The sequence below is a fragment of the Chrysemys picta genome, chromosome 10 (genome assembly GCF_011386835.1).
Source record: "Chrysemys picta bellii isolate R12L10 chromosome 10, ASM1138683v2, whole genome shotgun sequence".
NCBI lineage: Eukaryota > Metazoa > Chordata > Testudines > Emydidae > Chrysemys > Chrysemys picta.
Genome location: NC_088800.1, coordinates 12,156,872 through 12,301,050, shown reverse-complemented (window position 1 = coordinate 12,301,050; position 144,179 = coordinate 12,156,872). Strand labels below are relative to the sequence as shown.

The 144,179-nt window shown below is 46.7% G+C and overlaps 2 protein-coding genes and 1 long non-coding RNA gene across 5 annotated transcripts; 1 reads left to right on the top strand and 2 right to left on the bottom strand.

The window, feature by feature from the left end:
* Positions 1–20,947: 20,947 nt before the first annotated feature.
* Positions 20,948–64,827, top strand: ST8SIA2 (ST8 alpha-N-acetyl-neuraminide alpha-2,8-sialyltransferase 2). Its single transcript, XM_065559268.1, has 6 exons — positions 20,948–21,299; positions 36,412–36,474; positions 38,888–39,013; positions 39,598–39,855; positions 46,498–46,791; positions 62,226–64,827. Exons 1-6 carry the CDS (start codon positions 21,199–21,201, stop codon positions 62,509–62,511), a joined length of 1,128 nt encoding a protein of 375 aa, XP_065415340.1. The 5' UTR covers positions 20,948–21,198; the 3' UTR covers positions 62,512–64,827.
* A 7,315-nt stretch (positions 64,828–72,142) lies between these two features.
* FAM174B (family with sequence similarity 174 member B) lies at positions 72,143–129,096 on the bottom strand. Of its 3 annotated transcripts, XR_010590944.1 has the most exons (4): positions 128,686–129,096; positions 115,807–115,938; positions 114,059–114,214; positions 101,551–106,324 (listed from the first exon to the last, which is right to left on the bottom strand). XR_010590944.1 is itself a non-coding variant. In XM_065559263.1 (3 exons), the coding sequence occupies exons 1-3, from the start codon at positions 128,970–128,972 to the stop codon at positions 106,321–106,323; spliced, it is 423 nt and encodes a 140-aa protein (XP_065415335.1). In that variant the 5' UTR covers positions 128,973–129,088; the 3' UTR covers positions 101,551–106,320. The 3 variants fall into 3 exon arrangements, 2 of the variants coding, with proteins under 2 accessions (XP_065415334.1, XP_065415335.1); XM_065559263.1 differs by lacking the exon at positions 114,059–114,214 and having other exon boundaries at positions 128,686–129,088; XM_065559262.1 differs by lacking the exons at positions 115,807–115,938; positions 128,686–129,096 and having other exon boundaries at positions 72,143–106,324; positions 114,059–114,207.
* LOC122174321 (uncharacterized) lies at positions 115,960–128,667 on the bottom strand. The gene is made up of 2 exons (XR_006175977.2): positions 123,937–128,667; positions 115,960–123,891 (listed from the first exon to the last, which is right to left on the bottom strand). It is a non-coding gene; the product is annotated as an uncharacterized LOC122174321 (long non-coding RNA).
* Positions 129,097–144,179: the final 15,083 nt, after the last annotated feature.

Here is a 144,179-nt window from a genome sequence, read left to right as displayed (position 1 = left end):
GTCTTTGGAGATTTTAAAACTATTAGGTGCCCTCTGACTCCAGTGGGGATCTCTGTAAAAACGTGGAGGGATCTCACACCCTTTGAACAGATGTTTCTTGGCTTTTAAGACATTTTTTTCCATGGGAAAGACTGTGGGTGTTTTGACACAAGTGCAGCCGGCTGATGGGTGGAAACATGCAAGGAGGCCCTCTTCCCCCTTTGAACAGCGTGTGCAAGCATACAATCACACCTACGTAAGCTGTGAAGCACAGGGCCTGCTGTCTGTGTGTGCACAAGGGCTCCTGGCTTCCAACTCCACATGGCCGCATGGAGCAGCCCCCCCTACTCACCAGGCCAGTCGAGAAGGAATTGAGCAAGGCCATCGTATGTTAGTAACACTGTTACCTCCCCAGCTACTAGGGTGACCAGATGTCCCGATTTTATAGGGACAGTCCCGATTTTTGGGTCTTTTTCTTATATTGGCTCCTATTACCCCCCACCCCCTGTCCTGATTTTTCACACTTGCTGTCTGGTCACCCTACCAGCTACTCACCCTGGAAAGGTATTTCTCTCTGTCGCATGCCTGCTACAGTGTAGAGTCACCCTGCCTCCCACAACAAGCGTGTTGATTGTCTGGCACAGGAAGATTAGCCAAGTTCCTACTGTGATGTCTAGTGTGAACGTGGGAGCCAGCTGAGCTCCTGCACGCAGTACATTAGCTCTCTTAATACTCCCCGCTTTTGGGGTCTCAGTGCCCCTGATTGAAATTCAAAAATCCCAGCGATTTCTTTCCCCTTTCATTAATTTCCTAATGTTCCAGTTCTGCTGAGATAAGATCGGGCCAAGGGCTGTGCTCACACCACTTTATTTGTCACTCTAATCAATAGCAAACTTGTTCTGGTGCAAAGGAGGAAAGGACAGCGAGGGGTCTAATTTCCAAAGCCATGGAGGTGGGAGAAGATTAGAAGATCTCTCTGTCCTGATTATCCTGCTGTAGAGAGGGGCAGCTGAGCCTAGTCTAGAGAGCAATAGATCAGGCAGACACACTGTGGGGGATGGGGGTAGGTCCTTAATATTACAAGGTTCAACATCTCCAAACCTCCAGCACTTGTGTAAAAACTGATGGGGGAAAGCGGGCGGCGGGGGTGGGATGACTTGATCCAGATTAAAATAAAGCAGGGTTTTTAAGCTTCTGTAAAAGTGTGCATGTATGGTTGCATCCCATTTCATTCCCAGTATGCACAAAACAAAGGATATTTTTATTACAAGCCTTGGAGCAGTGAGTGTGAATCCAACCCCTGTGAGTAGTGAACAAAAGTTATTGTCACCTGATAGCTGTTTGAGGGCATGTGTGAGATGAGTTTGGTGACTCTCGGTGCAGATCCTAGTGATCAGATGTTAAATTATCACCAACATTTCAGGCAAAAAGGACAATGAAAAATGCAGGATGGCAAACCACCCCTCCCCTCCTGTCTTGCTAGGTTAGACACTCCAGTCAGCTTCAGCACAGACAGAGGTTGGGCCACACCCATCTGCAGTTCACTGAAACTGAGATGCACTCAGCTCAGGGGCTTCTTAGTTAACAGAGACATTCCCAGCACCCATTGTTCAGTCTTTCTGGGCAAATTGCAACTTGTGTAGTTTTAGCTTCTTTTGATCTTCATTCTTACTTATTTTGCTTCCTTTTCTGTCCCTACTTCCCTTTCCCGAAATAAGCAAACAGAAAATAACAAACCAGTAACCACTTCGTCTGTTCTCCAGCCACCACACTTAAAACTCACTTAAAATCACTACCAGTATCTCAAAGCAATCAGCTGTGCACAGATCCTGCTCGACTATGCCACTGTGATGGGTTGGATCACAGAAACCCCCTTGGGAGCTGCCACCCAATGTACCAAGACTACCCCTGCTTCTGTTTTCCCTGCCAGCTCAGGACTCCAGCACCCTGTCTTGCTGAGCCAGACACTCCCATCTGGCTCCAGACACAGACGCAGGGTCTGAATCACTTGTCCCAAAGCTGCAAGTTTACCTGAAAACAGCTCACAGTAGTGTGCTTGTCTTTGGCACTCAGATGCCCAACTCCCAATGGGGTCTAAACCCAGATAAATTCGTTTTACCCTGCATAAAGCTTATGCAGGGCAAACTCATAAATTGTTCGCCCTCTATAACACTGATAGAGAGATATGCACAGTTATTTGCTCCCTCAGGTATTAATACATACTCTGAGTAAATTACTAAATAAAAAGTGATTTTATTAAATACAGACAGTAGGATTTAAGTGGTTCAAAGTAGTAACAGACAGAACAAAGTAAGTCACCAAGCAAAATAAAATAAAATGCGCAAATCTATGTCTAATCAAACTAAATACAGATAATCTCACCCTCAGAGATGTTTCAGTAAGTTTTTCTCAGACTGGACACCTTCCAGGCCTGGGCACAATTCTTTCCCCTGGTACAGCTCTTGTTGCAGCTCAGGTGATAGCTAGGGGATTCTTCATGATGGCTCCGCTCCCCCTCTCTGTTCTCTTTCACTCCTTTATATATCTTTTGCATAAGGCAGGAACCCTTTGTCCCTCTGGGTTTCCACACCCCCCCACACACACTGGAAAAGAACCAGTTCAGGTGACATGATCACATGTCACTGCAAGACTTCATTGCCCACTTGCCAGCACACACATATACAGGAAGACTAACAGGTAACCACAGGTTTCAGAGTAGCAGCTGTGTTAGTCTGTATCCGCAAAAAGAACAGGAGTACTTGTGGCACCTTAGAGACTAACAAATTTATTAGAGCATAAGCTTTCGTGGACTACAGCCCACTTCTTAAACACAGTCATCTGCAGACAATGGTCCTGGTTAATGGGAGTCATCAAGATTCCAAACCATCATTAATGGCCCACACTTTACATAATTACAATAGGCCCTCAGAGTTATATTTCATATTTCCAGTTTTAGATACAAGAGTGGTACATTTATACAAATGGGATGATCACACTCAGTAGATTATAAGCTTTGTAATGATACCTTACAAGAGACCTTTTGCATGAAGCATATTCCAGTTACATTATATTCACTTATATTTTTATAAAACCATATTGACTGCGCAACGTCACATTCAGATCTAGAGTTTTGGGTAGATCCATGTAACAGGGTATCATGTGCTAGAAATCCTTCATGGATATGCAAAGCTATTTTGCTGACTCACCTGGAAACCTGGTGGGTCCTATGTGCTGCAACCCAAGCATATAAAAGAAGTAAAATGTCCATCTCTGAGGCAGAAACACAGAAGATTGCAAGGAACCATGTTTGAAACAGTGAGGTTGATCTGTTGTAATTTAAGATAGCACTAAAGAGAAGTCTGAGGCAGGGGGTAAGTTTGTACCTGACTCAGTGTGTGTATAATGTGTCAGAAACAGAGTTGGGGTGTCTCCTGTTTACATACCACTATAAAGAGATGGGCCAGTTGTGAAATCTGGAACTTGATTATACATGTATGCATATCCCTGCCTGCTAAAAGTCTGGGAGTGTTTGAATCTTGGGTTTTGGCTGCTCATCTCCAGTGTGAAACTCTGCAGAAATCCCTGCATGCTGCCATTTTTAAAATGAATCGCCTGCCCTCTTCTCTAGCCCCTGATTTTTGAGGAAGTTTGGCTCCAGATGTAGATTCCAACTTTACAGTCCAGTCAGGGGTCGGCAACCTTTCAGAAGTGGTGTGCCAAGTCTTCATTTATTTGCAGTAATTTAAGCTTTCGCGTGCCAGTAATACATTTTACAGTTACAGGGGACAGCGGATGGAACCCCAGACTGGCAGCAGGCTGAGCGGACCGGCGGCTGGGACCCCAGGCCGGCAGTAGCATGCCACAGTAAATCAACTCACGTGCCGCCTTTGGCATGCGTGCCATATGTTGCTGACCCCTGGTCCAGATCCATCTCTAGTGTCTGCCTTTGGCCTTCACTACAGGCTAGAGCAGGGGTAGGCAACCTATGGCACATGTGCCAAAGGCGGCACTCGAGCTGATTTTCAGTGGCACTCACACTGCCCGGGTCCTGACCACCGGTCCGGGGTGCTCTGCATTTTAATTTAATTTTAAATGATGCTTCTTAAACATTTTAAAAACCTTATTTACTTTACATACAACAATAGTTTTGTTATATATTATAGACTTATAGAAAGAGATCTTCTAAAAACGTTAAAATGTATTACTGGCAGGTGAAACCTTAAATTAGAGTGAATAAATGAAGACTCGGCACACCACTTCTGAAAGGTTGCCGACCCCTGGGCTAGAGGGTCTTCTCCACTCAGCAGCCATGTGAGGGGTAAGAGCACGTACTGTTCTGGGCATTGTTCCAATAAGACACAGAAACTAGAAATGGTCCCATGCCTGCAACATTCAGCTCCAGGCCTGGAAAGGGTGGAAATGCTGGGTGTCAAGTATTGGTTCCGCCCATTATAAACAGAGGCCATTTGAAAATCCATGCTCGGGTTCAGAAACTGGCTATCCCAAAAGTTTGGATTTGGCTGAAGGTGGTCAGAAGACCCTACAGTCAAAGGAAACTGAACACATGGGATAAACCCACTTGATCCTAATGGATGATCTCTGATCAAAGCACAACAGAAAAGTCCTAACACCCTGGGCCAGGTTTCTGTCCAACTCCAGATCTGGAGATCTGTTGATCCCAACGAACAACACTGGCTATCGTTTCACAGCTAGTCCCAGCAGTGCAGATCCTGCCCCAGCCTCCCACTTTCTAAATTCAGTATCATTGGAGGGTAACGCTTTTATTCCCATATTCCATGCTGCTTTACCAGACAGGCTCTCAAAGCTAATTAAGCTTAGCATTATCATTGTTTTTATCACATTAAGATCCCACTTGGCTCGCGGCAGCACAGACCACAAAGTCAACACTGCATCTTTAAACAGAAACAACAGATTTTAGTTCAATTAAAAATTCATTAAAATGTAAATTAGTTTGGAATTTTTTTTTCTTCCGATGCCTACTCAGTGTGCTACTTTAATTGCACAGAGCGTTAAGAAGAGTGGACTCTAGGCACAGAGAGAAATTGATCTCCATGTACTCACCTGGCTAAATGATCTTTGGAAAAGAGAAGACTGAGAGGGGACATGATAGCAATTTTCAGGTATCTAAAAGGGTGTCATAAGGAGGAGGGAGAAAACTTGTTTATCTGAGCCCCTAAGGATAGAACAAGAGGCAATGGGCGTTTAGGTTGGACATTAGGAAAAAGTTCCTAACTGTCAGGGTGGTTAAACACTAGAATAAATTGCCTAGGGAGGTTGTGGAATCTCCATCTCTGGAGATATTTAAGAGTAGGTTAGATAAATGTCTATCAGGGATGGTCTAGGCAGTATTTGGACCTGCCATGAGGGCAGGGGACTGGACTTGATGACCTTTCGAGGTCCCTTCCAGTCCTAGAATCTATGAATAACCCTTTTCCTTCACCCACTGCAGTTTCTGTTGTCACACAGTAGGTCTTCAGTTCACGCCAACACATTCAATCACCTTAATGATCTGAACTATGTTATTCTAAAGCTATGGTGAATGACTGATTGACATCATGCAACTTTGATTCCTTTCCTCTCTTCTTCCTTTGAAATTCTCATAATGCTCCCAGGAAAACTTTTTCCAGTAAGGCCCATCTTGAAAGCCAGCTGGTTCATAGCAGATTTGATTAGGTGTGCCAGAGTAAATTTACTGGCCATATCCCTTATAGAATCTGCTGCAGCCCTGGAGGTGTAAGTCCATACACACTAGACCATGCTTTGCTTCAAATGTGCTATAAAAATATGTGTGCACATTATTTTTTATATCTGTGTTTTATTTTAGTTTTCTTAACATGGCAAACTCAATCACTATAGCAAGTTCATTAGGTGTCCTTAATTGCTAAGAGCACACTCAGAACGTATGGTAAACGCAACGTAATTGAGAACTAATTAACTTGTTATAGTTATCTCGTTATATGCCAATTAAACTTTTAAACATTCTTTCCAGTAGATAAAGGAACAATAAAATTCCATCGGGCCAAATTCAGAGCTGGGGTAAATGGGGCAACTCCAGTGACTTCAACTTGTTTTAAATTTCTCTCTCTCCTCTTTGTCCATAAAAAAGATCCACACAAACAAGGGAGGAGGTTGGGGGGATGACTGACTCTTCCACAGAAGCAGTGGAAATGTTTATGCTCAAACTGTTGTCAAAAGCAAACAAAATCAAGAATAATATTTTCTTTAACCTCTTACAGTCCAGTTATCTTAGGTGTTACTTGTAATAACAGGTAAAAAATATTCAAATCAGAGAGTGACTGTTATGTTCACAGTGTCTCTTTAACGTTTGTGAAACATTTTGAAGGTGAAAAAATCAATTAAGTGTTAATTATTAAAATAAAAGGCAAACTCTCTGGGACTCTTGGAACTCACAGTAAAATCGCTGCATAGATTTATTTATCACTGTGAAAAGAGACATGGGTATGAACATACCACACGGGGGCAGGGGAAACTAATGAGATCTTCCCATCCTGGGAGATATTTCCCACTTTTTTTTTTCAAACTGAAAATGTATGAGGGAAAGGATTCATTCTGGAGCCAGAATATTATAATAATGAGAGCTGGGGAAGAGATCGTTAGGTGCTCATATACCATAGTGCTTCATGGACTGGATTAGATTAGATGAAATAATCTCTTGAAAGCAAAGAGGGTGGCACCTTTGCGATACTAGCCAGCCACGAAGAGCCAAATCCGGCCTTGGCAAGTACTTTGGGAGTTGAGTCTATTTATATCTAAGATGAATCTGGTCCAAAAAGTTTAAATTAGAGATGGGTCTGGGTAGGTCAAATTGTTTAAGACCATCATGCCTACCCACACATCCCCTAACTTTCCTCCAAATCCCAAACTGAACCTGTCTTTTCTCTCCTTGCTATTTCCAGGAAGCTCCATGGTACAACGAGAAAGGCTGTTCTCAAGCGATTTTCCCACCCAACTTTTCCGTAGCCAAGACGACAAAACCCATCCAGAGACCTTTCAGGTATTTGCTGAATCTAAACATTTTGAAGGTCTCCTATAACTTCTGTGGTTTAAATCAGCACAATTCCCGGAGTGGAAAAAGTGTGATGTATGTTATGGAGGTTACTGGCAGCACACCAGAAGACTGGACTGCTCTCTCCTGTGCAGTTCCCCAAGATGTGCTAAAACAGCAATGCTTGCACAGTCAAGTATTGTGTGTTTTTATTACATTTTTACAATGTTTTCATTACGTGCTTTTATTCTGTTGTTCTAAGCTGCTATAATGAAAGCTGGAGCGATAAAAGTTGATTGATCACTATATTTCCATGTATAAATGGAGATTTTTTTTCCCACTAGGAATGCGTGAACCTCATAAGGTTCATGAGTTTGACTGAATGCAAAGTCCAGGCATCAAATCCAGCTCTGGTGTAGACTCGCGGAGATCAAGACATTTACATTGATTTTTCTGAGTACTTGTCAAGTTATTGGGACATCAAGTTTGCAAAACTGGGCTGGAGATCTGGTGAGAAGGTCTACGTGAGATCTAGTGGTTTGTTTCATCCAAGCTTTTTTGTTAGTTTGGTATTATGTGGGTTCCCATGTCCTGAAATTCTAAAAACTAAAGGAGTTTTTATTTTAAAAATGCCATAGTTGACTTCAATGGGAGTTTTGGGTGCACAGGGAAAGCAGGGTCAGGCCCTTAGATAAGGATGTACGGTTTATAGTTGAAGTCAAAGTAATTGTAATGTGTGGATTCCCTAGTTCTTCTTCAAGTGCTGATTTTTATGTGTGTAACACTGTGGAGTATGCATGAGCTCCTTGCATCTGAGACCATAGGATTCTTGCTAGCAACGTCCATTGGTCTGGCCTGTGTTCTTCTCCTCCTCATGCTCCAAACCAAGGGCATAAAGGGATGATGTCAACAGACCACCTCTCCCATTCGTTCTCTACTGCCACATGGTCTGAATCAGAACCCTCCAGCATCCCAAGCTGTTCTTCTGTCTTCAAACCTGCAAATATTGTAGAGTTATTGTTAGTTAGATTTAGCTCTAGTTTTCCTAGAATTAATTTCTAGTTAGAATGTGGGGACTTCCCTTCCCCTTGGGGAACCCCCTTCCTTCCCAATACAGGACAGAGATTATGCCCCCACGCCTTTCCAGTCAGCAACAACCATGAACAGTGCCTTTATTGCTTGGGAGAAGCCTATTTTTCATGGAGTGTACCATTTGCTGCTCCTTTCCCAGCCTCACCCAGCAATCACATGAGTTCAGGCTTAGGAAACATCTCATGGATTGTGCAACGAGGCCCCAGTCTAATCCCAGGCAGGCCAGACCTGTGCTTTGGACAGAAGTGTTGAGAAGTGCGCCTCCTAGCACCACGACAAATTCCTCTTTCTTCCCTCATCAGGGACCACTCTCACGATGGGATACTCATCCAAGAGGTGGATTCCCTTTTCTGATGGGGAGCCGTAGATCTGGTGCCATATCAACATCAAGGAAAGGGTTTTCACTCCAAATACTTCCTGATCACTGTAGAGGAGTGGACTCACCCCTGCGGCGCCTCCTGCTGGTGACTCCAGGAATTAGCTCTTCCAGCGTCCTGGAGCGCCCTCTGCAGACCAGTGGTCCGCCTGTCCTCTTCTGGCCCCCGTGTCCCTCCCAGGACCCCAGTGCCCTTATCTGGGGGGGCTGCCCTCTGGCAGAACCCCTTTCCACTGGGTTTCCCCTCCCCGGGGAACCCTCACCCACTATCCCTACCTCGCCTCAGGATAAGGCCACTGCCAGTCACCAACTAGCCCCCGCTCTCTGGGGCAGACTGCAGTATAGGCCACTCATCATTGGCAAGGTTGGGTTTGGACCTGCTGCCTTGGCCTAGCCCTGGGCTGCCCTCTGCAACCCCCAGTACCTCTTGGCCTTCTGCTAGGCCACAGCCTGGGGCTTTCCAGGCTGGAGCTCCCTAGCTCCTCTGCCTTTCCCCAGCCCTGCTCCACTCAGGTACCCTGTCTCTAGATCCCTGCAGCCAGGCCCTTCTCTCTCTGAACGGAGAGAGAGACTCTTGAGCTCCTGGCTCCCAGCCTCTTATATAGGGCCAGCTGAGGCCTGATTGGGGCGTGGCCCAGCTGTGGCTGCTTCCCCAATCAGCCCAGCTTTTAGAGCTGCAGCCCTCTGCCAGGGCTGTTTTAAGCCCTTCCCGGCAGGAGCGGGGTAACCACCCCGCTACAATCACCAAGAAAAAAGGGAAGATGGAGACCCATCCTGAATCTTCGGCAACTCAATGTTTTTATCTGCAAATTGAGGATTTGGATGGTCACCCTGGCATAAAAAATCCCATCAATAATCCCATCCCTAGACAGAGACAGTTGTTCATAACGCTCAACACGAAGGATGCCTATTTTCACATAGACATTCATCCCTCCCACAGGAGGTTCCTCAGGTTTGTCATAGGTCCCAACAACTGCCAATACAGGGCACTTCCCTTCAGAGTAGTAACTGTACCCAGTCCGTTTGCAAAAGTATTCTCAGTAGTAGCACACATGTTTGTCACAATGGCTTGACCGTCTTTCCATACCTAGATGATTGGCTTTTGATGGGCAGGTCCTGGCTGGAAGTTCTGACCTCATTCTTCTGGCATCACTTGGGATCTGTGTGAATACAGAAAAGTCTGTCCTGACTCCAACACAAATTATACAATCCAGAGGAGTGACTCTGGATTCTATCCGAGCAAGAGCTTGTCTTCCCATAGGCAGATTTCAATCAATGAACAATCTAATCAATCAAGTAAGAAACCAAAGACATCAGTTCATTCCTGCCTTATCCTTTTAGGCCACATGGCGTCATGTGCCTATGCAACACCTTTCGCAAGGCTTCTCTCCACTATCTGCTGGTTTGGCTTCGAACAGTTTATGTGCCGAGCAAAGACAGCATAGACCAGGGGTCAGCAATGTTCGGCACGTGGCTCACCAGGGTAAGCACCCTGGTGGGCTGGGCCAGTTTTATTTGCCTGCTGACATGGCAGGTTCGGCCAATCGTGGCCCCCACTGGCCGCGGTTCACCGTCCCAGGCCAATGGGGGCAGCGACAAGTGGCGTGGGCGAGTGATGTGCTGGCCGCGGCTTCTCACTGCCCCATTGGCCCGGGACGGCGAACCGCGGCCAGTGGGGGCCGCAATCGGCCGAACCTGCCGCGTCAGCAGGTAAATAAAACTGGCCCGGCCCGCCAGGGTGCTTACCCTGTCGAGCCGCGTGCCGAATGTTGCCGACCCCTGGCATAGACAAATTAGTAATGATCTCCTCCAATGTGAAGGATCCTCTAACTTGGTGGGCAAACAAGGAAAGTTTGTGTGGGAGTTCACTTCCTTCTTCCACACCTGAGACCCTTTATCACAGACACATCACTGTGAGGTTGGGGCACCCCCCCAGATGAGCACAGACACATAGACTCCTTGGGAGGCCAGAATGCAAATAAACCTGCCAGGGCTGAGTGCTGTCTGGGAAGCCTGAACGATGCTACACCAGTGCAAGCCCCAAGTACAGATGTGCAATTGCAGCCCTGGTGTAATATAGGGCTGGTATTGGTGTGGCTTAGTCTAGTTTGAAACTAGGGTGAGCAATTCAGGTATAATGTGTTTACACTGGTGGCTAGCTACACCAGTACAATATCTCCAGTATAAAACATGCTCTCCTTTAGGATCTATGGGAGTTCAGCACCTCACAGGATTGGTCCCTTAGCTCCTTGATGAATATATCTGTGCAGTTAGTACAATCTGCTTCTCCAACCAGCTTCAGTACAAATCTCCAGGCTAAAGAAGTCTTATCTGCCACTGATGCCATTAAACATTGATTCGTGCCTTTCTTGTACGGTGTCTTAGACTACATCTACACTACAGCCAGGATCGACGCTCTGAGGTCGATCCACCACCGGTCGATTTAGTGGGTCATACTCTGTAATTCTTCCTTCACTGGACCCCCAGACCATGCTCCAGAGACTGCAATTCATTGTGAAATGCCTCTGCCAGGGTTCTTGCGCCTAATAGAGCCTTTTACCCTGATAGTTTAGCGATGTCTATAAAGTCGATGAGCATCGGTGTTCAAAATTCCATATGGAGGCCCACGAGTGGGTAGGACAGAACACAAAAAGGGCATGAGATGATGTGTGCACCAGGAGGGGAGATGCCAGGGCTTTTTAAGAAGTACATGACAAGGATCTGGATTTCTTAGCGGGCTCACAGCTGTGATTTATTCATAGGAAGAAGGAAGGGAAATCTTTCCGCTTCCCCATTCTAAAACTCTCTGTTCCCTGACTTTAGTCATTCACAAACCTCCCAAGAAGGGGATGTATATCTCCACCCCCCATAGAGTATTCTGCGGCTTGTGTTATTGTTTGCTAAATATATTGTGGCACACTGTTTACTTCACTCTGCAGCCTCAAGAGCTTCTCTGCTCTAGGAATTTCATAAATAAATCACTAGGTCAGGAAGTCTCCTTTCTCCCTCTCACACCCTCCCCTCTGTATTTGTACAGATCACTTAAACCTGCCATGAATGTTACTTCTAATTGCTCCCTTCTGATGGTATCGCTGTGTACTAGGCTTAATCCAGCGGAAGATCGATCATTCATACTCCGCAACACAAAGGACCCTCATGATCTAATACCATAGTACAATCAGATTTAGATATTCCCTGAATTTAAGTTTGTTTCCCTGGTAATGTAGACATCTAAACCTCCAGACCAAGTGTTCAAAGGAGTGGGTTTTCAGGGGCTCAGTACCACGGCGGGCCCAGATATTCAAAATTATCTCAGATCCCATTTAGGCACCTGAATGACAGTAGGATTTTCAAAAGTACCCAGCCCCAACTGCTCCCTTTGTGACTTAGGGTACGTCCAGACTGCCCGCCGTATCGGCAGGTAGCGATCGATTTATCGGGGATCGATATGTCATGTCTCATTAAGACACGATATATTGATCCCCGAACGCGCTCCCTGTTGACTCCGGAACTCCACCGGAGCGAGCGGCGGTAGCGGAGTCGACGGGGGAGCTGCGGCCATTGATCCCGCGCCATGAGGATGGGAGGTAAGTTGGAATAAGATATGTCAACTTCAGCTACGGTATTCCCGTAGCTGAAGTTGCGTATCTTACATCGACACACACCCCGCCCAGTGTAGACCAGGCCTTACGTGCATCCAACATACTAAACTCTTTTGAAAATCTGGCCATAAGTGATTGTTCTCAGGTCTCCCCATTAGTCTTTCTCAAGACTAAACATGTCCAGTTTTTTTAAATCTTTCCTTATAGATCAGGTTTTCTGACCTGGCTTTCAACACAGCCGTAAAGAGTGACTGAGTTTCTGCCAAGTTCAGGACAAGATGAACTACTGTAATCTTTCTAGTATAGAAAGACCAGAACCAGAACTTCAAATCCCAAAATGCCCCTGAAACTCAGACATAAACATCATGATTAGGGTTTAGTACAATATCAAGCCAAAGAGGAATATCACCTCCTAACAGCTCTGAACTGGGATGAGGACGAAATCCAGGTCTGAATTTTGTATCTGAAGCCCTTCTATGTTAACTAGTCACTTTAAAGCTATCAGTGTAGAGGAGAAATAATAACCAGTTGGGGTTTATTTTGTGCAAAGTGCTGTTAAATTTGAATCACTGCAGATTGTCTATAGAAAATATAAGTATTATACACACACACATCACACAATCCAGTCCGATTAATTGAAAATATGGTCTTGTTTAGCCCGATTTCATTATAGTGCAAGGTGCCAATATGTTATTGCTCTTATGAATGAGTTTTACTTCTAAATCAGCAGGTTGATCCACTGAATGTGTACAACTCCGGGCCTACGTGAGCGACAGTCGCACCTCCAGTTGTAACACAGGCTTTGTCTACACTACCAAGTTTTGTCAACAAAACTTAATGTTGACACCCGAAAGTCGACAAAACAAAAATCACCAAAGGGTGTTCACACTGGCTCCCTCTGTCGACAGATCATGTCCACATTGTGGGCATGTCGACAGTGTGAGCAATGCATTGTGGGTATGTATCCCACAGTGCAGTGTTGTGGGAAGGCAGAGCTGATCCCTGTGCATTTTGGGAGGATTCCCTCCAAGTTCTCCCACAGCCTTCTCAGTGCCAGGAGCAGCATCGTGAGTAGCTCTGGGAGCTCTCCGTGCTGAGGAACGTCAAAGCAGCCCAGCAGTCTCTCCTCCCACCCTCCCTATGACAGCAATCTGCTTGCCACTGTGTTCTTAGTGCAGGGCAGAACAAGAGCATTCCAGTGATTTTCTCTTTGTTCCTCAAACGGAGCAGCACCTTCAGCTGTCAGATACTTGCTGCAGCTTTGAAAGAGCAGAGCGATCAGGGCAGGCATTGTGGGATACTGGCAGAAGCCAATTCTGTCGACAAAACAAACAGCAGTGTCTACACTGGCTCTTTGTCGACAATAAAGGAAGGGGAAAAGAAAAAAAGTCTCTCGTGGGGTGGAGGTTTTTTGTGGCCGAAACCTGGCATTTTTCCTGAGAAAGGCGCATTGCGGTGTGTACGCTCGCACTGTTTTGTTGCCAAAAGGCAGTTTGGGGCCACAAAACTTGGTAGTGTAGACAAAGCCATAGACAAGAATAAGGCTGAAGTGTGTAGGCTCAGGGTAAGCAGGGAATAGAACAGGTAACTCTTGTGCTTTTTCTACAGCAACATGATCTATGAAAGGCTCCTTTGTTTGTTTGTTTGTTTGGCTCTATGTAAGGAAAATTTGCAAATGCAAATTTCTCTTTGACTGCTTCCATGAGCCTGTGGAGCTGACACTGGCTTTGAACTTAGTGGATTTGCTCTCTTTGGTTGTGGAGGTTTACAAGGGTCGATGAAAACGCAGCAAGAACCAACATTCTTTAAAGTTAAAGCCTCCTCCCGCTTGTTTCCTTCTCTTTCTCACTGCCTTGGGCACCTCTGTGACCCTGTGCTCATCAAGCATGATCAAAACATTCCCAAGTTCATGGCCCCCCTGAGAGAATGTTCCCCGCCCACTACACACACACTGCCACCTGGTGGTTTGATAATCCATCAAAGCATGACAGCAACAAAGAGGACCAATGCAAATCTGGGGATTTCAGCCAAATGCCATTAACGCTGCATTTAAAAACTTGACATCTGACAGTACTCAAATATGTTCCACCTTCCCAAATTGGAGGTGCCCTGTTAGAGATGCATAAACTGCCAGGCTATAATGGATTGGGTACAGTGCCAGCTGTGCAGATGCATTTGGAAATATCACTACATTAGCATCAGTCTCAGATAACAGGAGGTACAATTGTCACACGTTTTCTACCTTTTTCAGGTTTTTGTGTGTCTAATTGAGGAGGAGGAGAACGGACCTTATCTCTTGTGACTAGTGGTGGCACAACTGAAACAATTGTTTTTGTTACCAGGTGGAAAGCTTTTCACATGCAAATTATCAATATCATTGCAACATAGTGTTTTTATTCATCGAAAACAGTTTAGCTGGGCTAAAAGAAAAAAAATAATAAAAAGAAAGATTAATCTTGTTTTATATCAAACATTACACTCTGACAACAGTGAGTTGTACATGATGAAATGTTGGGATGGATCACCCCATTTTGCAATTTCCTATAGGAGAGAAAAAACAAAGGAGAATAATGGACAATTATCTGTTTTGGACATTCATGCCAAACAACAGTCAAGTGGCTGTTTATGCAGGCTTTTTATTTTCTCTTTTTCCCCATCAGAGAAATTAGTACATTTTTATAGTTGTGTATTTTATTGTCTCTTCATTGTTTACAATTCCCTCTCAGAGGCTGGGAAAATCAGGTCACGTTCCCTACTGATTCCATCCTTTGCTATTGATTTTTACTTCCAGAAAATCCTAATAGAGCTTGAAATTAATACAATTTAATTTTGCGCTCTCCATTTATTTTGTGCCAATGAGGATCTTCGCTGCTGTTGCACAGCTCTAGGTGTAGAGAATATGGCAGAGGTCGACTCCTGAGGACAATAAACACTGGGAAGAGGAGTGCGTTGATATTTTACACTCTCCATCCCAAAACAGTGAGGATCATTTGCTCCAGCCCAGTGAACCAGGTATAAATATTCCTCTCTTGGATGGTTCATCCAAAAATGGAATTTAGAGGGCCAGATTCTAATCTGGAATAAATCAACCCAGTTCCCTTGATTTTAACCTGCATCAGATTACCCCAACTGAGAATCGGACTCGATATGTCTTGCCTCTTAAGTGAAGAACACATTTCTAGACCCATGAGCCAAGTCATCCAATGATCTCAAAGCACTTTGGGAGCAGCGAAGTATCTCTGTGAGGTGGGTAAGTATTGTTTTGCATATAGTTAAACTGAGGCACAGTTTGAGTGACTTTGTCCAAAGTCAAACAGATCTGGGAAAAGAACCTAGGTCTCCTGGTTCCCGGTGCCTTGCTCTGCTCACTGGAAGGCTGCTTAGGCATGATTAGGTGTGGATCCGTTCACCAACCAAAGATGCAATGGATTCTTTCTGCAAGAGTGGGGTTTATGCAGAAGTGGGCTCTGCTATGGATGACAAGAGCCTTCGGGAGAAGACTGGGGACACTGAACCTTGCCAAATCTGCACTGCTGCTTCCTGCTAATGAACTTAGAAAGTACGCTTACTAAGTTTGCAGATGATACCAAACTGGGAGGGATTGCAACTGCTTTGGAGGACAGGGTCAAAACTCAAAATGATCTGGACAAATTGGAGAAATGGGCTGAGGTAAACAGGATGAAGTTTAATAAAGACAAATGCAAAGTGCTCCACTTAGGAAGGAACAATCCGTTTCACACATACAGAATGGGAAGAGACGGTCTAGGAAGGAGTACGGCAGAAAGGTATCTAGGGGTTATAGTGGACCACAAGCTAAATATGAGTCAACAGTGTGATGCTGTTGCAAAAAAAGCAAACATAATTCTGGGATGCATTAACAGGTGTGTTTTGAGCAAGACACGAGAAGTCATTCTTCTGCTGTACTCTGCGCTGGTTAGGCCTCAGCTGGAGTATTGTGTCCAGTTCTGGGCACCGCATTTCAAGAAAGATGTGGAGAAATTGGAAAGGGTCCAGAGAAGAGCAACAAGAATGATTAAGGGTCTAGAGAACATGACCTATGAAGGAAGGCTGAAAGAATTGGGTTTGGAAAAGAGAAGACTGAGAGGGGACATGACAGCAGTTTTCAGGTATCTAAAAGGGTGTCATAAGGAGGTGGGAGAAAACTTAGCCTCTAAGGATAGAACAAGAAGCAATGGGATTAAACTGCAGCAAGGGAGGTTTAGGTTGGACATTAGGAAAAAGTTCCTAACTGTCAGGGTGGTTAAACATTGGAATAAACTGCCTAGGGAGGTTGTGGAATCTCCATCTCTGGAGATATTTAAGAGTAGGTTAGATAAATGTCTATCAGGGATGGTCTAGACAGTATTTGGTCCTGCCCTGAGGGCAGGGGACTGGACTCGATGACCTCTCGAGGTCCCTTCCAGTCCTAGAGGCTATGAATCTATAAACTTGTTGGGGAGGAACAGACACTTCCTGCCCTGTGGGAGATGTTTCACTTTTTCAGAAGGCCTGAGGCTTTCACTGGAGGAAGCACCTGGAGGCAGGTTATAGTGTTGATAATGAGGCTATGAAAGGTTGTGGCCCTGGTTAATTTGTCATGCCTGTTTATCACGTCACCATGCTGTTTAGCTGTATAAAATGGACTGTAAACTTTGTTCATTTGGGGCTGACAGCTATGATAAAGGTTATGTGCATTTTACAGCTTTGCAAATTTGAAGGAGAAAGGTCTCACTGCACAAGGACTTATCATTCATCATATCGCAGAAGACACTATTAGATCATTTTGTCTGTCCCTCCCCTGCCAGTTCAGGACGCCACTGCTTGGTGACTCCTGCTCAGGTTAAAGACTTGGTTTTACCTATGTAGAACTTCTGCTCTCTCTGCACATCTGTGTCTTTCACATCTGCATTCTAAATCCACCATCTCTCCTCAAGTTGTCGGTTAACATCCCTAGAGAGTTAACTGTTATTTCTTGAATCTTTGGAGCTCTTGTATGGGAATTTGGTTAATACAAACTGATATTTATAAAAGGTCAAAAGGAAATGTAAAAGTGTCTTTTCTTCCTTTTCCTTTCCTTCAAAGCAGCGAATGCAACATTGTATAAAGAAGTTGCTTTTGCCACTATGCAAAGATTATAATTTTTTTCAGTATACCCAATTTTATTTAGTGCAGAATTCTAGGAGTGGAGAATTATTCTCCAAATTACCAGAGGCAAGATGATATAATAGTCTTTTATTCTATTTCAGAACATATTACTCTTCCTTTACGAACTGTTTTCCATAGTTTGCTCTAATCTTCCTGCAACCTGTCTTGTAGAGGAGATATAAAATTGAGGCCCTGACGGTTTATGGATTCCAATCCTGCCACATTTGTGCACCTGCTTAATTTTAAGTGGGCGAATAGTCCCAGTGGCTTCAATATACAGTGTGACTAAGAGCTGCAGAATCAGGCCCATTGTTTGTGATGCACTTTGGGATAAATACAATATCTTCAACAGAGGGTGTGTTAAACCCAAATCTTGCAACATCCTTTGTGGGAGAGTCTCCAGAAGGACTGTGTGCAGGCTGAAATATACTGTACTATGCTCTGTTTCTGTTATACTGATTTTGTGCCTATATTCAAGGCTGCTGTACTAGACATTTAGACCTAACTAATGCAGTAAGTTCCCCAGATTTATGTCACAGCTGCATGGAGTTATGTGACATTATGTGACTATGTTAATCAGTTACAAAACAAGTCAGTAAATTGCCTGGCTCCTTAACCCATGGAATCCAGGGAGCCAGACCCCATCCTTCATCCAGGATATTAGCTCCCTCTCCAATACTGGATCCAATTCAAGGTTCTGGTCCTCATAGCCAACGCCTGACCACCTATAGAATGGTCTTTCCCTCTGCAGCGCTCCAAGAACACGCCATCAATAGGCACCAGGCAGTCAATGGCACCAAGAGCAAGATTCTGCAGAGTTCTCTGCAAAAGTACCTAACTATGGAGCTCCCTGGTATAGGACGTCAAACTCAACTCACAATGTGCCTCCTTCAGGGCCTGATTTTGTTTCCACTGCAGTCAATAGCAGGGTTCCCATTGACTGACTTAGTGGCAGCTGATGAAGACCCAGAGCAGGCATCTATTTACACAAGTCTCTCCTTAGCAGAAGAGATGATGCTCCAGCCAACAAGCCCCATTCCCTAATAAAGTCCTCACCCAGACAGACAAACAGCCTATGGCGTATGACTCCTGCCACAAGCAGAGCATAGAATCCTGCCCTCCTACTCAGACCACTCTGAGGCTGTTCTGGTATTCAGCCAATGGGGCTGGCACACTCTAAACAGAAGGATCAGACAGAAGGGACTGAAGCACCATCTGGGGTGGAGCAGGCGGGGACCCTGAGGAGCAGAGCTTCTGTACCACTAGAGCTTCGCATAGCCGGGGAAAGTGCCTAACGTGTGGTGTTCCTAAGACTCACAGGAGGAGAGCTCCACTCCTGTTCCTCTTAGGAATCCCAGATGCCAGCCATCATACTATCCAGCCTCCCTCTCAAAGCCCCTTTTCACCGCACGCGCTACAGCCCATTTGTGAGGCTAGCCACGCAGCCCATTTCCTGTGGAGCCTCAAGATGGGGTGGGCGGAGACGCTGAGGAAATGGAAATTGAAAGGAAAACGAGACCTTTTTTTCTGGATTGCTGCAGAGGGGAAATTATGGAGCTATTTCCACTACCACAAAGTCTTATTAAACCCAAAGGTCTCGCTAGGCTCCATTATGAATACTGTTTACAGAGTCTAAATCTACTGGATATGCTCTTCTAGTATATACAGAGGCACAGTGTAATTGTACTGGACTGGCCCATGCTGTATTTTAACCTATAAATGCACAGTACCTGATGGTTTGTTCCCCCTATTTACAATTATATTCAATTTCAAAAGCCCAGCTCCCACAGGAGGCTATGAAAGGGCATCAGGTACAAAAAGATCCCCACCCCCACCCCCCGCTGCCTCTTTAATATTGGCATCTAGTACTAGGGGAACACCCCATATTCCCCTGGCTACACACAAAAAATTGTGCCACTTTAACTATACTGGTGTAGTTATATTGGTACAGCCCTCCACATACACTCAGTGTGGGCGCAGTTATAGTGGTAGCCATGTTTGATCAGTGTACCTTAGTTCCATATAACTGCATCCACATCAGGATTTGTACCAGAATATCTCTATTAATAAAAAGATCACACCCCTACTCGACATAGCTATACCAGTACAAAATTGAGTGTAGAACAGAAAATGGCAGTTCTCCAAGTGGCCCCATTTAATAACCCTGTCTTGCTTAATAGTCATCCTATTCAGGCTAAAGATGCTGTTTAAATATGTAAGCAATTAGTCTCTCTCTCTCTCTCCCCCTTATCTACCCCACCCAATCTGTGCCGCTTGTATCTGCTGCATTATAATCCACTGCATACCTCTCCAGTTTGGTGGCAAGTGTAACACCAGATAGTTCACTGTTCTGTCCAGCAACCTTTAGATCAATTGCAACAAGCCTGGGTTTTAGACACAGCAAGCCAGCTTGGCCTTAGCTAACCCCATTGCATTATTGGCCCTTTATCTCCATGGCAGGATCCATCCTGGAAACATAGCCTCATAGATGACAGGGCTGGAAGGCAAGGACCTCTTAGGTCATTCTCTGGTTCAACCCCTCCTCCTTTTCCTCTCCTCCCACCCCCTCACACCCACACCCACACCCATCACAACCCTGCCTGTGAAAGAAATTGCAGCTCTAACCCCAGCAGCCATTTCTCTCCAGCATAGAAACTAAGATTCTGGCTGTAGCTTGCAGCAGGTTACTGGGGCTGGTTGTGTGACAGACACCTCTAGGTCTCTGGGAAGTAAAACTATTGTGTTCCTTTGCTGGTAAACACAATGGGCCAAATTAATCCCTGATGTAACTCTAGTGAGCTTGAGTCACACCAGGACAACAATGTATTATTACAAAAGCAGCATCACACTTTTCAAATACTTATTTTCCCCCATGTTATATATTAATACTAATAAGGAATGTTAATAATGAATCATATATGTTATGTTTAGATAGTGCTCTTTATCCCAAAGGACTCCACTTAATGTATACATTATACAAGAAGGGGAAAGGTACAATCACTACTGTATTAAATGTGATTATAATAATCATCATTATTAATAGTATATTTTGTCCGAAACCTGCCACCAGTTGGCACTCCCTCCAATACACGCATAAGCAATTGTCCTGCAAAAATTCCTCCAACGCCTATATTTATGTGTGCAGATTGTGTACAAAGGAAGGCTGGTGCACACATCATTTTGTAGGTGCAAAATACTTCCAGGGGCATTTTTGCCAGTACACATCTAGAGGGCTTGGCTATAAAATTTGGATCCCTGTGCAATGGGGTGCTGGTCCATGATAGGTGATAGGGTAATACAAATAATAAGTAATCTAGTGCCTTTCATCTGAGGGTCTCCTACCACTTAGCAGACAGTAATGAATGAAGGCAGATCACACCCCCTGGGCAGGGGTAAGTTTTAATCATACTAAGTCCATCTTCTGTACATAGTAGATCTCACATGGGTCCATAAGGAGTGGCCAGAGGTTCTGCCTATGCCAGGGTATAGCACCTCCAATGCCATGAGAGGTGTGTGGATCTGCCCCACACTTATGAAGCATTTGCCCCTGCCCACACCTCTACCTGCCCTTGTCTGTGTCAGGGGAGTGCAGGCAAGAGCTCAGTGCTGTCCCCAGGTGCTGGTCTGTGTGTCAGACAAACTTTGAGGGGGGGGGGGGGAGGGACGGAGGGAGGGAGGAAGGGGATACATTTCCCAGTCTCTGTCTCCTTCCCTCCCTCCCTCCCTCTCTCAGCGTCAGGGAGGGTGGGAAAAGCGCTCTCCTGCTCCTTTGCAAAGAGGGGACCGGGCTCTGCCAGCAGCCCCTGCCCACCCCCGGGCTGCAGGGAAGGGCGAAGAAGGAGCGAACCCGGCGAGTCGGGCAGGGGGTGGGGGCGTTTCTCGGGCGAGCCCCCGAGCTGCTGGCACTCCCGGGGGGTTCCGCCCAGGACCCCAGAGCGGCTCCCCAGCCAGCCGCCCCCCGCCCCCGGCCAGGAGCCATGCAGCTGCCGTGCCGGAGCTGGGCGCTGGCGCTGCTCACCCTGCTCGTGGGCTTCCTCATCTTCGTGGACATCTCGGAGCTCGAGGAGGAGGAGAGCGGGTAAGCAGCCCCGCGCCCTGCCCCGCCGCCTGCCGCCGGGGAGCCGGCTCCGGGACGGGCGCTCGGGAGGCACCGGTGGGCGCTGGGCTGTCTGCAGGGGGGTCGACTGCCCGGAGGAAAGGGGGTGCTCCGTGCTGGAGGGGACAGGGTGCCGGGGAGGGTGCTGGGGGAGGAGAGAGGTTGGTGCTGGGGGAGGAGAGAGGTGCCGGGGTGAGTGCCGGGGGGAGGAGAGAGGTGGGTGCTGGGGGAGGAGAGGGATACCGGGGTGGGTGCTGGGGGAGGAGAGAGGTGCCGGGTGGGTGCTGGGGGAGGAGAGGGGTGGGTGCTGAGGGAGGAGAGGGATACCGGGGTGGGTGCTGGGGGAGGAGAGAGGTGCCGGGTGGGTGCTGGGGGAGGAGAGGGGTGGGTGCTGGGGGAAGAGAGGAGTGCCGGGGTAGGTGCTGGGGGAGAAGAAAGGTGGCTGCTGAGGGAGGAGAGGAGTGCCGGGTGGGTGCTGGGGGAGGAGAGAGGTGGGAGCTGGGGGAGGAGAGGGGTGCCGGGTGGGTGCTGGGGGAGGAGAGAGGTGGGTGCTGGGGGGAAGAGGAGTGCCGGGTGGGTGCTGGGGGAGGAGAGGGGTGGGTGCTGGGGGAAGAGAGGAGTGCCGGGGTAGGTGCTGGGGGAGAAGAAAGGTGGCTGCTGAGGGAGGAGAGGAGTGCCGGGTGGGTGCTGGGGGAGGAGAGAGGTGGGAGCTGGGGGAGGAGAGGGGTGCCGGGTGGGTGCTGGGGGAGGAGAGAGGTGGGTGCTGGGGGGAAGAGGAGTGCCGGGTGGGTGCTGGGGGAAGAGAGAGGTGGGTGCTGGGGGAGGAGAGGGGTGCCGGGGTGGGTGCTGGGGGAGGAGAGAGGTGGGTGCTGGGGGAGGAGAGGGGTGCCGGGGTGGGTGCTGGGGGAGGAGATGACGGAGGAGAAAGGAAGGAGGGGCGGGGGGTTCAGGAGAGTTTCTTTGTCTGGTTCTCCGGGTCTCTTGCCTTTGCCGAGGTGGGAAGGGGGCGTGTTTCGCTCTCTGCTCTCGGGGACTGAGCAAGTGGGGAACGAGGGTCTCTGAGAAGCGAACAGGGGGCGCGGGGAGCAGATACCGGCCCGACTAGCGATGGGGGAAGCCGGCACCGGTACCGGCGGGATGGGGAGCGGGTAGGATCCGATGTGATGGGAGAAACAGGTGCCGGTCCGGGTGGGAATGGGGGGAGCCGGTACCGGTCCGGATGGGAATCGGGGGAACAGGTACCGGTCCGGGTGGGGATGGGGGAGCCAGTACCGGTCCGGATGGGGACGGGGGAACAGATACCGGTCCGGATGGGATGGGAGCGGAGAGAGCCCAGTGTGAAATGTGCAGGGGTTTCCACGCGGTGGGGCTGGGGTTCTATGATTAACTCCCTGTGAGCCCCCCATCTCTCCCTCCTCCCCTGGACCCGTCTGTGTCTTGCTCCGAAGGCTCCTCCCTCCTCCACTCCAGCCCCGGGCTAGCAACTAGCTGCGGTGAGCAGGTGGGTCTCTTGTAGCCGCTGGCCTGGAGACCCTGCCAGGTGGCCGCTGGGCGTGACTCCACCCCATAATAACCTACGCCCAGGGGCCGCTTGGCATTAAAAGGCCAAGCATTCTATAGGGGCACGGAGTGGGGATGGAGGGGGCACTTTTATAAACAGCGCCGGATTTCTGTTAACCTGCAGAACTCACTGCTGCAGGCAGCATGGAGGCAAAAGATCTGAGATTTCTATGCATCAGAGTCCCGCTAACGCCATCCAGGCTGAAACGACAAGGGTCCCCTCACTCCTCTTAGGAGCAGGGAAAGATTTCCCCTCCTCCTTCCCAGCACAAAGTGCCTAGCACACAGCTGGCACCATAAAATAAAGTCATTAATCCTCTTCATGGTTTTATTATTACATTATACTGGGTGCATTTCCTGGTGCTGAGGGCAGGAGGAGTTACAGAGGGCAATAACTTTCCTTTGCGTCACCAAGAGACAGGGATACTGACCTAGGTGGACCATTGCTTCTCTTCCCTGCCCTGTTCCCATCAGTCAGACAGCTCTAATCCCCCGTCCTCTTTTTCCTCTCCCCTTGTCTTTCTCCACTGCTCCTCTTCCCTCTCTCCCAGCTTCGACCCCTTTGGGGTCTGTCTCTTTCATGCTTGCCGGCACCACTGCAGAAAACCATCTTACGGAGTTACTGATCAGTCATAGTTTTCATTAGGGATTCCCTATGCCCCCCTAAGCCCCGCCCTCCCCCCCCCCCCCCAGACCTCATTGTTATGTACATTTGGATGAAAACTGGACACTTGTTACTGACGGATCCGTATCCCCAGTCTGTGGCATCTGAGTTTGTTGCTGTGGAGAGGAGGACGGGCCCTCAAAGGAGGGATTGCATATGAATCCAGGTGCAGAAGCGGCAGCAGGGTCCAGAATAACGACCAGCCTGTTGGAACACAACTGTTTATAAGACGAGATCAGGGGCGTTGCAATGGACAGTGGAATCTTACACCTCTACGTTCAAATCCCAGACAGGTTGGCAGTGACTGAAAGTTATCAGGTGCTGGCCTCTCTGAAATGTGTTTGCTGGTCTCCATCCAGAGCTAAACACATCATCTAAACGGACACGCTGCCTGCCCCCTTGGTGGCCACTGCAAGGAGGCCAAGGACTGAACGGTCCTCGGAGGTTCATCTGCACAGTTGTCCTTAGACTGTAAACTCTACAGGGCAGGAACCGGCTCTTTGTTACATGTTTGTACAGGGCCTTGTGGTAAGAGGTCCTGATCCCTGATTGGAGCCCCGAGATGCTACCACAATACAGGACAATGTAGGGAAGTTGCTACTGTCTTTTCTGCACCTGTTCTGGGGATATAATCTTGGCTTTCGGACTCAGGGCTGTGTGATTCCAGCATCTTTTGGAGACACGATGGGTATGTCTACATTTCAATTGAACACCCCCGGCTGGCCCATGTCACCTGGCTCAGGCTCGCAGGGCTTGGGCTATGGGGCTATTTAATTACGGTGTAGACCATGGGTTCTCAACTGGGAGTCGCAACCTCTCAGGGCGGGGGGTCACGAGGTTATTACATGGGGGCCGTAAGCTGTCAGCCTCCACCCCCAAACCTCGCTTCGCCTCCAGCATTTACAATAGTGTTAAATATTAAAAAATGTGTTTTTAATTTAGAAGCGGGGTCGTGCTCCGGGGCTTGCTGTGTGAAAGGGGTCACCAATACAAAAGTTTGAGACCCCCTGGTGTAAACATTTGGGCTTTGGAGGAGGCTCCCTTAAGGAGGGAGGGTCCCAGAGCCCAAGCTCCAGCCTGAGCTTGAAAGTCTACAAAGCAATTAAACGGCCCCATAGCCCGAGCCCCACAAGCCCGGGTCAGCTGACATGGGCCAGCCCCAGGTGTTTCACTGCATATGAAGAGGAGAGATTAGCTGCAAATGTGCAAAATAGAAGGGGGACAGCGTAGAGAAACAGAATGTTTCCAAGTTTTCCAACAGTTCTTAGTGCATCTTTGAGAGCAAAGTTGTTCTAAATTAGAGATGGTAGGAAGCTGGATTTGCATCCAGATCTGCACTTCAACCCTCCAAGTTCAGGAATGCTTGGATCCCAGGTTGTGTTTCAGCCCTGCTCCTCTGATCTCAATCCACTCCTTTCTCTTTGTTCAGCTTTCTTGGCCTATTGAAATGAAAGCACTGTCTGACATGGGTCCTCTGGAAGGACCAAGTAACCAAATGGGGGCTGTCTCTATTCCCCTCATGTCTTTCCTTGGCTTAGACATGCCCCTTGATTATTTTAAGGAGAAGAACAGCTTGCCCACTTTTACACATACACTATGCATCCTGTCCAGAAGAATATGGCTCACATGGGAAGGGGTTGGGTGGGAGGGGAGCAACCTGCTTGTCTCACCCTCAAACACTGGGAAGTCTCAAGCATCCCAGTAAAAGAACAAATGGATAAAATGCTCATTAAATTCAAAGTGAAAAGTGTGAGTATAATTGGCCAGCTGACAAAAAAAATCAGGCTGTTTCCAAGGACAATAAGTCCTCAGCATCAGTCTACAGAGTGAGAGCTAAGGAGCAGGGGTGGCTGGAGCTACTGAAGTGTGACAGATGTTTCAGGGAAAGCCAGTCACTAGGTTTGTTTGTTTCTCAAGCAATCCTTGCTGTTCCACATATTATTAGCCCCCCCACCTTGCTGCAGATGGGGACAAACTGAGACAAAGAATTAAAAGGAGGGCGTCAGTGCCAGGCTTAGAATTCAAGAACTACTCGCTGCCAGCGCTGTGCTCGGCCCATCAGCCCATCCCTCTCTTTCTCTTCCTCATGGCCTGTGCACTGTTTTTGTAGCAGTATCACTATGTCCATTAGGGGTAGGATTTGTACCAACAAGTTATATTGGTTCAACCCTCTACCGTGGACACCAGATCATTTATTTAGTGAGATAATAGTTTCCCTCCTTGTATGTGAATAAGCTATGCCTTTATAGTGGTATACCTGTGTCCACATTAGATGGGTTGTACCACTTTGGCTATACGGGCATAGTAAAAGAAATGCAACTTTTGTGGGTAGGCAAGTCCATTCACCTCTCTCTGGTATGTTGCCCTTATGAAGCATTGGCATTTCCAATTGACATTGGTACTTAGTTTTCAAAGACTTGCCTGATTCCAGGCAACTGGAACTTTAATCTTGCAGAGATTTCCTTCCTGTAGGTCCCTCTGTGCTGTGCCCTTTGCTTCCCCTGAAATACTCAGGGCAAAGTTCCCTTGTAAGGCTTCCCTCTAGAACACACCTTGGGGAAGCTGTGACATGAGCGTGGCTGTTTTCTTATTCACCTTAGCCAGTGTGGCGTAATGGGAAATAATTGCCCTGCCCCTCTGCCTCTCACTGCAGGGAGAGACAAAGGCTGGTGGAATAATTATTGTCAGTAACTGAGAGTAAAAACGTCGTTCCCTTTGTGAAGTTTAAAGGGACAGTGTCCCCTAGCAAGTTCTGCAGGGATCCATGCCCTTGCTGACACCAGGTGACTTCATCAATAAGCCATCCTGGTGCACACTTGACACTGAGTCATGCTTAATATGTATTAACGCTTTCTCTGCTGGACCAGACTGCATGCCTCTCAGCCTCCGTTCTAGAGAAAATATATACTGCTCTTTCAAATGAATGGTGTTGCCAGTGATTTTTGGCCAGCTTGGAAAATGGAGGATGGCACGCTACCCTTTGCTAGTGTGACTTAAAAGTCCCATTGAATCCCTCACTTCATCTGGATGTGCACAGAGTAACTGCAGCCTGTAGGGCCCATTTCCAGGACACGGTGGCTTTTCCTCTCAGGCATAAAGCTGGCCTCTCCCAGCCATGCCTCCTGGCTGGATTATTGTAACCCTGCCCTTGATCCAGCTTCTGGAAGCTGTCGCGGCTGCAGAACTCAGTGGCACCTCGCCCTTTGAGTGTGTGGGTTTCTACGCTTACTTACCAGGTCTGTGCTCTCTTTTGGCTACTTCTTCAGCTGGAAGTGCAACGCAAGGTGTTGCTGGTGAAAATGTTTAAACCCTGGGACCCTGTTAGTGCCTCCTTAAATTTAGACCGTTTGTCTGCTACCACTGTCTGGAACTCAGCTTTCCCGGTTCAGTGGCAGAGGGTTCTCAGTTAAGAGTCTCCCTCACTGGGCAACAGATCCTCAGCTTGGCCAGCTTCAGATCCCACCACAGGACTGTGTCTGGCTTCTGAGTGTTCACTGAGCATTAGCGGCTGCTTTGCCATTGCGTTTGTTTTCTGTTTGTGGTTGTAGGGCAGAAGAAACAACAGGGGGGGCTTCCGGGGTCAGTTATGATGGCTGAATGTTTGTATGCTTTACCTTGATTGTGTTGGCAAGTCTGGAGTGACAACTTGATGTGTTGAATTTCTAACACTTCTGGCCCAGAGGATCTCTCACCGTGGTCCATGGAGCACTCATGGTCTGCTTAGGTCTTCCAGGCACTCTGATCTGCAGCTTCTGTCTCAGAGGTGAAGCACCTGTCGGTCTTAGAGTGATGTTTCCTCTAGTCCTGTCCAAGTCTCTCTTAGGGTTTTCAGGGGATTTTTTTTTTTACCCAAGTAAACTAAAAAAAAACAAAATAACCCAAGTCTCTCTCTGAACTCTGGGTGGCTGCTTCTGGTCTTCCTTTGCTGAGTGTTTCATTAGTGTAAATTCAGCTGTGATTAAGTAAGAGCAAATGGGGGGATCAGGCAGAGGTGTTTTGCTCCAAAAAGAGCCAATGCTACTATTGAAAGAGATGCTGTGGGATAAATGAGGAATAACCCTGTGGCTGTACACATAGATGCGTGGTGATGTGAAATGTGTGAATAATCCCACTTCCTGAAGCATGCTACTGCTTTTACTGTAAAACAGTGATAAAACAAGAGTAATAATGACTGATAAGTCATGCCCCATTGCCGTTATATTGGGCCTGTGTGTGGATCTGAAACCCCGACACTTCAGAGATGCCTCCTTTTTTTATCGATCTGGCTCATTGTTTTAAAACAAGTTCAAGAGACAGTAAGATAGTTTTAGGAAGAGAAAGAGTCAAGAACCTAGAACCAAGCTCGCCCTGGGGCTGGGTGCCCAATAAAGGCCAAGACAGATACCAAAGGAGATTGAGATAACACATAACAAGTGCTGCTCTGGTTGCACCAAGTGCCATTTCCCCATCTGTTGGTTCTTTGGGTTGCATGTTTGAAAGCAATGGAAAAGGGGTTTCGCTGCATAACTCCCATCACCATCAATGAAAATGGATCCCAGCGTCATGTCCTTGTGAAAGGCAGTTTGAGGATTCCCTCCCATTGCCTCATTCTAGGCTACCTCAGCTGCACTTCTGTGTTTAGATTTGTTCCTTTCATGCTCATTCGTCACTGATTTCTCCATGTCAATGTAATTAGCTTTTCCTCTCTCAGGCACTAGGCATGGGGTCTTGGTTCCTGTGTCTTCAGGTTACACTTGCAATGAGACAAACACGTATTTGTGACAAGGCAGAAAACTGAGGGCCAAATTCTGCTCTCATTTACACTGCAGTAGACCTGGAGTGGCTACACTGAAGTCAGTATCGGAATGGCATAGCCATGTCTACACGGAGAGTTGTAGGGTATTCTCCCACCACTGGTCTAGCACCAGTGCATCTCCATTGCGGCACGCAAAGTTGGGAGTTGTAACATAGTTCAGAAGTCAGTGTGTCTTCTAGATCTGCTCTAGACCTCACCAGTGGCTCATCTCCACCAGCACTCCCCTTGTTACTAGTCCTGGTGGAGCTGCATCAGCCCTACAGCAAGAATGTGGGAATTTCCCTGAAATGCTCAGCGTGGACGCAGTCTCTAGAATTCAGTCTCATGACATTAGGAGGAATTAAGCTCACAGCTCTAAAAATAGCATCTGATATTTAGGAAGGTTTTAACACCGAGGCTGCCAAGCTGTGACAACGTGAGCAAGTGAGATTTCAAATATTTGTAAGTGAGATTTCAAATGTCTCATTGAGACACATTGCCAGGTCCTTCATCCCAGCAGAGAAATGCATTCACAATTTCCTAATCCCAAAAGAGGGAACCTCACTTGCCAGGAGAGTGGGAGTTGACAAGTCTCTCTAATGGCCCCTACTCCAATGTCCTCTCAATCCTGGTCTTTTTCATACCCTGCAGTGACAAGTGCAAAGGCCACTGCTGAAAAGTCAGGCGGGGGAGGACGACGATGGACAATCTGCCACTATCAGATGTCCTGACTCCTTACAGCGGGTTGTGAAATGTGATACGGTTTGAGCAAGATGTATCTATGGTAGTAACAAATCTGGGCTTTGGGAGGAGTGGCATTTAAATATCTGACCTCAAGCCTCAAAAATATTTCTCTGATCCCCTCACTTCTCTACTGACTTTGGATTTTATTTCTGACTTGTGAGTCAGGTTAGTACTTATGGAAATCTAGGACTAAGACAGGTGGTGAGAGCCAGGCATACAGCAGGCCAGCACCCAACAAGTTTCACACACACAGCTCTGCAAATCACCTTAACCAGCCTGACTGCAGAACCCGCTGCTGTCCCATTCCTAGGCCCCGCACAATTCTGCCAGTGCACCTCACTTCACTTCTGATGCCTGCTGCTAGTCCATTCCTGGATCCCCCACTGTTCTGTCAATTCAGTTCACTCCTCATGTACAGCACCCACTGCTGTTCCACAATTCATCTTGAGCCAGATGTGCTGTATTGTGATATGCTCAAATGGAGAACAGGGCGAGGCAAACCACATTAATTTTCAAGCCAGAATCATATGTCCAGGTGAAAGGTTCATGTATAAACTGAAGCCCAGCTGAACCAGCCCTAGTCAAGCTTGCTGGACTCAGACCGAACCTTCACCAGACAGCAGCACATTTGTCCCAGTCGGGGGGTGGGGAGGAATGGTATCTGGGTGTGTTAGCATCTGTGAGCAGAACTGTGTTTGCTGTCAGTATAGTACCCTGTGTCTGTCTGAGAATGTGTGTGTTTTCTGTCTGTGTGTATATCTATGTGTTTGCATGTTGAGTCTATGTGTGTGTGTTAGTGTGTCTGTGTATGCATATGTTTGTGTGTCTGTCTGTAAGGCTGTGTGTCTGTCTATGAGTTTATGTCACTGTGTAAATCTGTGCCTGAGTGTTTGTGTGTATAAGTGAGTGTGAGTTTCAGGGCTGGCTCTGGCTTTTTGGCCACCCCAAGCAAAAAAAAAAAAATCGGGGCGGCCAGAATGGCAAAGCAGGGGGAGAAAAAAAAAAACCTGCGGCGCGGCCGGAGCCAGGGTGCAGGGGGACTCCCTGCGCTGCAGACGTGCCCCGGCTAGTGGGGGTGAGGGGGAGGGAATGGGGGGAGAGAGAGAAGGGGAGCGGCCAGGGCTTCAGTGGGGCGCTCGCCACACAGCCCCAACCACTGCGCCGCCTGCCGGGAGGGCTCCGCGCCGCTCCGGTTGGCGGCCAGGGAAGGACGCAGGCTGCCCTGCCGGGCTTGCTACAGACCTGGCACCGGCTGGGGCAGACGGAGTGCGCAGCCCGCTCCCAGAAGGGCGCTTCCCTCCTCCGCACCGCCGCCCCCTACAGGGCAGCCAGATCGGCAAACAAAACAAAACAAAAAAGTGGCCGTGCCATCCTAGGATAGGGTGACCAGATGTCCTGTTTTTATAGGTACAGCCCCGGTTTTGGGGACTTTTACTTATATAGGCGCCTATTACCCCCCCCATCCACTGTCCTGTTTTTTCATAGTTGCTATCTGGTCACCCTACCCTAGGATTGGGCGGAATGCCGCCCCATAGAATCTGCCGCCCCAAGCACGAGCTTGCTCGGCTGGTGCCTGGAGCCGGCCCTGGTGAGTTTCTGTTCCTGCAGTTTCTGTTCTGACACTGTCTTCTTGGGTGACCATGGGCAACTCACTTACCTTCCCTGCCCTATCTGTAACAGGGAGATGATCAAATGTACTTGGCTCAAAGGAGGGTGATGGAACTTAATGAATCAGTATTTGAGATCGGTTATAACTATAATACGTTGTACCTCGATAGAACCTGTTTTCTGGGAATATCAAAGGACTTGAATTTAGTTTAACAGTCCCCACCCCCATGGACTATGTAGCTATGATTGTCTCCATTTTCCAAAGGGAAGAAACTGAGGCACAGAGTTAAAATGGCTTGCCCAAGGTCTCTCAGGAAGTCTGTGGTAGAACTAGCTATAGATCCACTAGAACAAGGTGCATATTGCAAAAATGATCATTGAGCGTTGTTTGTAATTTTTCAGCCAGTTCACTTTTACGGTGCCCTTTTTTGGGTTCATTTTCCATGAATATTCTAGTGAAAGAGCTGACTGGCAAGGATGTTTATTGCAACTTTGAATTTTAAGGGGCTATTGGAGTATATTTCAAATTCATAATCCTGAGAATCTGGACCAGAAAAACTGTCTCCAGAGTTCCACTCATCCAAATATGCAACGTGACCTAGTTGTCCAATCAAAGCAGATTGGAACTTGCATATCGAAAACTCACAACACACTCACAATCACAAGCTTGTGAATAAGCTACAGACTAAGAACGGTTCCCAAAGAAGAGTGAGCAAATCATTTAAGAAAAAAAGTGCCTTTGAGAAAAATCGCAGGCTGGTCACAAACAAGTTGTGAATAGGAAATTCTTCAAATAAATGATTCATCGTAAATGATTCATTAGATTCTAGAGTCTGAACTATGGGACAATCTTTCCTCCCCATCCTGTGATTTACAAATCATATCACCTTACATTTGTATACAGCGCTTCTTGGCCAACATAACACCTTCCATAGCCCAAATTCAGCCCCACCACCTCAAAGTGAAAATAAAAGGGCCCAGGATACTCATCCATGATATAGAACTACCATACATCTATGCTACTTGGTCACTGGAAAACATCTCCAAACAGAAGTCAAAGGACCTGAGCTATGTGAATGGAATTGGGAAGCAGGTTAGTATGCTGTGGGGCTGACTGTAAGATCAAACTGATAACACTTAGATAAATAAGTGAATACAGCCATGCAGCATTAGGAAGCTTTTTACATCAACATCTCTCTGTATAACTTTAATACTGGATGGTTTTTACCACGTGAGGCTGAGAGATTTAAGTCTGGATCAAATGAGCTAGCGTAAAATGGGCTGAATTTTTGTTTGTTTCTTTTAATTAGCACCGCCTACCTTTTAGTATTTTCCTCTCTGCAGGCCAGTGAAGTGGAGTGGCCCTGGGGTATTGCCCTGCATGTGTTGTCTGTGAGCATGAGAAACCTGGGAAAATCTCTTGCCTGTCAGGATCACGGTGTCTAAACGATAGATTTGCTTGGACAGTCACCATTGGAGAGCTGCCCAGTGACCCAGCTGGGAAGAGACAAGCAGCCCTGCAGACCATGTTCATGCTGCATGATGACTTTAACTGTACAGGGAGGAGATGTGGGGAAAGTATCCAAATGTTAGACTGCAAAGAGGAAAAGGTGCAGAATCCAACCATATTTATAGTATTTATTCACTGGAGGGAAACAAGATTCCCCAGCTCACACCATTGGTCCATCAAGCCTGATGTCATGCCAAACCAGTGGTCAACACCTGAGGCTTCAGGTGATGGTGAAGAATAAATGAAATCAGTTCAGGGCCTGGTGCAGTCACCATGAGCAGCATTTCAGCTGCCCACCTAGTTCAAGAGAGTGCCACCCAGAATCCTTTATGCCAGCTGTGTGCCTGCTGTAGTGACCATGACTAGCATTGCAAATGTCCTCACATTGGGTATCTGCTGCACGTTTCAGCTGGGGAAATGAAACATTTGCCTGAACTCCTTCCATCAGGCCACACCTTGTCCCTCATTTCAGATGCCACCAGGTTGGAGACATAGGGCATAGAGTTCTTCTGCGATTCCCTTATGTGAGAGCCGTCACCAGATCTAGTTTAGATGCCCTCAGGCTAGAGATGTAAATGGGAGGATACCTCTCCAATCCCGCATGGGCTCGGATGCCTGCAGCGCTCTCCATGACTGGCAGAAAACTGAGGGCTTTAAATCCACCCTCAGGAGAAAAACTTGACAAATGCTGATGAGAAAAGGGGAAAAAGCACGTACAAGAAATATTTGCAGGCAGAGCCATCATTTGTTTTTCTCCCGAAGTTATTCTCCTATCAAGTCATTAACCAGAGAGCACTGGAAATAGAGCTCTGCGCAGGTGGCTCGGGGTGATCATCTGCCGTGGATTACATTTCACATTCCCTCTTGTCACATGACTGTGGGGTCAATACAGCTTTGTCCTTAAGTACCTGGGTTCTTCCACTGACATCATTCCCGCTGACTAACCATCTTCTCAGCTTGACACAGCCCCAGCCACCAGGGTCTTCTCCATCGCCTAATTTCTAAGGATTCCCCTTTCCTGCGTGTCGCAGAGATTTTGGGCAACCACTTATTCAGGCAGTAGGGAAATACGTTTCCCTCTCTAAGCCCTTAATCCAGTCCCTATCTGTATTACAGAGAGTGTGAGGGAGCGTGAATCCCATTTGGGCGGCATCTTCAAAGGACAAGGGTTTGAAAAGGATGCACAGATTGCACACTAATCTAGACTGCTCTCCCACCCTGCGGTGAACCCTACTAAAATGGATGCTTGATAAATGCTCTCTGAAGGAATCAGCCCTGCCATCCCCTTGACGAGATGAAATAGCAATTGATTCTCAGACTTGTCAAAGGAATAAAAAAAGCTGTTACAGGAGGGAAGCAGGAAACTGCATATGATGGCATGCTCCAAACCAACGTGTCCCAGATGAGCTGCTCAGGGGATTTGATATTAAGAGGGGAACCTGTCTCCCAGCTCCCTGAGTTTTCACTCCAAACTCAATTTTTTTCTGGAGATACAGGACTCTCTTCTGTTGCTTATCCTCTTGGGCCTGGTGCAGCTGGGCTGTGGGAGAAAACAGGCCCATAAGGGAATTTTTTATTAAATAAAATGTCCTGTTGAAAAGCTGAACGTTTCAAAAAAATCTTTTGAGCAGCTTTAGTACTTATAGAGCACAATCATCTAGTACCTAAGCCATGGGCACAGAAAACTACGAGGACGAGACTTAAAGCTGTTATTTTCCAATAGGTCTAAGAGAGTTACATGCCCAACTCCTAGTGAGCATCAGTAGGAACAGAGGGCCAATTCCCTGAGCATGCCAGGCTAAAGAAGGAGTGAGCTCTGCAGTCAGCAGATTGGACGCTTGTCCTGTTTTTTTCCCCCTCTCCCCTGGTAGAATGGTGCATCAGCCTATGAGCCAGCACTAGAAATGGCTTACCTCTGGCTCCCAAGAGTCTGACTTTTGGAAGATCTAGTTTCTGTGTCTCTGGTGAGTGCAGTGGTCTCAGGATCATCAATGACAAGGCTTAATTTGGATAATCTAGTCCAGCCCATAATAGGGTGTACCAAATAGTCCCTGTGATTTCATTGAGACTATTTGTGGTAAGTTATTGCAGTCTGACCCAAAGGTTTTCATAGACTAATACCAGGACCTTGAATTGGAGCCAGTCTTGGGCACAGGAAGTCAGTGGAGACTGTACTGGCGTGATGTGTTCCCCGTGACTCGCCCAGGAGGTGGGCTGCCGACTGTTGGATAGGATGGAGATGTTTGGTTGGCCTTAACTAACAGCCCAAGATAAAAGCAGTTGCAGGAGTCCAGTCTAGAAGTGGATCTTGTTTGCCACGTCCTCCTCTGAGAGAGAAGCATGAAGTCTCCTGGTGACCTGGAGGTAGAGGAAGGCATTCCTAGCCACTGCTGCTACCTAGTTCTTGAGAAGCAGAGATGTATTTGGTGTGACCCTTAGGCTGTGCACTACTTTGATGATCTGGGAGCCAGACACCTGTGATAGTGGGTGAGGTTATTATTAATAGAGCTGGTTGGGAATTTTTCTGATGGAAATTGCAGTTTTGGAAAAATCAAAATTTTCTGGGGAAAAATTTTGATTTTGCTGCAAATTTTTGATTTTCCATTGGGAAAACTGACATGAACTATTTCCTTTCAGGTCAGTTCAAATGGTAATGTAATATTTTGGATTGCTGTACTGACCCAAAACATTTATTTCGAGTCAGTTTAACATTAAACTGCATTTCTCTATTGTGGCATGCTGCTTCATGGGAGCTGAAATTTGGGTTGCCTGATAACACCATTCTGTCCGATGGGCTGGGCTCTCTGGCCAGACTACAGCTTCCATGATGCAGTGCAGACCTCCCTCTGACTAAGCTGTGTGGCACATTGTAGGTGCATGATGGGAGGTGTAGTCTAGCCAGGGGTCTCATCAACATGCTGATAGCAGGGCAGGCCATGGAATCTGATCGTTTCTGCTGAAGTGCTCTTCTGTACGTTGTAAAGGATGGGGGCCAGGGCTGACCGCTGAGGCACTGAACTTAGGAGGGCTGGGGAGGATAAAGAGCAGTTACTCATCACTCACTGGAATTTGCTGGAGGTTAATGATCAGGACCAGGTTGGAGTCATGCTATCCACCCCAGCCAGGGCTTGTAAATGGGCCCTTGGGATCCATTGTCAAAGGCTGAGATTTGGCCTGTATCCATTGCCATGTGACGGTCGTCCATCAGGGGGACCAAAGCTATCTCTGTGAGTTATTTATGGCAGTGGCAGACATCATGCAAAAACCTAGCGCTCTGGGCTGTTTTGATGTTAGTTTGAAACTCAGAGTATGAACCCCCAGAAACAAACAACCTAAAAAGCACCTCCTCCATTAAACTAATCCTTCCCCTCGCCCACGCTGACAACATTCTAGGTACAGGACAGGATGGGATGGGGTTTCAGGAAAAAGAGGACTCCAGTGTACGTTCTCAGCCTCTGGAGCTCACCTGTAAAACTGGGCTAACATGAAGTACTAGGAGATCCTCAGGTGAAAGGGGCACCTACAGACGCACAGTTCTATTCGGAGATGGGCCCAAGCCGTGATATTCAGATCAGGATTCGGATCCAAATTTCCTCTCTATGAAGCTGTTTGGGTCTCGGGTTCCAGCCCATCTGGAGTTTTTTCGTTACTACCACATGACCATGGGCTGGAAATTTAGCTCTTATGCAACTCCCACTTCTAGTCACTGTTATATGAGCATGGCCAGGCAAAAAAGGGTGTGGCCAGGGAATCCGTGCTCCCCTCTGATCCGCACGTTGCTGTCACATTGGGGGCACAAGTGTAAGTTAACGGGGCATGCTGGGAACTGGGCTGGACTGACCCGTGGCCTACCTTAGGATCAGGGTAGCATAAAGGTGGTTTAAAGATACCGTGCTGCTCACCCCCGTCTTGCTCCAAGTGCAGCTAGTCTGGATGAGAGGATCGGGCCCTTTACTTGAAGCCTCTGGCACTCTGAAGTGGTTAATGCAAATGACTTTTAACCGATTCTTTGGACTACCAGAAGGGGGTCGTTCCCCAATTTTGGTTCAGTCACAATGGGGCACCGCTTTGAAGAAGGGCATGAGACCCCCCTCCCCGACCGCCCCTAGATGTTGCCATTTTGGATGGTGTGAAGTGTGAGTGTTGTAGCAGCTTTGAGGATCTCTTGACTGTTGAACAATGATTTGCAAAGAGGAGCTGGGTTTATAAATAATGCATTTCCTTTGTCTTGCAGGAATTCTGGAGGCAGAGGTACAATCAGATCAGCTGTGAACAGCTTACATAGCAAATCTAATAGGTTTGTAAATTAGATTTTGTGTTCATTTGTTTTTGCTCTAAGGCAGCTATTAATCTTCTTCTTCTTCTTTGCCGGATGGTACTCTTCTTATTTAGCAAATGTATCTGGTTCTTTTCCCTTCTGCTTTATATTTTCTTAATCATTCTCCCCCCTCTACTTCAATGCAATAATTATTTGCAAATGACCAAGGATCTGCAAGTTGCAGTGACTGAAAATATGGAAGAGAGTTACTTATTGTACAAAAGAAGTCACTGGGAAAGTTGCCACCTTTGCAATTTTCCACCGTGGTATTACAAAAGGGATTTCTTTCTATGACATCAGACTGTCACTCTGTTGCATCATAATGCCACCCAGTGACACGGAGACATCACTCCATCACAAAGTCATTCTGTGGCACTACAGGCATTCAGTGGTATTGGGACATCCTTCTAGGTCATTTGCAAGATCATCCCATATCATCACAACATTGTTAAATGCTATAATTGGGTAGCTTAGTGACAACACTCGATGACACTTTGTGTCATTGCACTGCAATGTGACATGGTGATGCCACACACTTCATCAAAATACAAAAAGCATCAAGCACAAAAACATCACAGTTATTGCTAGGAAGGTTTTCTCCACCCAATTAACTTTGGCATTGTTTTGCATGTTCTAAATTTGCCTTGCAGGAGATCAGATTATGTGGTGAAGGGCAAGATTGGTAGCTATCCTTATTGGCAGTCTCTGCAGCTCATACTTTGCTAGTTTGTATATACACACACAGTGACAACTAGCATCTAGAAATATATTCAACTTGCCTCTCTAAATATTAAGTAGCAGGAGTCCCAAAATATCCTCACATGTGCCTGAGATCTCCTGTCAATCATTCCCCATGTGTACCTGAAGCAAACAAGCCTCCTAATAAATAAATAATATATGGAGATATACCTATCTCATAGAGCTGAAAAGTCATTGAGTCCAGCCCGCTGCCTTCATTAGCAGGACCAAGTACTGATTTTGCGCTGGATTCTCAATTGGCCCCTTCGAGGATTGAACTCATAACATGGGGTTTAGTAGGCCAATGCTCAAACCACTGAGCTATCCCTCCTCCTGGCTGACAGTGAGCTGCCAAGATGGCCTACATAGGGCAGCCAGCGTTCCAGGAGGAATGGAATCAACACTGCACTGCTGCACCCCACATTGCATCGTTGTGAATGGACACAGCCTTATGTCACGATGCCCCCAGCTACCGTAGCTCACTGTCAGGACAGTTTTACCTGGTACATTCAAGAGCATCCCTTTCTACTCTCACTCCATGTCTCCCAGGGGGGCTCTCTAGGGGTAATTCCTCTCCCTCTGGGGTGTTTACCTGCTGGGTATAGATCTCTTCATTTGCCAACTCTCTCCCGGCTCAGAGTGGCCTCTTGCAATGAGGAGGGACATTCTGCTTCGCTAGCAGCAAACACTCTGGCTGTGAATTTTTCAGTGTACTCTGGAGTGTGAAGGGTTTTTCTGGGCTGCACATACATGCCCTGATTCCTGATGAGCCTCTCGGTTATTCTTTTTGGAGGGAGGCTCGCAGACATAAAGCATGCAGCGGTTCCCATAATTTATGCCATTTGATGCAAATTGAATTGAACTGTTGGGGCCTTGATTGTTTTGCTGATTCAGTGATTAAGTTTGGGGTCTCGCAATGATCATCTCCAGAGCTGCAACACCTGGGTACCTGACTGCTCTCTGGCCCTCCCCGACCAGTCATTCGCCAGGGTCTGGCGCCCTAGCACAGAGTGGATGCCATGAAATCTCATTGTTCTCCTCTGAAGGGAAGAAAAGTTATCAAAGATCCCTGCTGTTCGTAATGGGGCATTTGCCAGTGGTACCAATGCCCCCAGCATCTCAGCTAAATTCATTTCTCTTGCCGGGGTGAAGTAAAGAGCACATTTTTCTGATGTGGATTTAACCCACCACAACAGGTGGATCTGATTTGTCATTTGTGGGAAGGGCATGTGTGTGTGTGGGTGTGTATCTGGTTGTGTCATCATCTGTGAGCAGGGCTGTGTTTGCTGTCTGTGTATAGAATCTCTGCGTGTGAATCTGTGCCCGTGTCTGTCTAAGTCTCTGTGAGTTTTTTGTTTGTGTGATTGTCTGTATATCGGTGTGTCTGTCTGTTGAGTCTGTGTGTGTATCAGTCTGTCTATGTATGCATGTGTTTGTATGTCTGTCTGTAAATCTGTGTGTATTTGTGTAAGTCTGTGTTTGTGTATGTGTGTGTAGTAGAGAATAAATAGGCTTTCCTTCCCTGCTCAGGTAATAACTGCAATTTTGCTTTTCTAAAGAAGTTTGAATCCCAGCCATCTCAGAGCGATTAGAGATGCCACTGGGAAGCTAACGGATCATGTCTCTCCCCCCTCTCTGTCTCTCTTTTCTCTAGAGCTGAAGTAGTAATAAATGGCTCTTCATCTCCAGCTGTTGTTGACAGAAGTAATGAAAGCATTAAGCACATTAAACCAGCTTCATTCAGATGGAGACACAACCAGACACTCTCTTTGAAGATCAGGTACTGGTAATTACCTATAGGACAAGAGACAGATTTGGTCCTCTTCAGTGCAAGCTGGCAAATTGCCTCAGTATATCATCTAAAGAAGTCAAGAAAGAAATAAAATGTTTCTCTCCTGCTGGGCTAGCCTTCATATCTGTAAGCGATCGCTTGGAAACGAATTCCCAGCTCAGCCGGGTGGCTTCCCGTTAACAGAGCGACACAGGCTTCGGCCTCCACTCTTGGAGACAAGCAGGGGCCAGAGTGTGCTGCAGATTCACCATGATCAGCCACTCCTGAGGGGGAAGGAAATCTGCCACCTTGTGGGTAAATACAGTGACCCCTGCTGGCGGAGAGCAGAGCGGCAGGGATGGGCTTGTTAAGGACCTGCTCCGGTGGAAAAGGGGGTATGGAAGATGCATACATTAAGGTGGGAAGCCATTTTATAGCACACATGGGGTAGCAAGTGGAATGCTAAAGTCTGAGTGGTTCCTGAAGGCCGTCAGTCTCTCTGCAGCCAGGCTGTGGAGCATAGACAAGCAGGAGGAGGGTGCTTTGCAGTCATAGGCCATGCCGCAAGTATCTGTTTTATTTCCTTCCCCAAGGAAACAGATCTTGAAGTTCCTGGATGCGGAGAAGGACATCTCGGTGCTGAAGGGGACCCTGAAGCCCGGGGACGTCATCCACTACGTCTTTGACAGGGACAGCACCATGAACGTCTCCCAGAACCTCTATGAGCTGCTGCCAAGGATCTCACCCCTGAAGGGCAAGCGCTTCCGGACCTGCGCCATCGTGGGCAACTCGGGGATCCTGCTGAACAGCGGCTGCGGGAGAGAGATCGACGCTCACAGCTTCGTGATCAGGTAGTGAGGGGTCAGAGAGGCCATGCCTCCCATACAGCGGGGCTCCTACTCACTCCCACAAAACACATGGGGATCCAGGGACGGGACCCCCAGGCTCCGAGCCAGGCGACTGGGACAGAGCCTTTCCTGTCACTGGGGGACTGACAGAGTGCTGCGTATTCCAACCCCCTCCTCCCGCCTCCGCCCACACTCCCCCTTCCCACGGTGTGCACTAAATAGTGCAGGGAGCCCCCTTGTCAGAGCGGGAAGGATGGGCACTGAACAAAACCCAATGGGGAGTGTTTAATATGAATTCAAAAAGATGGAAACAGTCGGCAAAGGAGCCAGGGCTGTATGTACCCAGAGTACCTCAGAAGCGGGCCTTGCACAACATCACAAGCCTGCCCGCCACAACCCGACGCACTCCACAACCACACACTGTCACACACGCACACCATCCACACAAACACCCCTCAAGTCATGAACACCTCCACCACCACCCTCCCATACCCCCACAGACACACGTCCTTCTCACACACCTGCCACTCACACCCTAACACACACTGTGCCCCGCCCACCTTACAAACACACACATCTTCTCATATACACCACTCCCTTCCTACAACATGCTCCGCCCCCACACTGTGGCAGAGAAGTACACCAACACTGATGACACACACCCCAGCCAAACCCCCCAGATGCAAGCAAACTCTATCCTACACACCCCTACAGACACATACATCATTCCTACACAAACACCCTCGACCTTCTCCCACAGTCACCTACACACTCTCCACGACACCTCAACTCAATCCTCCCTCATGTGCATCACCTCCACCCAATACACTCTCTGTTCTTACGCATAAACGTACACAAGCCACCATGCACACACAGGCGTACCATTCCCTCTGCCCCTACAGAAATACATACAATCCCTACACAAGCCAAACATGTACCATACCCTCTCCTCTCACACACATGCACACACACACACACTAAATTGTCAAAATAATACTTGCAGTAGCAAAGAGAGAGACGGAAAAGAGCTGGCCTCTTTATCCCTCAAGCCCATGCAGATGTGTTAGCTGAGGAGCTCTGCATGTCTGCTGGTGATTTATGTCTGTGCAGACATTTGCTTTCTGGCAAGTCTATTATGGAGACAGCCCAATCGATCAGTGGCTTATAAAGGCAGTCCTGCGTGTGACATGGGAATGAAGATAATGCTACCTCTGCCCTCTGGATGAACACAGCCAACCCAACCGTCCTGTGTGTCAGAGTGGAACCCAGGGCCTCTCTCTGATCTTTGGGGAATGTTCCCCGGGTAGTTTGCTCGGCAGCTTGAAATGGAACAAAAGCCAGCCTAGAAAACAAAGGCCATCGTGGTCACAGCAAGGGTTAGGCCAGCGGTCTTATGGCAGCGACAGTGAGAACTGTCCTAGGCAAGGTCTACACTAGGAATGAGTATAGCAGGGGTCGGCAACCTTTGGCACGCGGCTCGCCAGGGTAAGCACCCTGGCGGGATGGGCCGGTTTGTTTACCTGCCGCGTCCGCAGGTTCGGCCGATCGCAGCTCCCAGTGGCCGTGGTTTGCCATCCCAGACCAACGGGGGTGGTGGGAAACGACGGCCAGCACATCTCTCGGCCCGCGCCGCTTCCCGCCGCCCCCATTGGCCTGGAGCAGCGAACCACGGCCAGTAGGAGCCACAATCGGCCAGACCTGCACACGCGGCAGGTAAACAAACCGGCCCGGCCCCCCAGGGTGCTTACCCTGGCAAGCCGCATGCCAAAGGTTGCCGACCCCTGGAGTATAGTAAGGTCGACTGATGCGGTGATTTTTTTGCAACATTTCTATGACTAAAGTCCTAGTGTAGACACAGTTACATAAAAGTGCTTTTGCCGTGTAACTTATTTTGCTCAGGAAACCAGAATAAGCTATACTGGCAAAAGCACTTTTTGCTGGTACAAACTGAATATACACCAGGAGGGTTTGCCGGTACAACTAAACCGGCATAGCCATGCCAGCCACCCTTTTCTAGTGTAGACTAGGCTCTGGCAGGGATAGCTGGGTCCTGCATTCCTGGGCACACAGATTGCCATGTCTTTGGCTTTCAGTTCCTATATTTCCTTTGAGTTTATTAGCCATTAAGGCAGCATGTCCTAATGATTAGAGCAAGGACCTAGGAATCAGGAGCCTTGTAGCCTATTTCTCACTGTGCATACCCTTGAGTAAGTCACTTAGACTGATAGACTTTAAGATCAGAAGGGACCATTGTGATCATCTAGTCTGACCTCCTGCACATTGCAGGCCACAGACCCTCGCTCATCCGCTCCTGTAATAGACCCTAATCTCTTGCTGAGTTACTGAAGTCCTCAAATCATGGTTTAAAGACCGTAAGTTACAGAGAATCCACCACTTACACTAGTTTAAACTGCAGGTGACCCAAGTCCCATGCTGCAGAGGAAGGCAACAAAAACCCAGGGTTTCTGCCAATCTGAGCCACAGGAAAATTCCTTCCCGACCCCAAATCTGGCGATCAGTTAGACGGTGAGCACATGGGTAAGACCCACCAGGCAGATACCTGGGAAAGAATTCTCTGTAGTAACTCAGAGCCCTCCCCATCTAGTGTTCCATCTCGAGCCATTGGGGATTTTTGCACTGGTAGTTGCTGATGGGCCACATGCCATTGTAGGCAGTCCCATCATTCCAGCCTCTCCATGAGTTTATCAAGCTCAGTCTTGAAGCCAGTTAGGTTTTTCACCCCCTCCGCTCCCCTTGGAAGGCTGTTCCAGAACTTCACTCCTCTGATGGTTACAAACCTTCACCTAATTTCAAGCCTAAACTTGTTGATGGCCAGTTTATATGTATTTGTTCTTGTGTCCACATTGGCACTTAACTTAAATAACTCCTCTCCCTCCCATGTATTTATCCCTCTGATGTATTTATAGAGAGCAATCATATCTCCCCTTCTTTTGGTTACACTAAACGAGCCAAGCTCGTTGAGTCTCCTTTCAGAAGGTAGGTTTCCAATTCCTCAGATCATCCTAATAGCCCTTCTCTGTACCTATTCCAGTTTGAATTCATCTTTCTTTGAATTCAACATAGACTAGAACAGCACACAGTACTCCAGATGAGGTCCCACCAATGCCTTGGATAATGGTACTAACACTTCCCTGTCTCTACTGGAAATACCTCGCCTGCTACATCCTAGGACTGCATTAGCCCTTTTCGCAGCCGCATCACATTGACGGCTCATAGTCATCCTGTGATCAATCAATGCACCAAGGGCTTTCTCCTCCTCTGCATGTGATAGGCAGCGTGGGGGTGATCTGGGGTTTTCGGCACATTGCCAGAAGCATAGCAACTTTCAGGGCCCTGAGAGGCCACATCAGCTGCTCACATGCTCCATTCTGCCAGCACCAGGCTCTGGTGCAGAGTAATGGGTCAGTAGAGTCATCTCTCCAGCACTCAAAATGACAGAAATAAGTGACTTGGATTCCACCATCAGGAGCAACAGGGAAAGGGGATGATCTTGTCCCAGCTCGAGGCAAATGCAGCCCTCAGTCTCAGTGCCGCACAGCTTTCCTTGCCCTCGCACGTGGGCTGGAATCACAGACAGGGTGAGTGCGAGGAGTTTCCAGAGCAGCAGGAGTGAATTCCTTTTGTGTGTGCGTGTGTGCACATGCGTGTGTGTGTGTGTGCAAGTGCGTGCGCCCTTTCTTACATTGCACAAAGGTTTCTCAAGGTCAGAGCCCCTAAGCAGCCTGGCCCTCTGGAGCCCACCAATCACTGATCTCCCGGGCCTCCACCTCCTGCTGGTATCACGATCATTGCTGGTGCCGGGGGGTCTGCTGTTTAGCACACAGTCGCCGGGAGGGGGAGAAGGGACTCGGGATAATATTACTCCAGCCAGGTTGGAATTAAGGACCGCAGGTGTCACACTGTCATTCCAGGCGAGACGGAAACACTCACAGGATATCACTAGCCCTTCCAGTTAGAGCAGCTCTCTGCATGCTCCGGTGCTGTACGTTCCTTGGAGTGCCTTGCCGAGGCACGAGAGATGGGTGTCTCCGTGCACACACTCACAAGCATGCACAGCCCCTTGGTGCCCCCTGTGTTTTCGGTCAGGTTCAGCTCCAGCAGGAGGGCTCACTGGAACAAGCCAGCCTTGGCCCACTCTGCTCCTCGGCCACTGTGGCTTTCCTGAGGCTACACAACCAGCTGTTCTCTCCTCCCAGTGGTGGGTGCTGCTCCTGTGAGCTGCTGGCTTTGTGAGTCTCCCGTGTCTCCTGGTGCACGTACCATCCTCAGAGGTAACAGTGGACTCTGTGCTAGGGTTACCATTCGTCCGGATTTACCCGGACATGTCCTCCTTTTGTGTGCTAAAAATAGCGTCCGGGGGGAATTTGTGAAGCACTCACAATGTCCGGGATTTCCCCCTCCCCCGGCTGGGAGGGCTGCAGGAAAGTCCCGGGCTGGACTCCAGAGCAGTTTCCTCCTCCCACCCCCCCCTCCCTGCATTCTGAGCCGGCCGGCAGCTCCTCCTGCAGCCCGGTCCCGCAGCCCTGTGCAGGGCCAGGGACCGGGTTTTGTGTTTTGCAGGGGAGCTCAGCCATGTGTCCGGCTGGCACAGAGCCCAACACCCTGTTCTGAGCAGCAGGGTAAGGAGGGGGGGGGGCAGGAGAAGGGACAGGGAGGTTCTGGGGGGGCTTTTGGAGGGGAGTGGAGAAAGTTTTGGGCAGTCAGGGTACAGGTAGGGGGTAGGGTCCTGGGGGGCAGTTGGGGGGGGGTCTTAGGAAGGGGCAGTTAGGGGACAAGGAACAGGGAGTCTTAGGTAGGGGGTGGGGTTCTGGAGGGCAGTTAGGAGCAGGGGTCCCAGGAGGGGGCAGTCAGGGGACAAGGAGCGGGGGGTAGGGGGCTGGGAGTTCTGGGGGGGAGCTGTCAGGGGGCAGGAGTGGGGAGAGGGATCGGAGCAGTCAGGGGACAGGGAGCAGAGGGGTTTAGATGGGTTGGGAGTTCTGGGGGGGCTGTCAGGGGGCAGGAGTGTGGAGAGGGATCGGAGCAGTCAGGGGACAGGGAGCAGAGGGGTTTAGATGGGTTGGGAGTTCTGGGGGGGGGCTGTCAGGGGCTGCGGAGTGGTTGGATGGGGCGTGGGAGTCCCAGGGGTCTGTCTGGGGGTGGGGGTGTGGATAAGGGTTGGGGCAGTCAGGGGACAAGAGGCAAGGAGGCTTAGATAGGGAGTGGAGTCCCGGGGGGCAGTTAGGGGCAGGGGTCCCAGGAGGGGGCAGTCAGGGGACAAGGAACGGGGGGAGGGTTGGGGGTTCTGGGGGGGCGGGAAGTGGGAGGGGCAGGGGCGGGGCTAGGGCGGGGCTCCTCCCGTCCTCTTTTTTGCTTGCTGAAATATGGTAACCCTACTCTGTGCCCCTCACACCACTTGAATTGGCTGTTGCGATACTGATGCAATGAGACACACAAGACCTCTATTGCAGAGAGGGTTTCCCTGCTCTGGAAAAATCACTTCAGTTCAAATTTGTCATAGCAGTAAACCTAGGTATTTTGTTACCTTGTGTTTGTTAGCTGTGCACATGAACAGATACATGTCGGTATAAGCACACATGTGCACCAAAAATTCATGCCCTGGGACATTTATGAACATCCACACAGAGACACGCATGCAAACTGACAGACACACACACACGTTAGCATATTCAGAAGCCAACGTAGGCCTGTATATGCAGAGATGTAGCCATTCACCCAGCTGTGCAAACATGCGTGCATATGTAGACCTGTGCACACAGATGCAGACATGCACAAGCACACACATTCCCCACGTTCTTGCCTGGTACACACACGCTTTCTGAGTTTGCTCTCCCCATAGGTTTTTCTGTATTAAAACCGTCGCCTTGACCTGAATGGCTACTATAACCTTCCAATACTGTGAGCTCTGAAGCCACATTAGCAACATAGCCAGATGCCCAGGGGTCATTAGTTAGTCACTGATATTCCTAGCAGGCTCTTGATAGGTCATGTTCTAGGGAATTGGTAACGGGATGCAGAAGGTCTTTCCTCAGAGTATCTGCCATGAGTCTGACCTGGGGCTGTAGTGACTGAAAGGCATTTCATGTCGATCACTGAACAGACTCCACTAATAGGCAGGTGCCCTCATCACAGTAATGCTCCCCTGCTCTTTATAGAACACCAACCAATCCTCACAACAGCCCTCTGGGGTTGCTATCCCTACGTTCAGGCAGGGGACACCATCTAGGGGATTTGCCCCGGGTCACACAGGAAGTCAGTGGCAGAGGCAGGAGTCAAAGTGAGGCATTCCTGGTCCCTAGAACTGTGCTCAGCCACCACCCCCGGCTGCCTCGTCACCACCACTCTCCTCGGGCACTGTTTGGCCCCTTTGGTGGTGGTCTCTGCGAGGAGAGGGCAAAGACTGACTGAGCCCTGGAGAATGAGCTCCGCTCTCATCCTTCCAGGGCAGGATCGCAGCACACTGCCACGGGGAGTTGCGAGGAAGCTTGCCCTGACGCTGCCTGTGCTGTACCTGTGCAACCCCAGGACTGGCAATCAGGCGCCTTTCCCCAGTGCTAGCACTCACCGACTAACCTTTGTCCTTCCCCTTCCCTGGAGCACACTGTGACGCTCTCTCCTGTGTTGCAGGTGTAATCTGGCCCCTGTTCAGGACTATGCCTGGGACGTGGGGACGAAGACAGACCTTGTGACTATGAATCCTTCTGTCATCCAGCGTGCCTTCGAGGACCTGGTGAACGAGACCTGGCGGGAGAAGCTGCTGCAGCGTCTCCACAGTCTCAACGGCAGCATCCTCTGGATCCCCGCATTCATGGCCAAAGGGGGCAAGGAGCGCGTGGAGTGGGTCAACGAGCTCATCCTCAAGCACCGCATCAACGTCCGCACGGCCTACCCCTCGCTGCGCCTGCTGCACGCCGTCCGAGGGTGAGAATTCCTGCCTGGCCCCCGTCCCTCTTGCTGGGCCGAGACTGTCGCGTCTCAATGACACGGATGGGTTATGGGGACCTGTGGCTTTTTCTGGCTGATCTATTACTGGTTTTCAGCAATTGGACACGTATGTGCTGCAGGCCCAACAAAGCAGTGTGTTCCTGATATTTTTTAGTAGCTGGTATCTCATGAACCTCTCGAGTGAGAGTGCTATGTTTTGTGCTGGAGCTGACTTGAGCCAAACCCACTACAAGTCTCTCTGTGTTTCATTCTGAAGACCACCAGGAAGGGCTCAGTGTGCAATGGATGGTCCATAGACCAAAGATTGCCGACCCCTGCTTTAGATCATTTGCAAGCTTAGGCTCCCAGCTCTGGTCCCATCGCAGGAAGTGTTTGTTTATTGCCCTGGGATTTGGGGTGATAGTAAACCTTACACCCATGTCCCTGGTCCTTCAGACTGTGAATGCTTTGTTGACTCTAGGCCTGGATTTCCGATCAGTGTAACTTTCAGACCTGCAGTTTGACTGGCGTATTTGTTGTTTCCCTGTGAGGAATTTGTGCTGTGGTCAGCTTAGCTAGTGATTAATCTTCTTGCTCCTTCCCCATTCTTCTGTCTCGGTCACAGGCATGGTCCTCACAGAGCTAGTTGGATCAGGAGATTGGGAATGGGCTACAAAGCCTTTCATTGATTCCAGTCTATCCTGGGTCAGGAGTGAAGGAAAGTTGCTACCATCTGATGGCTGTTCCAGAGTAGCCCGTGTGAAATGACTTTGGTGGTTTCAACCCCTTCTTGGTGGATAGACATTCACCTCATAAAACCCCATCACCATGAGTGGCAACTTCATTGCTAGTCTCAAGCGAGAGGCCAAGGATTGGATGGGCTTTAACTTCCTTTCACGTCTCAGGGGGTTAAGTCTAGGTGAAGCAATGAGACGGGAGCTTCTGGTCTACCTTCTCTGTGAATAGAGAGACTCGCAGACTGTCAATCTGGTTCTTCTCCCCAGTGTTAACAATACAGACTTCTTATTTCTGGCTCTCCCTATTACATCCCCCTTCCCCTGGAAACGTTGCAGGCTTAGTAGTGGTGAGGATGCGATGAAGTTCTTCTGCTCCCTGTTTTAATGGCATCAGATCCAAAACTGAAGTTGAAGGTCTGAGGGGTTCTACTAAAGCCTCCTGAGATCACAGGCTCACAGGAGATGAACAAGAACTTCCTTAGAACACGCTTTCTTCTTCACAGAACCAGGAGGGAGCTGACGTAACAGCTGAGGACTGTCCTCATCTACCATTGCAACACTGCATGGAGATGCAACATCATCAGGTTGTGGAAACGCTGAGGAATTGGTAATTGTCCTGCAGGCTGGGATGGGGTGGTCGGACGTGGGCTCGGCTATGAAATGCAGCACTGTTGTGTGGACTTGGCGTTGGCCCTACTGCTCTGGCAGAGAGAGCCAAAGAGAAGGCAGAGGTGGTTAGTCGCGTCGTTTGTACAAGGTGCTCCGGTGCTATGTGCCAGGTGAATAGATTAGATTCATGATGGATGGATGGATGGAATAGAGGAGAAGTTGTTGCCTGCTTTGTCAGTGGAGCCTCAGGTGAGTGGGAGTTAGCTGTGAGATGTATGTGTAGTTCAGGTCAGATGAGCAGTAGTTTAGGCACCAAGACAAAGGGGTTTATTAATGCAGGAGTGATGCTTCCATGTAAACCAAAGAGGGAGAAAAGGAGACTCCACAGGGTACAGGGCAGCTGAGCCAGGATCCGTCAGTGTGGACTATTAGAGGTGATCCAAGCTTTGCTCTCGGAAGGGGGGTCAGCAGCAGCCCCTTCCTTCCAGATGTTTTTTCCCCCGTACCTCCCTCTCCTGGGATGTGAATTTGTGCACACACCTGTCTGCACGTGCACTCCCCTCCCACCGCCGCTTTGTGGCTTTGCCTCCCCCACCAGCGTTGTTTTTCCTCCCAGAGTGGTGTTGTCCGTTTCCGTACGTTTGATCCGTTGATCTGCGCTTCGTAGAGCCTTATCCCAGCCTGGGGGCGCAGAACAGTCAGCACTGAGTGTGCCCTCAGGGCAGCTCCTGGGAACACACCTGAGGGCCGGCGTGTGCAGGAAGGGAGCAGGGGCTGGTTTTCAGCAGAAACAAACCCAAAGGACTATTGAGCGCACGTTTGCACAGGTATGTGACTCAGAGCACTGCCATCTGAGCAGACAGCAGCCTCCATGGGGCCCTTTGTCCCGACAACAGGGAGAGGAGGATCCTGCTGTCTGGATGAACCACAAATTGGGATCAAAACGAATTCCTGCTTTCGCTTGGCAGGGCGGTGGTTTCCTTGGGCTCAGAGGATTCTCAGGCAGGACAGTCACTATCCAAGGAAGGTGGGGAAAGATCCCACAGGAGGCACAAAATATAACCCAAACCTTGAGCTATTTCCAGCTGTAATTAACTTACTTTCATCTGTCAAAATAAAATTAAGCTCCTGTAATAAGCCCTTTAAATCAACAGGCTGCTAATCCTATGATTGCAGCGCGTCCCTGTGCCAGAAACTCCCCACAGGAGATGCTGCGTGAAATATTGGCAAGGGCCTCGTGGTGTCTCCTGCTGGGAGGAGAGCAGGGCGAAGGAGGAGCGCCATGGGCCAGTCTGATAATGGATCTCGCCTACTGATGCTGCAGCTCGTTCGCTGGTTGGCCTGGCCCTGCAGAACGGCTCCTTGCAGCAGCAACCCATCAAGCCGGGCTGGAGGTCTCTGGCACACAGAGCAAGCCAAATGGAGGCCTGTCAGGGCTTGACGGGGAGCTGATGGATATTGTGCTCTCCCATGTGTCTCCCGAAATAAACCAGATGCAAGGCTGGCAAGAGGCGCCGCATTCGGCCTGCACGGTGCAGCTGCTAGAGAAGAGGCGCTGGCGATCCTAAGTGAACGAGGGGATGGAGGAGCCACAAAGCGTGAACACCCTAGAACCCTGGGGCCTTGGAAGTGCCAGGCTAAGAAGTGCTTCGGGCAACCCCTAGGTGGCGTCTCTCGGTGCAATTGGGGATGCGTTCCCAGGGCCTCTTTCTGTGCATGCTCCCTTGCTCTGGGATCGAGTTCCCTGCCAGCAGATCTTGGTGACTATTCAGGATACGGAAAGTGACAGTGTAAGGAATCTGGTGGAATCTGCTGGCAAGGGGGAACCACACCGGGACGCTAGGAAGGGATGTCCTTCTCTCAGCCTTCTGACAATGCTTCCTGTGACTGCGGGTGCTCAGCCAGACAGTACCAGTCAAACCAGGAGGCAAATGCACTGCCCGGTGCTAGGATGGATGCCCAGTAAGGCCATGGCACTGGTGCACTGCCCGGTGCTAGGATGGATGCCCAGTAAAGCCATGGCGCTGGTATACTGCCCGGTGCTAGGACGGGTGCCCAGTGAGGCCATGGTGCTGGTGCACTGCCCGGTGCTAGGATGGGTGCCCAGAAAGGCCATGGCGCTGGTGCGCCGTCCGGTGCTAGGACGGGTGCCCAGAAAGGCTATGGCACTGGTGCACCGCCTGGTGCTAGGACGGGTGCCCAAGAAGGCCAGAGCATTGGTGCACAGGAGCCTTGCAAAGGGAAGCTGGATATATATTGACCGGGCATAGACTGCAGATCCTAAGTACCACATTGGCCTCCCATTCACTGAGGCTCTGGGCTGCCATTAAACTCAAGGCAGTCTTTTCTCCCCTTCCAGTTTCAGGCAGGCTCAGTGGCATGACTGGTCAGAGCTACAGCAGAGCCACTGGGCTACTTAAAGGCTTCAGGAGCCAGGACACGCAGCCAGTGAAGTGAACAGCACAAGGGCAGAATCGCTGGCTCTTCCCGAGACTAGTCACGTCTGTAATGAGCATGGCAGGGACGAGAGGGGACGAGGAGAGCTGGCAGCTGGTTCTGAACAGAGCTAATTCAATTACAGCCACAGAGTCAGCTCGACCCCACCAAGAGGATCAGCCCTGCAGCTATGAAGGCAACAGACTGACCTGCCCTCTCGCTCTGGCTCTCGTACCTATCAGCCCAGCAGCAGGAGAACAAGCCTGCAGACTGAGAGCTAATGAATGACTAATGCTGCATCATTACAATCCTGACTCCAGGTCACCCTCAGGGACACAGGGCTGGATACAGGCACTTCGGAGGGTTAGCCACTAGCTGGCTTGGAAAGAAGCTGGAGAGCAGCTGGTGGGTGAATTTCCAGTGGGACCACAATCGCTGCGCTAGCCCAGGAGCACGGCTGAGACTGCGCTTGTTATTGAACCTTCACAGGGCCGGGGTCTGCACAGGATAGCAGGGATGCAGTGACCGTTCCTGAGGAATGTTCAGAACTGGCTGTGAGGGTAAAACATCTTGGGACTTGTGAGCTTGGAGCAGGGCCGGCACCAGGCACCAGCCCACCAAGCGTGTGCTTGGGGCGGCACCTGGAGGGGGCGGCGCGGTGCTCCAGCTCTGGCTCCGGCCGCTGGGAAGAGCGGAGCCGCAGCGGGCTCGCCGCCCTCCCCCGGCGCTCTGGCCGCCGGGAAGAGCGCGGCCGCGGCGGGCTCGCCGCCCTCCCCCCAGTGCTCTGGCCGCCGGGGAGAGTGGAGCCCCAGCCGGGCTCGCCACCCTCCCCCCGGCGCTCTGGCCGCCAGGGAGAGTGGAGCCGCAGCGGGCACTCCGCCCTCCCCCCAGTGCTCTGGCCGCCGGGGAGAGCGGAGCCCCGGCCGGGCTCTCCGCCCTCCCCCCCCCCAGCGCTCCAGCTGGTCGGGCAGAGCGGCCCGCGGCCGGGCTCGGGACTCTCCCCTGCCGCGCTGGGGCAGCAAAAAAGCCAGAGCCCGCTCTGGCTTGGAGCCAGCTTGAGCTGAATGTCACCAAGACAGGGCAGGGGAGAAGGAGCTGTGGACTGTCTGCCAGCCACGCAGCCCTGACGCTTGGAGTTACTAAAGATTCCATAGCACTCTTTGGAGAGAGAAAGTTGTGTCTTAGGCACATTCCAGTGATGGTAAATAAATTCCTCCTCCAGTTCCACCAGATACATTATAGTTCCTCACCCCCTGTGCCCCGCTAACCAGCTTCTGTCTTCCACCCAGAGAAGGCTGCATTCCAGTGGTGGCTGGAACAAGATCTTGCCCGGTCGTGCAGAAAGCACTTTGGAATTCTTTGGAAGGAAAGGCGCTGTTGTAAATGTAAAATACTGGTTATTATCATCCTCCCCGATGGCAGCCGAAACATCACTCCTCTGGCTAGGAATGTGCTTGAAATGGGCACCCTGAGGGCCGTGCTGTGGAGCAGGGTCTCGGAAATTCCAGATGATTTGTGGAGCAGGCAAAGGGGGCGTCTTTATGCAGTCAGACATGACAAACTGCGCATCCCCAGGGTTTGGATGGGGTTCTAAGGCAGGAGGCCAAAGGAGCATGAACATCTTGACATGGGGGAGCAGGGAAGGGGAGGAGGAGACTATCGCAGTTCTGAAATGGTATTTCTACCTAGGAATAAGAATAGCCCCACCTAGAAACATGGGGCTCAATCCTTCATCACACCAGCAGCCAGCACTCCTGGGCAGCCCTGGGGCCATGAGGTTCCTGGAATGCACAAGCACTTCTGAGTGATTCTGTAAAACGCCCCCTGATCAAGCTGGCAAGGGGCGTGCAGAATTGAGAGGTTCTCTCGCAGGCCGGAAAACAAGCCAGCCACCTGACGAGTCAGCTGTGAGTGGCTCCTAAGAGCCCTGTAATCTCATTGCCAAGCAGCTTGTGTTAGAGATGTACATTTGCGGGAGGCAGGAGAAAAGAACAGCGTGGTGGAATTTAACTGGCTGTGTATATGGAGGTTTGAGTAACTATTTTTATAGAAAGTTGATGGACACATTTCATTGTCTATTCTGGCATTGTCACTATACCCATCACCATGGTCTCCAGGTGCTGGACCATTTCTAATTTTATTGGTTTTTTATTAACACCCTCTGTTAAAAAATAGATAGATCAATATTAGCCCGAACCTACTGGACGGAGTCTCCAGTGGTCCAGCATCAGAATAATGAGTACGATTCATGTGAGCTCTCTGGGGCAGGGACCCTCCTTGTGTTCTGCTTTTGTACAGACCTAGCACCAAAGGGGGCCTGGCCCAGGGCTGGGGCTTCTCCGCACTACAGCCGCACAAATAGTAATTAATAATAATGATGAGTGACATTCATCCCTGTGCAGAGGGGGTGCACCTACGCAAAGTCTGTGCACCACTGACGTTCTCGAAATAAGTCGTAAAGTGGGATTGAAGTGGGGCCTAGGGTTTGCACTGTCCCACCTGTAGCCTGGGGCTTTATAGATGAGGTCCCAGCTTACAAGACGAAGTTAAAGCCAAGACATGACAAAAGAAGCAGACGGGGTGGGGGAGTGGAGAGGCAAAGGAAAGTCATAGGAGGGGGATGACTCCCCACGTGGAGTGTGAGGGAAAGGCAGGCAGGCGTAGAGCTCTCTTGAGAGTCACTTTCCCTCGCTCTCCTCTTTATGTTGTGAAATGTACACAGTTGTCACTGCAAAGGACTGAGGTGAGTTTCAAAGGAGGAGTTAGACCACAAGGAGTGAGTTGTAAGGAAGGATCTGAATCCTGAATGAAGAGAGAACGGCTGAATGGCACGTAACAGCTTCTACGTACAGTAAATGCCCAGCTGTTTACTTTCAAGGCGAGAGACGCTGTGTGATGGCTTCTCTCCCCTCAACTTGATTTTGTGTCTGAGATGGGCCTAAGCCACACACTTTGAATGCGGTTGTGGATTCCAACCTCTGCACCGTGGGGGGGGGGTTGATCTGGCTTGTTAGACAGTTAGGGCCAACTGTAAAATTCAGATCCTGATCCAGCTTTGGAATCCAAATTCCTGCCAAAGTTAAAGGGGCGTTAAGGGGATCTGGTCCCATTTCTAGTGACTAATGCAAGTTTGATTGTTGTATATGGCGTTCAGTTATTACACAGTTAAGGGTGGTAGATTAAGAACCTAGATTGACAGACGGAATAGGTCTGCCAGATGCTAGCCTGGTGGAAGGATGGTTGCTCCTATATTTGAGGTGCATTCTGATTATGTATAGTAGCAGCCACAGCGTTCTAGGCAGATAATGGGCCAGATTCTGTTCTCAGCTACACCAACATCAATCTGGAGTCACTGCAATAGATTTACTCCAGGTTTATACCAATGTAACTGAGAATAGAATTTGACCCACTGATCTGACTGGTGTATAGAGGGCACACCTATAGAAAGTTTCTGCCAGTCAGGGACCAGCTTCTCCAGAAGAATGTGTTTGATTTTTTTTTTTAATCTCACTTTTATGAATAAGTTGGTTTTAAAAGGCCTGGGGTTACATTTATTTATTTATTTATTTATTTATTGTGACTTTCATCACTGAAAAACGGCAGCGGTTGCTCCTATAACCTGATTTCTTGGCTGACCTGAGTTTCTTATACTCGCTCCAGTGGCATTCTCCTATCACAGGATTTTTCTGTTCACCTGAAAGGATACACGCAATCCAACCCAGGCCTTCGTAGGACCCATCAGCATGGGGATCCGACGTGATGTTTAGCTGCAAATCAGCTCTCTCTGTTATTGAAACGAACAGCTGGCAGTCCCACAGTGTTGTCTGGCTGTGCGGAACTTTTCCACACAAATTACGGACAGGCTTTATGCAGAGTGATGCTAAGCAGAGATGAGTGTAAGGGAAACTTGTGAATCCTATTGATGTGCAGGGTGGAGGAACCGCCACCATCCTCAGTGGAGGCTACAGTTTCACGAAGGAGAGTGACAGAGTGTTTTCCATCCTGGAAGCTCACAGGACTTACTTTACAATACAGAGGCACTGCACAGAGATCACTTCCTCCAGGGTTGGGATACAATCACTTCTGGAGTGGAACATACCAATAGTAATGCTATGCAACATTTTAGGAGACACGGTGAAAAGGAATACTGCGGCCACTGGAAACTGAATTGGAAATTGACATCAGCCCGGTGTCCTGGTTAGCTTCTAACTGGGGCAGTTATATTTGGTCTACTTTGGGGGGAAAACCAGTGCCATGGGACCTACCAGTGACCACAGGGCTCAGGATCTCTGTTTTAAGTCGCCTACAAAAGAAAGTCCCTCTAGCAATGCCACACAGGAACAATTGGTCCCAACCAACATCACTCCCTACAGCACAAGACTTCTGGGGCTTTATTTCTTGAAGCTATTGCCTTTTTTATTACAATCAAGTATCCGTTTAATAGTGAACAGATCCGCCATAAGGGGCTGCATCCTGTCCTTACAGGGGACAGACATGATGATCTAACAGGGTTTTTCATCGGTAACTATTGTGGATCCTGTACAAGAATTGTTTCAGGCAGCTTTTGCCTGATGGCATTACAGTTTCTATTACTCACCCAGGCCCACCTAGATGTCAGCCCGTCTCTATGTGGCTGCTTCAGCCTCTGACGATTTATTTACATAAATGCCATACGGCTACCTTCTGAAGAAAGTCCAGGCTGCCAGCATAGCTCAGGGAAGGGAGGTCTCAAGTTGCAGACTTTGCTCTTAACTGTCTCCTTTAATTGCTGTCTGCTTCCATAAAACATTACACTTAATAGTTATGGTGATTGGAGTAGCCAATTTGAAAAATAATTACTGCCTTCCTCAAGATTACCTCGCCTCCTAATTAAAATCCCGGACCTCGCATATTAAAGGTGTACTATTGACACAGCATCCCATGTGCGCCCAGACAACCTCATTTGGGTTTGCAAAATTAATTAGTGTTTGTTTCCGTCCCCAGCTGTTCTCCCGTATTGGGAACAGCACATTCACCGGCAATGTGGATGCTGTCTAAATTGACCAGAGCAGCGAAAGAGATAAGAGAATGATTTGTTCCTGCATAACTCATGCGGCTGCTGTTACAAGCTGCTCATTAAACAGTGCCCCTGTGTCCTTTCCAAACGTCACCGGAGGAGCTCTCGGTGCCCACAAAGCGAGGACGAGATGCATTCACCATAGTCCAGCCGGCGTCGTAGCTTGAGTGCTTTACAGTCCTTGAGCTTGTTCCTTTCAGCACATCCATCTTCTTCTCTGTCTCCAGAAGGGCCCAGAGTTGGAGCCTCCCTCCCACCTTATCCCAACTCTTCAGCACTAAGGCAGCAGGCATCTCTGCCTCCCGGCACCAGCAGATCCCTGGACATTGTTTTTCATAGATTCATAGATTCTAGGACTGGAAGGGACCTCGAGAGGTCATCGAGTCCAGTCCCCTGCCCGCATGGCAGGACCAAATACTGTCTAGACCATCCCTGATAGACATTTATTTAATCTATTCTTAAATATCTCCAGAGATGGAGATTCCACAACCTCCCTAGGCAATTTATTCCAGTATTTAACCACCCTGACAGTTAGGAACTTTTTCCTAATGTCCAACCTAGACCTCCCTTGCTGCAGTTTAAGCCCATTGCTTCTTGTTCTATCCTTAGAGGCTAAGGTGAACAAGTTTTCTCCCTCCTCCTTCTGACACCCTTTTAGATACCTGAAAACTGCTATCATGTCCCCTCTCAGTCTTCTCTTTTCCACACTAAACAAACCCAGTTCTTCTCTGGACCCTTTCCAATTTTTCCACATCTTTCTTGAAATGCGGTGCCCAGAACTGGACACAATACTCCAGCTGAGGCCTAACCAGAGCAGAGTAGAGCGGAAGAATGACTTCTCGTGTCTTGCTCACAACACACCTGTTAATACATCCCAGAATCATGTTTGCTTTTTTTGCAACAGCATCACACTGTTGACTCATATTTAGCTTGTGGTCCACTATAACCCCTAGATCCCTTTCCGCCGTACTCCTTCCTAGACAGTCTCTTCCCATTCTGTATGTGTGAAACTGATTTTTTCTTCCTAAGTGGAGCACTTTGCATTTGTCTTTGTTAAACTTCATCCTGTTTAACTCAGACCAATTCTCCAATTTGTCCAGATCATTTTGAATTATGACCCTGTCCTCCAAAGCAGTTGCAATCCCTCCCAGTTTGGTATCATGCGCAAACTTAATAAGCGTACTTTCTATGCCAATATCTAAGTCGTTAATGAAGATATTGAACAGAGCCGGTCCCAAAACAGACCCCTGCGGAACCCCACTCGTTATGCCTTTCCAGCAGGATTGGGAACCATTAATAAAAACTCTCTGAGTACGGTTATCCAGCCAGTTATGCACCCACCTTATAGTAGCCCCATCTAAATTGCATTTGCCTAGTTTATCGATAAGAATATCATGCGAGACCGTATCAAATGCCTTACTAAAGTCTAGGTATACCACATCCACAGCTTCTCCCTTATCCACAAGACTTGTTATCCTATCAAAGAAAGCTATCAGATTGGTTTGACATGATTTGTTCTTTACAAATCCATGCTGGCTGTTCCCTATCACCTTACCACCTTCCAAGTGTTTGCAGATGATTTCCTTAATTACTTGCTCCATTATCTTCCCTGGCACAGAAGTTAAACTAGCTGGTCTGTAGTTTCCTGGGTTGTTTTTATTTCCCTTTTTATAGATGGGCACTATATTTGCCCTTTTCCAATCTTCTGGAATCTCTCCCGTCTCCCATGATTTTCCAAAGATAATAGCTAGAGGCTCAGATGCCTCCTCTATTAGCTCCTTGAGTATTCTAGGATGCATTTCATCAGGCCCTGGTGACTTGCAGGTATCTAACTTTTCTAACTTGTTCTTTTTTTATTTTATCTGCTAAACCTACCCCCTTCCCATTAGCATTCACTATGTTAGGCATTCCTTCAGACTTCTCGGTGAAGACCGAAACAAAAAAGTCATTAAGCATCTCTGCCATTTCCAAGTTTCCTGTTACTGTTTTTCCCTCTTCACTAAGCAGTGGGCCTACCCTGTCTTTGGTCTTCCTCTTGCTTCTAATTTATTGATAAAAAGTCTTCTTATTTCCCTTTATTCCTGTAGCTAGTTTGAGCTCATTTTGTGCCTTTGCCTTTCTAATCTTGCCCCTGCATTCCTGTGTTGTTTGCCTATATTCATCCTTTGTAATCTGTCCTAGTTTCCATTTTTTATATGACTCCTTTTTATTTTTTAGATCATGCAAGTTCTCGTGGTTAAGCCAAGGTGGTCTTTTGCCACATTTTCTATCTTTCCTAACCAGCGGAATAGCTTGCTTTTGGGCCCTTAAAAGTGTCCCTTTGAAAAACTGCCAACTCTCCTCAGTTGTTTTTCCCCTCAGTCTTGATTCCCATGGGACCTTACCTATCAGCTCTCTGAGCTTACCAAAATCTGCCTTCCTGAAATTCATTGTCTCTATTTTGCTGTTCTCCCTTCTACCCTTCTTTAGAATTGCAAACTCTATGATTTCATGATCACTTTCACCCAAGCTGCCTTCTACTTTCAAATTCTCAATGAGTTCCTCCCTATTTGTTAAAATCAAGTGTAGAACAGCTTCCCCCCAGTAGCTTTTTCAACCTTCTGAAATAAAAAGTTGTCTGCAATGCAGTCCAAGAATTTGTTGGATAGTCTGTGCCCCGCTGTGTTATTTTCCCAACATATATCCGGATAGTTGAAGTCCCCCATCACCACCAAATCTTGGGCTTTGGATGATTTTGTTAGTTGCTTAAAACTAACAACTTTTGTAGGGTTGCTCCTCTTGCTGGCACTGATTTTTTTTCTACCATTAAAACATTTTTTTAAATGACATGAAATGTCAAGCATTACTCAGACTTTTCCCCATTTCAGTACCTCTGTTTCCTCGTGCTCTTAGCAATTGGGCAATTTCAAATCAAGCAGCCAAATCAAAAGCTCTCCCTTTCCAGGGTACCCAAAAGTGCAAACCAGAAACCACACACATCAGGCGTTCACCCATTGGCTGCAGGGTTGTCCGATCTCCCCCTCTAGGAAATGCAGATGAAGTGCAGGAGAGCTCATGCCCATCTGCTACTGTGTACTCCTGCCCCAAGGCCCCAATTACTAAAACCCTTATGTCAGTGTTTCCCAAACTTGGGACGCCGTTGTGTAGGGAAAGCCCCTGGTGGGCCGGGCCGGTTTGTTTACCTGCCGCGTCCACAGGTCCGGCCGATTGCGGCTCCCACTGGCTGAGGTTCGCCGCTCCAGGCCAATGGGAGCTGCTGGAAGCAGCGGCCAGTACGTCCCTCGGCCCGTGCCGCTTCCAGCAGCTCCCATTGGAACTGAAGCAGTGAACCGCGGCCAGTGGGAGCCCGGCCCGCCAGGGACACAAGCGGTGTCCCAAGTTTGGGAAACACTGCCTTATGATATAGCCACAATGCAAAAAGAACTTCATAGCAGCAAGTCTCCGAGCCTGGGGTCAACTAGCTCCAGCTTGTGGGGCTCAAGCGATAGGGCTGAAAATAGAGCGTAGATGTTCCTGCTCGGGCTGGGGCCCGGGCTCCGAAACCCAGCAAGGGGGAAGGTCTCAGACCCCAGGATCCAGCCTGTGTGAGAACATCGACACTGCTAATTTTAGCCCAGTAGCACGAGCCCTGCAGACCCGAGTCAGTTGACCTGGGCACTCAGATGTGCTGCCGTTGGGTTTGTTTTGCAGTGGAGACCGATCGAGTCTGTCTACACCGCAATTAGAAGTGGGGCTTCCGCATGTGTCGATTTACCTGAGCTCGCGTGGATATAGCTAGCTCGCCTGATAACAGCAGTGAAGGCATGGCCGCACTGACTAGCTGCTGGAGGACATACCCAGGGTCCTGGGTGGGCTTGGACAGCTCATGCTGCCATGGCTTCACTGCTGTTGTCATTCGAGGTACCTAGATCAAAGCAAGCTCAGCTACATCTCCATGTATTGCAGTCACATCTCTGACTGCAGGGTAGACATACCCTTGAAGAAAGAAGAACAGGAGTACTTGTGGCACCTTAGAGACTAACAAATTTATTAGAGCATAAGCTTTCGTGGACTACAGCCCACTTCTTCGGATGCATATCATGTAGTCCATGAAAGCTTATGCTCTAATAAATTTGTTAGTCTCTAAGGTGCCACAAGTACTCCTGTTCTTCTTTTTGCGGATACAGACTAACACGGCTGCTACTCTGATACCCTTGAAGGTTCAGCTGTCCCTATGACTGGGACATTGGGTATAATTTCGGGCCTCCCATCCTTTGCAGTGGAACTTTAACAAGGCTGTGATCCATTCATAGGTTTCTTGGTATCTATAAATAAACAACCCCTGAAAAAAATACCTCTGATAGGTTGTGATGCAGCCAGTATTCTGCTTTGTGGGGTCGTATGACGGCCCAAGGTGTGGCACAGTATAAGATAATGTTAAGATGCCAGTGCTAGCCCGGCAGCGGTAGTAGAGGGAATTTTGAGGCTGTTAAACTTTATGGCATAAATTCATCCCTGGTGTAACTCCACCAGTGCGAACGGATGAATTTGGCTTTACGGGTATCTCCAGTGTAGCTGGATTACAGTAACTTCCCTGCTGAATGACTTTCCCCGGCTTCTCAGTATTAAATGGCTGTAATAATAGACCATTTCTCTCGTTGTCTGTATCGGTCTAATGGCTGCCCTCTGGGCTGCCGTGTAAAATACACAGGCACAGCTGTTTCGTGGCCACCTGTAGGATAACCCTGTGCTGCTTTACAATAGCAACGTTTGCTTTTCTCTTACTACAACATATGGGGCCAGGCCGAAGCTGCGGGGACAATACCTCTGAGCAGGGCTATTCAGAGGCAGCCGCACAATGCCCATCACCAGGTTTCTTTCCCTGTCAAACCCTGGAAGCATCACCCCTCTAAATGCTGTCTGGCGAGCAGATGAACCATTCCAAGGAGCACCATCTTATCAAGGCATTCCTTCCAGAAAGGTCGCAGCAGAGTGCTTTGCCATAGCCACAGGCGCTCAGATAGCAGGTCATCGCCGCTAACCTACAGGAAAGCAGGACTGTTTTCCCAGCATGCCCTGAGAGTTCTACTCCATATTAGCTACACTTACAAAATTCTACTCACCAGCTCACTCGGGGAGTGTCATTTTTTCCCCATCTAGTAGAAGGCAGACAAGTAGGTTTTATACCTGAGCTGCTAAATGTTCATGGCTCCTTCGCAAAGCTAATTTACAGGGTTGAGGCTCAGATCCTGCACAGGGATACACCTGCAAGGAGTCCCACAGAAGTCAGTGGGAATGCACGCAAGTGTAAGGGCCTGCACTGTGGAGCGGGACCGGAGAGGGCAAAATGGAAGTTCAGAATGCTGAGTGACCTCCCAGAAATGCTGCACAGAGCTGCCAAACCCTGCTCTGCATCTCCTATCAAAAGCCCCGTCAGCCTTGCAGAGGGACTCGCCTGAAACTAGGCTCTTCGAAATCCCAATTACACATAATCCATGGGCATCTAAAGTGAACATACCCCATGGCGGGTGTTTGAACAGGCTGGGGACGTGCAAGCCAAGCATGATCACAGGCGAGCAGCAGCTGCGGGCACTACAGGCAGTTCTGTCTGCAGCCAGGGATGTCAGCTGTAGAACATGTGTGGTTCGGTAGGGAAGGGATACACCTTGGGGAGATTTTCCACCCCCTCCCCATCCTTTTGATGACATTCCTTTCACAGTGCTCACTGCTCAGGAAAGCAGGCAGATGCTCCGTGCTGTCAAACTCCAGGAGCAAGCAATATCCATTGTGAAAATACAATATTACTGCAGTATTTTCTAGTCACAGCCCAAAACGCTACCACTTTCAACAGGGCTTCTGTTGTATCTTGACCCACTGCAACAGGATGCAACTTCCACCCATCTTCTCTGTCATCCTTCATGAAAAATAATATAGTATTCAACGGTGCTGGCCCCAAAGCACTGCTGTAACACTAGTGCACGCTCCTGCTCTATGCACGGTTACTCCAAAATGCTGTGGTATGTTCTGACAAGGGACCACAGAGGTGAGTGCTGGCTTTAATAGTCTACAGTTCAGTGTTTCTCCAGCTCTTCACCTCGGCGACCCCTTATTCAAAGTCAAAAATGTTCAAAACCCCATTACAGTTGCTAGAGAGTCAAGACATCATGCATCAGTGATAACAATGGGCTGCCTATATAATCTACGTGTGAGTGTGTGTTTCGAGAGGTTGACAGAGACTACTTGACCTGTCTATAGTATTGGTCTTCTCTGTTGTAAGGAAGATGATTATGGACTGAAACACTGTGGGCCACTACTGTAGGAGATTTTTTTTTATAAGGGATTGAAAAGAGGTAAAGCATTCAGACACCACAGTGACAAGTGTGTTGTAAATTCCTAGACAGAGAGACAGCTGCTCAGTCATGAAGCGAACCCAGCAGTAGTTATTTCTTGGCCAGCAGAACTGCTACATCAATCAGCCATCTCTCACTATTGAATCTGTCTTTGATGTAGCTTGGGCAGAGGAAGGGAAGGGGAGAGTATGTGACATGTAGGCTGCGCACAGTGAGTCTTGCTATGGCTTGAATAACAGGATTTGGTTTTCTTTCCCTTTCCAGGTACTGGCTAACAAACAAAGTGCACATAAAACGACCAACCACTGGCCTGCTCATGTACACCCTGGCCACGCGCTTCTGCAACAGGATCTATCTCTATGGCTTCTGGCCTTTTCCCCGGGATCAGAACCAGAACCCCGTCAAATACCACTACTATGACAGCCTGAAGTATGGCTACACCTCCCAGGCCAGCCCTCACACCATGCCCTTGGAGTTCAAAGCCCTAAAGACGCTGCACCAGCAAGGAGCCTTGAAACTGACTGTCGGAGAGTGCGGTGGGGCCACGTAAGACAGGCTTCTGTGGCTCACGTTCCTGCAGGCTACACACCACGGGAGAAAGGGTGAGCGGGAGAAAAGGTTGAGCAGTGGCTAGTGGGGTTGGTTTTCTTTGTTAACGTGCAGAACAGTGACAAAAATATATATACGTGGTGCCTATATATATTGACCTGAGTATTATAACTGTTTGGTGTTTGGTGACAGACAAGTTACAGGAGAGTCTGAAGCTGCTGCCCGTGCTCGAGGCTTTGCCTGGGGCTGGTTAGGCTCAGAAAGAAGTTAGTTCTACAACGTCAAAAATGCTTGAAGGTCACCTTGGTTTTTCAGAGTACTTGAGGGTGATGGGTAAATGTTAGGCCATGTGTGTGACTGGTCCAAGGTGGGTAGTTAGGGTCTGTTTGGCCAAGAACCCAGGTGCTGGCACTTCCCAGTATTCTTGGCTTAGTGCTAATAATGGGGTTGTGGGGGGAGCGGGGAGGGAGCCTTTGTTTGTGGCTAAACAGCTGAGAGGTTGCCTGAGTGACTGGACAAGAACTGAGACACGCAGCAGAGCACCGTGGTCCCTTCTCCGCAGCAGAGCTACCTTACTGCCTCCCGATGAATGGCACACGACATCGTCCAGATGGTCACCAGTTGAGATCTATCCCACGTGGTTTGGTGAGAAGAATGCCACAATCAGAGCAGCCTGTTTGGAAAGGCCACTGGACTCTGGACAGAGCCCTTGAGATGCAGTATGAGACTCACCCTAATGACTGTGACTCCAGGAGACACCGGAGGGGGCTCTCAAAGGCAGGCTGATTTGAATGAGGTTGGCTGTCAAACGAGTTCCGGGAGCAGGAGACAACACAGGGGCTAGTGAAGATCAGACTGGGCTGACGCTCTCAGAAGGACGCTGTGTTTATGGTTTTTAATTCCTCTCCTACAGAACTAATAGAAAAAGCGAAAACACTGGAACGTAACAGGCGGGCTGCTGCAAACCAGTGCAGTCAGTGCTAAGTCTTACATTGTGCCCGAGTCAAAGGGACCCAGCATCTGCTAGAGCTCATGAAAACCATAAGCACATTGTAACTCCTGGTTCCCAATCACTACCTGTTAAACAGCCCTTTCTCCTTCCTACTCCAAAATTAATAATGGGCCTAAGTCTCATCTAAGTAAAAAGCTCAAAAGTGAGGGTTTAAAAGGATCCTGTCAAGATTAAATCATACAGGTGACATTCATGTCTGAGCAGAGAACCACCATGAGCCTGTGGACTACTTAAGACCCAGCTAATCTTTATTTTGAAGACTTAGGTAGGACTTAAGTGGTACTGTATAGAGCTATCAAGCTGGCCCTCCGCACACGGGTGAATTTCACCCATCGTTTAAATAAATCAGTCCCTTCCCTGCACTACTATTACTACTTACAGTAAAAAGAGTGAAGTCGTTCTTAAAAAAACAAATTCGCTTTCCACTTTTTTTGTTTGTTTGTTTGTTTGTCATTGAGACTAGATTGATCTAGTTAGTCAATTTCACTTCCTGTTTCTATTCCAGTTTCCTTTCCTAACTCTCATTTGTCAGCAGAAAGCAGTTTGGGTTACAAAGAATACAGAAGGTTTAATTTAAACTACAACAGCAACGAATGGCATTACAGAATGTTGTCTTTAATTGTGAAAGAGTTCCTGGTTGTATTCGTTTTTTTGTTATCTACATGCCTACATTGTGGGGTTAAACTACTTGACATTGTCCCTTTGAAATCTGAGTGCCGGCCTCCATAACTTTTAAAAGATAAAACTATATGTCATGTTTATGAACAAAAAATTGCCATGCCTGTAAGACTGTCTAGTCTACTAATTAGTGTTCGACCAGATTCACATTAAGGTGCAGGTACCATTATGGATTAACCTGCCTGTAGGAGAAGTTTCTTCCTAACCCAAGGAAATTATATCTCTTATTTTATTTTTAGGCCCAGATTTTTAAATTCATCTTGATATTCTGAATATACATCCTACCTTGTACCTTAATATAATTACTTGTCTTTTTTGAGGAATGGGAAGAGATTAAAAAGAAAGAAACATCAAAAACCAAATCTGTTTTATGATCATGAGAGGCTTTACGCAACTGAGTAATGAATGGTCATTCAAGACAGACCATCTCCTCTGCCATTCATGCCCAGCTAGAAGGCCGTGGTGGCTAAAGGTGAAGCCACGGATTCTTAACCTCAGCTCCCTACCTTTAGCGAGTGGCCCGAAGCCAGGTAGTGATTGTTGTTACCATGACTTTTTTCAGAAATAAAATAAATGGTGTGATTTTTATTTTTAAACCGATTAGAAAATAAAAAGCTACTACAGTGCCATCGCTGGCCCCCTTGCCTGTGCCGTGTCTGTGGCAGTAGCACAGCCTGATTGCCTTGCGGTGGAGACGGGGGTCTCGGAAGGGAAAGTGATTGCTTGCCTTGCTAAAAGGGAGGTGTGGCTATTACTTAAAGGTCTTCCTGCGAGATATTTTAAAACACCTGCAAAGCCTCATGAGGTCTAGCCAAGGGCATTACATAATGAGGCTTTTTTTTTTTTTTTTAAATGCATTTTTTTTTCCTGGTCCATATGTAACAGCTCCAGGGCTTGCTGTTTGGTTGAATCAAAGCACATGCCAGTTGTACACAAAGCAACTCAGCAGGCAGAGTATCCCAGTGACACTGCTGCTCCTGGAATGGACCCCAGCCATTCACTCTTGAAACAAAATGCATTAAACCAGGGGTGAAATTCTGCTCGTATTTACTCAATGGCAAATCTCCCCATTCTCGTCAGTGGGATCAGGTTTGGTGGTTTAAAACAATGACTCTGCTTTACACAATAATCACCTGCAACAATCATATTTAGGTTCTGCCAGTTATAAGTTATTTGTGTGCACAAAAGCATCTGGAAAGACTCCCATTGGCTTTACTAGGTTTGTCCCTAAAGCCCCATCCTGTGAAACATTACTCAGTATGTTCCCCCCTCTAGGCAGCTCTCACATGACATCTGAACAGCTGCCAGGCCAGCTCCAATGGACAGCGGTAGCCAATGAGTTGAAAAACTCACTGAAAACCTTCATTACCATCCCTGCTTTACCTAAAGGGCTAGGCCAACTGGCCCAATACCCCCCAGCACTAACCCAGCATCTGAGCCTAGACAAGCCAATGCAGCGGGTTGGCTTTTTGTTAGAGGATACGGGAGCGGCTGAGTTTCACATTTGCCTTCCCCTCTGCAATGGCTGCTATTAGACGGATGCAGTTTGGATTTCTCGGTCAAATGGGTGGGGCTGGGGGTGCTGTGGATCTTAATAAATTCTTGCTGCTGCTGCTTGGAAATGTGCAGGAAGCCATCACACCAGCTGTCATTGGGACCAACCTGCTCCAGGAGGCTGCCGCTTGATAAATTTCTTCATGCCTAATTAAGGCTCCTCGTCCAAAGAGAATGAAACAAAAAGTTTATTGATGCTGCTCAGATGGGAATCCAGGCGCGTGTGTTGCACTACGAATGTCCTTAATAACCTCCCAAATGACAGCAGCAGCTTCCCACACAGGCTGGCACGCGTTCGCATTCTACTCCTGGCAGTCTTTTCCCTTTATCTCTCTTCCTCTCTTGCTCTCCATCTCTGTCTGGTTCCAGATGTGGGTCTGGCCCCCTTTTATCTCCCCTCCTGCCCCCCCCCATGAAAAAGGACATTTCAAACCTCACTGCAACTTATACCAGCATTTCCTATAGTAACCTGGAGTGGGTTTTTTACTATGGCTAGTGTAAAACTGAACATGCTTTCTACGGACCAAAATAAAAAACCCAGAACAGCTGTTAAAACGGAACGGAAGTGGCATGTACAGAGTGAAGGGTTTGTTACACCTCTCTGTGCTAGGAAATGGAACTGGTGGCTCGCTTTGAACTGGTGCTGAAGGCATTAGAACAGTGTTTCCCAAACTTGGGGTGCCACTTGTGTAGGGAAAGCCCCTGGCAGGCCGGGCCGGTTTGTTTACCTGCCGCGTCCGCAGGTCCAGCCAATCACGGCTCCCACTGGCCGCGGTTCGCTGCTCCAGGCCAATGGGAGCTGCTGGAAGCGGCGGCCAGTACGTCCCTTGGTCCACGCCGCTTCCATTTGATCTTTCGGTACTAGGAATTGAACTCACACCATCAAAATGGTTTTACATAATATATGGAGATATACCTATCTCATAAAACTGGAAGGGACCCCGAAAGGTCATCAAGTCCAGCCCTCTGCCTTCACTAGCAGGAACAAGTACTGATTTTTGCCCCAGATCCTTAAGTGGCCCCCTCAAAGATTGAACTCACAACCCTGGGTTTAGCAGGCCAATGCTCAAACCACTGAGCTCCATCCCCCATAAACTGCCAAAAGGCCAGCAAACGGTAACAACTTTTGGGCACTACTGACCTAGGCTGGATTTGAACTTGTGATACAGAGGTGAAAGGCTCCATATCATTTAACTACTCACTTGAGTCATCCAGGCACCCTTAAAGCGGACTCTGGCATGCCAGCTGTGCAGGCTTCCAGCTAACGTTGCACCCCATGCTAGTCACTGCAAGGTGGGGGAGCGGTGGAACATGCACCGGTCTACAAGCGAGACTGTGCAGCCAGCCCATTTCATGGTGTGATGGTGTGTCATCATCCAAAGCTATGTGGATGGGTGTTGTATCATGACCATTACTGTGTGTCTTGCGGATTTTTCCTCTTGTTCCATACTTCGTGGATCCCATTTCCTCTGTCATCTGTGTCTCAGACAAGGACTATAGGGATTTGGAAGCAGTACCCCAAAGATCTTTACCCTCTCCATATATTTGTCTTTCTCTCAGGCCTGTTGGTCCTATCACAGGCTGCCTGGCCCTTTAAGGCAAGCTGGGCTCAGCCTGGCCTGTGACCTAGCAACCAAGTGATAATTGACCCTAGCTGGTATTAGGGAGTTTTCAGAGGAAGGAGTTAAGGAAGGACTATATAAACAGAGCTGAGAATTAATGGCTGTGGTGGGAAAAGTTTGTAAGCCTTAGCAGAAGGCTATCCTAAAGGCCTACCCCTGGCAAGTGGGAGATGGGCTGGGGAGACAGGAGTTTTGGAGGACTGAAGAAAAAAAAAACAGGCTGAATAGCACAGAAGTCACTCTAGAAAATGAGGAAGAAGAAGCTAGGAATGAAGAATGGGTGCAAAGTAGGAAAAAGATGAGAAATATCAGAAGAAGCAGTAGGGAATAGGGAACAAAGAGTAGGGTAGAATGCCAAAACATTGCAATTGTCAAATTGCTGGGTAAGGAAGTGGAGATAGGTGGCATTAATCCTTTGCAAATAGCTAAATGGATTAGGAAAATGTTAGGGCTATATCAAGAGCTAGAATATTACAGGGTGGAGACTTATTAGTGGAGTGTACTGGTGAAGCACAAGCTGAGAAACTGCTTAAAACTAAAATTCTTGGGAAAATAAAAATGGATTGCCAGCCCCCAAAATTTCTGACAGAAACAACTGGGATAATATATGGGGTCCCATTGGAAATGATAGAGGATCAAATTTTAAAAGGTATAGGTGGGCCCAGGTGCTATTCATCAAGCAATTAATTAGTAGAAGGTGGGAGAGAACAAACCATCAACAGGTGTGCAAATAACACTTGGAGGAAGGGTTTTACCTGATGGGGTAAAGCTAGGATAGCCTATATTTTGGACTAACCCATACATTCCTCGGCCTTTGAGATGTTACAAGTGCCAAAAATTTGGCCATGTGACAGATGTGTATAAAGGAGAAACACAAGCTATGGTAAATGTGTAGAGGAGCATTCATATGAAACCTGTGGGGATAAGAACAGTAGCTTATGGAGGATTCAGGGTAGCTAAACAGGCTAGGGAGATGCAAAGAACCAGGATTACCAACAAGATATCTTATGCAAAAGCTGCTAAAAGGCATTCAAAGTGACAGGTGGGAACGGAGGAGGAGAAAACCAATAAGGGGAAGGAACCATTTCTACAACACAGTGCTATAAAGGATATGGTAAATAATATAAGAGTAGTAGGGGAAGACCTATTTGTAGACAAGATGGCATTTGTAGCATTTAGGGTAGAAGTAATCAACTGCACTTCACAAACAGAAAAGAACAGAAAGAATACAGATAATAAAAGCTGCAGAAAAGTATTTGCATGTTAATGCAATTTTGTGTGAGAGCAATACTGCAGTTTAACTAATATGGTGCTAAAAGAAATTGTGGGAATGCGCAACGCTTAATAGCACATGGTCAGGAACTAAAGAAGACTATTTTTGAAATGAAGGTCAAGCCTGATGTTCTATGTATAGTGGAAACGTGATTAATGGAAAAGTTGTCTTTTTAAAGTCCCAGGATATGGTACAGTCAGATATGATAGAGAAATAACTTATTTTCCTTTATAAATTAATGTTGAAATAAATGTAAAGAAACTCAGTTTTGAGTACACTACTATAGAGGTTCCAATGCAGAATAAAAACACTACTTTAAGGACCTATAAAAATTTGGAGTGCTCAGAATTAAAAGAGCTCATTAGAGAAGTAAAAGGTCCATATGTTATATGTGGAGATTTGAATAGCCATAACGAGTTATGGGAAACTGGGAAATTGGACAGCAATAGCAAATGTTTGGAAAAGTTTATTGATTAACACAATCTGGTAATACTAAATAACAGAGCACCAACGAGGTTTAGCTCAGTTACTGGGTTCCTTTTCCCATTTGGCACTGGGAATTGCAACAAGCAATATAGCTAGTAAATGTAACTGGTAAATTTACCAGGAAGAGGGAATGAGTACTGATCATTTCCCTACACTTATGTACCAAGGCAAGGGTAATATTGAAGACACTGGAGGTACTCTGACTTGGAATTTTAAAAGGGCTGATTGGGAGTTCTTCAGACGTATGTGTGATGAATGCCTGAGTAATAAGTATGTAAGTGATAATATAGAGGAATTTAGTGATAACACGATAAAGAGAATTGTGGCAGCAGCCGAAGTAGCTATTCATAAGGTAACAAATTGCTCTAAAATCAGAAACACAGTTCTGTGGAGGAATATGAGGTTGTAATTGAAGAAATAAGGCATATAGAAAAGCTAAACCAGAGTGAACAGTGAGGACTGGGCAAAATATGAAAGAAGAAAGGCAGTGGCACAAAATTAATAAGAGGACTAAACAAGAGTTGAAAGGAGTATTATGGGAAAATTAAAAACCGATACCAAGGTTTCTGAGATTTGCAAGCAAGTTAAGAAAATGACTTGGTATTTTTGGCCCTGATCCTATTGAAGAGGATGGAGTTATAAATTCTAACAAAAGAAAAGCAGAAATCCTAGCAGAAGTGTTCTGGAAAGTTAGTATTGAGAAGAATCCAAGTACAGATTTTCAGGGGGTGGGGAGGAGAAAATTTGATCAAGAAAACTGAGCTCTTAAATGGTTGGGGAAATGATGATGAGATACTGAATGAAAATTTCAGTATGCAGGAACTCAGAAAAGTTAGACAAAAATAAAAACACAGCCCCTGGTAAAGATAGTATATGTAATATAATGCTTTCTCGATTACTGACCTGCAGGGAGTTTCAGGATTTTATTAAAATTATATAATATATGAGAAAAGGAGTAATACCAGTAGCATGGAAGCATCTGGTGATAGTACCAATAAGGAAGCCAGCCAAGTTACTTATGAGAATTGATGCTTATAGACCAATTGTTATCATATCTTGTGTGAGTAAAGTTATGAGACGAGAATGATAAATGAGAGGCTAGTTGCATAGTTGGAAAAAATGACATCTTAAATAATGTGCAAAGTGGTTTTAGGCAGGGCCGGCTCCAGGCACCAGCCCAGCAAGCAGGTGCTTGAGGCAGCCAAGGGGAAGGGGCAGCACGTCGGGCTGTTTGGCGGCAATTCGTCCCTCTTGGAGGGAAGCACCTGCTGCCGAATTCCCGCCGAAGAAGAAAGTGGCACGGTGGAGCTGCCGCCACAGTGCCGCCGATCGCAATTGTGATCGCGGCTTTTTTTTTTTTTTTTTTTGCATAGGAAGCACATGCCTGGGGCGGCACATGCTAAGGGGCGGCATTCCGTCCATTCTTGGAGCGGCACAGTCCAGGCCCTTTTTTTTTTTTTTTTGCTTTGGCAGTTCAGGCAGCAGTCCGGCCCTGGGTGGAATCTCCATCCTTAGAAGTTTTTAAGGCCCAGCTTGACAAAGGCCTGGCTGGGATGATTTAGTTGGTGTTGATCCTGCATTGAGCAGGGGATTGGACTAGATGACCTCCTGAGGTCTCTTCCAATCCTAATCTTCTATGAAATATTTCTCCAGATGTGGATTTAGAATTATATAATAAAATAAAGAGAAAAAGTCTTCCTGTAAAACAGATAAAGTTTGAGTTACACTCAAAGTGGGGTCACCATTGCCGAATGTGAGTGAGTGTGTGTGTGTGTGTGTACACTCTCTCTCTCTCTCTGATGGATCTAAAGTTGAAAAAACAGAGTGGGAATAGCCTTTTGCATCCCTGAGACTGGAGTTAAGAAATCTAAAAGACTATCTAATTTTGTAGCCATGATGACAGCTGAATTGATGATAATAATGCTAACATAAGGGACATACAATCTTCCACCACTGTTATCTTTTCAGATGCATTATGGGGTATACTGGCAATTAAAAGGGGTATCTCAGAAAGCAGAAGTGACCTAATAAATGAAAAGCTGTTGACAACAACACTAGCATGCTTGAGCGTGAACATAATACTAGATGGATTCCAGCACATGCTGGGATACCTGGCAAGGAAATGGAAGAGAAGGAAGAGAAGAAATGCTTTAAAAATGGAGAAATTGGTTTAAAGATTCCTTTGAGTAAGCAGGAATTTAAGTTTGGTTAAAAAAGGAATAGCAAGAATTGTGGACCAAGAGGAAGAAGATTTTATGAAGTATGCCCCAAAACAGAGGATAATGTGCTACTCCAAAGGGCTAAAAGGAAGAATGTGATTTGATAATTTATCATTATTGACGAGAGACAAAAAGGAGTTATATAACTCATGGAATGTTAAACAGTTGATCCCCAGATAGGGGAATGCAGGGCGTGTTCTCAGAAAAGGATTTTGATGAAGAATTTAAATGCTTTAAGGTGACAGAATACACCATGAGGGGTTAGGGAGAGTGCTGGGACATGGGGTAACATTAAAAAAAGCTCAACTAATGTCTAAGGCTATAGAGCAGGGTAAGAGTGTATGAGGAATATAGTGGTTGGAGTGTGTATATATGAGTGTATAAGGAATATAATAGGTAGTGATTATAGACTTAGTAGTCAAGTCTGCTTCACCAGGAGGAAGAAGTGAGGCCTGGCAGTCAGGAGCAGTCGGGGGAGTAAGCTGGGGCTGAGGTCCTGAGAGAAGCAGGCTGATAAGCCTTCAAGGAGCAGCCTGAAAGTTTTTCAAGACTGAAGCCCCAAGAAAAGAGTCCTGGGAAACTCCATGACTCTCTAAAGCAGTGTTTCCCAAACTTGGGACGCCGCTTGTGTAGGGATAGCTCCTGGCGGGCCGGGTCAGTTTGTTTAACTGCCGTGTCCGCAGGCCCGGCTGATCACGGCTCCCACTGGCTGTGGTTCGCTGCTCCAGGCCAATGGGAGCTGCTGGAAGCGGCGGCCAGTACGTCCCTCAGCCCGTGCCGCTTCCAGCAGCCCCCGTTAGACCGGAGCAGCGATCCGCGGCCAGTGGGAGCTGCGATGGGCCGGACATGCGGACGGGGCAGGTAAACAAACCTGCCCGGCCCGCCAGGGACTTTCCCTACACAAGCGGCGACCCATGGTCTAGTGGGAGACTGAGAAACGGTATTTGTCCGGAAGGAGGCTGAGAAGAGAAAGATGGCTTGAAAGGACAAAGCAGCCAGGCCACAGAAAGGAAGAACCATGTCCCACTGAGGGATTGGGAAGAGAGACTGTTTAAGTTTTGATATGCTAATAAACTAGTCCCCAAGAACGGGTGTACTACGTAACTAGGGTCTTGTGTATTGAAGAGCCTGAGAGGTGGGGAGACAGAGGGCATGTGCTGTCCAGTGCTCTATCATTAAATCACACTCTCTCTGAAGCCCACTCATCAATTTGGTTGCTCTTCTTAGAACTCCCCCCACTTTATCAACAAGCTGACACACAATGTGACTGCTTATTGATCTGTGTGAGCACTTATCCTGCGCTCAGCATGGTCAGCAGAACACCTCCACTTGGATCTCCCAACCTCCCAGGAGAGCACCCTGGCTCTTGACACCACAGAACTCTTCTGGCCTTCATTTTCTCCAATTTTTTTTTTTCAATTTTTCTTTTCTCTATTTATTTTATAGGATATTTAGTACTTTCTCCCTTCCCTGAACACTTTATTCAGATATCCCATACAAACTGGCCTTTCATTGGACAGCAGGTGCTTCCACTATCTTAGCTGTCACTATTTTCTCCCAGTTGATCGTGCTGTGGATGATGGGCAGCTGTCTTCGGAAAGCCTTCAAGTGGGTATCGCTCATCCTCTGGTATTCTTCCATCAGCCCATCCTGGAACTGGTTGTCTGCATCCTCCAGCAGTTTCACAAAGTCCTGGGCGGTCTGGGTTTCCGTGGTGACAGGCAGACTCTCTGCCACATCCTTGCACACTGTCAAGTGGATGTTGCCGTCCTCAAAGTAGTGAGCCTGCACCATGATGGTCCCAGCCACCTGGGTGGAAGTGGAAGTGGGAGTCAGGGTGAAAGTCCACTCTGATTTCCACAGGCCATTCCAGAAGGCAGAGGGCTGGTGCAGACGACTTGCAATGCAGGCGATGAGGATTTTCCGGATGGCTGTATCCTTGATGAAGACACTGCAAATCCCCCCAGGATAGTGGCTGCTGACGTATGCTTTCAGGCCCTCATAGAGGGCCCTTCTCCATGCCTCACCTTTCTCATCTTCCTGTGGGTGAGCCTGAAACTCACTTGCCTCTTTCCTCAGGTGGTCAAATTTGAAAGAGGCCTGTCTCTGGGAGTCAAGGAAGTGTTCTTCCTCCAGCTCGTTGTGGCGGGTCAGCAGCACCTCACACTCCTTTATCCTGACTGGGGTGAAGTAGAGCTTGTTGTGCAGGGCACAGAGGGAGGCAGCTTCCTGGCACATCAGGCTGTCATCGCCCACCAGCAGGCGCAGATCACTGAAGGCCTCGCAGAATTCTTCAGGCGGAGCCTGCTTCAAGAGACTGCTCACAATTTTCACCTTCTCTTGTCTGGTCAGGGGCTGGTCCCTAGTCATTCTGTCCATGGTCGTGTGGCTCGAGGATACTGGATCCACCTCACCTGAAGGAAAAGCAAAAGGACATGACAATGATTAGCTTTCCAGATAATACACCAAGGGCATCCAAATTTTGCCTAGCTGAAGGCTACATAGGCAATTTGCCACACATAATGGAGCAGGCTACAGCCACCCTTACCTCAGGTACAGCCCAGGGGTCACTACATGGCCTCCAATTCTCATCTCCAATCCACACTGAAGAGCTTATTTACAGCAAACAGAGCTGGGCTTCCACAATTCCAGTAGGGTCACAAGGGAGTCTCATGAATCCAGCTGTCCCCAATCAGTTTTGCACTGTGGATCCCACCACATCTTGAGATGCGGGCTTAGGAAATCTCTACAACTGTTACAGGTGTATCCTGAGGGCCACCCACTGAGTGGGGTTATTCCATTGGGGGAGCCCAAATAACCACATTTGCATCTACCTTCTCCTCTCTTATAGCACATATCACACCCCTACGCTACCAGCAACAGTGCCGGCAGGCTGTGGTCAGAAGCAGCTCTTCTTTTTCAGGAGCCCCCAGATTTTAAGCCAAAAAAGTGATGTGATCCCTGACCAGGATGAACTTTCTCCCCTAGTGGCAATCATGACATTTAATGATTCCAAAAAATAAGCTCCTTTTCCACCTGAGAATAAATAACCCCTGGTCAAATCAATCCCATTTTAAGAGTTATTTCGGTCCCTGACCCAACAGTTGAGCCATAAGATGCCAATATGACTGTAATCTAGGGCTATAAGTGGTGAAGATTGGGGTGGAAGACAGTTAGTCTTTAGCTGCTTAACTGGCTACTAGTGCTGTCTGTAGCAGCTTGCTCCCAGGAAAGCCCCTTTCCACGATGATTCTCACATGGGCTGCAGCAGGAGAACTGACTGAGTGTAAAACTAGCGTAATTTATCAGGGACAAAAACGCTTTAGCTTTATGAAGGTGTCGGGGGAACTGGAGCACTGCTCCTTGGTTCCCTCCCTTAATATTTGATCGTGTAAAGCCTTATGCCATTGGGCAATGACTAAAGTAAGATGCAGCAGCCTGAAGGAAATGTTGATTGTTGGAGGAAACCTTCCCCTGTGAAGCCAGTACAGGACTGTGGAGGGTTCTCTGAATTTGCAGTCATCTGTATTTATCCTGCTTCCTGGCAGCTCCCACAGGCTTTCATCCTGTGTCTCAGGCGGTTCTACAAAGCAGCCCCTACCGGCGCTGTACATTGCAGGTTTCAGGCTGGAAACAACATAATCAGGCCACCAGTGAAGACACCACAGTTCACAGTCATGCCAAAGATTTGACCCTGTACCCAGGAAGCCTGCACACAGCCCTGGGTTCATGGACGTGAGGCAAAACCAGCTCCTTATAGAATTTGCCCTGTGCTCCTGGCACAGCCTCCCTTCCTCCACCAACCGTTGTGTCCAAATATTGGCTGCAGTTCACTGGAAGCAGGATCCGTTTGGTTGCTGAACCTGTTTCTTGCCTGTGGACCTTTTATAGGCTTTGGCCAAGTGACCACATATTCTGCTCCAATAATACTCTGTGATCATGTGGCCTCCAGTGCTTGAAACCATTTTCTATGGGACTTGGTTTCTGGCTGTTCTTGGCTGCCTGATCTGCTGTTAGGTGACAAAGCTGTTTGTATGACTGTGTCACCAGCAGGTCCTGATGGCAAGCAGCCGGGTTGCATTCGTTCCCAACGAGCTTCTCTAGGTGGTGATAAATGTGTTACTGACAGAAGTGAGCTTACCCTTACAGCTGACGTTGAACATCTTGCGTCTGAGGTCTAGGTTCTGTACACGCCACACCAACCATTCATGAAACTCACTCCCCACTGCTGCCTTTTCCAGCATTGCCACAGCTTTGAGTGAGGGTTTTCTCCACGGTTTGTTTGCCCATCTAGTAACTGCAGCGCTCCAAAGCTTTGTTACTCATAGAACACGGTACCAGTACCTTGTACCATGTAGGGTCAAAGAAGGTTCAGCACAAGGGTAAATCATCTGCACTTGTCTCTGGCCAAACAGGCAGGATTCCCCAGTAATCTCATCTGCCCCCCCCTCCCCGAGATCTTGTTTTTCAACCTTGTTTTATCACCTTGGGAACGTCTCAGTGGTTACCTTCCCCTACCAGCCTTCCTGTCGCTCAGCTTCCCACAGGCCACTGCACAGCCGCGGTATTGAGATATACCTACCTATACCTGTCTCATAGAGCTGGAAGGGACCTCGAAAGGTCATCGAGTCCAGCCCCCTGCCTTCACTAGCAGGACCACATACTGATTTTGCCCCAGATCCCCCTAAGTGGCCCCCTCAAGGATTGAACTCACAACCCTGGGTTTAGCAGGCCAATGAGAGAACCTCTCTGGGCATCATCTCCACCTTGGTCCTTCCCAAGAGTGACAATAATAAAGCTCACCCTGTGGGAGATAAGAGTGAGCTTTGACTGAGCTCCTGCCCTAGCACACAGCTAGCCAGGAAACAGCAGCAGCACCCTCCAGTCCCCCAAACGGCCCCCACCTTCCCAGCTTGCACTAACCCCAGCAATACAGAACAAAGGACAATACGGCAAGAAATCCTCCCTTCCCTGCTCCACAGACTGGCTATGGTGACCCTGACCCGCAGGCCGCCCCCTCCTCACCCTGACGCGGGGCAGCAGGGCGCTGCACACCGGGGGCGCTGCCTGAGCCGTTACCTGCTCGGCTCCTGCTGCTGCACCTCTGGAAGCAGGATTTCAAAACAGCAGGTTCCCATGGCAACGGGGAGATACCAACCTGCGCTCTAGGAGGGAAACAGGGCGACATCATCCAGAGCGTGCGCCCTGGGAGTGAGCCTGCCGGGAATGGAAACTCCCAGGGAGTGTGAGCTACCCAGTCTCAACCCTAACTCTGCCCGCCGCCCCCTCGAAGCCCATACCCCCAGCCAGCATGGAAGGAGTTTACCACCACCGTGGTTCCTGGGGGCTGGTTAGACCAGTGTGTTTCTTGGTCCTTGTTTCATGAAGGCAGGTACCTGGGAGCAATTTCACTATTAGACACATCTTTGGAGTAACATTTTCCTGGACCCTAATGTACAGTGTAGCATATGGGTTAATGGGCCACAGGCAGCAATCCTTTCGTGGTGTCAATGGGAGCAGAGTTTTGGCTTACTGAATACAGTCATAAGGGGTTTGATGCCCTGAGATTAAAATATTGTACACCTTGGTTAGAACTCGGCTGCAGAAACCTTCACCGCTTCCATGAACCGTACTGTAACAAACACAATTCAGTCACTGCATTCACCAAAAAAGAACAGGGTATGGACCAGATCCTCAGCTGATGCAACCAGACATAGCACCAGTGAATTTACATCAGCACAGAATCTGTCCTTATCATTTGAAGTGGTCATGAATAAGGCGGCCTGATAGAGCTAGGTACAGACAGGGAATGGACAGAAGTGCAACACCCCCTGCTATGCCGGGTCTGAGTCTCCAGTGACTAACGCCTGCTGGTATGTATCCAGCTGCAGGGTTGTTTGGAGAATGTCCCACTCGCGATGAGGCTGAAGTAACACTCCATGTTCCTATGTGGCCTCTGGCTGATTTGAACCCCTGGCTGCTGTGATGACAGGCTTTGAGTGTGTTTATAGGGCCTTTTAAATGGCACAATCAAAACCTGACATGCTGCTTTCAAGGAAATGGTGCAATTTAGGCTTCCAGTTTAACTACAAAAAAAGAAAAATATTTTGCCTGGACCCTCAGTCTTATAGCATCTTGCTGTACAAGTTCCAGATGAACTTGCTTGACTTGAAAGAGCCTTTGGATTGGAGATTGCTAGGAAGAGGAGAAATAACACATTCTATTCCTGGACTGCATATTAGTCTTCCATATGGATGTGATGCCAAAACATAAGGGCCTCCATCTGGTAGGCAGGCCTGGCCAGGCCCCATGAATGGCTTTTAATGCTAATACATTCATCTAGCTTTGGTATTCCTCCAAAACAAGAGGAGAGAGCCAATGATTCAAATATTGTATAAAACTATTGAAAGTAATGGCACTAAATGCCCATCTTTTGTACCCCATTTGATTTTAGAGGCACCCGCTTGGTGCATAATAATGAGTTAGTTATGGGGGTGGTTGGATGTTGGATGTTCAACAGCACCCTTGGAGGAACAGAACATTTAAAAAAAAATCTAGCTGGTCTCTATCAAATTATTTCATCCTATTATTCCCCAGAAACTAAGCTGTGCCCTTCAACTTCAATAATGTGGCGTGTACGCTCCATCTGTGATCAGAGTTACAGAGGCTTTTAAGCACCAGTCAGGAAGGCTTCAATTGCAAATTCAAGAGGAGAGTTGAGCAGCGCAGTCTTGAAGCTCCTCTGTTTCTGGACATACACATAACTCGGGGGCAGACGAATTTTGTTCAACCGAGGACCCTGGGGCCAGGAGCTTTACAGTTATGCCCAGTTTGCAAAACAGTGGACCAGCTTGCAGCCACCCTTACCTTTCATGCAGAGGCTACAAAAACTACAGGTCCCAGCATGCAGTGCTGCATCTTGCACTGAGAAGCCAATCCATACTGGGGGACACACCGTGAAATCCTGGCCCCATTGAACTCAGTGATAAAGCGCCCATGGATTTCAATGGAACCTGTGTCTGTGAAGATTGCACTTCCATTCTAAAGACTGAGGGGCACCTTTGGAGCCTGATTTTTAGAAACCCCGGTTGGAAATTTTTCATTGAAGGGGTCTTTGTAGAATTGCATGGGACATATGATCCATCCCCTGTCACCCGTTCCCAGCTTCTGGCAAACAGAGGCTAGGGACACCATCCCTGCCCATCCTGGCTAATAGCCATTGATGGACCTATCCTCCATGAATCTATCTAGTTCTTTTTTGAACCCTGTTATGGTCTTGGCCTTCACACCATCTCTGGCAAGGAGTTCCACAGGCCAACTGATTTAAAGTCCATGGGCGGCCATCTGGGCCACCCACCATGAGAACTGTTGTGTCAGCCTCCACGCGTGTTCATAGCCATCTGGTAAACCTCAATCCACCTAATTTATTGTTATGCATGTTAGCTCTTTAGCTTGGGGAAATTACCATGGCCTGATTTCCTCCCGCACCTTTATTTCTGGCTTGAGACCTGATGAATTGTTGAGGTTGCTGACTCAAGGCACCACAACAAATGCTTAATGACACAGCAAACATCATGGTTTGTGACCATTGTGTCTCACCTACTCCAGCTCCTGGTTTTTCTAGGACTGTATTGGTGGGGAAGAATCACAAGTGCTTTGGCCTGCACCTGAGCTTGCCAAGAGAGAGCTGAAAGGCACAGATTTCTTGGCTGAAAACAACCCTAATGCTGAGAAGCAAGGCGGCTCTGAATACCCCACAGTTTATTTTTGGAAGAAGTCATTTCGGTAATTACGTGTGTTAAATGAAATGCAATTAGGGATAGAGACGGGGAAGAGAAGGTGTTACATGGGTGTCAGAACAGAAACCATTTCTTGGCTAACGGATTTATTAACACTGTGGGTCCTTTATTAGCCTGTGTGAGGGAGGGGGCAAAGGAGGCTGATCGGGGGGTATGTTCCATTTATCGGTGGGTTTTTACTGTGAAATAGGGAATGGAAACAATTGCAGCTGTGATGTGGGTATTTTTATGGCACTCTTGAGATTGCAATTAAAAAATGCAATAAGCTGGTTTGGAAAACCCGAACGTTTTAAAAAAATCATCTGCTATCCATTTTTTTAGGCAAGAACATCAAAGAGGGCTCATTTATATAGCACGTTTTGACATTATTTCATATGGAGGCATAAACCCTTTGAGAGGTCTTTCTGTTACAAAGCATTTGGTGCACAATGTAGTGGCGTGCAGGATCCTGTCTGTACAGCCCCTCAGAGACAAGTGACCTGGGGGCTTCATAATCAATGACAGTCTAGGTCCATGGATACCAGCGCTGTAATGCAGGTTGTGCTGTGTGCTGGAGGGAATAGCTGGGAATGAGATGGGGCTGAGGCAGGGCAGTGGATATGTCTGATGGACAACAGGGGGTATGATTTGGGGTGGGCTGGTTTAGGGATTGCACAGTTCTGATTTCTGAACAGAAATAGTATTTCATGTTTGTGGCCACCTCTGCATTTAAACCATGTTCTTCTGCACCCATTCTCAGCCACAGATACTTCCCGGAGTGTAGACACGGGAGTTAGAAGTTGTCTCAGCCCAGACTAGGGAAGAGAGAGAGGGTTTGATCAAAGTCGGGAAGCTAATGAAGCCCAGCGAGGCTGTTGCAGAGAGCGAAGGAAGGATCCTTGCCCATTTGGAAGAGACAAGGAGAGTTGTACAGCATGGTGAGGTTGCCAGGTCTTTGCCATTGATTAACAACTATTATATTATCAACATGATTGCTGCAGACTCAAGGGCATAGTAAATATCACAGCAGGTAACGGCTGCTGCCCATCTGGGAATGACCTTTTTATCTTCACCTTTCCCTAGTGGTGGCCAAATACTTTACCGATGGGAGTCTTAGAACTAGGCATCTGATGGCATGGCACGGTCTGTCTTCCAGGGTCTCATGAGAGGGCACCTTCCTCCTGCCCATTCACTATCTCTCACTCCACCGCCATACTTACCCTATTGCCCTTGACAATGGGACCAAACCTTAGCTTTTACTTTGAGTACTCAGAAATCCCTTTCCATTCCCTCTCCATGAAATGAACACAAGACAGGGCAGCATCACGTGCATTTATGCCCCACTGGAGAGGGAGTCAGGCTGCTGCTCTGAAGCCGGTGGAGTCAGAACTGCAAATTGCATCTTCAGAGAGGTTTGGTTTGCTTTCCCTGTGATATTTAGACTTCCCTTTGGTAGCGAGAGCCCTGGACATGGACAGAAATTGCACTCCTTGCTCTTGCTGAGATCCTGCCTGTGGATCTTCTCTCTAACAGCAGGGGGAATGCAAAGAGCTATCCTGCCCGGCACCAGTAGCTGTTGTGCCTCGGAGCAGCTCTTGAGGAGCGAGGGGCCCTAAGCTTGTACTTTAAAAGAAGATTAAATTTTCAAAGCTAATGAGAATCGCTGCGAAAACAGAGTCCCAAGGATAAAACAACAACCATAAAAAAACAAAAAACCCATTGAATACCCATCCAATTAGGGCTTCTGACAGATCCTCATTATACAGCCACTTCTGACATTGGACAGCACAGTTTAGATGAGTGCTGCAAACAAATCCTTTTGGAAAGGCAGATTGACATTTTGCAGAGAGGTGGTTTTTAATACTACTACCACGACTAACACCTGACCATTTTACCCAGGCATAAAGGGCACAGTGAAGGGGTAAGGAGAAGCAAGGAAGCAGCATAAATTAGTAGACAACGAAACTGTCTTGGGGACACAAACCTGCCTCGCTGAATGTAGGTGACCCCTGGCCTTGGCTGGCCTCACACTGGGTCCTTTAAAAGACACACTTAAGATACAGAAGCTGGATTTGAATTTTTTTTTTTGGCTGAGCTGAAACTGAGATCACTATGGAAACCTTTCTGCCAAAGCGATCCGAGTCAGGTAGCGACAGAACAGATGAGTGAAAGGGCAGCTCTGCAGAGGAAGAGGAGCATCGATGAAGTATTTTAACAAGTCCCGGAGGAGCTGACATTTGAAAACTACCTGACAGGTTCAGCGGGATCCTTGAAGGGAAAGGAAATAGAACAATGCAGGCTGTTGGGATGTTCCTTGAAGAGAAGCCAGCAGGATCCGCCACTCACCTCTGCCCAGAAATGAGTTCAATCAGCCACTCAAGTGGTAGGATGCCCTCTCTGAAGTTATGCTAATTCTGGAATAGAGAATCACCCTGCCTTATGTATGGAGAGCACCGGAGCAGAGGGAGGCCAAGTTCCATTGGCAGCTTGCAGCCTGGGCTGGAGAACTCCTGCTCATTTATTGATTGGTGGGGTGGGGGTGGGAAAGGTCAGGCCGGCATCCCAGCAAAGCGCTCTCACTGCTGCTATGGCAATGAGGGATGAGGCCTGAAACTAGTCTCTTTAGAGATTTTCAAAAGCACCTCAGGCATTAATAGTGGAAGTCCTACTGGCTGTCCATGGGACTTGGGCTCCTAAATGCCATAGGTACCTTAGGAAATACACACTCCCCTTAAAACGTGCACAGCGCTTCTCACACCTGGATCTCCGAGCACTCTACAAGGGGGGACAATATCATCACCTTCATTGTACAGATGGAAGAAACTGAGGCCCAGAGGGGTTTTAGCCAAAATTTCCATTCCTAAAACACCTAAATCCATATAGAGATGCCTAAATATAGAGCCTGATTTTCAGTGGGAGCGGCAGGTGCTCTGCACCTCTGGGAACGACTTATTTAAGTGTCAAAATACTGAGTGCCTAAAGTCAGGCACCCGAGTTGGAACATTTCATCCCAAGTCACACAGCAAGTTAGTGGCCGAGCCAGAAACTGCTCTACTCCCTGGCCTATGTTATGACCACTCTAGCATTGCTGGAAAGCGGCTGCTGGCCCTTTCCCAGGGTGGCGAGAGGGTGATATTCACGGAACACCCAAAGCTGAGAGCAGCTGGGCTCAGTCCCAAGCTAGTTGTATCATTGCAGTGAACCGCCGAGACCGGCCCAAGCCCACACAGTCCAGCTCAAATTAAAAGCACCAAACCCAGGAGCTTAGGAGTGGTCACAGACCATTAGGATGTCCAGACTGGCATCCCGCCTTCCAGAGCAGCCAATACGTCACGTATCAGCTGAAGACAAATCCTCCCCCACTCCTAGTCCTAGTCCACGTGGGGAGGGCTCGTCTAGACACACAAACTGCACTGATACAGCCTACATCAATGTAACCCAGCCCACTGTGTGTGCTCTCTGCTATGTCTTGCATCAACTGTAATTAGGGTGACCAGATGTCCCAATTATATAGGGACAGTCCCAATTTTTGGGTCTTTTTTTATATAGGCTCCTACTACCCCCTTCCCCCCCCATCCCGATTTTTCATATTTGCTGTCTGCTCACCCTAACTTTAATGTGGACAGGTATCCCAGAGCTCCTTGCTCTGCTTCCAGGCTCATGGCATGCTAGTCAATTTTCCCAGTGGATTGTGGGATACATCCCGGAGGCTAGAGGAAAGATCAAATTCCCCTGGTCTGTCCCACTGTATCCCAGAATGCACCTGTTGCCCAAAGCATTTCAGAGCTCTAGAGGGATAGCTCAATGGTTTGAGCATTATCCTGTTAAACCCAGGGTTGTGAGCTCAATCCTTGAGGGACCCATTTAGGGATCTGGGGCAAAAATCTGTCTGGGGATTGGTCCTGCTTTGAGCAGGGGGGTGGACTAGATGACCTCCTGAGGTCCCTTCCAACCCTGATATTCTATAATTCAATCAGCAGGGAAGATGACCTAGGGAAAGCTGTACATCTGTCCCTTATTAAGATTGCAGTATTGCCAGCCCCACACATTCAAAAGCCATGAGTCTGGCCCCCAAAAATTATAAGACTGGTTTCAAAATCATGAGATTTTTAAAAATTATAATTGTTGGTTCTTCTTTCCCATCTGTTCTTTTTAACTATTTAGAGCCAGATTTTTAAGCCTTTTCCTACAACCATGAGGAACTTTTTTTTTTTTTTGTAAAAAAAGCTGTCTCACATAATCACATGGCTCCAGGAGCTGGGGCTTTAAGAAATACGCCCAAAGTAGATGTAATATATCTCAACTTTACTAAGGCTTTTGATAATGTCTCACATGATCTTCTCATAAATAAACTAGGGAAAATAGCCTAGACTAACCTAGCATAAGGTGGGTGCACAATTGGTTGGAAAACCATACACAGAGAATAGTTATCAATGATTCTCAGTCAAGCTGGAAGGGCATATCAAGTGGGGATCTGCAGGGATCTGGCCAGGGTCCAGTTCTATTCAATATCTTCAGAAATTGTGTGTATAATGGCATAGAAAGTACCCTGTTTGCGGAGGATACCAAGCAGGGAGAGGATGCAAGCTGGAGGACAGGATTAGAATTCAAAGTGATCTTGACAAACTGGAGAAATGCCCTGAAATAAATAGGGTGAAATTCAATAAGAACAAATGCAAAGTACTACACGTCACTTACAAAGGACTAATCAGTTGTACAAATACAAAATGGGAAAGGACTGCCTCGGAAGGTGTACTGCAGAAAAGGATCTGGGGGTTACAGTGGATCACAAATTAACAATGAGTCAACAGTGTAACACTGTTGCAAAAAAAAAGCAAACATCAATCTCGGATGTATTAGCAGGAGTGTTGTAAGCAACTCACGAGAAGTAATTCTTCTGCTCAACTCCGCGCTGATAAGGCTTCAACTGGAGTGTTTTGCCCAGTTCTGGACACCAGACTTCAGGAAAGATGTGGACAAACTGGAGGAAGTCCCAGAGAAGAGCAACGAAAATAATTAAAGATCTAGAAAACATGAACTATGAAGAAAGATTGGAAAAAACTGGGTTTGTTTAGTCTGGAGAAGAGATAACAATCGTTAAGTACAGTAATACCTGATACCAAAACCTGATAACAATTGTTAAGTATGTAAAAGGTTGTTATAAAGAGGAGGGTGATAAATTGCTCTTTAACCACTGAGGAAAGGACAAGAAGTTTTGAGAAACGCTGGTCTAGAAGATAATACTTAGTCCTGCCTCAATGCAGGAGGCAGGGCTAGACGCCCTATCAAGGTCCCTTCCAGTCCTATATTTCTATAATTCCAGGAGACTGGCAATAAAATTGTGAGAGTTGGCAACATTGCTGGGCCTTGCTGCGCTCTGCTTATGACTCAGACTATCTGCCTGGCATAAGAGAAGGAGCCTCCTGCAGGCATGTGTGAGGCTGTATGTTTTCTCCCTCCCCGCACAAAACAAATCCTCTGACACGGCTCCTGGCTCTGGGCCCTCACCATCAGAAGCCATTTCAGCATGGGAAAGTGAGCCGCCTCTCAGGGGAAAAGTAGCTGGCCTGGGGGGGAAATTGCAGTCCTGAAGTTGCAGCTTGGTTGGCTGCTATTCCCTTTGTCCCATTGTTCTCATCAGTTCTGCCTCTTCATGTTAGTGCCTGCAGCAAACCAAACGCTGCAGGCAAACTGCGGTGATGAGGAGGGACTGGGAGTGCTGCAGTCAAGGTGGTGTCATGAAGTGAAGGGTAATAGTGGTGAGATGGCCGCAGCTGCCAAGTGCTTCTGCCAGGTAGCTTCTACATGGGGTGAAAGATGGAGAAATAATGGTGTGAAAAGGCAGGGAGAGAGCAAGGACTGACAAGTCTTGTCAGAGACACCTGCTGCTTTCCTAACAAGAGCCTTTTAATTGCTTCCAGCCCCTCATGCTCCCTGGACCAATATGAACCTTTGCTTTGTGTTTCCAACACTAAGTTTTGTTTGCTGCTGTTGACTCAGTCCCCTGACTCCCACGTTTCTGGTGAAACTGTGTCAACAATGGAGCCAGTGATCCAGAACACCCACTGCACCGAGCCCAAGCGGAGCAAAAGAATGGCTGGGACCTGCACAAAGAGAGCAGCGTCTAGGATTTTAAGGTGCGACACGTAGCTCACGGGAGCAAAAGGCTAAAGAAAGTCAAGGCGATTTAAAATATCACTATATGCCATCAATAGGAAGCTGTAGGTCCGAACAGAAAGAACATTCTCTGATTGCAAAAGAGCCAGGCACTTGGAGTTGATACTTTTATGTAACTGTTCTGTCTTTGCGTCTCTTTCCAAAAAAATAAGAATAAAATGAACCACTGTTCTGACTGCATCAAGGGTCAGACTGAAACTTTCTCCACAACCAGATGTCACCATTCTCGGTATCATCAGAGCCTCACTAATTTGAACTAATGACTGGGAAACTCGTTGCCAGTTATTCGACACTGTACGTTGCTGAGCAGTATGCAATACACAATAATAAATAAACCACAAGACCAGAAGGGTTGATGTTTCACAGCATTGCCAAAGTGGACTTGGGCCATTTGTTTTGACAGCCGTCATTTTAATTATTTATTATAATAGTTCATAATGCACTGAGGAAAAAAAAATTAATGAAGTCTTGGACTGGTCTCATCTCATTAATAAGTAGTCTTGGCAGAATTCAATTTTTTTATAATTTCAACATACTATCAATGTTTATTTAAGCATTTTTTTCAATTTTTCTCTGTTGCACAAAATTAAGGTGTTAAAGGGTTGTTGTTTTTTTCTCAATTGATTTAAATTTTCATAGTTGTGGGAAATTTATGGAGGGGACCAGCCGTGCAGGATGGGGATGAGTCAATAATTATCAAAATATATAAAAGTAAACAGCCTTAAACCAAACTCTCCTAAGTTCTCAAACAGCATTTCCCTTACTTTGCCTGTCTGTACATTTCAATTATGGATAGAAATATGGTTTCACCAGTTTGTGTGTACACAGTGAAATTGATATTTACAAATGCTTGCTGAGAAAAATCAAATCCTTCCAAGCCTACTCGTAAGCCATGGGTGAGGAGCGGGGAGACAGTTTGAGATTCACACAAAAGAATGACAGTCTGCATTAGCAAGCATCTACCACACATGCACTGTAAGAAAATCTGTATCCTCCTATGAACCCAGCCAGTAGTCATTAGGCTGCATAGTTTGGCCACTCAGAACTTCAGGGCAACAGTGGAGACCTTACTGCTCAAAGAGCCACTCAAGAGACAGGAGTTGTTAGCAGTACACAGCATGTGAGCGGTTCCAATTCTGCCCAGTAGAGGGCTGTGCAACACCTACTCTGGCCAGTAGAACGCCTCAAAAATCAGAATTGCCGTCCTGTAGAAAAATCTGATATTTCAACATGCGTTTTCAGGGCAAAATTGGCTTTTTCATCCTACAGGAAATTCTGCTATTTTAACATCTCTTTTCATCCTGAATCAGGACAAAAATATCAATTTTTCATACAACAGAAAGTTCCAGCAATGTCAGAATGCTTTATTTTGGCTAGGTTTGACACTAATTTATTTATTTGGGTATAAGCTTTCGTGGGTAAAAACCTCACTTCTTCGGATGCAAAAGTGAGGTTTTTACCCACGAAAGCTTATGCCCAAATAAATCTGTTAGTCTTTAAGGTGCCACCAGACTCCTTGTTGTTTTTGTAGATACAGACTAACACGGCTACCCCCTGATACTTGACACTAATTTATGTCCCTTTGAGTTGGTGTGATGCCTCATTGGATTAGTAGTTCAGCTGCCTCATGTTCCCATTCTCCTCTATTGGCCAGGTTTCTCAGCTGGACTACATCTCCCAGGATACACTGTGGTCATGTGACTCCCATGATGCACTACTGGGGTTCAAACCCCCTCCAAATAAGCCAGGCTGCAGCATGGGCACAGGGCATCTCGGCTGAACACACCTGAAACAAAACATTTCAATTAGAGTCATCCGGGCTTGAAACAAAATATTATTTTCTTGATGGAAAGTTGGAAAATTTTGGCAAAACAGAAGTTTTCTTGCAGACAATGTCAATTTTGCAAAAACTGCATTTTTCCATAGGAAAAAAAATGGATGGAAAATACCTGACCACCTCTATTAGCTGTCCTTAAATACACATCATGTAACCTTGGGCAGATAACATCTCGGTGCTGCTGTTCCACTATCTGTGAAATGGGGATAGTGTGATGCTTGTCTATCTTTTTAAAGCACTTGGAACCAATGGCTGGAAAGCACTAAATGAGAGCTAGCTATTATTTTTTTATACGTAATTGTCCCAGAATCTTGCAGTTCCTCTTGTGGCATTAAAGATGTACTCTAATTGAGATCTGATTAAATCAGTGCTTATCAAGAAGACTGTACCATAGACACGGTGATAATCCCATTAGTATTAATCTGCAGGAATTCATCATTTTAAAACTGATTTTAATCAATGACCATGGAAGCGCCACTTAAAAATGCCGGGAGCTGGGACTTCACCCCTGATCAGCCAGAGAGGAGGCATTTGCAAAGTAAATAAATAACCCAGGCAGGGGATAAATCACTGGCAGGTTGTGTTTGTTTGGGGCTGGTGTTTTAGCTGCATTAGATTTCACAAATATTAATACAAACCTGTAGTATAGGTGTCATTAAGGCAGGGGGCCTGAGCTGATTCTTAGTCTAGTAATTATTCTGCCTATGGTGATTGCCCTTTTATAGTTTCAACTGCATGCATTAGTCTTCCCTTCTTTGCTTACAGACACTGGTGTGTAGAATCCAGGCTGAAGAATAGCACCTGAGTTCCACCCCAGAAATGACTGCATTTCAATGGCCAGTAAAGTGATCCCTGTCCAGGATGAACTGATTCTCTATTGCCCTTCCCTGGCCTGGTCATTTACATCAGTGCAAAAATGCCAGCCCATCAGAATGGTTGCATTTGACACCCATTGTGTTCTTGTGTAAATGACTTCACAAGATGCAGGGCCAGAGGGGATTCAGGCCCAAACGCTACAAAGCACTTTACACTACGCCAGGAGTACGAAATGGGGTTGAATTATTATTACTGGTCACGCAGATAACATCAGTGGAGGCAACTGGAGTTTTTAGCACTGGTTCCCCCTTATAACCTCGGCAACTGCAAACTTTAAAGAGACCCCACAAGAGACTACGCGGTTACCCTGAAGCAGCAGCAGCACCAGCAGCGGTTGGAAATTTTAAATGGATGCTAATTGCACAGGTCTACGACAAAGCAGTACATGTCCTGATATTAAACCTGTGTGCTGCTTGAAAACAAAGAGTTAATAATCCCACCTTGAACTCACTCTCCAATATTCAAATTGCTGTAAACTTGCCCCATAAAGAGATGCTCACTCTGGGCATTGGCACCTTCAGGAGCAGAGCCTGAATGCGGCCATGTACAGAGCTTCTTGAATCGAGTGGCTGTCCTGCAGCTGCAGACCTAACTCATGGACCTCTGTGTGAATGGCAGATCCAGGAAGGCAGAAGCACTGAATTTAAAGCTGGGCTGGTCTACACTGGGGGGGGAAATCGATCCAAGATACGCAACTTAGCTGAAGTCAAAGTATCTTGGATCGAATTACTTGGGGTCCAGACGGTGCGGGATTGATGGCCGCGGCTCCCCCCTCGACTGCGCTACCGCCGCTCGTTCTAGTGGAGTCCCGGCGTCAACGGTGAGCGCGTTCAGGGATCGATATATCTTGTCTTAACGAGACGCGATATATCGATCCCGGATAAATCGATTGCTACCCGCCGATACGGCGGGTAGTGAAGATGTACCCAAAGTGTAGCAGTCAGCAGAAGCTAGGCAGCACTGCCAGATCTCGCCATTTTTTTTGTGAGTCTCCTGCTCTTCAATGTTTTTTTCCCTACAACCCCAGCTACTGGAGTCAAGTGATTATGAGAGAATCTCAGGTTTCTTTGAAGTAGGTGTCTAGCCCTCATGGCTGTAGAGAAGTTTGAAAACATTAACCCCCCCCCCCCCCCCATGCATTTATTTTTAAAACCTGTTGATTTTTAAGGCAATCTCATGATCTTCGAATACTTGGGGCTGGCAATGCTGAGGAGGAGGGTTGCTGCAGAGGTGTGCTGTGCAAAGGAATTGCAGTGCAATACTGGCAAGACCCAGGCAGGGTACTGTCTCCTTTTCAACTCCTCACCCACACAGGACATCCCCCACTACCTCTGTGCATTCACACACAACTGCGGGGGAGGGCGGAGGAGCTACAGAACTGCAGCATGAGAAATTCATCATTTTTCATTAGCCAGTTAAACACATCCCAATATGCCCACTAAGCCATACTTTTAAGACTGATTTCCTCCATTCCCATCCCTGCTTAGGGACATTAGCAGAAGAGTCTCAGAGCACGACAATTGCTACATTAGCCTGCAATCCCAAACCTGGAAAATGTAGGTCGCTGATCTTAGAGGTGGCCTAGTTTCACAGCCCCAAATAGAAACACTTTCCCAGATCGAGGTTTTCTAGGTCCAAAAATAATTTGAAGCACACACTTGAAAGTTCCAGCTTGCCTTTATATTCAAATAGATGGATGTGACGATCTTCTTAACAAGACACTGTACGGTCCAGACATTTCTATAAAGCGCTGTGTGCTTACACATTACTTTGATAGACACAAACATGAGCTTGATCTATAGATAGGAGATACACACAGGGAGTTTTATTTGCACGTGCATATTTTTTCATAATAAAATAGGGATAGAATTGAAATGCTACATTCGAAGGATTTTTATAACTAGTGCTGGCCCTTTCTAAAAGTAGCCCAGTCTGAGGGCATGGACAAGGGCAGGGCAGATGGGTGACACCATCACGGCAGCTTGGTAATGCCAATAGCTCGGGTTTCCTGGAGTGCCTTCTTGGCAGCAATGGAGTATTCTGTGAGCTCAGGAATCACACACACAAACGCAGCTCCCTGGCATGGGGAAAGACCCAGCTCCATGCTTCGGACCAATTGGCAGTCGTGGAAGGGATAGCGATCTGGCTACTGGTGCAGCAATGTAGAAGAAGCGTGAGCATGCTGAGGTGCTAGTATAGGAGGCTCCAGGGGTGACATTCTGGTTCCATCGAAGTCAATGGGAGTTTTGCATTGGACTTCAATGGAGTGAGGCTTTCACTTGGCACTAGGGCAGAGGGCGGGCAGTCTGTCCTCCACCTCTGGTCTTCACACCTTCCTCCAGGCCACCCCGACTCCTGGAATAGCTTTTTGTTCTTCAGAACGGTTCAAACAGGCAGCCTGGAACCCAATCACAGTCAAACACCCTCGAGAAGACAGCCCAAGTCTCCAGCCCCTCTCAGAATTAGCAGGGTGTCTGAAATGACACTAGTACATTGATCATAAACATCACCGCCCAGGAGTTAAGCAGAAAGGAGTTGAAGACAAAGAGGAAGAAATATTCTGTACCTTCAAACAGCAGGATCAGAGGAGAAATGGAGAAGCCACATCCCTTTGGATTGAATTTTACGCAAATATTCCGAGTGCTCAGATACCATGGTGATGGGCACACAGCAGATCAGAGCAGCCAGATCAGGTCATCCATCTTGTTAAGTTACTCTTCTAGAGCCATGCTATGCTCAAAACCAGGGCTTCTAAAATTCTCCTCTGAGCATTTGGCTGTGTAGCAGGCGATAGCAAAGCCTCAGGGACGGGCTGCTGAAGTCAGTATTATTCCTGCTTGCACAGTTGGGCGAAATCAAAATGACACTAGCTCTGTCCTGACCAGTGATTCAGGACTGAGGATTCAAAAATGCGAAATCACATCACGGATCAAGCCATGCACGCTTGTTGGGGAGGTCTCCTCCCAACGCAGTTCTTTCTTCTTTCTACAAGTTGTAATTAGCTCCATCTTTCTGTCAGCTGAAGGAAAATGGTTCAATCCAGCTTCAGTTTGCCTTGGTGAAGAATGCTCTTAGTGAACCAGTCCGGCCTAAGAGTCCAGGTCACTCTTTAGGGGTCAGACTTGGACAGACAGAAGTGTCTTGACATGGCAGCTAGCTTGAAATTCTGCACAGCTTCTCCCACGACACAGACCCACTTTTGGTCCCATATTGTCTGTTTATGTCGGTCTCTGCAGGAACCATGTCCTAACAGATCATGAAATATCACTTGAGCCTCTTGTCGGATGTAAAAGAGGGTTTCCTCACCTCCTACAGCTCCGGGCTGCTGCTGCTAGATCTAGTTCTTCTCAATGAGTCCACTTTCCCCACAGCAACTGTAAGCACTGACTTTGCAGTGAAAAGCCCATGCTGCAGAACTCTGCAGAAGGTCACAGAACTTTACACGAACCCCTCTTCCTGGTGGGGAAGGAAGTTGATCCATCACTGTCTATGTAGCACACAAAATAGGTCCATGAGCCTCCTGTCTGATCTGTTCAGGGAAGACCTCATTATGCAGTCCCGCTTTTGGAGGCCTGATGCCAGTTTTATATAAAGTCAGCTGGAGCATGTTGTATAAGCTCTCGGTCTCTAAGGTTCTTATATGGTCCCTGTTACCATACTGAGCATCTTCACTACAATTACCTTCACAACATCCCTAGTCAGTAGGCAAGTGCTATCCCTGGTTTACACATGGGAAACAGAGAGGCTAACTGACTTGCCCAAGGTCCCCCAGGAAATCTGTGACAGAGCTAGGAACTGAGTCCTGAGCCGGAGTGCTCGATTGCTGGATCATCCTTCCTACAGTTACCAGCATGGTGTCTGTTCATAGTTTCTTGTGTACAGCTGTATGAAAAAAGACTAGATCATGTTTTATCCAGGCATAGAAAATACAGACCCAGGGCCTTGATGTCACAAATCAGTGGAATAACTCCACATTTACACCAGCATAGCAAAGCAGGATCTGGCCCATTGATTTTTATTCCCACTCAGGCAAACAGGGAAAAGCAATTAGCACAGTAAGGATGAAGAACACCTTGTGCATCTTAAGGATTCATTGGCCAGAAATTAATAGAATGTTAAATCTAACATCCCATCTGCTCGCTCAGCAGCACCTCAGCTAGACCGACTGTTTCTGGCAAACGTTCCATCAGGAAGCAGACTTATTTCACCCAGGCACAGCTAGTATCTGGTCGCCCATATTTGATAACTGGTCAGCAGGGAGTTTAACCAACAGGTGCATGTATCTTCCATAGCTGAGGTTCTCATACTGGGGGGAATTGCACAGAATATATTCTGCAGGGGGAGTGAGAAACTTTAGGGGGGAAAAAAAAACTTACTGTGTACCTTTTACCCACAGCAATGAATAACCAGCAAAGCTGATTCCTCCAGACATTTCAGGTCTTCGAATGGTGCTGTGCATTTGACTCTAGATGGCGCTGTGCATATTGACAGATTCCTGTTACGCTTACATAGCATTATACAAAGTCGTTGGCATCAGCGGGCAGGTCTACACTATGGGGTTAAGTCAATCTAAATTATGCAACTCCAGCTACGTGAATAACGTTATTCACGTAGCTGGAGTCGACGTACCTTAGGTCGACTTATTGCGGTGTCTACACCGCAGTGAGTCGATGGGAGAAACTCTCCCATCAACTTACCTTACCCTTCTCGTTCCGGTGGAGTATCGGAGTCGACGGGAGAGTGATCGGCAGTCGATTTAGCGGGTCTTCACTAGACCCGCTAAATCGACCCCCGGTGGATCGATTGCTGCAGCATCAATCCACGGGAGGTGGAGATAAGCCCTGTACCTTTATCTGTTTGCTACAATGCAGTGTGCACATTGGTTTGTAAGCATCAACCACAACCACAGTTTTGTTTTTGCTCTTATTACAATGGATCATTGACTCATTCATGTAACAGAAAATGAAAAACCTCAAGTGAAAAACAAAGAAGCTGAAACGGAGTCTAGTGACACACCACCGCCGGTGGGAGATATTGAGAAGCAAGCTACACAAACAGTGAAGTGTGGTACAGATGCAGCGGCAGTGGCAGTGATGCAGCATAATGTCAAATGGAGGGAATAGCAAGAGGAAGACATACAATATGGCTTCACTATTTGAGGACTGAAAATGTGGAGCAACCACTGAGTTTTATGCTCAGAAAGGCTTGCACAAGATAGCTTAATATATAGCGAGAGTTGCAAATTGTTGTTTTTTAAATCGGCACAGGTACTTGTGCGGTGGGGAGAGGCATAAACTACTCCAGACACAAAGAAGCGGGGTGCGATCCAATAAGCTTGAGAACCAGTGTTCTCTTGGTGGAGCTGGTTTAATGGACTGTACTGGTTTATACATATGGTGGCCAGATCTGAACTGATCTTATGTGGAAGGAACTCCTACTACAGCACTGGGCAGCAGGATAAGACCCTTACATTCAGATTATTCCCCATATATCCAATGTTTCATCGTGATCCCCGTGAGGATTGCTTGTATCAAAACACAGCATTGCATGCTAGGAACTGTCATCTCAACAGTTTCCCCTCTATGTTAAAGACAAGGGCCGCTTCCACTTGCTTCCTTCTATTCAAACTTAATGGAGCTCACTGGCCACTCATCCAGGTGTAATGTACTCCTCTGCCGGGCAAAGGTTTGGTGCCCCAGGTTTAAATGCTTTAGTGCAAATACACAGCCTGGCCACTAGAGGGGGGCAAAGGGCCACACTGTGTGAAACAGAGTTACACCCCCACCAAAGTCCCAGGATCAATCTCCCTGGGACATTGAGTTCTATAGTTAACGTCTCATGTATTTTTTAAAACATCACATACATCCTTGCAAGAAGCTGTTTCCCCTACCCCCTTTTGCTTTCACACTAATGAGTTATTCTCATTGATTCCTTTGTCACGCCAGCTCTAGTTTCAGACTCTGACATGAATGTTTCATTTTGAAAGGCTGCTATCACGTGGCAGGATTATAAACTTACCCCTGAAATGCTCCATTAATAAATAATAATAGTGTTTATAAATCTGCACCATAGACTATTAGTCAATTCCACAAATTCTTGGCTGTGGCAGCATAAAAGTACACCCTGCAGCTTTTATACATAGAAGAAGAAATGAAAATAAATTCAGATTGTCTTTATAGCTCACAAATAACGAATGCTGAATAATTTACTTTGGATAGTGGGTATGTTAAGAGCAAACCATTTGTTTCTTTAAACATGAACAAACAATGGGCAGTAAATATGTGATTTAAATATATTACACGTCCATACAAGGACAACATTGTTGACTTGAACAGGTCAGCAAATAGCAGCTGTTTAGTGCCAACCGTGCCAATTCCTTCAATAGCTTGAGTGTTACTAATTATCATTTTATTTAAAAAACCCAGCAGGGTTTGGGAGTGCTGATCCTACTACAATATATTTGGCTTTCAACTGTAGGAGAGCAGGCAGGAATCCAGAATTAAATTCTGTTTTTTGGGAAACAGTAAGTTTAAAATAAAATGAATTTTTGTAGGGCACCAAAACTATCTGCAAATTCAGCAAATAGTTTTGGCTGAAAAAATAAAAAGGAAAACAAAATCAGAAAATGCCAATGTTTTGACATTTTCAAAATAACATTGGAATGTTACGTTTGAGCAAAACTTTTTTTTTTTTTTTTTAATTGCAGCGAGGAAAACACCAAAAATCAATCTTGACCAGAAGTGGATGTTTGTGGGGGGGACGGGGAGAATTTAGGATTTTTCTGGGCCACCAAAAAAAATCCCACAATATTTTTTCGGGTTCAGCAAGGAGCCACAAGGCACAGAGCAAACAGGCATGCCCTGGGCAAATGGGTGAGGTACAGACTTGTGCAAAACAGCCTCAATACAGGTCTCAGAATGTGCCATCTTACATCTTGGATCAAGAGAGGGCAGTGCATGCTGGGATATGTAGTCTCAGCATGCTGGACCTCCATATTCAGTAGCAGGACATCTGGAATACACTTTTGATCTAATATTTGGGATAGTTTGAGCTTGGGCAATTGGAAATTTCACCTGTACCATGGGCTGACAATTGCTTCCTGCGATTCCAGGTTAGGCGTTCTGCTCCTGTTGGGATGAGGGATTTGGTTTGATGGGCAGACTACGGAGGCTAATGGAGCTTGGACATTCCCCGAAAACTCTGGTAGCGAATAATGCTTTTCTGACAAGCCCAATCTGTCAATGGTTTAGTAGGACCTTGTAACAATCTTTTGGTCTCAACTATCAAAGAAATGGGCCCTAGACCTCCTTTGCACCAGCCTTGTCCACACAGGTGAGGCCAGTTCATGGGTGACCCCATAACAACTGGAGGGAAGATAGCTCGAGTGCTGGTGACAGAAGTTTCATCACAAGTTGACTGACTGCATTAGAGAGTCTCTTACACGGTGTCTGGGAGCAGGGCAGGGATGGGGGTGGGCAAGGAAGAATGACATGCTTCAGGACATGCTGAATGGCCGTCCTCATTGGTAAAGCTTTTCCATCATAACCAACAGGATTGAGTCCTTCATACAGAAGGCTCTGCTTGGGTTGTGTAACCATGGAAGGGACAATAGTGAAAAAAATCATTAAATCCTCTACCCACCCTCTATGCCATTCTAATTCACCTGGGAAGCCCTTGGATACTATGGGGAGTGATCCGTCTCTTCAACGGTACACAAAACAGTCAAGAGAAATACCAATCATTTCTGCCACTGCCCAAAGGGCACCACTGTGACAGACTCTTGCAGGCACATGTCAGCAGAAATGAAGTAGGAAGATGTCAAATGTTGTCAACCTGATCTAAACCTTTACAAATCCAGGGCAAATGATGAGAAATGTGGTTTTTAAAAAAAAAAAAAAAAAGCTTTTCTTCAACTAAATGTATCTGTCAGGGCAGCAGCCTGCTGGAGAAAAGGCCACGTACAATAAAAAATTATTTATTCCAGGAAGCAGGGGCAGCTCAGTGGCAAAGGCTGCAAGGGCACTGACTGAAAAAGCTAAGATGGATGAAGCATTTTCCACTTGTCATCAGCACAGTGATTATTTTAGGCTGATACAAGATTCAGGGTTGATCTGAGATACACAAGCAAACGTATGCCCCTTGTCTCCTCCCACAGCCCGAAGAGATGCCTGCTCTTTACATGCAAGTTTCAGCTCAAAGATTTAACGTGATTCAGGCATAGGACTAGGAGCTGAGTGAAAAAGATTCCATTCCCGCCTCGATCTCAGACTTCTTATGACCTTAGGCCAGTCACTGTCATCTCTGTGCCATCTATAAAATGAGAATACTGCCATCATTATTATTTCAGCTACAAATTACTGGGCTTGGTGCAGGCATCTAGATGGTCACAGTGGCCCTTCTAGCTTTAAAAATCTATGAACAACAATGTGGTATTGAGTGGAAGGTAGTTGATGAACAATAACTTTAGGACTGTGTAATTGTATAAACTGAAGTTACATAATACAAACCAAGGGTCAGAAAGGTGCTTGGATAGGACAGTTGTGGGGTCCGTAGACGCAGAATATGTAGAAGCAAGACTAACAGAGTTTGAAACATGGACTGTTGTAAGTGGAAATGGAGCTCTAACAATAGGTCATCTAATCTATTTCCCATCCTGTGGTTGAAGTTCTGAGATGCACATAACAGGAATTTTGTGGTAGGGTGAGGAGTAAGAATTTGCCGCTTAGATTCTCGGATGCTTTGTGGTGTTTCCTCTAAAAAGGCAGCAACTAGGACAGAACTGGAACATTAAGGGTTTGCTTGTGTTCTCCTGTTAGAGTAACGCAGTTTAACTCCTTCAGGGTTAGCCTTCCACTACACCAGGAAAATCATAGAAACATAGGAATGAAGGGATCCTAATAGGTCACCCAGTCCAGTCCCTTGCACTGAGGCAGGACTAAGTGTTATCTAGAGTCACCATCCCTGACAGGTGCTTGTCCTGGCCAAAGTTTGCAGATGATACCAAGCTAGGAGGGGTTCGGCCAATGATGAAGTCGATCCCTGGATTGGGTGGGGGGATCATGAGACACAGCACTCAACAGAGCCTCATGCGACATTTAAGTCCTCCAAAGTCGTCCAGCAAACAGCAAAGAGGAGTTAGAGCTCACGTAAACAACTAGAAAACTACACACACAAGCAGGACAGAAAAAGCCTAGACACCAACCTTACACATCGTGAGCAATAAAGGACCTTATCTATTTTTTTACTTTGCCTTTCAGCTTTAAAAACAACTACTTCGGGAAAACTAAGTGGCAAATATAAGCAGCAAAAGCATGTTTATCAGAAACAAGCAACACTATTAAGCATGTTCAGCTCACTTTTAGTTAGCCATGAACGAGCAGTCACTGGGAAACTGAGCCCTTATGAAATACAGCCGAACAACTGCAGGGGGAGAACATTCATGCTAGAAATGAGAGGTAAAAGAGACCTCTTGTATCAGGTCATTCAGTCCATCCCCCTGCCAGGTCACTGTTATACTTTTAACTTTACTAATCTGGCTGAGCTACCGGTGTTCTAAGCAAATTAGGGTTTCCACTATTTTCCTTGGAAACAGTTTCATACTCTAATAGATCTCACGGTCAGGAATGAGTCAGATCTTCAATAGTCACCCTTTTTAAGAAGGGCATCACAAACCACTGCCATCCAAGTGTTGTACCTATTGCTGTTCCAAGGAATCGCTACCATCACCAGCACTGTACGAGAGAAACATTGTTGGGTTTTTTCAGTTTGTTCACTTTGCAGCTAAAGTCAGCTTCGACAATGCAAGCCCTGTCCCAGGCACTGCACGAGTGTGATGACAGCTCCTGCAGCAGAGCTGAAACGGACAAGGCAGCAGGCAGAGAGACATGCACACTGAGAAAGGGAGAGGGGCCTAAGTGTGTTTGACTTTACCCTCAGCACCATGCAAAAGCCTTCTAAACATCAGAGGAGAAAAGTTATTTTTAAAACATCTAAACAAAAAGGCAGGACAAGCTCCGTCAGAAAACTTAGTTTTTAATCATCAAACAAATTGGTAATACCCATTCACATTTATCCCATTACTCCTACTTATACACCCTAAATAAGTCGAGCTGACTCCATGGTATTTGTAGAGTTCAGATATTTGTGGTGTTATGCCTGCCTTCCCTTCCCACCTACAGCCACAGCCTTGAGAGTCTCTTTGCCCAGCTATGTTTTAAGCTCTTAGTCTTTCCTCCCACACCACTTTCTCCAGGTCCATGATCATTTTAGCTTCTCTTCTCCAAGCTCCTTCCCATTTGTCCTCATCTTTCTAATGAGAAGTTGCCTGGAAATGAATTCAATATTCACAAGTCTATCCAGAACCAGTTATTAGCTGCCTGTTCTCATTACATGGTCCCTTCATGTCTGCAGCCCAAAACTGGGAGAGATCCTCCCAGCTCTGCACTGTGCTCTCCGAAAAGCTACAAACTGCATGAAAATATTCAAACAATTCTGTGTCTTGCTGCTTCTGGCACAAACCTCTAGGCTTCATGCCCTGCTCCACCAGAAGGGAGTTAAATACCTTAGGAAAAGTAAAACAAGATGGCCGTCACTTTGCTGGGGCTTCAAGTCCCCACAAAGAGTTGCACAACAGCTGATCTGTTGCAGTCGGTGGCTGAAGCCTTATCCTATTTTAATAGGTTTATTATGAATCAGGATGTTTAAATTCACTTTGCAGGCAGCAGGACATGATTTAAGAGACACCAACTGGACAGCAGCTGCCCTTTGTCTGCAGTACAGAATTACCTTTAGACTATGACTGCAATTGTTATCAAGTGAGAAATGAAGATGTCAAGACGAAGACAATCTGGTGCAACAGGGAGAGGCAGCGAATTGGCTCATACAAGGGATGATGTATACAATAATTCTTTGGTTGGCAGGCTCTCTTCACCCTGCTCCAGGGTCTAGAAAGGTAAGACTGTACCTGAAATAGGGGTCGTATGAGAAGAGTACTGGCCCACGAAGAGTCTAGACAGACTATCGCCTCCATGATAGTAGCATTGATAGAAAACATATATCTGACACAAAACCCTTAAGCGGTCTTGAACCACAGCTTTGTTATCCAGCATAACAAGGATACTTTGCACTGCCAGTAGGGTGACCAGATAGTATGAAAAATGGGGATAGGGGGTAATAGGCACCTATATAAGACAAAGCCCCAAATATCGGGACTGTCCCTATAAAACCGGGACATCTGGTCACCCTAACTGCCAGAGTGACTTGCACCTAAACGCCTGAGCACTTCACAAACACCCAACCCAGTCGTGTTACGTAGGCCAGAACCTGGCTTTTCATATGGGAAACCTGTGGCACAGACTTAAGAGACTACCCTGAAAGCTGCTGGCAATTAGGTTGGTCGGCCTCCCTCTCAGGGAAACCATAGGCTGCTGTGCTCCTAGTGGGTGGGAGGGAAAGGCCCAGCTCAAAGGCTTGGAAGCTTGGGGCAGCCAGGTATGCAGGTTCCATGGTTGCAAATGTGAGTTCAGTGAGCTGAAAAATGTTCATTGTATAGACTAGGAGCTGAAGAAAACTTAATTACTTTTGTCTGCATGATCCCAGGCTGTTGAGCTGAGTCGTGGTGAGGATCAAGCTGGATTGTGTTGATTCATTTTCCCCCCGAGACAGCCGGTCACTGCACCATGATGCCTGCGTTGCCCTCCCTGTATCTCAGTCTATTTTGGACCCCCTGGACAAAGGGGCTTGCACATTAGATTCTGGCAGTCACCATTATTGGGGGACAAAGCAAGATTCCCCTTTATATTGACTGAACTTCACCAGTGACACCTTCTCTCTCAAGAACATAATAGTGGCCACACTGGGTCAGACCAAAGGTCCATCTAGCCCAGTATCATGTCTTCTGACACTGACCAATGCCAAGTGCCCCAGAGGGAATGAACAGAACAGGTAATCATCAAGTGATCCATTCCGTCACCCATTCCCAACTTCTGGCAAACAGAGGCTAGGGACACCATCCCTGCCCATCCTGGCTAATAGCTATTGATGGACCTATCCTCCATGAACTTATCTAGTTATAGCCTTGGCCTTCACATCCTCTGGCAAGGAGTTCCACAGGTTGACTGTGTGTTGTGTGAAAAAATTATTCCTTTTGTTTATTTTAAACCTGCTGCCTATTAATTTCATTTGGTGGCCCCTCGTTCTTGTGTTATGAGGAGTAAATAACACTTCCTTATTAATGTTCTCCACACCAGTCATGATTTTATAGACCTCTATCATATCCCCCCTTAGTCGTCTCTTTTTCAAGCTGAAAAGTCCCAGTCTTATTATTCTCTCCTCATACGGCAGCTGTTCCATACCCCTAATCATTTTTGTTGCCCTTTTCTGAACCTTTTCCAATTCCAATATATCTTTTTTGAGATGGGGCATTTGAGAATTTGTCACAAATTCTGTTTTTTTATCTATCCCTTTCTCAATGATTCCCACCATTCTGTTCACTTTTTTGACTGCCGCTGCACATTGAGTGGATGTTTTCAGAGAAATATCCACAATGACTCCAAGATCTCTCTCTTGAGTGGTAACAACTAATTTAGACCCCATCTTTTTACATGTATAGTTGGGATTATGTTTTCCAATGCACATTACTTTGCATTTATCAACGTTGAATTTCATCTGCCATTTTGTTACCCAGTTTTGAGAGAGCCTTTTGTAGCTCTTCAGTCTGCCTGGGACTTATCTATCTTGAGTAGTTTTGTATCATCTGCAAATGTTGCCACCTCACTATTTACCCTTTTCCGCCAGATAATTTAAGAATGTTAAATAGGACTGGGCCCAGTACAGACTCCTGGGGGACACCACTATTTACCTCTCCTTTCTGAAAACCAACCATTTATTCCTACCCTTTGTTTCCTATCTTTTAACCAGTTACCAGTCCATGAGAGGACCTTCCCTCTTATCCCATGACATCTTACTTTGTTTAAGAGCCTTTGATGAGGGACCTTGTCCAAGTCTTTCTAAAAATCTAGGTACACTATATCCACTGGATGCCCCTTATTCACATACTTGTTGACGCCCCTCAAAGAATTCTAGTAGATGGGGGAGACATGATTTCCCTTTACAAAAAACACATTGACTATTCCCCAACAAATTATGTTCATCTATGTGTCTGACAATTTTGTTCTTTACTATCATTTCAACCAGTCTGCCCGGTACTGAAGTCAGGCTTGCCTGTAATTGCCAGGATCACCTCTGGAGCCCTTTTTAAAAATTGTCGTCACATTAGCTATCCTTCAGTCATTTGGTACAGAAGCTGATAGGTTACAGACTACAGTTAGTAGTCCAGCAATTTCACATTTGAGTTCCTTCAGAACTCTTAGGTGAAAACCATCTGGTCCTGGTGACTTATTACTGTTTAGTTTATCAAGAAAGGCCTATCACCCCTTCCCCCTTCCCAAACAGAACTCTCAGGGGTGGATTTACAAGAACATGTTTAATGGCGACAGTTCCTATTGTAACATGAGATGTCCATCCAAACTTGCATTACCATTTTTTTTTTTAATGGACGCTTTTAGTCACAAGGGCAAATTCTAAATCAACATTTTCATCAATGGCCTGGTGACTGCACAAACAGGAATGCATGGTTCTTACAAAATCACAAACGAAAACAGCAGAAGCAAAAACTGAAAAGAGAAATCTTAATTAAGTTCACAATGAAATTACATCATCAACAGTAATTTAGAGGGTACTTACAAAAGTGGCTATCCAAATACACCCCAGCTTGTGTGCTCATTTACTGACATTAAGTCAGTTTGTGCTTGGAATAAAGTCTGATGTATGCAACTTTGTTATAAACTAGAAAGGATTATAAAAAGGGTTTGCAATCATTTCAGCCGTTTGCTGAAAAAGTCACATCCAGTTCCAACTTACTCCTTCTGGTGAGACGGACCTCGTCCCCTGATCCGCTTGCTGAGAGGGCCATATAGGCATGTAATTCTACACAAGTGATTCCTCTCTCTCAGAAGAGCAGACATGGCAGACCCAGAGGGAGAAAAGAGCTGGGGATAGCCTTTGATCAGCTGAGCATTGTGGGTTCTCAAATGGAACCTCCCCAAAAAGAATTATGGTCAGCAGAGTAGAGAGACTGTAATTTGTCACAAATAGGGTATTTCTCTGTGTTGTGGCATGTTCCAGTAAAAATGACTTTAATCAAACCAAGAGAGAGCAAGTAAACTAAACTGGTACTTAAAGTATTTTGCTGAGTAGTAAGTTAAATTTAACATGCATGTTATACTTTAGTGTTTCTCCATTTTCTATAAAATAAAAATGGGTCTTTAAAAACATTCTCTGCCAAAGCAAGTTTAAGATTATGCAACACAAAGAGCAGCAAACATTGAAACAGGTTACAATCGCAACCAGACTGGAACTCTACAGTGTAAGACACACAGAACATGTATTACTTCAATACAGCGGTTAATGGCTAGCCATTCTTCAACAGAAACCTAAAATTAGATATTCCAAAATCATTTAAGCTATGTTGTAACTAATTACCACCTATAAAAAAATACTCATATATACACTATAGAGATGAGTTACATCAAGTGCTCTTAAAGTCTTAACTGAAATAAACCTATAGAAATATTTAGCTAGACAAACATCTGAAATCACATATAGTGACCTTTAGATAAGAGGTAAATATCGTCCCATGTTTACAATAGCAATTTAACATCAGGCAAGCATTTAGGTTCATTGACGACACTAGTAAAGGTGCCCTGATTTCCTTCATCAGGCACCCCATTTCTCCCCCGGCCTCCAACACCATTAGTGTGTATGTACGTATGTGTGTACACACACACACACACACACACACACACACACACACACAGAGGTTTTACCAAAGGAGCCCAAGGGAGTTAGTTGCCCTAATTCCAAAGACAGTTGGGCATCTACATCCTTGGTGCCTTTGGGGGGGGGAGGGAGGGGGAGAGAAAAATCACACTGTTCCCCACCAAAAGGTTCACTGGAGGACTACAGAAACAATCTTGGTTGTTAGCAAGAGGCACGTCAGGCAGACTGCCTCTGACCTACTTAAACTCAGCTGTGCTCATAGGGCCTGACAAATCCCAGAGACAGACTCCCACTGACTTCAGCAAGAGTTAGCTCAGACCCTCTGAAAGACCAGGTAAACTGGAACTGGCCTTTTATTTCCTCCTCTCTCTACATCTGCAGAACCTTGATCTGGTCTTCAGCAGTAAAAAGTACCCTCGGTCCCAGAAAAGGTTCAGGATACTCCAGACAAGCCATGTCAGACCAAGGACATGTCCTCTGGAGCTCCAGCTGCTCTCCATAAATTCTCCTCTGAAAGGGATGTAAAACACAATGCCATGATGGCTCTTTCACTGAGACAGTAGCCATGCCACCCTCTTTCCCCCTTCAGCAACAAGGTAATTGATGCTTTAACCCATCCTTCTACCCAGTATTGCCATTTTTCACTGCAGGACTCAACCTGTCCAAGAACTTCCCATAACTCAGCTCTTCTTCGTAGTGCTTCACCAACTCCAAAGGGACATCACATTGCCTACTGAGAGCCAGCTAGTCCATTTCTGTAATATGCTGTCTTGAAAGTGTTCCCAAGCCATAGTGAGTCATCCTAGCCTATGGGCCTCTTGCAGTTCCTGCAATCCAGAACTCAGTGTGCTTGGACCTACCCTAATCAATTTCTCCACCTTTTACCTCTTAGCTGATACATTAAATATTGCTCAGTAACAGCACCATGGCGTGACTTGAATTTACTCCATGATAAAAGGATAAAAACAGTATATTGATATTGCCTGGATGTCTAATATTAGTTCTGCCGTGGGAACTTTCCAACAGGGGTCAGCTGTAAAGCCTTTGCTGAACACACTCTCTTGGTAGAGTTCAGATGAAAGCACAATTGCACCAAAGAATTTTCCACCACCACCTTTTATTGACTTCCAATTGCCTTGGCTCCCTCTTTTAATGCACGATACTATTCGCCACATTGCTCCGTACAGCATGGGATTCTCTCCCAAAGTGCATTAACAGTCTGAAAAGTGACAGCAGAAATCCCATCAGGAGGTTCCTTTGCATTCTGGGTGTCTCCCAGAGCAAATTTGCTCCAAGTCAACAGAGGCCAGTTTTGCTAACTGCCAGTGCTGGAAACTCCACCTGGGATCTGAAAACGCAGCTGGGTTCTGCCCATCATGTTGTCACTAGCAGTAACAATTCCACCCTGGGAACTCAAAAGGTTAGCCAAGGATTCATAAAGCAGAATGGAATCCAGTTCCCTCCTTCAGAGCTGTGTAAGCTCTGCATAGTCAATATGAATACAAATGCACAGGCCAATAAAGCAAGCAGATATGAAATCAGACACACAGGAAGTAGATCTGTTGAGTAAGAAGGTGAACATTTTACTCTGTCACTTTTCTGACCATTGCTACACTTTAAAGAGGAAACATGGAGTGGCAAAACACTCTGATTTAGCAGATGGTGAGGGGAAAGGAATTTAGAATGCTGGGGCTACATCAGTCAAGGACTCAGAAGGACACCACCAAACTGCACTGTATACTCGTCAGAAGACGGCAACAATTTTGCTTGTGTCAATGCAAGTGGTTATTGCAGAACACAGAGTCCTTCTTGCGAAGAGCCAAAGTGGAGTGAAGAGTGCAGCATCTACGCCAGGCTGTTTCAGGGTGCAAGCCGTGGGAGTGCTCCGAACAAGTGAGAGTAGTATAACCTACTGTCATGATAACAAATCAAGAACTTCAGAATGCATTATCATGGGCAGCCTTTGAGCAGTCATTACAGAGAGGCAGCTTTGCAACAGACTCTTAGCAGTCACAACCCACCAAGCAAATGTTGGTACATTCCCAAAACAGGAGGTAATTTTAACATCATAAAGGCAAGAGAGGCTCCAGATGAGTTAAAATCCCAAAGTAAAAGGGTATTGGACATAAATATTGGTAGAACGCACAATAAGAGAGTCAATATGTCAAGCAAAGCTCATCAGAACTGCAGCTGCTTTTCAGAAACACCATAAAACAGAGCAACTATGCTAATAACTTTGAACTCAACACAGCTTTCAAAGAATGGCACCAAATTTATGCACAGAACTCATAGGCTATGGATCTTAATCAGCCTAGATTACAGATATTCTAGTTTTTTAAAAATAGCCATCCCACAGCTCTACCCTACACCATGTAAAGCACTGCAGATAGCAAGGGGAAAAACATATCTTAGTGTAATATAGGATTTGGCAGCCAGCCAGGGGTGGCGGGGGGATTTCCAGTTTGGTGCAGATAGGATTCTTTGCATGAGTGCTTCCAAGCGGGGGCAGGGAGAACCAGTGTTCTCTTCCTGCAATTTAACAACTGCATATCAGATCTTTTGTAAAAAGATTGATTAAAAATGTGATTAGCAGAAGAGTTACAGCAAGGAGAGGACACAAGATAGCAAAAAATGTAGTGTCTTATTTCCTATGAAGGGCGGGGAATTACAAAAATAGATATCTATTTCCTCTAATCTAAGATTCCTGTAGTACAGTATTTGCCTAGTTTTTCTGCTTCCCTATGGTCTCATGTTATTTAAGTAAGTCTGACCTGCGCTCTATTGGAAAAGGAGTACATCATTATACGAGGGTTTAGTGCAATTGTTAAAAATCAGTAGCAAGTCATTACAATTTTTTACAACAGTCACAAAATAAAAAAAAATAATAATAAAAAACCCAACACCACACACACTGTAACATTTCAGCACAGTTTCAGCCACCAGCCTTCATAGAGATGGGCAAGTATTTCTCTAGGCCCAGGATCATACAATTCCAAGTTTTTAAAACACAAGATCTGTTTAACAGAGACCAAAAGTATCGGATTCAGCTTTTAGAGAAGAAAGTCTTTTGGGGTCTGATTTGGGGGGGAGGGGGGTTCCCTCCTTTTACAAAATGTATTTGGACCAGTGAGTGCTGAAAGTCTATACACAGTGCTGTATTCACCCCATATGCTTTAGCAACCCCACAGCCTCTTCAAGCAACAGAGCAGAGTCTACGAGGAAGATCTCAGGTCATTCTACTGTGGAAGTGTGGAAACTAGGAGTTTAATAGTGATATTTTGGGCAGAGAATCAAACACCCCGCTGCTGTGTGCTGTATAAATAACATCACGGCGGAGGCAATGTTTGTTTTGGTTTCAATATTGCAGAGATGAAAGCTTCTCCTTCACAGTTAAGGCTTCAGCAGGGCTCTCGACAGCTGACTGACTTCTCACAGGGAACCAGCGATCCACGGAACAGCTTTACCTGGCAAGGAAGAGAGCCAGGGAAAAGAATTAGTACTGTCAGAGAAACTTTGTTATTAAATAGATCATATGCAACTATGGGGAATTTACATACAAGGGGGAAAACGAAAACCAACAATACTATCCACCACTGGGTTCCTCAAACAGGGGTTGATTTCTGTGGTGATTTTGGTCACGGACTTGATTTTCTGCATGTGGAAATTAGCCAGAGCAGTCTGAGCAACAGGCAAAGCTCAGGGATAAGAATTAAGGCCTGGTCTACACTAGGCGTTTATGTCGAAGTTAGCGCCGTTACATCGAATTAACCCTGCACCCGTCCACACTGCGATGCTATTTAGTTCGACATAGAGGTCTCTTTAATTCGACTTAAGTCAATCACAGCCACAGTCCAAAACAGAGAGGGCTGCTGTCCTGGAATGAGCACCCCTCCGAGAAAGGAAGTTTTCCCCAAGCAACCGGTTCACCTGGGGTCCTTCTGCATGCTACCCAGACCGTTTTCTTCTTGGAGCCCTCATTGCCCCTCCCTCCAGCACGCACTCATAAGGTAAAAAAGGGGAAAGAGATGCAGCTGCCTCAGCAGGGTTGTTTCAGCAGACAAGAGTCAGGAGAACTTTTAGGTACAACCGCAGCACTTATGCATATTGAGCCAAGGAGCCTCTGTGCTCAGCACTGATTTTTACAGCATATCTAGCCCAATGGGGAAAGAACACCGGCTTCAAAAATGCCTTTTGGCCCCTTGGCGCTGGCAATCCACAGCAGCACCTGGCCAGGAAACCCTTAAGAGCGGCACCAACGCTCCAGGCAATTTGTTGTATTTATAGTAAGCGACTGAAGGAGTTACTGTGATTTTCACCCCTTCCCATGAGAATAAATGATACCCTCCGTTTATACAGAACCTTTACCCACTTTGCCTCCTGGAAAAAAAAAAAACCAACGACATTTAAACAGCCTAGCATTCACCTAGCATCATTCAAAAAAGGCCTCCGGCTTTCACTTGCAAGAAATCTGTTATAGCCACTCTCCGGAGACCAAACACCTTGCTGTAACAAGCACACAGTACAGCGCTCCAGTCTAGGCTGAACATGCAATTTAAGCTCTGGCAGGGATATATTCTGTGGAGAGCGATTAATAGCATATATTCTGCATTACTTACTGATAAGGCGGCCCCATACCTCTCAGTCACAGCAAGGCCTCTGGGCCCTAGAATTTTGATGATGTTTTAAATTGCCTCATGAAAGGAACATTTTTCAGAGGGTGGTAAGTCCAGGCTTCCTAATGTGGCACCAACCTTTTTAGCACCAAGTCCTACACGCTCCCCGAGACCAAGGTGCAGGTTGTACTAGACACCTTAACCTATGCTTCACCCATCCAGTAAAGCAGCCTGTGCTTACACTATTGCATTCTGGTTGAAACTAGTTATACTGACAGTTGAACAAAAGCCCCACTCGCTCACTGTAGCACCCCAGATATGTAACTGCAACATTATCACTAGGCAACACTTTGGAAGATACCACATTTCTAAAACGCCTCTCATTTTCACTGCTGCTGTTAAAAGGAAAAATGAGCATCTATACTGAAAAACTGAAGAATATCAGCTAATTTTAGGAGAGGGGTGGAGGGTTTGATCAGACCCAGGAAATGTTTGTCGTTTTAAGTATTTATTTTGGGGATCTCGGACACCTGGCTTCAAAATTCCATCTCTGGCTTTTGCATTCTGCCTCTTCAAGTCCCCTTCCATCCCTCCCATTATTCTACCCTGGGTTCTTATATGGCGCCCATCACTGTGGGATCCAAGCACCTTGCAGTGATAGTTCCAGCTGGACAAGTTTCACCAATGGAAGTAATGTATGGCTACAATGCTCTACCCTAGAAGCAGCTGCATTTCAACATGGACCGAAGAATTCACCAAACATCCCAGCTCTGAGGTGCTTTGGGATCCTTCAGAACATGAGGTGCAGTATTTGTTCAGTAATTTTTTAAGTGTTCTGGTGAAGCTGACATGAAACTCCCCCACTGGATTAGAGGACAATTAATGATCTTAATAACCCAACATTTTTAATTCCCTTTGCAGAAACAATTCTTTTTGTTAGTGTTTTAATTGACTTTTTCTCTAGTTACGCTGCTAGACAAGGAAAGGGAGCTCTGCGCTAGAGTCTGGAAGTGTTTGTACGTTGCCTATCATCTCTACTTCACTGCTCTATTCTTGGCTACGAGGAGTGCACAAAAGTTACTGAACAAAGGGTTTCACAAATGGGGGCCAAATCCTGGTGGAAGACTATGAAAGTATGAAAGTTTCCACTCCCTGTGTTGGTGGGAAGTGCTAAATTCGCAAACAAGAATGGGAGGTTTAAATGAGAGTATAATTTTTTTTAAAAGGCGGAAAATAGATGGGTCCAGAGATGGTGGGAACCCAGTCTTCCACTCCCACCACTGCAAAGGTGCACCTTAATGCAACCCCAACAATGCCATGACCCGAGTTTCACTGGTATTACCTGTCCTGGTCACTTAATAGGTTTATCCATTAGTTTTATCATGGTGGCTTACAGACACACACACACACACGACACCTGTCCACCAGGAAGCAAACCAACAAATTAATTTCACACAGGCCACAGAGCTATTAAATGGTGATAACTTGTGGTCATTAGCAGCATGAGCTGGATTTGAATCAGTGATCATGAAACAAAAGGTTCCATATTCATTATCCATCCTCTCATACCTGCCAGCCAATTCTTGAATTTTTAGCGTAATTTTTTTTATTAAAAAAAAATATATACAAAAACACAATTCCAGAGTAGTAATTGTTTCCATGAGGCTTTCAAGCATGTGTTATTTCCCAAGTGGTTTTGCATCTCTGCTTTATGGCAGCCTGTGTGTTACACTTTTCAGACTATTGTCACACGGAAGCTGCGCTCTCTGGATTAGAGAAGATGTTTACAGAACCACTTCCCCGCTCCTGAGACTGCAGGAGAATCTAATCCAATAAATGTACGCTTCTGTCTTTGTCACAGGCAGCCAGTAGCTTTAGCAGCCACAGACAAGACAGCCACAGACCGGATTCGGTTTGGTTAAGGTTTTTAGTGGTCTAATTAGCCAGCTATGCAGCTGAAAGGTGGTTATTGTTCACTGTTGCATAGCCTGAGGGGGTGGATTTTACCAACACATCCGTTGTGGCAAGATGTTAAAGATGCAGGGGAATCCTAAAGTAACTTTCAGACAGCAGCCCAATTTACACCATCTGCCACTTCTCAATGGCATGTGCAGGGCTAGAAACCACTGCACATGGGGACAAAGCATCAAACGAAGAAAATGAACCGCATGAAAACAATCCGACTTGTGTGCCACTTCTCCCCTGCTGCCGATTCTACGCAGCTACGAAGCAATTAGCTTGCAGTTAGAATGCGGTTTGTATGGGGGGAGGGGAGAACAATCTCAATTATGCTCCAAAATATGGAAGCAAGTGAAGAAGAGATGTAAAGAGATGTAAAAACAGATCTTGCCTACATGTTAAATACAGATTTAGTCTATGAACCCAAAATATGCGGCTAGTTATTTAGGGCTTCCGAACATCAAGTAAATCAGAAGAGTAATTTCATATTAACACAGCACGAATGCCATTACAATTGAAGAAGAGTGCCAGGACTCACTCAAAGATATTCCAAGCCAGCTGGAGAGATCTGCCCAGTTGCCATCTTAATGAGACCACCAGATATTTGAAAGTTATGGTCTTGCTTTGGCACATCCCAGTAACATGTAGGGATACCAGCAGTATACCTTGCTGGTACATACAAGCCAATATGCCATTCTGTATTACTGCCTGTTAAACAAGTTCTCTCTCTCCTTTTGCATTCCGACCCTTTGTGCAGGGATTTCTGTCTATGCGAAGTGCTTTGGACTCCTCCTCAATCAGGGGCGGCTCCAGGCACCAGCGCACCAAGCGCGTGCCTGGGGCGGCAAGCTGCAGGGGGCAACCTGCTGGTCGCCGTGAGGGCGGCAGTCAGGCTGCCTTCGGCAGCATGCCTGCAAGAGGTCCGCTGGTCCCACGGTTTCGGCGGCAGGTACGCTGAAGGCGCGGGACCGGCGGACCTGCCGCAGGCATGTCGCCGAAGGCTGCCTGACTGCCATGCTTGGGGCAGCAAAATACATAGAGCCGGCCCTATCCTCAATGGACGTACTAAAGAAAAGCAAGGTCAAATGAATCAGACATTCCTCTCTCCTTTTCCAATGTACACGGTCAGGCCTCTGCAGTTCAACATCCTGGATGTAAGTGTGAATCGAGGAAGCTAAATAAATAAATAAATTCATGGAGATGTCCTATCTCCTAGAACTGGAAGGGACCTTGAAAGGTCGAGTCCAGCCCCCTGCCTTCAGTAGCAGGACCAAGTACTGATTTTGCCCCAGATCCCTAGGTGGCCCCCTCAAGGATTGAACTCACACCCTGGGTTTAGCAGGCCAATGCTCAAACCACTGAGTTATCCCTCCCCCCAGACAGATAATCTCATATGCTGCTTTGAAGCCAGAAGGGATTTTTGGAGGTTGTAGGTTTGTGGGCTACCTCTGTGAGAAGGTTACTGGTGACCAGAAAACCTAGTTTTCCATGATAAAAAAACCAAAATTCTCCAATGAAAAAACAAAAACAAAATTTCGTGTTTTTCCGCAATTAAAATGAAACGTTGAACTTTAGTTTCCCGAGGCACAATATATATAGGTATCAGGTGAACACAATGTTTTACTGATATACAGCAGAACCCCATTTATCCAAGCCTCCATTATGCAGTTCTCCGTATTAAGCAGACCACCAGCTGCCCACCCAAGTCCCAGCCGCTGTCAGCCCCAGGCGGTGGTGGTTCGGTTAATATGGAGATCTGGATAATGGAGGCTCCTTGGATAAACAGGGGTCTACTGTATATGTTTATTTTTTTCGCAAAATGTAAAAACTAAAGATTCTCTGTAAAAACAAATTCTGTGTTCTTCCATGGCAAATGGATTTCTAGGCTCCCTGGTGATGACAGAACATTACCGGGTTTTTCCTTCCCGCGTGGGATTTCACTATAGCAGAGGGTGACAACATGCCAAGGCCTGCATTAGAGAACCGAACCAGTAGAACGGCATCAGTGTAAATATCATCCGTGCAGCAGGCACACATTAGCCACCTCTGTGCGCTAGAGACCAGTGCACGGCAGAGCAGTAAATAGCGTACCCTTTGCACCACTGAGGCAATTACAGCAGCGATTCCCATCAAGAATGGCACTGCCGCAGTTGAAGACCATATGGTGGCTAGTCTTGCTTGAAGCCATTCTAGTCCAAATGGTGGCATGCTCGCCCACGCACTGTTGGGAGTGCTTGCGTCTGGATAGGTGGTGTGTCATAGGATGCAAGGGGAAGCCAACCAGTGATCAGTAGGCCAAGAGTCTTTACTGCAGACAAGGCCAACATATCCCCAGGTGCTAAAGACTGTTTGAGGAGGGAGGAAGCTGTCCAGAAAAAGAAATGCTTCATGATAAGACAATCAGAGATGAGTGGAGTAAAGCTGGAGCACTGCCATGGCTGATGCTAAAGGCACTCTCCCGTTAGCACTCAATTTATTTAAAAATATTAGAATAATAAAAAGGAGAGGAGCATGTATCTTCCTGCCCATGGAACGCACTTGTCATGTGACATTATCTGCCAGTCCTCAACCCTGCTCATGGTGGCTCATTATTTCTTGATTCCATTAGCTAATGAGCTGAAACAGCAGTCTCATCCCTTCCCTAGTTCATCAGCCCTGAAGACAAGGCTGCAACTTCACTTAACATGTCAGTGTTATAGCGTCGGCAAGATTTTTTTTGGAGGTGGGGAGAAAAATAAAGCCTTGCTAAAGCAGCAGTTAATGAAGCCTCGTTACACACCATACATTCTGGCTAAATATTCAGAACAGCCTCTTTATTTGTGTAACAATAGAAATACACAGGAAGCATCAAAGTATAGTTGTCCAATTTGTGCAAGATAAGTAAGTGTCAGATCTCCATTTCGGTCTGTTCCTGGCATGCACGTCAGTTATAGTCTGCACTTTAGGTAGCAAACAGCACAAGGCAACCGTTCACTGACGGAACAAGATGCTGGACATGGCACTTGGAATTCCAAGAGTAGCTGCATTAGTGACATCTTCTAACTGGAATCATTGAGGTAGGGCACCCAGCCAGCTCTTTCTGGAGATCCATCCCCATTTCTCCTTCCTTTGCTAATGAAGCATGGTTAACTGGGGAAAGGTTCTTTTCAGACAACGGATCCTGTTGAGGAATCCTTCCCCTTCACGGTGGGACAGGTGCTCAAACACCCAAGATAAACCCAGGGCTTCAAAAAGAAAACTCTTTGTAACTTTAGTGCTGGTGAAAAAGTATCTCTTTGAGAGGAGATACAATCTTTGCTGAGGGTCTAACACAGATCAGAGCAGTCTGCTAGGCAGAGCACGATCTAAACACGCACAATTCCGAGACCTTGTTACTTTTTATAGTATTCAAATCCTCAGAGAGCCTCTCCCCATCTCAATTCTGCTAGGGGATTGATGTTAACTCCCCATAAGGTAGGGCTGTACTGCTGGAGAACAGGACCCACATCCCTGAAGTAGCAAAGCGTTTTGAAAATGCAGAATTTGATATCTGTTGTACTAGGATTTCCACAAGACCAAAGAAAAAGAATGCTGAGGTACAGGATGGTGATCATAATCTATGGTCGCTGTATCACGTAGGTGGTATTACCGTAAGTACCACACAAAGTGGAGGGGTGTGTGTATGTGTATGTGACTAGTGAAGGCCCATTTGCACTTGTAAGGGATCCCAAGAAGATTGAGTTCATTTCTGCGAAAGCAGCAGTACAACACGCTCTGGAGAAGAAAAATAATAGTAGAAAACATGGCTACGACTCGCAAGTCAGATTGTTTCCAATGGACTTGCCTAATGTTTTATTACTGGATGCATTTTCCCACAGCACTACCATTTCCTGAGATTTTTCTCTTCACTGTGCTAGGAAAAAATGTCTCCAACCTTGCCCCAAAATGCCTGCAAAGGAAGTTCTCCAGAACTCATCAAGGAGGGTGGAGAAGCAGTAGAAGCGGTCAGAGCAGAAGTAGGTCAAGTTCAGACAGTTCCACTTCCAATTCAGGCTCAGGCAATTCCAATGCATAATCCAACACTCCAGGCTGCCCAAGAGGCAGAGCAACATGCCGTCTATATTATTTATTAAGCACCAACAGCATGCTCAGTGCTGCAGAATTCACTGGAAAGCTGCAAAAACAGCGCATCTCAGGGGAGATTTGAAGGGTGACAAGGAGGTGGTTTGGCAGAATTACACCCAGGTGTAAAGCCTACCCGCTTACTGGAACAATGCCCTGCACTTCTAAGGCACCCTTTGCCTGATCATTTGAAGCCACTTTTCCAAGCAGTTAGCACTACATGTCCTTGAAGGGTAGGCAATCACCCCCATTTTACATGAAGGTAAATTGAGACAGAGAGGCGCCCAAGATCACGCAGCAAGTTAGCAGCAGAGCCAGAAACAGAAGTCAAAATTTTCCCCGTGCAAAACTTCACCTAATTCTCTTATATACTAACATTACCCAGATGTCAATCTAAGGCCTGGATGGTACAAGAGGGGAAAAAAGGCATATCTTCCAGCCTTGAGTAACTCGAACTTGTACACTTATATTAAAGAAGTCCTGAATGCTGCTTTTTTACTTTAATCATCATGGCCTTGCTGTTACCTTGTGATTCCCTGTCTGTCTGTTGTATCCACCTATTGTCTTTCCTCAGATGGTTAGACTGTAGATTCTGGGGGAGGGACCATCTCTGAGGGATGTGCATTCGCACAGTACCTAGTACAACAGGACTTGATCTCCAACTGGGGTCTTCAGGCACAACTGCAATACAAACATTGTAACAGAGCTCTAACTCTAAGGCACTGGTTTTACCTCCAACAATACTGTATTTCTCATTTTAAGTATCCAAAAACCATTCTACTTCACTGACCCTGCATGCCCCTCAAAGGTTGTGTTAACAGCAAGCAGGTCATTGTTGTCCTGATCTAGTGTCTGTCTGTGCTACACCGCTCACAACTGCATTGGTGAAAGCCCGGTAGGAGTGGCAACAGCAGCTCTCTCCAAGAGACCAGCCAATGATTAATCAGGGATGAGCACCAATACAGATAGTCTGTATGGAGCTCCGACAGCTGGCCAAGAAAAGAGTCAGGGGAAGAAGAAACTATTCTGGTTTGGGGGCTATTTATTTACAAATCTCAAAACGACTGACTCACCATCATTCTTCGCCAGTTCCCTATCTCCACCTAACTCTTAGGGAGAGATGTATTTCGTTATTTTGAAAATTACCAAAGCAAAACACAGCACCATATGCTTAAGTGCCCACTAAGTGCCCCTTGGAATGAACGCGCTGCTTCCCCCATCTCCAGAACTAGGAGTGTGTGGGTGGGCATTTGTGCATGAGGAGGACATGAGCAAGTCTTTGACAAGCTCCTAATTATGTGTTGCCTGGATTCAGATGCAGCCTTATCATTAGCAGAGCTGTTCCTAGCCGAAGCACCACGGATCTTGGGCTGTCTCTGTTTGGATAAGAAACATGACTCTTGTGCTGTCACCACTCTAAGGCAAATAAAAATAAGAGATTCAAATACACGGACGTCATAAATCAGAGAGTCCAAGAGCCCGCCTGCACTGAGAGGCTGCTATAAATTCTGCAACAGGACAGGCACTGAAAACTTTGGGCTGTCAAACACTTTAAAAAAAAAAAATTGGTAATGATTTTATGCTACCGAGTGGGGCCTGATTGACAGTGCTGGCGACTGAAGCCCTCTGTTTATCACAGAGCAGATACAGCAAAGGCATCTGCAAAGCAAGCTTCCCCAACACCAAGTCCCGCCAGCGTGCCTCAGACCCAGAGATGCCCAAATCAAGAGACCATTAGTGAAAGCTTGTCAACTTTCCACAGCCACGTGGGGGAAGAGAAGCAGCTCTAGATTGATAGGGCCTGACCCTACCCAGATAGTTTATGAAGAGCACCAGATGTGAGCTAAGCGCTTGTACACACAAATACGAGTACAGGAAGAATGCAACTTCCCCAATCAGCTACAACATACAGAGGAAGGATGAGGGATGGGATGCAACAAGCAGCAAAGGATTGAGCAGGGAAGTTCAGCCCATTAACCTTTGTCAGTTCTAGACAGTTTTTTGTTTGGGCACATCTCTTCTGTTGGCACTTCACTGCAGGGAGGACTAGGGCTTTTAGGCTTGTTGGAAATTGCATGCTTTAAGGAGGAGCAGACTGGGTTTCAGGTGCAGGAACCATGGATAGAAGAGTGGTGGAGCTTTTGTGGATTGAAGGGAAGAACAGAGAAGGAGCTTAGCCTTGACAAGGCATTGTGAGCATGCAGGAAGAGCCGTCCACCCAGCTAACAGAACCCAGGAGGCAGCCTTTAACCAAGACCCACCCATGTCAGTACCTGTATTTCACATCAAACACTGTCGAGTCTTCATCATCATCATCATCTTCGTTCAGAGGGGCCATTTCTACTCGCTCAGCCGGGGTCGTGATTATGTCGTACTTCCGTGTCTTCTTAATCCTCTTGCCAGACCTGAAACAAAGAAAAGGGGGGGGTTCACTCTGAAAGTGTTCCCTAGAGAAACGGCTAGGCTGTTACACACCTGTTCTATATACAGCCTGGACTGCTGAGACCTACCCTGACGCAAAGTCTGTGGAGCCAGTCCCTCCTTCTCTCCACCACTTGTACCCATCACTGAAGAGCTCAATTTCCTGTCAGCTGTAATCCAGATCAGTGTCAGTCTTTTAGTTTCTGAGGCACAGCCACTGATCCTTTGGTGTGCAGGGCAAATCGCTGGCACAGCAGCTCAGAGCCCCCTCCTGCCATGCTCAATGAGTCAGACAGAGGCTTAATCAGAGGAGGCAGCCGACAAGTTAACTAACATCTTTAGATGAGAAAAATCACGGCAATCCGGCTGACTCAATGTCTACCAAGCTGACAGGGGTTCAGAGAAGAGTTACAAGAGGACTGGGCATCTGAGGTAACATTTACGAGTGGACAACCTCTTCTACCTTTTTTGGACACCAGAGTGAAGTTTCCAGACACTCCCCAATACAGCCAGTAGTTTCACTTGAGCAATTTTATACTCACTATTGTGCAAACGTCATGAAAAATCACTGGCCATGTTTTAACATTTAGCTGTAGCCAACGTCCTTCCGCTTAGCGTAATGCTCAATTTCTTTTGTAGCAAGGATGCTTATACACCTGTGCGCCCTTTACTCTTGTTAGACTCATTTTCCAGAATCTACTTACATTAAAATAATTTTGACATAAAAAACCAAAATGATACAGAATATGGTACTTAACTTGACACTGTCTCTTTAACTCAACGCACTTGTATTATACAGGCTCTTTTTATTCCACAGTTTAATATCCATTAACCCAAGGTCTCACACTGCTCAGACATAAGCCTGGGTTTGTGTTGGTTACACTGGTTTGTGCTTCACTTATATTGCATTTAAATAAAGATACTGCTTTTGGGGGATATGGGGAAGAAACGAAGAGCTTAGCATAATTGCTCGCACTCTGGAAATGGTTTATCCAACATAATGCAGACTATTTCCCCTGTAACCCTTTGTTTTAAAAAAAAAAAAAATAGACTGAAAATCTGCAAGATGATAAAGGACAGCCAAATGTCTGGAGAATTTCCAACTATCAGTCCAGGAACATTAACAGGTCATGAAAACATTCCTGCTGTCCAGAAGTCTCACCCTGACAAATCACACAAGATGAGTTGGGGTTGCCATCACTTGAAATCTTTAATCCAAGGCTGGATATCTTTCTAAAAGATATGCTATAGCTCAAACAAGAGATATAGGCTTGGTGCAGGAATTATTGGGGAATATCCTTTGACCTGTGTTATGCAGGTCAGATAAGATCATCAGAGGGTCCCTTCTGGCCTTGAACTCTATACACGATCAAGAAATATCTGATGTAAAAGGCCTCTGAGGATAGCATCATTTTTGGGCATTGGTCCAGGACTAAGTAAAGCAAGCCCCAGACCTTGGGGTAATGCAATTTTCATTTCCTGAGCATTCTAAGGACTAATTTGCATCAAAAATGTCAAGAAACTCTCATGGTCCAAGCTACACTGTAACCATCTGTGCTGTATCACATCAAGCAGAGCACAGAGTGTTTTGTTCTATTATCCCATCTGTTAAAACAAGTCATTTCAGACCCCACCCAGTAGGGCCTTCCTAACCAAACACCTGATAATCCTCACAAAAACACCTGGCAGTCTCACTCCATTTTTCAGCTAATACCTAACAGCAAAGTGATGCAGTGAGAAGAGATATGTGTTGAGATCTCATCTTACAAGGAAAGCTTTGCTTGTACAAGAGAACATTTACTCAGACAATATGAAGTGTCATCACCATTAAAACTAAACTGCACATTCCTCAAGGTGAATGAGGCACTTTCTACAATTGAATTAGTAAGTGAACAGCCATGACAAAACAATCTCCCATGTGTGCACATGAATTAGCAAGGCTACACTGGATTGCATGTTAAAGGAACAGGTCGTTTTTCTGTCTGCAATCAGACCTACTTTTGCTGCAAGACATCAGTTCTCATCTCCTACAGAGGCAGATACCGCTTATTTCGGGCAACTACTGAAAGAACATTGTATTATTTAAAGACAGTTATTTGCCAGTAGCTGAGTCGTCCTACTTTTCTATTTCTCTATTTAGTTAGCATTTAAAGAGAACTTGCAAAGTCATCGTCACTAACGTGACAATAGTCACTTAACGGTAAAGCTGGATGGAAAATGGAAAACAAGTTTTGTAGAAATGTTCTGATTTTAGCTGAGATGTAGGTGCAAGTATCTTGTCATGGAGCAGGCAAAGGCTCTTTCATTCTCTCTTCTTTCAATTAATTCCTATTTATTTGGTTAACATCATTATTGTTAACCTGCAGTCCCAACAGCCAGTACACACACACTTGTTTCTGAAACCTAGAGGATTTTTTTGTCTGGACAACAAAAAACATTGAGACAAACTATCTTTAAATGGAAACCTTTCAAGTTTCCCATACTAAATGATTTCTTCAGATGGATTTTTGCCCAATCTGTTTCCTATAGCACTGGACATACGTATCCCTGATAGTATCTCGTTAATCATCAGCAATAACGAGACAAAAGAAAAAACACAAACACTACACACTGGGTGGGACAAGATACCACATCTCAACTGTTTGTATAAGCACAGTAGCACAAGACAGGAACTAGGGAATGTTAACATTTCACAACCTTTGGAGACCTGTTCCAAAGGGTCAGAACATGTTAAGGGCTCATGGGTGAGAACAGGCCATGGCTTAGTTTAATAAAACAAATGTGTTTGGGGGACTAACAAGAAAGAATATTAGGGGCAGCAATTAGAGCAGTGGTTCTTAACCTGGGGTGCACGCATCCCCCGGGGGTATGAGATGCCCTTTCTGAGGGTGCGAGACATGCTAGATTTTTTTAGAAGGTAAATCATTGAAAACACAAATTAAGCACAGGCACGTAAGTACAACTACTTTGTTTCATCAAACCTATGTATTTATTAACATTATTATTTTTTAACAATTACTGTAATATACAAACAAAAAATGTATCTAGGTTTAAAGAACTGACCTACTTCAACGATTTTTGATAAGGGGTGCAAGAACTTTTTTTTGCTTTTTAAAATATGGAGATATACCAATCTCATAGAGCTGGAAGGGACCTTGAAAGGTCATTGAGTCCAGTCCCCTGCCTTCACAGCAGGACCAAGTACTGACAGATTTTTGCCCCAGACTCCTAAATGGCCCCCTCAAGGATTGAACTCACAACCTTGGGTTTAGCGGGCCAATGCTCAAACCACTGAGCTATCCCTCCCCTTTGAGAACCAAAGAGGTACAGGCTGCAGTAGAGGTTAAGAACCACTGAATTAGAGCATACTCCTTGCATACTGATAAAATCAAATACCCCTTGCATGAAAGACCCCGTGGTAAAAGGTAGTCATGCACAAGGCTTTCAGCACAGGAGATCTGACTTCCAATGAAAAGTTAAAAGTGACTAATGCTTCCATGCTTAGTCCCTACACCTCAAACTGCTACCCCTAAAGTTAGCAGGCCGGATCAGAAGATGCTCTGTTCGGGATGGAGATGCACTCACTACAGAGCTGAGCAGGTGCTGGGGGGCATGCCCAGAGATAGCAGGTGTTCACCAGCAGAGCCAGGGGGATGTCCAAGGACTACAAGAACAGAAGGTGCCACCGCAGATCTAGACTGAAATGCATTGACAGAGCTGTGGAGGGGTGGGAAAAATTCATTATTCTATGTTAGGAAGGAGGTCAGACTAGATGACCATAATGGTCCTTTCTGGTCTTAACATTTACCAATCTATGAAGCTTGCGTAGCATCTTCACAAGCTTCAAACAGCTGTAGCCAGTGCCACTACCCTCTCATTTTGGGCCCACTACTGATCCTGTTAAAGCCAACAAGAAACTCATTAGCTTTAACAAGAGCAGGATTAGGGGGCATGAAATGTATTTAAAACAAGGAGAATAATGGTGAGACCAACTGGACCAACTCAGGAGGATCCAACTCCTAGAGCTCATAAGTTATTGAACCATATCAGTCCTATCCCCGTGCAATCATATTTCTTTACAAGTTAAACTCACAAGACATCACCCTCCATGACAGTGCTCTCGACTCCACAAGAACAAGGATGCACTGCCTGCACGTTTCAGTACAGCTCGGGGAAGGGGTGTTCAATATTGAAACATAGCAAATGAAAATTTGGCTGGGAGAGAGGGAGAAAGTTTATGACTCATGTCAGTCTTTTGACCAGGGGCTGTTTTGGTCAAACACTAGTCATGTGTAGCACTTCATGCTCCTTACTGAAGCATCATGTGGTGGGAGAAATGCATTAGTCAACTCACTAGTTCATTATATACTTTAAGCCTCCAATTTATTTTAGTCAACAACCCTGATGCTCAGAAATAACACTTCTCTTGACCCCACAGAGAACTGTCTCAGAGCTTTCAATCCAGCATTAACACTTCCTGAAGACAGACATGAGAAGGTAGGAGGGGGGATTAAATTATCCTTTCCTATATGCGTGTTTCTCATTTGTAATCCCACCAAAAACAATAGACTAAATCCATTCCTGTTGAAGCTCCAATTAAGTTTTACCAGGAATGAATTGGGCCCAACATAGTTAGCAATAATTGGCTCCCGCAACATTTACAAGATTCCAGATAATAAACCTAAAAGAACTCCAGACTCGTAACAAGTCACTGAATGAGAGCTTCATTAATACTGCTGACATTTTACCATTTTCTATCGAACCAGGCTTCTTTGCTCACATGATCATTTTAAACCCTGAAATTAAACCAGAAGCCATTAAGATGAATCCTCATGCATGCTTTTAGGCAGGCATTCATTTTCCTGTAATGAACTGACACGCCACATTTTTCTAACAACTAGCTTCTTGCGATGGAACATACTCATCCACAGAGAACAGAAGCTCTTGTTCAACTTAAATCTTGTTCAACTGCACTAACGATTAGTAAGAGGTTTGGAGGCTGGGAAGAAGGTTCTGAAAAATTTCAGGAACATCTGAATGAGATCTTGCCATGATTCAATTAAAAGGTAGTACCTGAAAGTAACTAAAATAAGACTGAATTTGCATACTGTATATAGTACTGGGACCAACATGCACTTCCAAATATAGTTGGTCTTATGAGACTAATATTTCTATTATCCCCATTTTACAGACACTGAGGCTTGGAGAATTTAAGTGACTTACCTAAATTCATAAAGCAAGAGAGCAGGGAAGCCAGAAATAGGGCTCTCAGACTCCTGCTTTGACCAATAAAACACACACATCTGAAGAGGGGTTTCCGGTAGGGGTCATACTTGGCTTTTTATTGTTTTTTTTTCTTTTTCATATAATAGTCTATCAAACAGGGTGGACTGATTTTAAATCAAAGCTATTTAAGTCACCGATGTTCATCATGATTTAAACCAGCAAGCAGGAAGCCTTGATTTAAATTACTGATTTGAATTGTTTTTTTGCATTTGTACATTATAGCTGTTTTCTTAAAGATAGGTTCATTCTCTTTGATTGCTAACCAGTAAAACATGTTGATCTGCAACTAAATATAGCCTTTCCTCTAAGTTTGGGACTGCTTCTTGCTAACCAGGAGGATACACCATATCTGTACACATTTAAACTTACATTTATTTAGATTCTTAATGTTTACATTTTTATTATGTTAGAAAATGGTACATTTCTTATTTGATTTTTTTAAAAAACTTGTGATGTGCCAAGCTCTATTTGGATGGAAATTCAAATTCAGTTAAAAATGCACAAAAATGGCATTTTTTAATCAGATTTTTAAAAGCCTTAAATGTGCTGCCTATGTAAGAAAAAGAGATCAAGATCAAAACATGTTTTGTATTTAGAACTAACTTATTTATTAAACAAAGGCAATATTCTCCATAGATAGTGAACTGAACTGATTGTTTCTGGTCACTATTCCCTTTACTGTTTTAGAACTAGTAGATCTCACCCTTTCACACCCAGTTTATATTTAGATTGGCAGAGGAAAAGAAGCTTTCCTGCTTTTTCAATTCCCAATTGGTTTCTTAACTTTGAACTAGTCATTAAACTGAACTGAAGTTGAATAAACTGAAACGAAGAACGTATTTTCTCTGCAGAGGAGGAGACTGCTGTCAAAAGTTGGTCTAGCACTTTAAACTCTGGTTCCAGGTGTTTAACCAGTGACTTTCACCATTTCAGTGGTCTGACTTTCTTCAAAGTTCAGCAGCAAATGTGTATTAATTTTACTCACTTAATTGAAATTATGTTAATAGATTATAATAAGTTTAGGCCTTAACATAGGTTGTCAATTTCAAATTGGGGGTTGGTTATCTTTGTGAAAGAATAAACTTGTATTTAAATAAAAAAAAAAATTTTTTTAAATCCTTGATTTTTATCCGACCTGCTTTCAAAATGATCTATTTCCCTCCAGTAGCTGGCAGCTAGCTGCCCGTGGATTGAAAAAAGGGTTTTTTGGTATTGTACAGTAACCAGTTATAAAACAATTTACACTTAGTCAACTCAGCCTTCTAGTGTAGGTGAGCCTTAGGTGTACAGAGCACCACCCAACAAGGTAGGATAACCAGGTCCTGTAACCTATGACTAGATGATGAGTCAATGTACTTAAATCTCTCTCCTAAAGCATAGCAACGTAGCCAGTTTTGTAGCTATTAAAGAGGTAGGCCCAAGGGAAAGCTATCTAAAAAGAATGAGATTTAGTAGAGAAATCTGAGGCTCGGACAGCAGTGATGTGACCAGAGGTAATTTTGGTCAAAATATTATTGTTCTCTAAGTGGGTAGCGTGTCTCTCAACAGGCAGACCTGTACCTTGTAAACAGTGCTCACATCCAGCTTGAGTCTTACTCATTTCCACACTTTACAGAAGTTCACTGCAAACACTACTGACCGTGGCTGATAACGCCTATTGCCGCACGGTGACACTGCAGTTGCCGTTTGCTAATTAAAAAAAGAATAATAATACTTGATAGATTTATCTAATGTCCCAGTGGCTTCCGCATCAAGCAACACAGATAACAGAGTTTCTGACCCCTCATTTCCTTTTTGAGTGTGGTTAACCCTGACAGTTTACTTAGTAAGCGAGGGGCCTAATTCACCTCTGGAGTAACTGCACTGACATCAATGGAGAGGAGGGAGAGAGTTTTAAAATACGGATTCAAAAAGGCAGAATCAAAACATGGACAGAAGCACTCGCTGAAGTAGCAAGTTGTGGAGGATATTTTGGCTTAAGGGTGGGAGAGAAGGAGGTACTCAGCACACACGTGATGCAGAGAAAATACTCCATTCCCCCTGCCATTGGAAGTGGTTGAGTATCCTTTCCAGGCGCATCTCTGAGTCAGCCAGAAGAGGCTGCTATTGCAAACTAGGTGTTGCCTCCTGCTACCGTGGACCATGCTACTTTCACAGCCTGCGAAGTCTTGAGCAGTTCAGGGGAGAGGGAGCTGGAATTCAGATCCCTTATGGCAGTGCCAAGCTCTACTCCACTGGGCCCCCCCAAGTCCACTCAGATCAGAACACTTGTAAGGAGGAAGAAGAACAGGTCATCTCTGAAAGCACCCATAAAAGAAAACAGTGTGTTGGAAAGAAAGCAAGGATGTAAGTATCACAAGCCAGTGCCTGTGATAAAATATCTGCCCGCTAACTCACGTCATCGCAACAATCCGTATCTAAAGGGATAATTTACTTGCAGCAAACCAGTGTAATTTCATAGTGACAGTTTAATAAAATATTGGATTTCAACAAATTCTGCTTAACAGCAATCTACAATACTGGTCTCTGCAAGGTTCTTTGTTTTGGGTTTTTTTTTAGAAAATAGACATGAACAAAGCTCTTATTTTGATCAAGAAAGGCTTTTCATTTGAGTAAATGTGATCTCTCTTCTGCAACAGAAATGAGAACTCCTCTCCAAACTATTTTGCCAGCTGCAAGCTGGAAATGGTACAAACATGCTTGTTGATTTGCTTGTCTTATTTTGTAACTCAGATCAATCTTTGCTTACACACTAGAGGCTGTGTCAGATAAACAACTGCATGGAGAAGTTGAAAGCTCCATTTTCGACGGGAGCCACTGTGTTTATTAAAAGAACAGCAGGAATCTCTCACATACATGAAACGTGCTTTAACTATAAGCAGTCGTGTACAGATGAAATGAGTTTGGCATGGAAGAGCTCAGCAGTGCTTGCCAGTAAAGGTGACTGCAAAGAATTTTCTAAAATAACTGGGCTTGTGTCCCCTTTGGCTTCTGTAGGATGTAGAGCAGGGGTGGGCAAACTGCAGCCCTCCAGACATTTTAATATGGCCCTCGAGCTCCCGCCAGGGAACGGGATCGGGGGCTTGCCCCGCTCAGCTCCCAGAAGCAGTGGCATGTCCCCACTCTAGCTCCTACGCGTAGGGGCAGCCAAGGGGTTCCACACGCTGCCCCGCCCCAAGTGCCACCCCCACAACTCCCATTGTCTGGGAATCGCGGCCAATGGGAGCTGCAAGGGCGGCACCTGCAGACAGAGCAGTGCAGAGTCACCTGGCTGTGCCTCTGCGTAGGAGCCGGAGCGGGGACATGCGGCTACTTCTGGGAGCTGCTTGAGGTATGCACCGCCCGGAGCCTGCACCCCAACCCCCTTCCCCAGCTCTGATCCCCCTCCTGCCCTCTGAACCCCTCAATCTCAGCCCAGAGCACCCTCCTGCACCCCCAACCCCTCATCCCCAGTTCCACCCCAGAACCAGAACCCCCCAGCCAGAGCCCTCACCCCCTCCCTGCACCAGCCTGGAGACCCCTCCTGCATCCTGAACTCATTTCTAGCCCCACCCCAGAGCCTGCACTTCCAGCTGGAGCCCTCACCCCTTCCCTCACGCCAACCCCCAATTTCATGAGCATTCATGGCCCACCATACAATTTCCAAACCCAGCTGTGGCCCTCAGGCCAAAAAGTTTGCCCACCCCGATGTAGAGAGAAGACTCAAAAGGCTGGGTTTTCTGCTGCTTTGTTTTTTACCTTGGAAAATATCAAGAATGTCAACCCTGCTTTCTCTTTTTACATATGGAGAAACTGAGGCAGGGAGGCTGAACTTGCCCAAGGCCAGTTAGTGAAAGAGCTAGATATAGAATTTAGATCACCTTATACTGATTTTACTAGTAGACTATGTTGCCTTTAGTCTGATCGACCCAAGTGCCTAAAATCCGTTCTGATATATAATCCCACAACAATTTTGCAAGCCTGGATGAGCAGATGATAGTGATGAGAAGAATGATTTTAAAAAGCAATGTTTTATTTGCTTGCCCCTAAACCAAATTACTTGCCATGGTAAGTTGAATCTTGCTACACTGTGCTAGACACTAACACGCATTGACAAATGTTTTGCAGTTTGTTCACTGGGACAGACTTGTGAGATGTCTCAATTTCTAAGGGTTCTCTTATAGAAGGGAACCCTTTAAGAACAGTACTCATGTAGACTCTACTCATCGGCATTAATAAATTAATATTAAGACCTCAGAAACAGGGAAGAACTATAACAGTTAGCTGGAACAGCCACGTAACTGCAGAAGAGCTGTTTGTGAGTAGGTGAAGGAAGAATTCACAAAATACACCTGTTCAACTAACTCCGTTGCCCAACTTCTTCCTTCTACAAGCAACAACCAACCACAGCTTTCCAGAGAGCAAGTTATATGACTCAACCCTGCAGGTTGTTTTCTTTTGCACATACCTGTAAGAAAGAATTCCTGTTAACTATTGAAGGTTTTGTAGTTTTCCACCATGAAGTCAGAAGTGAACAAACCAGAGCTAAACACTCTTAGATGAGACTAGAACTTTTCGTTTACTGTATGTACAAAGAGTGCCTAGCACAAATGGACCTGTAGCTGCTACCACCACAGAAACAGTAATTTATTAACATTAATATGAAAGGCTCAGTTTGACACTGGTAAGTTTATTTTCTCCTTCCTCAGCAACAAGCCAAGAGAGAGACCAGCTTTCTAATCAAAGATTTCAAGTATTACAATGTTACTCAGCACATCCTGGTTCCAACCCACTTTCTACAGGAGAGGACAAGGTTGAATGCAATATATTTGCTGGAATTACGCTGCAGAGAGAAACAATATGCCAGGATCCCACCAGGCAGATGCAGACTTCTTGCACATTGCAGAGCTGTGTTCTGCCAAGGCTTCCATCAACCCAACATGCTGTGGATTTGGGGGGAGGAAAAGGGCTGGATCCACTAACCAATCCCCCATTCCCTCCAGTCCATCCAACCACACTGTGCAGCAGCGAAGGTTAATGTAGCACCCCAGCTGCACAAGCGGCCACAGAGTGGTTCCACGGCCCGGAACTCCATTTAATCCTAATTCTTGGGGACAAAGACCGAATCCAGCCCATTTATTTGGGCTTTATCCTAGGGCTGAACTCTGGCCTCAGCATTAAGCAAAGCTTTATCTCATTTGTACACTCCAGTTGAGTATCTGCACACACATGCAAAAGAGACACCCTTTGAAAACTTGACAGAGTGAGCCTACTCCCTGCTGCACCAGAGGAAACCTACGCCCAACCTAAATTACTGCCCTGTAATGTTTGCACCCCATTTTTCTGCTGAGTTTGTTTTAAAATGGGGGTGGAAAACACACTCAGGGAAGTTTGGGGTTTTTTAATGACCCCTCCAGTATCTCTTTCAAAGTTATAGCAGTTTCCTAACAATACAAATGGATAAAAAAAATATATATGTTTTATCCAAAGTACGGTGTTCACGAAGGGATGTCAACAGAGTCAAATGTGAGCGATCAAGTCCGATAAGGGCTGGAGTTTCAAAACCTACAGACAAGAGTCTCCTGTCACTTCTCTGATCATTAAAACTGGACAACATACACACAAATAGGCAGACATGCTATCAATGAAGGGGTTTTATTCCTGATGAACACTGGATGAAATAAGTTACCTCCAGTTATACAATTGCATACCCTTATATGCTTCCCTGCATTTCCTTCACTCTAGCACTTACAATGACATAATCCTGTGGATGTTCAAACAGTCTACCAAAATCACAAAGGAAATCAGGGTGCCAGATATATACCAGGCAGTGGAAGGCAGGGAGTTTTGCCTGACGCACTGTACCTGGCCCATAAGGCAGCAGTTGACATTTAGAGGTTATTGAGGACTATTGGGAAATCTATTTTCAAGTCAGAGCTCGAGTCTTTGCTCCGCCCGCCTGGACACTATGCTTTACAGCACATGAACACTCATATTATGGCAATTACACCTCTACCCCGATATAACATGAATTCAGATATAACGCGGTAAAGCAGCGCTCCTGAGGGGGGTGGGGCTGCGCACTCCGGTGGATCAAAGCAAGTTCGATATAACGCAGTTTCACCTATAACGCAGTAAGATTTTTTGGCTCCCAAGGACAGCGTTATATCGGGGTAGAGGTGTATTTCAAGAGCGCTTATTCATGTTTTAACTAATGAAACAGAACAATACTTCTTCCTTGAGAACTAATATATAGTGCTCTTCAAAGAGCCGGGAACAAACAATTCAAAGGTATAAGCATTCTATTTTCCATTCCCTTTCTGGCCAGCGGATCTAGGACATTTTACAAACTACATACAGTAGGCCGGGCTGGCCAAAACTTGCCTTCTCACCCACTTCCATCCCCTCTGTGCTGGGTGCCTTTACTCCAGAGGAAGATGCACTTCAGCTTTTCTGGCTTTAGGCTATGTCTACATTACCACCTACATTGGCAAAACTTATGTTGCTCAGGGGTGTGACTATTCCACCCCGGAGCAAAATAAGTTACGCTGGTATAAGTGCTCATGGGCACAGCGCTACGGCAGCAGGAGAGCTTCTCCCGCCAACATAGCTTTTGCTGTTCACGCGGGTTGGGTTTTTTATGCCAACAGGAGAGCTCTCTCCCAACAGAGTGTCTTCACCAGATGTGATGCAGCGACGGAGCTATATCGGTACAGCTGCGCCACTGTACGGGTAGTCATGGCCTAAGAGAAAAGGCCATGGGAGCTTTAGCTTCTCCATGGACTGGTCAGGGACTCACTTTTTCAGGTCACATCCCAGAGATCCTCACCCACAATCTAGAAAGGTGACAGTGCTACTGTGATCAAGGGCCTCCAGGGCATATGCCAGCCCAGCACTGACTCACCTTACTAGTCATGTGCATATAAGGCCCAGGAAACCTCTGGAAACCATCAGCAGAGAGACACTCTGTTAGCGCTACTGGGGACAGAGAGGAGCCCCCCCACCAGGGGTGTACAGAGAGCAGGGCCCCCCTCAGGCTCCATGGGGGGAGAGCCCCCCTACCTGAGGGGTACAGAGGGCAGTGCCCCCCTCAGGCTCCATGGGGGGAGAGCCCCCCTACCTGAGGGGTACAGAGGGCAGTGCCCCCCTCAGGCTCCATGGGGGGAGAGCCCCCGCACCTGGGGGGTACAGAGGGCAGTGCCCCCCTCAGGCTCCATGGGGGGAGAGCCCCCGCACCTGGGGGTAAGGAAAGCAGTGCTCCCCTGGTCTCCATGGGGAGAGAGCCCCCCCCACCTGGGGATACAGAGAGAAGTGCCCCCCTCAGGCTCCATGGGGGGAGAGCCCCCCCTACCTGGGGGGTACAGCAGGCAGCGCCCCCCCCTCCCGGCGAGGATCCCCCCCCCCTCCCGGCGAGGATCCCCCCCCCGCGCCTGCCCGGGTAGCGCCCGCCCCCCGCCGGCCGGTACCTGCAGACCCGCAGCAGCAGGCAGCCGATGAGGCCGGCGCTGAGGACGCACGCCCCGATCACCGCGGCCTTGAGCGCGGACAGGTCCCGGAGCAGCGCGGGCAGGAGGCTGACCTGGGCGCCGCTGTGGTTCCCGGGGGCGCCCAGAGGCTCCGGCGGCGGCCGGCTGGCGTTGGCGGGGCCCTGCGCGGCCAATGGCGGCCCCGGCGCGGGGGGCTCCCGGCGGCCCCGGACGGGGAGCGCGGCCAGCAGCAGCAGCAGGGCCGGCAGCGGGGCGACGAGGCGCATCCTGCCCGGGCTCCGGGCTCTACTCCGCCTGCGACACCGCGCCCGGCCCTAGGCTCAAGGAGCAGCTCCCCGGCGCGGCGCCGCCTCCCGGCCGAGCCCGCCCACGTGGGACCCGGCCCCATCCCCGCCCTGAGCCGCGCGGCCGCCTCCCTGCACGGCCAGCCCCAGCCCTGCCTCCTACGCTCACAGGGCCTGGGGGGAAAGGGGTCGCGCTATACAGCCCATGGGGTGGGGGAGAACCAGCCTTCCGGGGGACCCCCGTGCAGGCCTACCCCCCCCAGCAAAGACACAGCCCTGGGAGGGACCCCTGATCCCCCCCCCCAGTTCCACAGCTCCCAGCCAAACTGCAGACTGACCCCTCAAACCCACCCCCATGAGCTGTAGCGTGCCCTCAACCCCCAGAGCTGCAGGGAGCCCCACCACCAGGCTCCATGGGCATTTGGTATAAAGTTAGGGGTGCCAATTTTGGTTGGATGTATTCCTGGAGGTTTCATGACATGACATAATCTTCCATTAAAGATTAATCTTTAATTCCTGGAGAGTCCAGCACAATCCTGGAAGGTTGGCAACCCTATATAATGTGCTTGTGTTATCCCAGCACCTTCCAAAGCTAAAACAATAGATACAAGAAGAACAAGAGTACTTGTGGCACCTTAGAGACTAACAAATTTATTAGAGCATAAGCTTTCGTGGGCTACAACCCACTTCTTCGGATGCATAGTCTCTAAGGTGCCACAAGTACTCCTGTTCTTTTTGAGGATACAGACTAACACGGCTGCTACCCTGAAATAGATACAAGGGCTCCTGACAGAACAAGGAGTAATGGTCTCAAGTTGCAGGAGGTTTAGGTTGGATAGTAGGAAAAACTTTTTCACTAAGAGGGGGTGAAGCACTGGAATGGGTTACTAGGGAGGTGGTGGAATCTCCTTCCTTACAGGTTTTTACGGTCAGGCTTGGCAAAGCCCTGGCTAGGATGATTTAGTTGGAGTTGGTCCTGCTTTGAGAAGGAGGTTGGACTAGATGACCTCCTGAGGTCCCTTCCAACCCTGATATTCTCTGATTCCATGATTATAAATCAGGCCACTACTGAGTAACACCTATCACACAGAAGGCAGACTTTCCCTTCTCTCCCAGGGGAAGAGTTTTCCTCTTATTGATGCTGGGTCTGCTCCTGGCATCCTGCCACATGCCAATAGTAACACATCCCAGAGACAGCCACTTTTTTCTAACACTGAACAAGGAATTTAGAGTTAAGAATAGAATTATCCTTAAATTACCCAGCCTCTGCAGAGCTGCTTAGAGTCTCCCCCAGCCCACTTGCTTGGCCTCCTGGTACAGTTTTAAAGAAATAGTACACACTGCCACACAGATCTTTCCTGTCCTGTACACCCCATGCCCCTTTGAGCTCTCTTGTGTACCTCCTTAGCCCCCAAATACCTTTGTCCTCTTGCTGGACCTCCCCCCCTCCAGGTTCTCCTTTTCATAGCCTCAATTCCAAGATTGGCAGGGGGTTCACAAGATATTGTTGCAGAAGCCGCTGGACTGGCTGAGACTCCCTCCCATTTTCTCCTTTCCAGTTGCTCTTCCAATTCCCACTCTGTCTCTCTCAAAGGGAGAAAAGACTAATGAAGTATAGTTATAGGTGCTGGAATTATGCTGCAGCACCCCCTGACATCAAGTGATTTCCATTTTATACAGGATTTACAGTTTGGTTCAGTGGCTCTCAGCACCCCCACGATAAAAATTGTTCCAGCATCCCTGCGTATAGTTGGGGGAAGATACTGTGGGAGTCTGCCCTGTCTACTTGCTTACACCCCTAACAGCTGCTTGCAGGAAGGAGGTGAAAATGAAAAGGATAATAATTCTAATGGCCTGCCAAGAAAAGTGAGAGGTGCCTGCTAGGAGCCCAGCAGACGGGCTGGAACCCACCTCAGCAGCCCTTTGACTGATTTCCCTCACCTGAGCTGGCCTATTGAACCATCTGGACCTGCTTCTGAGAGTAAAGTTACTCACGTGCTTAATTGTTTAGAGAGTGCCAAAAGCACTTCCTGCCTGGCAAGGTTTAGTGGGTTAAAGGCTGTGATAGTGAGTAATGACTAGTACAAATACATACCTGGGACCCATTACTTGCTAAGTGTGGAGTTCAGAATGCTTGTACTTCCTCAGCAACATCTGCAGTTCATGCCATTGCAAGTAAATGAGGGAGAAGATGATTTTCAAACATCTACCGGTACATGCATGTGTAGGGTTTTTTAAAGTCACATCTTCTCATTCGGAATCATGGGGCTCGATCCTGCAAACGGTTCTGTGCAGGCAGACCACAGCACCCGTGTACTTCATGGGGCTCTATGTGGGTGCTGGAGCTAGCCCTTGAAATTGTTTCTGTTATCATTATTATTTCAAATGTTTTGTGATTCACCATTCACAGCAGCTGGGCAGATTTCCTAAAAGCTTGGGCCACATCGAAAAACATCCTGTTTAGAAACCATTCTTCATTTTCTGTACATGTCATATGCTTGGGGGGCGGGGCAGTCAATTATCTTGTTTTGCTTTGTTTTCCCTTAGAGTCACTGTCCTGAAAACAGATTGGACTAACTTTATCCCTATTATGCCCATTTATTCACAAAGTAAAACAGGATCCGTGTGGCTCATTGTGTTACTTAAAACTCATCTACCCCTTATTTCTCTACTACTTTCTGACAAACAATTGTTTTTAAATACAGCATGCAACAGCTGTCCAAATATAAGATGAGGTACCCAATTTAAATGGGCATTATCATGGTATAAACTTTAATATATACTTTAAAATCTTGTGTTATTAGTATCAACACTTTAGCTCATTAAAACTGGAAGAATTTTAGACCTATACATTTGCTTTTCATTAACCATGCTGTTGTTTACTTAGGGCTTGAACAATTACAATGGGCAGTTGCAGGGAAGAAGAAGAAGAATCCGAAGAAGTGAGGTTCCGAAGAAGTGAGGTTTTTACCCACGAAAGCTTATGCCCAAATAAATCTGTTAGTCTTTAAGGTGCCACCAGACTCCTTGTTGTTTTTGTAGATACAGACTAACACGGCAACCCCCTGATAATGGGCAGTTGGTTTCACTTTGGTTTATAGTTAGTTTCGAGCATTACTGTTTGTTAAGCACTGACATCTATAGATCCAGAGAGTTCCTGCTCCGAGGAACTTACAGTCTGAGGCCCCGATTCTACAAATAATTGCACGTGTGCTTAATTTCAAGCATGTGAGTAGTCCCATTGACTAAACCAGACAGAATAAACAGGATGAACTGAGCAGCTCACAGTCGGGAATGCCTGAGACATGACTAGTCAATTTCACTTTCCGGTTCCTAGATTATAAAATCAAAAGGGACAATTGTGATCATCTAGGCCAGTGGTTCCCAAACTTGTTCCGCCGCTTGTGCAGGGAAAGCCCCTGGCAGGCCAAGCCAGTTTGTTTACCTGCCAGGTCCGCAGGTCCGGCCGATCGCGGCTCCCACTGGCAGCGATTTGCTGCTCCAGGCCAATGGGAGCTGCTGGAAGCGGCGCGGGCGGAGGGACATACTGTCCGCCACTTCCAGCAGCTCCCATTGGCCTGGAGCAGCGAACCGCAGCCACTGGGAGCTGCGATCGGCGGAACCTGCGGGACGTGGCAGGTAAACAAACCAGGCTTTCCCTGCACAAGCGGCGGAACAAGTTTGGGAACCACTGATCTAGGCTGAGCCCCTGCATAACACATGGCATAGTACTTCCCTGAATTAATTCCTGTACCCAACAGACTAACAATTATATTAGCCAAAACAAAAGATACATCAACTCTCCCTCTTCTTATTTAAGCACAAACTGGCAATCAGCTAGTGTTGGGGGGAAGGGGAGAATTCCTCATATTAATGGTACAATATTGCACACTTGGCGAGGGCTTTATGGGGGGCTTTCACCTTCCTCTAATTGTCCTGCACTAGTGTGGGGTTGTTTGGGTTTTTAACACTGGAGGGTAGTGCCTATATTTGGGAAGGAGGGAGGGAGCTGTCATTGAAATGAAGAAAAGAGACTTTTCCTATTAGGCTTTATGATGCCGTGACAACTTTCTAAGGTTAGTGTGTCAGGGTAGTATTTAAAAGTGGGTGTCACAGCACTGTGCCAAACAGAGATACTGCTTTTTAGCCCTCTGCAGTATCCCACAGGGGAGAAGCTGAGACACAGCAGTGAAATAATGCCTGTTTTTATAGCCCTTTCCAGCCAATCAGGATGCTGTATCAAATGCCACCCACTCCATAATAAAGCCACATTGTGTTTTTATGGGAATTTCTGCAGGATGAGGAAGTACTGACATATGTAATGGGCAAAAGGCCCCTGAATTGTCTGAAATGGTCATTGTTCCATCTGCTTCTCGCTAGTTGCCTTTGTAACAATTTCTCAGTTTCTGATGTGGGGCCCCAGTTTGTCTCTATGTAGCACAAAAAAAAACCAAATAGCTGGACAGGAGGTCAAAATGGTGATGCAGACTTTTCCGAAATGTTTGTATGAGCAGCCTTTGCATGATTTATTGTTTGTAAACAGTGACCCCAGGGCTGGCCCCAGCCTGCTCTGTGAAAGCGTGCCAGCTGCTGCCCCACCTCAGATTTCCCTTTGTCTGACACTGTTGTTTTTCATGAAATGCAGTGTTCCTCCATAAGCAGGAGTAAGGGATGTGGGGGTTTCCAGTGTGACAGCGTCTAGTTTGTGTCACAGGATGCGAAGCACCAAACTGTATCTAATAAAAAAGAAGTGACCCTATCCCCTACTACGTTAGCTGGGTTCTGTCAGAGCAAACTGCCCCATGACATTGTTACATTAAAGTTTCAATGCTGTTCACTTAAACTGTCCAGCCACACACCCTGTTCTTTAAGCAACAGCTGCCGCTCTACGCCTGGGTTCTGAAAGTACCATGCTCATCTATAGGGACAGGAGTATGTCATGTTGTTCTCCTTGAGCTGACTCTTCCTGGTGGACTCTTCAAGAAGCTGTATCCAATGGTTCTCAGCAGAGGGTGGGTCACTGCCATCCTGGGCTTTTGGGGAAGGACAAAGAGGTAAGAGGGGGACTGTCGCCATCACAAACAACAGCATCGTTCAGTAAAACAAGCCAATAAAAGCATTACCCAGGGGTTAGGTAGTAAAGGCCTTTTAAAAAATCGTTGTTGACTATTTTTATATTATTCATTATATAGCTGAGATCAGAGGCCAGGAGTGCTGGGCACTGGACATACACACAGTAAGAGACCGGCCCTGTCCTGAAGAATCCACGCTAATAGACCTTGTTTATTCACCGCCCAAAATTGTGCTAGGTGTTTTACAAACCTAATTTGACGAGTTCCTGCTCGTAAGTGCTCATAAACTCAGGCCTTGATCCTGTAATGATTCCATAGACGTGGATCCCTGTGCCCAGGCCGAGTCAGGGGCAGGATTGGGGCCTAAGCACACAACACTCAGACAAAGGAGTGGGAGAAATGATGGAACCAGTGGATGTGTCACGCTGAACTTATCCCCATTATTTCTGGCTTATGTGAATAGCTTTGAAGGGAAAGGTTAACCATACTGAACCACAGTCAGTCCTGCTTTTAGGTGGAGTAAGGCAAGGTGGGCCAGGGAAACATCTCTAGACCACAGGGACAGGGTAGCATTGTACATAAATCCTTATACTCCATTTCAGTCTTCTATTGATACGCTATCCTGGTGCAGGACTTTAAAGGGGCACTGTCCGCGGCAATTTAGGTTTTGTAAAAACAAATTTAATAGAAAACCTAAGATTAAAGAATATAAAAAGTTACAAAATTGCTTACAAACCAATTGCAATTGAAGCAGGTTTATTCCTGAAATATTCTTCTGCAGATTTGCTACAGGATTTGTGCTAGGGCAGCGATCTAGTTTCCTCTGTATCATCCAGTCTTGTGCTGTCACCTCCTGTTTTCTGCTCTCTGAGAACGATAAAGCAGCCAGCTGGAGATCCAGGATCTGTCCCGTGATATTGACAGTGCCTCTGTCACCTGTTCCCCTGTTTGTTTTTTGTTGCTATTGTTTAATTTTCATTTCTTTTACGGTTCCTCTGCCAGCTGTTTCCATTTCCTAAAACCTGAGGTTCAAAGCCAGTAGGGCGGATTAACACACAATGTAACCCTTAGTTCCTCTGTTAGGAGGAACTAACTACATTTAATGTGTGCAGTGTTAAATGTATTGCAGGCAGCATGGAAATGATGTAGCTTGAGATTCTCCTTGTTTGCTTTTTGTAGTTTTATGAAGTAATTTTTTGTTGTTGGGACGTGCTGACGTGATTGATGTGGGACTGTGTTGTAGAATGAAGACAATGAAGTTTTTATCCATTTGCGGAATGTAGTTAACTCCATTTTACCTTTGTCCTTCCAATGATCTCTTTCATGTCCCCCTAATAATCAGCTTCCATATCTAGCTGGGACTCATTGGCCTCCGTTTCCAATGCTCATTTCGCAGTTGGCTGGTTCCTTGTGATTTGTTGTATATTCTTTCCTTGCACTCAGTGAAGCTCTGGTCCAGTCCTGCCTGGAAAGCCACATCACCACAGAGGGAATTGAGTCTGGAAATGGGTCCTGGTAGAGGAGAGGTAATTTGGGGGAGGGATCGCTCAGTGATTTGAGCATTGGCCTACTAAACCCAGGGTTGTGAGCTCAATTCTTGAGGGGGCTATTTAGGATCTGGGGCAAAAAATCTGTCTGGGAATTGGTCCTGCTTTGAGCAGGGGGTTGGACTAGATGACCTCCTGAGGTCCCTTCCAACCCTGATATTCTAGAATATTCTAATTCATTTGTCCAAGCAGCTCAGCCCCACAAACCACAAGGAATACATAGGCCAGACTCTAAATCAGGGGTCGGCAACGTTTGGCACGCGGCTCACCAGGGTAAGCACCCTGGCGGGCCGGGCCAGTTTATTTACCTGCTGACGCAGCAGGTTCGGCCGATCGCGGCCCCCACTGGCCACGGTTCACCTTCCCAGGCCAATGGGTGCGGCGGGAAGCCACGGCCAGCACATCCCTCGCCCGTGCCGCTTCTCGCTGCCCCCGTTGGCCTGGGACGGCAAACCGCGGCCAGTGGGGGCCGCGATCAACGGAACCTGCCGCGTCAGCAGGTAAATAAAACTGGCCCGGCCCGCCAGGGTGCTTACCCTGGCGAGCCGCGTGCCAAATGTTGCCGACCCCTGCTCTAGCTTTTGGAATGAGCACTGGGAGGTGGGTAGACATGCAGAGCTGGGCCAGAGCAGAAAGCTTTGGAGTGCTGTGCAGGAATAGGGCTTAGCGCCTGATCCAAAGGCCACTGAAGTCAACGGGAATCTTTCCACAGACGTCAATGGGTGCTGGATCAGGCCCTTCATGTTGCCATAAGGAAATCGGTATGCACTTCCTTTTGCCTGCTGCCAGACACTAGCAGCATGCAGATGGCGCAGGACTCCGACCCAGCACTCCATGACTGCACACCCTTTGGATGGATAATATGGGGTTGAATTTCTCACTCGGTAATTCCGCTAGTTGTTTTGACAAAGTAGAAAGAAGAGAATCATCTCCCGCTGTGGCCGCCTTTAAGCATGTTATTTGGTGTCTGGAGGCCCCATGTTTATTCTCCAGGGTCTCCAGTCTGCAAAGCAGTAGGACATTATTCTGTGCCAGCATATTGGATAATGCAAAGGAACTATTCCAATTCCAATTGAATTTGATCTTATTCCTTCATTAGGACAGGTTGGGTTGTTTCCTCCTCTGTTCCACAGAAATCTCAAGTGACTGAATCTTAGGAGAAATAATATCTAAACTCTGCTCCACTTTGGTTATGAGCTGACACAAGGTATTTAATGCAACATCTTGCTCACTGGATGGCTAAAAAGCCAAACCAATAAGCCTGTAGAGAAGTGCTATCCTCATTTTACAGCTGGGGAACTAAGAGATGAAGTAATTTTGCCAGGTCACACAGGCAGTCTGTGGTGAGGTAGGGAATTAAATCTGGGCCTTCTGGTCTGGTACCCTAACTATTGGGCCATCCTTCCAACTCTGGGTTGTGTGTGAAATGAGCTGATGGTCCCTTGCTGGGAAAGCACTTGCCTTTTTATACTCTCCCTTTCCCCTCCTACAGATCAGCAACTGGGGGGAAAGGGCTTTTATTTCAAAAGGCCTTTTATTGATTATTTCAAGTTCTGAATGTAATCACTCTTTTAAAACTGTATTGCATTATAAACTGCCTAGCAAATCTTTATAGATTGGTGCCATATAAACAAACTGAAAACACGGTACCGGAATTTTGAATTGGCTCTGCAATCCTAGCTCTTTATTTGCAGGATGCTGGGCAATTTGGGGGTAAGTGCATTTGAAATGAAGAATCATTAATACAGGACAGCTTTGGAAAGCTCCCTCATTTATTTTATGCGGTTTCCAAGGTTTTTTTTCTCATGGCTGATTTGCTGCTATTTCAAATACCATTCGCCTAATCTGGAAAGTGTTCCTGGTTCCTGTTCTGGAATTTGTGATTTCGCAATTGCCATCAATGACGTCACATGGTCTGTTCTGAGGGGAACAGAAATAAATAAGAGCCAGTGGGAGTCTGAGCCCTTCTGACATAAACATCTGGTCTGAAGAATCTGTCTCCAGTAGTGCTTCTGGGCTCAGCTCATCAAAGAGGAGAACGGGCAAATTGTTTCTTCTTTTGAATTTTAACTAATACATGGCTTTCCCTGTTCTAACAGGGCACAGGGCCCCTACCTTGTCTTCAGTGAACAAGGGGTTAATCCCAGTTTAATTTCCCCCTTACAGGTGCTGAGGGGAAGGGTTATAAACTGGCTGCTTTGGAGACAGAAGGGGAAACTGCTATTAGGAAGGGAGATCTCTATACTCATCAGACCATATGGAAAGTTCCTGGTTTCCTTTCTGAGAATAGCTTACTTTACTTTCTTGTTATAAACACTAACCTGTGAGGAAAAGGCTTTGCTGATTATAGGGTTTTTTTCCCCTCCCTGCTGAGCTGTTCTACCAGCTTACACCTGTTCTGCATCATTTAAAAACCTAGCTCTCATGCCTTCTGTAAAGCACCCCACACACTCTGAGGCTAGTGAAAGAAGTTAAATAATGATAACATAATTACGTATGGGATCACTTCTGAGAACGGGAGATTTCCATATTGATGGAAAGTTGGCACATCTTGCACAGAAACAGCAATGCTGTTTGAGATACACAGAGCTAATCCTGCCCATGGCTCTAGGCCCTCCGATGCTCCCTGGCAGCACCACGGCGACAATGCTGCTGCCCAGAGGAGGCGGGATTTGGAGCAGGCTCTGTAGAAAAGAGAGAGAGGATCCACAACTGGCTGAATCCCAGAGTCATGGCAGGGTGGATCCCCACAGTGCTACTTCAGCCGTGGAGCACCATGTTCTGTGGGTAGACTTCTCCCTCTCAGCCCTCCTCCTGCACACCAGCCCAGTGCCCGGAACAGGTAGTGGAGATGGAGGCTGGTTGGAGGATTTGGTTCTTGTGGGGTGGAAGCACTTTTCATGTTCAAAAGGCTTTGCAGACCTTAACTAATCAATCCTCAGAAGCCCATTGTGAACTAGGGCATCATTATCATTCCCCTTCTCAAACTGGGGAAAACAAGTCCACTGTTGTTCAATGAGTACTTATTTCTGTGCAGCAAATGGAAATCAATGCAGAAGTGCAGTGAAGCCCTTACAAAAGAAGACATCTGTTCAAAGACCAGTCTTCCAGTGCACCAGGCAGTAAAATGCAATAGAGCTATGGGAAGACCAGCTTTGTTAAATGAGGACCTGATCAAACTCCACATTGCTAGCAGAGGTACAAATCCAAGGAATGAGCATATCAAAGATGGTAAAATTGTCAGGACACTGAGTTCACAGGCCAGATCAGAGACCATATTGCAAATTTAGAGATTAATCCTCTTTCCAAGTACATACAGCACGATCTTCAACTAAGAGTCAAGTAGGAGTCCAACCAGCCAAAGTGACTGATAGCTTAGATGTGACCTGAGGTCCATTGTGAGATCTTGTTGCTAACCTGGAGTGAATGGCCCTGATCCTCAAAGGTATTTAGACTCCTAACTTCCTAACTGGAATGTAATCTAGGAGCCTAGATACCTTTGAGGATCTAAGCCAATGTCCTTGGCAATGAAATAGTGCAATCTGCAACTCCAGCTAGCTTTGGAAGAGTTTGATCCTTCATACATTCCAAGTTAACATAGTATTTTGTTATTATGGTTTTTATATAACCCCATAAGCGTGCCTGGCTCTTTACAGCCAGTGTTGCAGGCCCCAAAAGTCTTGCAACCTAAGTCTATAATAAAATAGAATGGCAGGTTTTTCTTAAATAAAGGTCAGGAGGAGCATTAAAAATTAGGTGCAAAGAGATTCTCTCTTTGACAGGTTCCTACAATATTGCTCTGTGGAGACAACGTCACAGTGTAATAGTCAAGGATAAAATGCTGGCAAAGGAGGACACCAATAAAAGCACAAATCTTTGTTTAGTCTGGATAACAATAATCTAAGAACACAAAAGCCGATTATGACTTTCCTTCTCACTGCTTCTCTGGCTATTCATGCAGTAAGTACAGTCTGGCCTGGTTAAGTGCCACCTGACTGAAACTGACAAATAATTCATGTCATGTTTTAGATAATTTGCAGATCGTGTCCTTAGACTGTTTTTCTTCATCTCAGCTGCATAGAATAAACTCACCGGCACCGTAGCTGCTAATCTTGCATTCTCAGATGGCTTGAGGGCTTATTGATGATGGTATAGTGACTGCCAAGTAGCAGGACTCTATCCAGAATTACGAGTGACCTGGATATAAAGAACAGAATTGCATTTTAACCCTTTTTTTTTGTACTGACTCTTGGATTAGCTGAACTGGTTATACTTGATCTGCTGCCATGTCATCTTGTTCTGCCGTCCCATGAGCTAAACAAGGTCAGGGCAAAGCAGTGTTTTGAACAGGAACATAGTGGAACAGCTATGCGCTGCAGGCAGTGGTGCTTCTGACACAATAGGTGGCGCTCTTCCCTCTGAGACTGTACCTGGTTTTTTGTATGAGAATTATCAGACACCCAGATAAACATGATATGCTAAGGAAGCGTCAACATGGCTTTTGTAAGCAAAAATCATGCCTCATGAATCCACTAGAATTATTTGAGGGAGTCAACAAACATGTCAACAAGGGTGATCCTCTGGATATAGAGTACTTGGACTTTCAGAAAGCCTTTGACAAGGTCCCACACCAAAGGCTCTTAAGCAAAGTAAGCTGTCATGGGATAAGAGGGAAGGTCCTCTCATGGTTCTACAATTGGCTAAAACAGTGTTTCCCAAACTTGGGATGCTGCTTGTTTAGGGAAAGCCCCTGGCGGGCCGGGCTGGTTTGTTTACCTGCCGCGTCCGCAGGTCCGGCTGATCGCAGCTCCCAGTGGCCGCGGTTCGCCGATCCAGGCCAATGGGAGCTGCTGGAAGCGGCGCGGGCCGAGGGATAGGAAAGATAGGCTAAAAGATAGGAAACGGTAGAAATAAATGGTCCGTTTTCATGGTTGAGAGAAGTAAATAGCGGGATTCCCCCAAGGATTTCTACTTAGACTAGTGCTGTTCTACATATTCATAAATGGTTTAGAAAAAGGGGTAAACAGTGAGGTGGCAAAATTTTCAGACGATACAAAATTACTCAAGATAGTTTAGTCCAAAGCTAATGCCACTATATAAATGTATGGTACACCCACACTTTGAATACTGCATGCAATTCTGGTTGCCCCATCTCAAAAGGGATAGAATTGGAAAAAGTACAGAGAAGGGCAACAAAAATAATTAGGAATATGGAACAGCTTTCATATGAGGAGAGATTAAAAAGATTGGGATTGTTCAGCTTGGAAAAGGGACAACTAAGAAGGCATATGATAGAGGTCTATAAAATCATGAATGGTGTGGAGAAAGTGACTAATGAAGTCTTATTTACCCTTTCACATGAACCGTGGGTCACCCAATTAAATTAATAGGCAGCAGGTTTAAAATAAACCTAAGGAAGCACCTCTTCATACAATGCACAGTCGACCTGTGGAATTCATTGTCAGGGGATGTTGTGAAGGCCAAAGGTATAACTGGGTTCACAAAATCATTAGATACGTTCATAGAGGTTAGGTCCATCAGTGGCTATAAACTAAGATGGTCAGGGACACAACCCCATGATCTGAGTGCCCCCACACCTCTGGCTGCTAGAAATTGGGACTGGATGATAGGGGACGGCTCACTTGATAAATTGCCCTGTTCTGTTCACTCTCTGAAGCATGTGGCACCAGCCCACTGTTGGAAGACAGATACTGGGCTAGAAGGACTATTGGTCTGATCCAGTATGGCCGTTCTTATGTTCTTAAGTGCTATGTACGAGGTAGGTATTATTATGATAAACGGGAACCTGCCAGCACCTCATCCCACACAGCTAGCAGGACCCCCAGTACCAGACTAACTGGTGAGACAGGGAGACCTGTGACAGGCACAGGGCCATCAGGGTTCTCCTCTTTAACTGTAGTGGCATACTATTTAACCCTTTATTAATTGAACAATATGTACAGATGCCACACAAGCAATGACATTGGCATCACTATGATGTGCTGACATTTCACTGGAGTGGCAGGGCCTCTAAACCACCTGGCACAGCACTCCAGGTGCATTTCCCCCATCCCATTCAGGACCTGGTGACACTTAGGAGCTTAAACCCTTAAGCTAATGGGCTCTGAGGACTTGTCTACAGATCTGTCCCAATGTCAGCCATTGTTGGATAGACACCAGCATAGTTGCACAAGTGCCCACTCCTAAGATAGTGCTATGAGCCACAATTTGCACCTGTGGCCAGCCACCAATAGCTGAAATCCCCAGTGTGGACAAGGCCTAATATTACCTCATTGCCGCAAAGAGAGGCCTGCACTGTGGTTTGTTGTTGATTTTTTGTTTTAAAGTGGGGAGAGGGATTTGTCTGCTTTGATATTAGAAATACCAAGTCTTGCTCAATCTGCTTACTGCTGGACATCTCTATGGATCAATGGAGATCTAGTGGTATTATGACATCACCAGAATCAAGGAAATAAAAAGTGAGCCACTGGGAAAGGATTTTTAGTTAGACTGCTTAAAACTCATTGTTAGCTTCTATTTAACTCAAACAACTGGCAAGTGCTTGGGAGAAAAACTTTCTTTGTGAAAGATTCAAGTCTTCCACCAACCCTCACTTACGCTCTAAGAAAGCTTTCACTTCCATTCTAAAGCTTTGCAGCAAAAATAAGGGAAACAAGTCTTGATAGTCCTAATATAACAGACAGACTTTCTTTCTTTTCTTACTAAACTTTCAGGCTTCCTTTAACCACTATAAAAATGAGGGGCACAAACATGTCTTTCTACTCTGTAGGTCACCTTTAAATCAGCTACATAAATGTAGCTTTTCACTACACAAATTGCCACTTACGCCATCCTCTGGTAGCTGCGGTTTCTGCCTACCCCTTATTTTTGTTGTCTGAAATGCCATTTAAAATATTTTCAGCATCAAACCCAATACAGCCGACAATTTCCAGAAGGCAGCACGTCAAATAAGGTTTGTTCTAAAGAGCTTGCCTGCCTGGCGCTAAACACCTGCTGTCACCGCAGCTCGCATCCCACAGGTGCTGCACTGATAACAGATTTATTGCAGCCAGAGCATTTGAGATGAAAGACGTCTAGTCCATAAGACTTTACTGGTCTTTTCCCTTCCTCCCTCCAAAATATGTTTGAGGGTGATTTTAATGCTCATGAAAGCAAAGAACTAATGGTTCTTCTTAGAGCCAAGCATAAAGCAAGCTTCCTCCCCACAGCTTTGCTACTACACCTTAGTCCCAACCTTTAGCATCCTGCCCAGATCTGCCCATACTTCTCAGTCCTGACCTTCAGTATCCCTTGCTGTTCCTATCCTGAGCCCCTCAGACGATTAAGCAATATTCCTCAAACCTGATCCCTTAATATCCTGTCCCGAGTTCAGCACGCAGCTTTGTCCAGTACACCCCAATTCCGTCGGCATCCCTTGCTGTTCAAGTCACTCAGCATTAACCCACTCCCCTGTAGCTGTCTCTGGAGTGGCAAGCACCAGCTCCAGCGGAAATCTATCCAACATTCCATCTCCTCTGAATTCAGCTCAGACTGTTTTGCACTTTATGTGTAAGACCTGGGGAACTCAAAGCTCTTTACTGGCCTCAGTGGAGTAAGCCATGGCATAGCCCCCGAAGATGATTAATAATAATACTGAGCACTGCACTGCGACATCACAGTGCTTCTTAAAGACAATCGCTCTCTGATTAAAACCATAATCAGTCCCATTTGATGGAAGGGAAAATCCCCTGATAGGGAGTAAAGTGGCCCCGGCTGAGTCAGGTGCAATGGGGGGAGGGGTTTTGCTTAGAGATCTGTGTGTATCGTATTGGATTAGCAGACGGAGAGGTAAATCTGAAAGGAAATTAAGCAGGAAATAAACAGCCCCCAGGCGAAAGAACCAGGTAGACTCTATTCACAGTACAGGGGGGCTGCAGTGTGACTATCCTGTAGGCCCAGACTGTGCCCCTTGCAGGTGTCCTGGGAAGAAGAAACTGCACCTTTTCCCCAAAGCTATCCACATGTGCTAGGTTGTGCTATCATGGAAGGTGCCACCCTCTGCTCCTGCTCTGCATGAATCTCTAGAGATTCCCTGAGAAGCCGTCACGAGCAACTCTTCTGCACCGGCTCACAGGCCTCCTGCCCCCACCGCTGTCCACCTGCTCCATTGTACCATTCTCCCAGGGCTTCCTTCACTGGTGGCTGCCCTTGATCCACCCAGGAAGGGAGTTTCACAGCACGGAGGGAAGGACAGCATGGAATGAAACGGATACTCAGACTGTATCAACTTTTCCAAGTATTCCCCATGGGGCTTGGAGGGGGATGATGAATGTCCAGCTGGCTCTGCACCAAGACCTCCCCCTTCTGCCCTAGCTCACCCTCTCGCTAGCAGCAGAATGCTGCTGTCAGTAGGACTTGGGCAGAGGGGTGCAAGTTGGGGAGGGGGTGGGTTTTGTACTTGACCCCCTTTGAGGAAGACTCAGGAAGCTTTCTAGATACAACAGCGGATGTTTCAGAAGCCACTGACCTACACAGCTCTGGAAGCAAAGGGTGAAATTGCACAGTCAAGT

Bases quoted from the DNA above. Each gene is read 5' to 3' on its own strand.
- ST8SIA2 (XM_065559268.1), top strand. From the start codon at position 21,199: ATGCAGCTGCCGTGCCGGAGCTGGGCGCTGGCGCTGCTCACCCTGCTC. The intron at 21,300-36,411 runs GTAAGCAGCCCC...TTTGTCTTGCAG, and splicing joins CTCGAGGAGGAGGAGAGCGG to GAATTCTGGAGGCAGAGGTA. The intron at 36,475-38,887 runs GTTTGTAAATTA...TCTTTTCTCTAG, and splicing joins TTACATAGCAAATCTAATAG to AGCTGAAGTAGTAATAAATG.
- FAM174B (XM_065559262.1), bottom strand. From the start codon at position 73,733: ATGGACAGAATGACTAGGGACCAGCCCCTGACCAGACAAGAGAAGGTG.